The sequence below is a fragment of the Buteo buteo genome, chromosome 18 (assembly GCF_964188355.1).
Source record: "Buteo buteo chromosome 18, bButBut1.hap1.1, whole genome shotgun sequence".
Lineage (NCBI taxonomy): Eukaryota > Metazoa > Chordata > Aves > Accipitriformes > Accipitridae > Buteo > Buteo buteo.
This window is the reverse complement of record NC_134188.1, coordinates 12,972,589-13,116,767: the sequence shown is the minus strand read 5'-3', so window position 1 is coordinate 13,116,767 and position 144,179 is coordinate 12,972,589. Positions and strand designations below refer to the sequence as shown.

Sequence of the window (144,179 nt, the reverse complement as noted above, 5' to 3'; positions counted from 1 at the left end):
AATGGTCCAGAAAGTGTCCCATCAACATTGAGTCGTATCTGCCAGTCCCAAATGTATCTCAATCACCACAGAGAATCAGAAAGAGCACAGGATAGCTATATGTGGGCAAATTAATTGAGGGTGATCAAAGGAGTAATTCTGATCAACTAAAGACTCATGTCTTCTGCATAAACCTAGGCATTTGGGATCACTTGGGATGCCTTTTGAGTATCCCACCTGGCCTTTTACTACAAGTCCAGAAAAGCATGAGTCTCCTGTAGATCCTGGGTCAGATCTAAGAGCCCTGTGCAGATGTCTCAGATGGCCTAAGGCATCTCAAACAGTACCAGGTACCTCTGGGTGAGTAACTGAATTATGTCCTATAGTCTGTTCAGCGGAGTTGTTTTCAAGCCTCCATTGACTAGATCTCCATGGAGTATGAAAAGAACTTAGACACATAATTTTCTTATAGACATCTACATTTAGCTATCTGAATGATGAACTGAGTGATATATGTATTTATCTGCCACTAAAATAATTTCAGTTTTGATGTAATTAAGTGCAACTGTTAACATTAATACTTACAGTATTAGACTTGGCTGCAAAAATAAGTGTCCTCTGAGCTGGTGTGAATCATACTGTAGGACAAGCCTCCTTTGGCACTCACTGTTATATTAGCTGGTTTTTGTTCTACACATTCAACCCTCACACACTGGTGGTGTTTTCTGTTAAACAGCTATTAAATTCAAAATCAGTACAGACTTGCTGGGTTGTCTAAGGACCTCAAATGCAAAATTAATCTTACACAACCACTCATTATTGCTGAATTTCACCTAGAGACTATTCTGGGAGCTGAATGTACATGTTCTGAGTTGAATTTGCCTCTGTACAATTGAGAACAGAGCCTGGGGAAAGGAGTATAACTTCATACAAACGGTTGTAATCATTGTGTGTGGTGAAGAAGGAGAGCAATACCTGTTCTCTTCTGTTCCTTAGTAATTCTGTGCTGGCTTCTGACCTGATAGGATGTCAGAATGAAGAGCAAATATTCTTTAATTTGGTGTAGAAACTCCAGTGGTTTTCTGCCATCTCAAAGTGTAAGCAGGACTTCATCCATGACTAGACAATTACAGCAGAAGTGAGATCCTAAAGGTCTCAACTGGCAGAATGTACCTACTACACTAGCGCCAAAAGCAAGAAAAGAAGGGCAACCTGCAAGGAGCTGCAAAGATTTGTTGTAGACATGGACTAATTAACACTGTTAGAACAAAACATGTAATTGCCGTGCAACAACCAGTTAAACTTCAGCTGGAATGTCTAAGGGTGAGAAGTCATCAGTGGAATTACAAATAGAAATTTGGAGTCACTTCCTTTTCTAAATGAGAGGAATGTCACAGATTCCAAATAACTTCTTGATTTCATAACAACATTGATTTCATAATAACATTGAAACTAAGGTCAGGCAAGCTGAAACTAGTAAATAAGAATCATAGAATAATTTAGATTGGAAGGGACCTCTGGAGGTTATCTGCTTCAAACCTCCATTTAAAGCAGATTGAACTTTGAAATTAGAACCAACTGCAAAGTTTGAGAGGCTTCTCAGGGTTAGTCCTATCAAAATTTTAGTACCTCCAGTGTTGAGAATGCATAACCTCTCTGGGCAACGTCTTCCAAGTTCTGACCACCGTCAATATTTTTTCTCTGCATTGAAAGTGGATTCAAATGTAGCAACACATATTCCAAGCTGCTAACTTAAATGCAAATGTGTATTATTATTTGTGTAACTGGGCTCAGAATCTGGATAGATCTGTTAGCCGAGACTGAGGCACGCTGTTATCACACTTCAGAGGAGTGTGCACTGCTGTCAGCTTTTCCTCACGGCTAAAACAAGGGTTCATGCTCCTAGCTCACCAATCCATCATCTTCCATTAGCACCAAACATTAAAAGTCATAAAGGCCATACCCTGAATGTCTTTTTAAAGTGATATATCTTTAATAGGTCTAAAGACCTTCAACAAGGCTAAACTGTTGAAGTGGACTTTAAAGTGCTTTAAGATGAATTTTATATTTTCCTAAGGTTTTGAAAAAATTTATATGACTTTTCAAGTTATTGTATATTTTAGCTATTCCTATAAGGATTCCAGTACTAAGACCCTGATTCTACCCAGCCTTATGCCTGATACTAATTGTTTAAGTTGGCACAAAATTGATGTAAAAATGCAAGCACTAGTGTGGATGGGAAGATCTGATCTGGTGAGATTTTTAAACTTATTTTGGTCTAATTGTGTAGAAGTTTTGGAGAATTTGGAAGGCACAAGACTGTAGCTGTTTAAATCCAGGAAATCCATTAAAAGAGTCTTTTTACACATTACGGTAGTCATCAAGTCCATAACAATGTAACAGAGGTGGTGTCTTCCCTTCTTCCACCATGCCATGTGAAAGATTTCCCATGCTTTTGTGAGCAGACTGGAAATATTAATTCTTTGCCTGTATTGTAAAAGGGACACTTACATTCTGGTTATCTGCGATACTGTCAATTGCTAGAATTTCCCTAACACTTGATTCTAAAACAACTATAAGAAAAGAATTGTTTTTTTGGCTAAAGGACAGAATCAATATTCTTTAGAAAATTAATCTGTTAAAAGCTCCATCACAAAGATTATGAAATAACTGCTGGAAAGCCTATAGAAAATTCAATGGCATTCTGAGAACATCTGATGGTATCTGGGGCGACACTCACTGACTTTAAACATCTTGAACATAACTATCTAAGAAACTTGTAGGATGCAGTACATCGACTGATTTTTAGATGACTATTTGTGGGTGAGATAGTCATGCCCTACCAATCTTTTCTGAGTTTTGTTGGTGAAGACAACCAAGGGTGACTAATGCAAATGTTGACATTTACACTACAGATGCCTACACTTGGCCAGATGACTCCTACTCGTGGTGACCAAAGTCCAGCCACCACACTGCGAAATAGAGTGAGACTAGCTCTGATCACAACATCAGTGAGACAAGGACAGAGTTGCTACCAACACCTCCAAAATGTATGTCTATACCCTTCAGCTGCACAGTATCTGATGCCTGGAGGTCACTTATTTGCCACTCTATGTGTAAACGCACTACTTTTGTCTCCCTGCTATTCTCATAGTTGCTATTTAGATACCACCAGCCCTTAGAGATAACTGCTTTCCCTCAACTCCAAAAGGTTATGTGGGTTGGTACACACTTAATTAAAATTACCATTTAATTAATACAAGACACTGGTGACATGGTGGGAACCCTTGTTACAGCACCTGGATGCCCTGAAATCTGAATTCTCAAAGGAGAGGTGAGAGGAGGTGGGAACACATCTCCCTGTTGGGGCTTAATGATAAATGTATCTCCAGCACACTTCAGGCATGATGCTTTGGATCAGAAGGGTTGAAGGCAGGTCAGTATAGCCATCTTGAGGATGTCCAGAGGTACAAGGCAAATCTTTCTGTGCCTTTAACCTGGTACATTTTGTTTACAGCAAGAACTTGAACCTGTATCTCTTACAGCTCAAGTGAGTTAACTAACTATTGGCAATGCAGAAATTTCCAGGTTCACGTTGCTCTATTAATACTTAATTCTTCACATCAAGTGAAAAGTCTACAGAAGAAACCCCAGCCAGGGGCAAGCCAGTTTCGATCCTCATCACTGGAACTGTTCCATGTATCAGACCCAAGAGGGTAACAAATGAAATGAAAGTACATGAAAATTAGATCATTTATATGAAGACTAGGTATAAGAGTTCATTTCTTAATATAGGGAATATTTTAAAATAAGTCTAATACAAAGCAACAAAACAAAGTCAACTGTATGAAACACTGAATTGCATCATTCCCAAAGAAAATGTACAAAAAGCACTCTATTTTAAAACAAGCAATTATCACGCTGAATAAGAAGGAATGCCTGCTGTTTCTCCTGAGACATTTCTGAGTACAAGGGAGCTGTAGCAACCCTCAGGAAGGAGGCTGTCAGACAGGTTGAGTTACACTGATAACCGTGTCAGATTAAGTTAGGTTTGATATTTTCCAAGTGTGTGATCAGTTGCTGAAGGCTTTGAAGTGGCAAGCATGATGCAATTGAGTCTGAAATTCCTGCAAAGTTCCTGAACAGAAGGGGAGGTTTCTTTCTTAAACATGCAGGCACAACTTCTAGCCCGTCTCGCTCTTACTCCTAATCCAACAGAATCAGGCTCAGGAGAAAGCGTGCAGTTAAGGTCAGAGCTGAAAGGATTTGGTCCACCATGCTTATCTACTTTCCCATCCACCCAGACCTGACCACCTGATTATCACACTCCCTGTTAGCAACTGAAAACCAGGAGTCACTGTGACATTAAATTAACCTAGGAAAAAAAAAATTACAAGCATTAACCTTTTCCTTCTACTTTTGGCAAATGCTGTGGCATTTTTCTACAGATAAATCATAGGAGTCCTGGCCCAAAGAGGAAATGGGCTGACGCTTTCACTCAGCATTGATGTCACTGTGTCATTTTCTGAAGACCACTGAAGCTCTTTGGGACTGTGTGTGGTAGTACAGCATTAGCAATTTGTGGTCAACCTGAGAAAAGGTCTCTCCAGATTTAACATCGTCACAAGGCAAGAGAGGCTTTTGACTTTCCATCAGCTCAATGAAAGTGACATCCACCCAAACCAGAGTCATACTATCTCATCTTCTCACAAGTCTCAGTAATGGTCACAATCCACAAAGTCACTTTGTGTGGTGTTCACCTGGCCACTTGTGGATCAGCAAACCAGAGGAGCAGAAAGCCCTTTGCTCAGGTGCTTTGCTCCAGCTCCTGCCTCTGGCCCCATCCTTTCTCTGCCTCCCTCCCTGCTGGGCCACCTCGGCCCTTTTCCCTGTCTGTGAGATCTAGACTAGCGTCCTGCCCTGTCAGGCATCAGTGAGCTATAGCTAGTGAGGGGGAAAGGGACTGATAAAAATGGAAATTTGAACAGGCAAGTTGTGGACCTGCTCTACTGGTTGCTTTCTGGCTGCCTTTCCTCCTCGCAGCTCCCCTGCTGTCCCGCACACCCTCTTAGCTCTCTTTCCTTTTTTCAAGCCCCACAACAGCTCTGGTCTCTGGCATTTTCCTGCCAGAGCTCCCTCCAAGCCCAGCTCACCCCTTGGTCATGAATCTCCTTCTCTGCTGTGAGTTCCACCTTTGCTCACCTACACCAAACCCCACGGCTTTCTCCCACCCCCTGGGGTTTCTTTCTCTGTTGCAGCTCTTCTTTGTGCCAAGGTGTCTTGATTCATCCCTGACGAAGGTTGTGATCTTGTCACCACCCAGCCCACTCTTTCAAGGCAATATAGTATCGCCAGTTCTCCATGATAGCCAACCTCAGACTAACTTCTAAACCTCAGACTGATTACAGAGTTGTCCCCAGGATTCTTCCCAACTGAACCACATCCATCATGAAACCCCGTATCGAAAGCTGCCTCCAGCTCAGGCCTGATGAGTGGTCACAATTAAAGCACAAGGATTCCTTCATGTGCATTGCAGACAGTATTCCTAAATTTTATATTTATTTTATCTGCAGGAGTATGAGGATGTTGGTGCATTTTCTTCCTGATTTTTTTTAGTAAAGCTGCAGAGCCACTTATCCTTCATTCTGCATTTCTGTAGTAGATTAATCCTACTCAAGTATCCAGTTTTACATTTGTCCATCTTAAATTGCATTTGATTTTTTCTATACTATTTATGCAATTTGTTAGCTTCATATAAAACTTTTCAACAGTTCATACTATATAGAAAAGAATAAGAGAAAAAGGAAACAGCATGTTTTTCATAGTCAGAAATATTTTTCCTTATGATGAATTACAAGCTGCAGTGCAATTAATATTTCATTTTCAAGTTTTCTTGTTAAAATGGTGATTTCCTGCAAAACATATTGCAGAAAGGCTGCGTTTAAAGTCAGCACTTCAGAGTTATTTTCAAAGTGAAGGTAATGCAATGTTTTTGTGACATCAGCAACAGACAATGTTAGGCTGTTACAGCGACAGAAGTGATGTGATGACTTCATGGAAGTGAGTGACATTACAGTGACAATTTGGGAACAGTTGCTTCATTTATGAACTTGCCTCTGAAAAAAAAGACACATGAAGATTTGTAAATCTAAAGCTTCTCTGTGTATAAAATGTCAAATATCCTAACTTCCCTCTGACTAAATCTGCAGCTGAAAGAAGATAAATATTTCAATGATACTTCCTCAGGCCTGTTTACTTTAATATCCATCAGGAAAATAAGATTTATACCCTTACATTAAGTTTGTAATATTGGATAAACACCACAATTCAGTAAAGGTGATATATCTGAAGGGTTTCCCGGTAGGTGGAAAGCAGACAAAGTAATTTCTGGGCAGGAGAAAATGTTTTTCTTTTTTGGTTAAGTATGAAGTCATCAATAAGAAAACTTTCTCTTCTATTTTTGAATTAGCTCCCTTGGATAAATGCTAAAATTAACTTTAAAAAAAATGTATTCAGTAAAATGATGCTAAGACAAAAGATGTCCCTTTCTAGAACATCCTTTCTTATGTTCTTTGTCAGAAGAAAGAAGAGGAAAGAAAAAGATTTGTGTATCTTCCAACTGTGGTATTGAAAATTTATACAGGGCATCAGCACATGAATAAATGCTGCTGAGCAACATTTCAGTCATTGTGAAGACTGGTGTCAGGCCACAATAAAAATAATGAAAAAATGCCAAACTCCACAGTTCCAGCTACCATTAATGTCAAACAGAAAGATGCGCAAAGGAAACAGAAACAAAGAAAGAACTACAGCAGTATTCACAAAAGCAGACAGTACTTGGAGAAAGTCCTTGGAATGAGACATAGAAAAGCCAAATCTTTTGTACCAAGCTGTTACTAGTGGTCTAGTAAAGGTCCAAACATCTTGTTTGATGAATCCAATGGAAGACCAATCCAAGGAAATGGAGAGCATCTCCGGAAACACCAAGTCAAGAGTTGCGTACAAAGGCTTGAAGGGGATATACAGACAGCAAAAGGACAGAAGTTGCAAAAGCAGAAATTCAAGTTAGACATTTGTAAACAAAATTTTCACAGAGAAGTTCATCAAAAGTGAAGACGGGTATCTCAGTGGGGCTGTGGAGCCTCCATTCTCAAAGATACTTAAAAGTTGCTGGACACAGTCCTGAGCAACCTGATCTAACACTGAGGTGCTATGTCCCAGCTTGGAGTGGGGGTTGGTGCAAAAACTTGCAATGGCCTTGAGCTTCTTGCAAGTTAAATACCATTCTGAAAATGTTCTTTAGTGGAGGACTGTTTCCTTCCTGACACTGGCTCTACAACGTGAAACAATATTGTTCCTATTCTGGACACCTTAGAGAGAGAGAGAAACAGTTGTTTGATGGCCAAGCAGCTCCTACGTAGTGAATTAAAAAGAAAAGGGAAACATGACTGTCTGATATGAGGCTTTGGTGTCAGTCTAAATGTACGTTTGATGAGTGCAATTTTCTGAGTTTCAAACCCTTTGCAGCCAATGTGGCAGCGAGGAGTTAGAAAGATGAAGGAAGCAACAAGTTTCCTGGGACAGAAGGAACAGGTTGCTGAACAGGAGGTTCATACTAAGCATGTCATGCAGCAGTGTGTGCTGGGAGATGATGTTAAAGGGTGGGATTTAAGCTGCTGATCATGCACAAAATTTAACAGTCACCTGCACACCCACAGATCCTGACTCATCCATCCCAATGGGGAACTGGCATCCTCACCAAGGATTATTCATGTCTGGTAAATGAATAGTGTTAAAAAGATGAGACCATATATTAAACCCTTGTCCCCTATAATGCCCTGCTTCCCCATAGGCTCCTTGCTCCCTTCTGCTCTTTTCATGATAAGGTGCCACGTATTTTCCAAGTCCCCTTCTCTAGGAGACTCCCCATTTTGCAAGATCCACATGTAGTTGCCTGAACTTCTACTGTCTATAGGCACACAGTTCCCTATATACAGGAAAGAGGGATATTTACATCTCTAAAAAAGATTTTAGGAAAAACATAGAGACAAAAGAATGAGGAGAGCAGCTATAGCAAATTCTGACCAGAGAAAAGGTGATGTGGATAGAGGCAGTGCTGGAGTGGTTATCCTTGCTGGTGGGAGTGAACATTTGTAGCAGAATGAATGCAAACTGTTGCAAAAGAATCATAGAATCATTTAGGTTGGAAAAGACCTATAAGATCATTGAGTCAAACTATAAACCTAACACTGCCAAGTCCATCACTAAACCATGAAGCCCAAGGGGTTGCTGGTTTCTGGTGTTTATTTTGGAAAAAGACAAAAAAATGGCAGGATTACAAGGAGACAAGAAGCATCTATCAGCATATGATATAATTTATATCATATAAAGATGACAGAAAAAACACTGATGGTAATGGGTACACCCACACTGGGATGTGGGCTGGTCATTTGGTTTCACAAGCTAATCTTTGTGTGGTGCATGCTGATTCCCATCTCACAGTACCCACCTACCACCTGGAGTGTTTATCTTCCTGAGGAACTCAGACTGTGATCACCTATTAGCACAGGCAGTTTGGACAATCCCTTGCTCTTTTCAGAGACTCACAAGTCTACAGTCCAGAAGGAAAATTACAAGCATCTCATTGCAGGGCACACATGTCACGGCCCGCAGCACTTCCCATGCTGGTGCTGGGCTTTCAAATGCTATTCAGAACTGACTTAAAGACATTGAGTGAAAGAAAATCTAGATCCTTACCTATTTTGTTTCAAGCCCTCAGGGGTAAAAAGTGTCTTTTTTTGAAGTTAAGCGCAGCTATTTTCTGCATCCAGGAATTTGATTGTGCTGTTTTGCCTTTATCTGCTATAACACTCTACCCTTGGAATTCTCCCATGTAGATATTTCTAGACCTTAATCAAGTTTTGTCATTATGACCTGTTCTCTCAGATGAATTAAATTGATTTATTATTTAAATATCTCTTTGTCCAGCAGTTTTTTCCAACCTGGAGTCACTCTTGATACATGTATCCTTGGGCTGTGTTAGCACAATGCTTTTGTCAGTCATACTTCATACTCCCGAAAGCTTTGTCAAGCTACGACCACTTTGGCATGAAGGAGGGCAGTCTCACTGCAGCCCTCTGAGATCCATTCAGATGTGTGCAGGTGAAGACAGAAAACTCCCCTGCCTTGTCTTTATTCAGCTGTAGATCTGCCTCTTTCTCTCTCTGGGGACGTGCCAGGTTTGCTGTCCCAGCTGTAACCCAAGCGAAGGGATGCTCCCATCTGCTGCTACCTTTCCCTCAGTGAGCAGTCAGTGAGGGTACCTCCCAGGCCCTGCCACTGCCACCTGCCTTGGATGGACACTTGGAAGAGAAGGATGAAGCCAAGTTCCCACCCAGGACCTCTGGGACAGGTTTTTCTCCCCAGAGCTGATCCTGGAGCAACACGGCCGCCCAAATCCAGGGCAGCCACAGACTGTTGGAGGGAAGACAAGGTGGGATGAGAGCCCGACCACGCTCGGCAGTGAGTTATTATCACATGCTGCAGCAAACATGTGGTGGCTTTTTCCCTGCCTACTCCTTGCAGGCCTACCACCTTATTCTGTTAATTTCAGTGGGAAATGTGATGAGTAGGTGAATATGTCCTCTGACTTGGTATTTCAGGCAAAGATTAATTTATGTATATTTGATAATTGGCAATGCATTTCTTAATTTGATTTCTTTTGGATGATTTCCTATATACCCACACATACACACACAAAAAAAAAGGACAAAAAGTTTTTGGCTGTTGTACTTTGTATACGTCACTAGCATGGTGCAGAGGGGTTGGTGGGGTTTTTTTTGCAGAATACGTGAGAGCTGCTAAAACTTATCAGACAGACTCTCTTTGAAACTGAAATTTCTTGTGTAATCCTGGGAAAAGTATTGCACAGACAATAGCAGTGCTGGCTACCCCCAGATCACACCAGTAAGTCTTGACATCAGCCTTTATTTACAGAGAAAACCGTGTCTCAGTTACCATTCTCCTTCGGTCTTTGCATCCTCTGTTGTGCTTCCGGAGATGAACTGCCTGGTATTTTTGTGATGAGGCTTTCTGTCCATTTGTAACCCTGTTGACTCAGCTTGGCAATGCTGTCAAACTTGGGTGCAGATGTATAGGAAGCCACTGAAGGGGAGTGTGCTAAGAATTGATTTGAGCCATTCTTTCTGCTGCTGTCATAAATATGCTCAGCTCTTGCAAACCTGTTTGTCCTTCAAGATTCCCACCACATATGAAACAGTATCTCACAAGGTTGCAGAGGTTCACAGTAGTGCCATTGGAGATTTCAGATTTCAATAAATAACAAGCCCAAAATGCTAAATTTAAATATCCAGACTTTGGAGATGTTTGGTTTTAGTTCTCACAAATCCCTTGTTATTCTTTCCTTTAGTATTTGTTTAAAACAAGTCCCTACCATTTCTCCTCCTTTTGCTCAGTCCCTATTACTTCCCTTCTTTCTCCAGTATAAAAAAAATCTGTATATTGGGCAGAAATTATCCAGGCTTCCATTGTATCTGAGGTTTGGGAAATCTGAACAAGACACTTCAGTTTTACTCCCTGTCTCACTACAAAAAAGAATTTAGAACTTCAGTTTGAACTTCAGGTTGATTGAATTTTTTATAACAATGACAAAGGATCAGAGATAAGTCTAGGACAAATATTTTCAATGAAAATGCAGGATTAAAAAGATCAGCATGGAATTTACATTATGAGGAAACAAAGACACTGTCAGAAAACAAGCCTGATAGGAAAACATTGGTTCACCTGAAAATATAGTCTCAGAGCTCCCCATTTGTATCTGTTGTATGGAAATTTGCTTTTTGGTATCCATTTTAGCTATCAAATTAAAATTAACTCTAAACAATGGTGTTAGAAGTTGTGCCACATAAACTGTATCTGCTACAATTCTGGACCTGCTCACTTATCTCACACATTAATCCCAGGACAGTCCCATATCCCAGGCTTTTAACAAGAAATATTACAGCAGGGAGATGTGCTATGCAACCAACTTGAGCAGCTCCATCCCACCCTTCCAGTTGTATGATTTCCTTTTCCTTGAGTGCACCCCTAATTTTCTGAGAGTCTCACCATGAAAGTTCACCATTACTTTCAGAGAAATAATTTCAGCCTAAAATCTATTTAGTTCAGTCTCATCCAATCTGTTTGAATAACCATGAATGAATAATATGAACACTTCTTAGCAAAGGATATTGTTTCTTTCTTTCTTTTTTTCAGTCTCAAAGAGGTGTGCTTTTTTCCCTCTTTTTTTTTTTTTCCTCAGGAGACTTTGAATCAGTGGCCATGATGTCCTCTTGGTCACTAGATAGGGATACATGCTTCAAATTTCCTTAGGAGTTGCTAGCATTGTTAATTTGGGCTCTTCTCTGAATTTTCCAACTGTCTTTGCTCTCCACCCTTTTCTTCTTCTTTAGCTCCAGTTACAGAAGCACAGTGATGGTGGGGAGGCTGTGCAGCAGCTGGGAAACCCCCTGCAACAGGACCCAGATAACTTGTGCCACACTGGACAAGAATAATTAAGGAAAACAACAATGTCCTTCCCTCCCACTGATGAATATCACCCAACCAAAAACGTCATGTGTGTTAGACTTGTAGTATATGCCTGGATAAGAGCACGTCAGCACGCTGGAGAAGTGTTCATCTGCATCACCTGCGGGCTCAGGGGCAGCTCTTATCCTGGGGCCCATGGGGTCCATCTCCATCAGAACCTATATTTTCCTAAACCTTCTTTGGGTTATATGCACATGTGCACACACACACAGGCACACTTTCCTGTTCAGACCTTTATCAACTGAAGAACATTAGAGACACTGCTGAGTACTCTGAGCCTCCCTTGGTGCAGGCAATTCTGAGGACGTTAGCACAGTGCTGGTCAGGAGAAGGACCAGTGCCCCTGCCACTATGTGTGCCATGTAGAGGGTCCTGCTGACCCCAAGGGATGGTGGCAGATCAAGTCTGTCTGGAGTTTGCTCCCTTCACTTTGGCAGTGGCAGAGGGGGGTTGGGAGGAGGCTTTTCAAAGTCGGCTCCACTTGCACAGTTTTTGTGTTTACCCTAACCTCCTTCTGAACCCTTGGATGAAAAGCTGTGAACCGAAGCTCACAGAGTTCAATTTCTTTCCCACAAAGACTTCTGTTCTACAGGAAATAACTCTTTTCTACAAAAAGAATAAACAGATGAACTACTCAGACTTAAAAATGCTCATATACCAAAAGGGACAGTGTGAAGAGGGTGTGAGGGACTTATTTTCTGAATGGGTTTGCTCATCCTGAATAAAAGCTGGCATCTTCTAATGTACTGAATTTTCTTTTCTAGCAAACAGTCCAGCTAAACTGACAATCTTCTGAGTACAGCCTCCTAAATAAACAGCCTTGTCTCCTTCTTGCAGAAACATTGCAATTATTATAAATACTGCAGATAGGAAAACAATTTGAAGGAAGGGAAGCTGGTGGGCTCCAGGAAGGAGGAGGAGCCGGCATGTGCACTTTGATTCACACGAAGGGTCCTTTTGCGATAAAAATGAAGTAGGGCAAGTATTTGTGTTCATTTCTGCCTCTGAAAGAACTGCTTCCAGAAAGTATTTTGTTATCAAGATGTTCTATGGCTAAAAATTTAGATTAATTAGATCTTATATATAAGGTCAAATACAAATCAATTCTTAGAAAGGTATGTGACAATGCATATTTGTCTGGACAGAAATGCTGTTATTTTCAGTCTGAGACAGCTCAGAAGTTGGTGATAAACCTTAGATTGTCCATTAAGAGTAAGAGCTTTCCCGGATACCATTCTGGATTAGCCCACAATCTCTCTGCTCTATATCTGAGCCAAAAGATCTCTCCAGACCCCACTTGTAAAAGAAACAGTGCTAGTTCTTTTAGCTATAGTCTGCTCTGAATGATTTAGAGAGCCATCGGCCCACCAGCCACCAGCCCTAGAGTGGATGGTGTGCCAGTGCTCTGAGAGATATCTGCAGGGACATCTGCACACGTCTAAAAGCAGGTGTACTCCTGCCCACTCCCTGTGCAGGTCTTGAAAAGCAGTAAAAACACCCATAAAATCAAACAACAAAACATAGATTTTTTTTTTTTAATGTTCTCATTAGATTAATCCATTTTTGTCTCCTGTCCTTAGCTATGAGATTTTTTTCTCTGCTAAAGCCAGTATGAAAGAATAATACCTCTTATCTCTGGTTTTTTTTTCCCCCCTTCTGTCTGTTGTGCATTTCTTTAAAGATTTGGGCAGTTGGAAGTGGATGGTCACAGCTTAGGGGGAGGCTGATCCTCTCTCCTCCTCCCCCAGCTGCTCAGACTCAGACACAGACTGGCCCCTGGGATCCCAGGGTTAAGGACCCTCATCCTCCCCAGGTCTCTCTGCTGCCACCAGCCACCATCCTGCCTTCACCTCCTGGGCTCTCAGGTCCTCTCCAGAAATCCTGCAGCATATTCCCCAGGGAGGGATCACCAAATGGCCCTCAGCTCTGCAAGTGCTCAAGGTGCCAGTGGGCTAAAATATTGTTCTCATTCAGCATATCTGAACCCAGGCCTGGAAAAATAACAAAAGCTCTTCATCTTTGTATATTCAATTTCCCCACTTTTTCTGCTGTGTTTTTACTTTCTTAATTGCTATTTTGCTGCAACAGTTCAAAAAAGATACATACCAGAAATGAAGTGACTGATCAATTGATCTGTCTTCAAAGCATTTCTCCTGATCCTCTTGGATGGAGCAGTTTGCTGTGCCTGTAAACAGCCTGGAGTCTTTCAACTAAAAGACCTCTGTGTTAATAATGTGTATAAAATAGTACCGATGTGTCCATTTAAAAGTCAATTGAATACCTGAATTATAGAAAAGCATTTTGATCCTGGAAAGCCAAGAAGAGAGGTAAGATGCTATAAATGATGCTGTAGCTGCTGTCATTCTCACCCTTCACCTGTGTCCCTGGTATTCACTTACTGACTTCACCTCTGTTCTCCAGTTCCTGATCTGTTGCTGTTGTTCTTCAATTGTTACAGCTGGCCTTGCATGTTGGTTTTGCTCATCCATCATTTAGGGGATGCTGGGACGAGCTGCTTTAGTGGAAAGTCCAAAGCGATGCTGTATTGTTTCTTCCTAATGAAGAGAAAGAGGCGGTGGGGCCGGGCAGCCAGCCTCTGTCCACCCAGGATGCTCTCATCTGCTGCCCAGTTTTCCCATTTCCATCTCTCTCTACTGTTTAATTATCATAGTTAACTACTTTCAGCTCTTTTATATCCATTGTCACAGCAGAGTGCGTACTACCTGCCTTACTAGTCCAGTCCTGTTGCCCTCTCTCCCTTGAACTTCTACCCAGCTCTATGACTGAACGCTGAACCTCAGACACTTTCCAGTGTTTTGGATACAAAATGACCTTGACACGTTTTGCAGACACAGCCGCCTCACCTTGCTTTGGTGGGATGACCAAACCCCCTTCAGGGTACCTGAGATCAGGATTTCTGAAGCATTTAACCCTGTTATTTCTGACTGGTGGAATCTCACTGCTAGTCCTTGGGGGAAGGATTATATACTAAAACGATGGCAGATAGGAAGTAAGATGGAAAAGTCGGAGCTGTAGCCCTGTGCAAAAGTCAAAGAGCAATGAAGACAAGAGAATTTTGTTACAGAAATAGGAATATTTCACCTATAGGTTTTGCCCTCATATCATGCAATTATATAAAGATAAGCAAGAATATAAACATTGCTTTATTGAACCAAAGCAATAGTCCGTCTGGCCAGAAATTCTGTCCCTGAAATTGGCTCCCAGTAGGTGCTTCTCAGAAAAGCATAAACATGACCCACCAGGATCAAACTTTCCCCTGCTGTAACCTCGGGGTACTAGGATGTCATTTGTCTGTAAAGGTTGTAGCCCTCTCCAGTCTTACTCGCTTGGCATGGCTATTCTGGCTGACCTTGCAACCCATGTTGCACTCTTGGCACCCGTATTTCCCCTGTTAGGAAAAGGCACTTCCTATATCCTACGACTGTTTGAAAGTTGGTTGCCACTTCAGAAAATTGTTTGACTCACGAACACTGCTATGACTGAGCAGAAAACCTTTGGAAATAATTTTTTTCACAGGCCTAGTACTGAGCAGTAGTAGTAAGTAAGATCATCAGCTCATTTCACGTAATCCTTGGAATAGTTACAAGAAGCAGGTAATGGTTTTCTCCAGTACATTAAACAGGTGACTAAAAGATTTGCACTCCATTAACAGAGTAATATACTGTAGCTTTCCGTGGAAGAATGTCTAATTTATATTTTTCCTGTTTTTGCAAACCAAAACTTTAGAAAATTCTTTTCAAACTTCAGTTCTCTCTTTTAAGCTCTCATTTCTGTAATCTCTTCTTATCTCAGTGAGATAAATACTGGTCTGAAAAGCAGTGTTCAAGTAGCTAAATTGAGAGAGGAGTAAAATTAAAAATTTGCTTCTTCCTTTAACTCTTATACACTCTGTGATGGGGCTATCCATCAAGAGTGAGCTATCTCAGGATTGATCACAAGTCTGGCACAATGTAATTACTGAACCAGAAGCATTGTATTATACAGCATGAAATGAAATAGCAACTTTGCTTTCCACATTATGAACCAGTTGACTAATGATGGAGTGTTGCAATTAGAAAATATGGAAGTAACAAGGCAAGGTATTCCATGGTCTGCTAATGTGTAGAATAAAACTACTGATAGTGTGAAGTAGCAAATTAAAAACAGTAAAACTGTAACAGAAAATAATAATGGTATTCTTAATAAACTGTAAAAAGAGAGGATGGAAGTGTCCTCTAAAGTAGGTCAAGTTTAAAAGGATTATGTGCAGTGCATGAAAAGGGCTGCTTCTGGTCTCAGGTCAGTGGACCTATTTTTTTTCTAATATATTTTCTGATGGCTGAGAACTGTTGCATTCATTACCATAGTAACTGTGACCTAGCATTGGGAGATTTTCCTTAAGAGACCAGGAAGGAAAAATGATGAGTCGGGGGTGAGAGCTGCCGCAGTCACGTTGTCCAGTGCTCCCTCTGCGACTCCCATTTCAAGCTGCGTGAGTGACAAATGGCTAGATCACAGCATTGCTGTGAGATTGCCCGGTGACACTGGTGACACCAGGGAAACCAAAGCACTGGTGGCATAACTAGTGGTTTGAAAAAGTCATTGTTTTGGTATAAATTAGCCAAAAAAAAGAATGAGAGGAAATTATAAAGTACTATGAATTGCCCCAAGTCAGTACTGAAGGCGTTCTTCCCTGCCCTCCTCCTCTTATTTACCTGGAGCACGCATCTTCAAATAAGGTGATTATCTGGAAACAAGAAAAGTTCGGCATTTATTTTAAAATTCAGTCTTTTCTCTTTTTTTTTTTTTTTTTTAGCCTGGATTAAAATCTTTCTGTAGTCCTAATACCAGCTACAAACATTCTAAGTCACTGATGCAAAACAAACCTGCTAACATATGGAGGAATCTGGCTCACTTATATTTTATCTTAATTGTAGCTGCAAGCTTCAATAGTGCCTGAGTGATGCAGGGATTTAGACTTCCAGTGAAACCCAGGTTTGTCAGATGCCATAGCTGCTGCTGCTTTCACTCTGCTAGCTTTTAAATCAGGTTTATTTGCCTTATACATAGCTACTTGTCTCCTTAGCACTTCGGACTCCTCAAAGGCCACTGTTTCTTGCTCTGGTTTCTGGATAATGTGGTTACTGGTGTATTGGTTTTATGTGGCAAGGTTTTGGTAGCGGGGGGGGTTACAGGGGTGGCTTCTGTAAGAAGCTGCTGGAAGCTTCCCCTGTGTTCGAGAGAGAGCGAGCCCATACTAGCCGGCTCTAAGACGAACCCGCCGCCGGCCAAGGCCGAGCCAATCAGTGATAGTGGTAACGCCTCTGTGATAACATTTTTAAGAAGGAAAAAAAGTTGGGAGAGTGAGAAACAGCCGCCGGAGAGAGGAGTGAGAACATGTAAGAGAAACAAGCCTGCGGACACCAAGGTCAGTGAAGAAGGAGGGGAGGAGATGCTCCAGGCGCCGGAGCGAAGATTCCCCTGCAGCCCGTGGTGAAGACCCTGGTGAGGCAGGCTGTCCCCCTGCAGTCCAGGGAGGTCCACGGTGGAGCAGATCTCCACCTGCAGCCCGTGGAGGACCCCACGCCGGAGCAGGTGGGTTCCCGAAGGAGGCTGTGACCCCGTGGGAACCCCGGGCTGGAGCAGGTTCCTGGCAGGACCTGCGGATCTGCGGAGAGAGGAGCCCGTGGAGCAGGTTTTCTGGCAGGACTTGTGACCCCGTGGGTGACCCGCGCTGGAGCAGTGTGCTCCTGAAGGACTGCACACCGTGGAAAGGACCCACGCTGGAGCAGTTCGTGAAGAACTGCAGCCCGTGGGAATGGCCCACGTTGGAGAAGTTCGTGGAGGACTGACCCCGTGGGTGGGACCCCACGCTGGAGCGGGGGAAGAGTGTGATCAGCCCTCGCCCTGAGGAGGTGAAGCGGCAGAAAATAACGTGTGATGACCGTAAACCCCATCCCTGTCCCCCTTGTGCCGCTGGGGGGGCTTGGTGGAGAAATCCGGGAGTGAAGTTGTGCCCGGGAAGAAGGGAGGGGTGGTGGGAAGGTGTTCTGAGATTTTGTTTTATTTCTCATTACCTTACTCTGGCTGACTTGTAATAAATTGAGCTAATTTTCCCTAAGCTGAGTCTGTTTTGCCCGTGACGGTAATTAGTGAATGATCTCTCCTGTCTTTATCTCGACCCGCAAGTTTTTGTTATATTTTTCTCTCCCCTGTCCAGCTGAGGATGGGGGAGTGATAGAACGGCTTTGGTGGGCACCTGGCGTTCAGCCAGGGTCAACCCATCACAACTGGATAACGTAGCTCTTCACAAACCAACAGCCTAATGCCAAATAACAGATTCACGAAGACAAATACACACCTAAAGTAAGCAGCTCCAGCCTTTGCCGTGTCAGAGCATGGTGCCCACCAAGACCCTTCTGCCAACTGCTGCCAGCAAGAGCTCTGCAGGGGAGTGGTCACAGCTAGGGCAGAAGCTTGTGCAGCTCCCCGTTCGACAGATGAGAGCGCCATGGCAGTAGCACACACTGGACCCCCCCCCTTGGTACAGTCATGCAGCTGGAGGGTCTGCTTGCCTCTGGGAAGGAATATTGTCAAAAAAAGCCCAACATTTAGACCGTGCACTAACACAAGTGATGGAAAAGATGAGTGAAAAGTAGAGTGCCAGACCACAGCTTGTAGCATGAGATGCTATTTGAACACCATAGGCAAAAAATTTACAGCACGCTGTGTTAATGACAACTGATTCCGGGCCTGATCATCTTTTTGCCTGTTCTGGGCTGTGTGACTGCTTGTGACCATGGAGATGCAGGTTTTCTAGTCTGGAAGTTCATGGGCTGTACAAACACAGGAGATGGTACAAATCTGGTAGAGAAACACTGAACTGTGAAAGAGCTACTGCAAGTTTTCAGAGGCGAGAAGCTGCCTGGGACGCAGCCAAACTGCCATCCTGGCAGGACTCCATGTGCCACAGACGTGATGCTGAGCAGGAGCAGGGCTCCTGGTGCAAACTGCCTGAGCCCTGAGCCGAACGGCCATGCCACCTCCTCCACGGCCTCCTGGGAACAGCCCTCCCCATCTACAGGGATGCGCTCCACTAATGTGCTGGAGATGGCTGAGCCTAGGAAATAAATGTGGGTCAGAAAAGCAAAGGTAGCATCTCATGTCCACACTGCACAGCTACTGTCTTTTCAGAAGAAGAAACTTCAAGGGAAGACAGCCTGCAACCTGATGGCATGGAGAAATAGGAAAGATAAGCAGGAAAAGAAGCGAATACTCTTGTTGCTCCTATTCATGGCATGGTGGAAAATATCGGTGGAGGACAGTATCTGTATCACACTTCATGTTTGCCAAACATATTTTTAAATTTGGTGAATGATGGAGACCATACAGCTTCCCCAGGCATCTAGACCAGTCCTTCATGTTGACTAGTCTTCTTTCTCATGGCTAGTCCAGGCAGTCACAGCTGCAATTTAGGCTTATTCTTCCATGTCTCATTGGCAGCAGGCACAAAGAGCAGATTATTTCCTGCAGGTTTTCATGTATTTGAAGGCTGTTATGTCTCCCCTCAGTCCTTCTTTTCTTGACTAGGTAACCCCAGTTCTTTCACCCATTGCTTTTTGCTGATGCTTTAATACCTGTCATTCTTGCTCAAATTGGGTGGGAAAAGAGAGCGACTTTTCTTTACTTCTCCACAGAAGGTAGAAAGGGAGAATATATCACTACCAGGTCTCTCTGGAAAGTCAGTGGGGTCAGGCAGTGACCAGGGACTGTTGCCTTCTCATGCTCCATTTTAATAGAGAGCCAAGACAGTGTCATGTGAATGGATAGATATCAAAATTGAACAGAGAGCAAATCAGCACCATGTGGATGTATGGACATCAAAATGACAAGCACCTCAGAAACTTCTGAGCTAGATGAAGGCAGAGCAGTGCAAGACACAAGGTGAAGCAGAGATTGGGAACATGCAAGGAGGCAGCGTGACAGCCTGGAGGAGAGTGGAACAGGGAAAAACAGACTTTCCCTGACCTCTGAGCAATGAGGTAAGGGGCCAAATCGCCTGGCCCAGCACTTCTACTCCTGAATGGGATGCTGGGAACTTGAGCTGAGCTGGGTCATGTTTCAAAGCACTTTGAGTATGAGAGGAACAGAGTGCATGCTTGGGGTTACTAATTCTTGTAAGAAGACAGGGCAGCAGTGTCCTAACTCAACAAGGGAGAAATGACAGCCTGTGAGATGGGAACCTGCACTGGGCCTTAAGCAATCTTCTGTATTAAGTCTAGCTTTTGCCATTCATCAGATTGCAAAGTTATTACATTCAGCTCTAAAAAAAAAGAAAAAAGAAGAAAAAGGGAAAAGAAAAAAGAAGGAAAAGGGAAAAGAAAAAGGAAAAAAAGAAAAAAGAAAAAAGAAAAAAGAAAGAAAAAAAAGAAAAAGAAAAAAGAGAACACCATTTCATTTGGTGGCATTTTCTGACACCCTCTGGCTTAAATTCACTAACTGATTTCAGCAACAATAGAGAAAAATCAGTCTTTCCTCCTCCCTCTTCTCCCACTTGTCACTTCTGTCAAGGGTCCTGATTGACATGGAGTAGGATTTTTGAGGGTATTTTTGTGTTTCTAAAATATCAACCCTGGATCTGACTCCATCTCCTTGGAGCACTCTGTGCCTTTCTGAGGGGAGCTTCTGGGGGTGGCTGAGCCAGAGAGGTGATGTACTGATGCTCTTTTGTGGCAACTGCATCAGAAGTTCTATGAAAAGATGAAGAAATATGAGTTATCAGTTTCTGTTCCCACTGGCAAGAGGGATTTTAGAAACTTGTTTTGGGGAGGGGAAACAAAATACGAACATAGTTCAGCTACATTTTGAAAAGGCACCTAACAGATTATTGCCCATTTCAAGCTTATACACACACACAACAACCAGGACTGGATTATCCAAACACCTGGCATAGCAGCAGTGTTTTGGGCACCTTTTACCACCAGGCAACTGGTGAATTGCCTGATGTAACTGAGCCCCATGCTCTACTTTGGAAAGTTCTCAGGAACCCAAGACTTACTTTTCTCCCCCTCTTGGCCCCTTCATGCTATTTCACAGAGCTGCCAGTGACTGAGAAGCTTTTTCCAACACCTGAAACAGCTCGAGGATATTGATACTGGCTTTGCCTCTTTTTGCCCAGTCTTGCTGTTATCCTGGAGACAGAAACAGGAGCAATATCCAGGACACCATCACCCAGTCACACAGCTCCCGACTCCACAGGTGGGTGCTGGAGAACTGCTTCACTCATTGCAGGTTGGTCTGAGTAGCACCACTGCTATTTAAGACCTCCTGGACAGTTATCAGGGAGATTGGGTGGGTCCAATTAACTCTGCAGGTAAACATGTAGCCTCCCCACCACTTCTCTAATCCAGGGCCCAGCACAGCCCAGCTGCCTGACCTTGGCTCACGCTAAGGGGAAAACGATACAGTTGTGAGAAAAAGCTCAGAAGATTTGTAGAGGAGAGTCAAGCAAGATAAGGTAAAACTACAGATGGAGGTGGGATTGTTGAGATAGGTGTCAGTAGCACTTCAAGGATTTAAGGGGAAAATATTGTACTAACATGGAAAGAGTAAGGAATACCAAAGCAAAAAAAAAAACAACTCTCAGAAGATGGCAACTCAGCACCACCTGCACAGCTATGCCAGGGTGCCCTGGAGGATGATAAACCCTTCCTCTCCTGGCTGATTCCTGTCTGGCTAGTAAAGACACCTCGAGGTTGTCACGACCCAGACTGGACAGACCAGGGAGTTGTGTTTAATTCGAAATTCCCTCGGGCTAAATTAAGGTGAAATGACACCAAACGATCAGTGAAAGATTTTATTCATGACTGAAGCAAACTGAACTGGGGAGGCGTGGTAGTAGGTGGCAGGGTTTCTCACAACAGGAATTGGCATAAGACTACTTCTGTAAACCGTGTAACCCAGGGTAACCATATACATCAATTCAGGGAATAAGGAGATCCCTCCCATTGAGTCATGAGGTTCAGAGCAGACCCCCTTGCTTTCCAGACTCCTCCTCAGAGAAGGGTCTAGGGGCGGCTGGATCTACTCTTAGTCTCAGACTTGGTCAACGGTTTATATCTTGAAACAGATGAGGTGTAGGGATTGTGGAAAAGGAAAAGGAAAGAGAGAAGAAGACAGAGAGAGAAAAAGGAAGAGAGAAAGATTTCACAGGTCCTGGGTCTAGCATTGGTTCAGTCAGCGAGGGGTCCAGTCAGCCAAGGGGTCCAGTCCCAGTGGGCTTGCGCACCCAGGGCTTCAGTTTGTGTCCTTTTATCATCCTTGCCCCTCCTTCGGGCAGGTACCCAAACTCGTCAGGTTAATGAGCAGTTTGTGAGCCTTTGGGCTTGAGGGTCCTTTGGGGAGTAACTTCTCCTTCCCTGCAGACATGGCCATTGTTTGATCTTTGTATCAGAACAGCTTATCAGAACAGGGAGCTTCACACCCTCCAGCACGCCCTCCCCCTCCTGTTGCTGATATCTGAGCTGATGGGCTTTTCACCTGGGTTCCTTGCTGTGCAGGGTTTGTCTTTAAGCAGAACTTGCCCCACCACAATGTTTGAGACATTAACTCTTTCAGTCTCTCACAGAGGTGTTGAGCATACTAATGCTTAGTCTGAGAGCTTATTAAATCCTAACCATCTCTTATTTGTCTTAATAAATAAATATTTTATACCTTGTGTATACATTGCTTGCAGCATCTCTTTATGCACAGTGGAAGTTGCTCAAAATGGCCCAGAAATAACACATCAAGGAAATGATCAGCCAGTCTGTCTCCAAACACATCAGCCAGTCTGTCTCCAAACTGCATTGTGAAAACAGCTGGATGCAGTCTCCTCCTCTTCATTAATGTCTTAGCCAGGGACCCATCACTACAGACAGCAAGAAACTCTCTGAAGTAGCCTTCATTTTACTGTTATTTGGCCTTCTGGCCCTAAAATTACTGGCTAGAAACCCCTCCATGGAGTAGTGGACATAATGGCATTTATGAAGGTCCCAGTGCGTGTTCCTGTTGCAGCACAGGAACCCACATAGCATGCACGGAGTGTGTGACCCTGCTGCCTTTTGCAGTGGCTGTGATGTTGCCTCCTGCACCTTAGGCTGCGCTTTGCCCCTTCCCTTTCCCATTCATACATTCCCATGGGGGTCCACAGAGCCATGAGATCTGACATCAGTGCATCAGACATAACCATGGCAAAGCAGTTTGCAATGACCACTGGGGATATTTCCAGTACTCTGTTTTATCTATTACCAGCTCCACCCACCTTCCCTCTTACTAAAGGTTTGATCTTCACCCCTCTCCTTTTTTTCCTCCAAATACTTGCCTCTTCCTCCCTATGTGTGTGGTTTCCCCCTTGTCTTAAAACTCTTCCTAGCCTGGAAATGTTGCTCGTTACTTAAAATCACAGGCCCTTCTTTTAAGCAGGAGTCCAAAAATCTCTGCCTCTCCAACAGAGGAACTGAGTTCATGCATATGTCCTAACTGGTGACATTTACATGGTCGAAATCTTGCCCCTAGGCTTTGCTGTCAGGATCCCAGGTTGGTAAATCAAGCAATTAAAAGTTTAAGAGATTGCAGATTAGTATTTAAAGATATGACATTTATATTCAAATTAACACAAAATGACTGCAATTTTGGTATGAAAAAGCAAGCTATAAAATTGATGTATTAAACTCAGTAATTTTTTCTAAATTTTATGTTGAAACTGTATTTTCAGTGATTTATGATAATATTTAATTTCATCATTCATTATTTTCCAAAAGGTTTTGTATAACTGAAGGACGCATCATTTGCCTGGAAGGCTGAATAGTTGTTAGAAGAAATAATTGCTTACATACTGCTCTATTCACATTTGGAGAAGTGTTCAAATTTCTGAAACAATTCAGAATGCAGAAATGGTTCAGATTGATTTATTTATTTTTCCCCAAAACCTTTAATGCTCTTGGGGCATAATTCCCAAGATGTCCAATGTAAAATACAAACCATTATCCTAATGGTCAAGTCATTCAACTGAAGTAAAATATTAAGACAGATGTGCTGGTTTTGAGCAGCAGCATAACTACCTGTTGAAATAGGAGCCAGACTCCACACCTGCTCCTTCCTGGCCAAGCACTTCTTACAGACCAGACCCCAGGAAGGTTCTCTGTCCTGGCTTGGTCCTTCTGGTCACTACCTCTTGCACAGCAGGCTATGTTGCCCCTTGCTCCTACTCACCTCGTTTGGCAGTCAGAATAGTTATCTAGAAAGTTGCTCACCTCAGGATACAGTGATCATGAAATTGAAGTCATCCTACTATCTGGGTAAATGCTCTATACACTAGGCAATCCTGACAAACTTCCCAAATTCTGCCTTTTTCCTGTTTTAAAAGGGAAAGATAAGGACTTTCTCCAAATCACAGAGAGCTGAAAATTTGTCACTTTTTATTTCAGTGTATTGGGTTTGCATGGCAAGGTTTGGGTAGCCAGGGGGGCTACAGAGGGGGCTTCTGTGAGAAGCTGCCAGAAGCTTCCCCCATGTCCAATAAAGCCAATGCCAGCCGGCTGCAAGATGGACTCGCCGCTGCCCAAGGCTGAGCCCATCAGTGGTGGTGGTAGTGCCTCTAGGGTAACAGATTTAAGAAGGGGGGGGGGGGAGCAGAACAGTGCAACTGCAGCTGGAGAGAGTAGTGAGAATATGTGAGAGCCACAACCCTGCAGACCCCCAGGTCAGTGCAGAAGGAGGGGGAGGAGATGCTCCAGGCGCCAGAGCAGAGATTCCCCTGCAGCCTGTGGGGAAGACCACGGTGAGGAAGGCTGTCCCTCTGCAGCCCATGGAGAAGCCCATGCCGGAGCAGGTGGATGCCCTAAGGAGGCTGTGACCTGTGGCCCTGTGGAGAGAGGAGCCCACGCTCGAGCAGGTTTTCTGGCAGGACTTGTGACCCTGCGGGGTACCCACACTGGAGCAGTCTGTGCCTGAAGGACTGCAGCCCGTGGAAGGGAACCACGCTGGAGCAGTTCGTGAAGAACTGTAGCCCATGGGAAAGACTCACATTGGAGAAGTACATGGAGGACTGTCTCCCATGGGAGGGACCCCATGCTGGAGCAGGGGAAGAGTAAGAAGTCCTCCCTCTGAAGAGGAAGGAGCAGCAGAGACGTGTGATGAACTGACCCCAACCCCCATTCCTCGTCCCCCTGCGCTGCTGGGGGGAGGAGGTAGAGAAAATCAGGAGTAAAGTAAAGCCCAAGCAGAAGGGAGGGGTGTGGGGAAGGTGTTTTAAGATTTGGTTTTATTTCTCATTACCCTACTCTGATTTGACTGGTAATAAATTAAGCCAATTTCCCCAAGTGGAGTCTGTTTTGCCCATGACACTAATTGGTGAGTGATCTCTCCCTGCCCTTATCTCAACCCACAAGCCTTTTGTTCTATTTTCTCCCCACTGTCGAGCTGAGGAGGGGAGCAATAGAGCAGCTTTGGTGAGCACCTGGCATCTGACCAAGGTCAACCTACCACATTCAGGAAGAATCTCAGATGCACTTCCCCCTGGGGCATTTCTATCCAGCTGGTTTGTGTCTCCTTCCTTTTTCCTTTCTCAAGTAAGTGATGGTTGGTTGAAGTCCTACTCTGAGGTGCTTCCTCTCTCTGATTTACTACACAGGGAACACATGCAGCAGCAACTTTGGGGTGTGCCAGTTTTGAGTACCCAGGTTTCTCTTCATAGGTAGCCCTGTTTCTCTGTGAAGAAACACAGTCTCAAGAGCAATTTTGGATTGTAGTAGTCAAATTTATTTCCACTGTAGAAGCACACTTGTTTCAGTAATAAAAAAATAACATTTTCTTTGCAGAATAAAAGTAATCCTGTAGTGGTATAAATATATCTACTTGCACAAGAATCCATGTAAGTCACTCAACATGTATTCAGATTTAGTATTCTCATAGTCTTAAGTTTCAAACAGAGTCAGGAAAAGATAGTTACTTGCAGAAAGATGAGAAATATTAAGTCTGGCTCAGTTGGGATTTAAAAATACATGAAATAACAGAAAGCTTGGGGGTTTTATTATTTTAAATGAATACATTGCTTATGAAAAATACTGACAGCCTTCAGGAGTGACCATTTCTGTTTGTCTAATTAAAACATACTATATGGTGTCAGCTATACAAGTCTCTTCTGGCTGCCTCACGGACATGACCTCAGTGCTGGCCAGACAGAACTAACATCAAGAGTGTTAGTGTTCAAGCTCAGTGCTCCTTAGTCTCTGCTCAGCCTCTGTGTCTCCACTCCTGAGACTCCCATCACCAGCTACTCTCTTTCAAGGAACATATCAGGTCTAGCAATTTACTTCAGGGGGTGTTCACAGACTCATCAGACAACATGCCTGATCAATCAGTAAGTCCCTGTGCTATACTAAGACAGGTCCTATATTCCATACAGTATTATTAATGACCTGGTGCAACCAACAGTCCAGCTTATAGTAGGTATGGTTGACGTGTAGCTTTATCTATCTAGTATAAATACTTCATGCAAAAGGAGAATACTGTTTTCTGCACTCCCATTCAGTTCAAGCCATAGAACAATAGTAAACACAACTGCAGTGAATTTAACTTGTACTTTAACTTTTAGATGATTCTTTAACTCTTTTTCCAATTGTGGGGTTGGAAAAAACAAAAAAGGGGAAATTAAATTTAATGAATTAATCACATCATGACTCTGTGTTACTGTCTTCTGTCTAACTTATACTTATTTACTGCGTGGGCTATCATCAGCGCCATGCCCTCACAACATATGTTGCTTTATTCTGATCATTCCTTACTGTTCGTACAGTGAAAAATGTACAAGGTTCAGCCTTGATTCTTCTTAATGTGTCTATGAGAGGAGGACACCGAACTAATACAACACAATACTGAAGACAAGGGAACATAACACTTAGTTCTGATACACTGAAAAGCAATTTCACACATAAGCTCATTTATGTAGGCACACTGACATATTGAGGATTTTTTTTTTTTTCTTTTTCAGTTTAACATCAACATTCAACTCTGAACAGAATAATGTTAAGCCTCTAGGACAGTTTCAGTATTAAGAAAAGAACTACTTCTATTTTACAAACATCAAAACACTAACGTTGACACTTCAGTCAAGAAGTTCACTGCAAGTGACCCTCTCTCTGAATTCGAAGGCGCTCCTTCTCCACTTGCAAGCGTTCCTTCTCAATCTGCAGCTTCTCTGACTCAAACTTTAGGAACTGCAGCCTCTCTTTCTCTAACTGCAAACGTTCTTTTTCAAGTTTTAACTTTTCAGTTTCCAGATCTAGAGGCTGCATGATGGGTTTTTCTGTTTGAGTGAGGTCATTTTCCAGGGCAGGTTTTTCAGCATGCAGAGTCTCTAGCCTGAGTTTCTCCCATTCAATCTGAAGTCGCTCCTTCTCAATCTGAAGTCTCTCACGCTCCAAGTCAACATGCCGCAACCGTTCTTTTTCAATCTGCAGGCGCTCCTTCTCCACTTGCAACCTTTCAGCTTCAATGTCTAGTCGCTGCTTCTCCAGCTCCACCTTCTGCTTCTCCAGATTTATAAGCAAGTGAGAATCTTCATAGGCTAGCCTAGCTTGAGCAGAGGTTAGATTTCCAAACTCTTCAATGTGGGGGAAGTCTGGTAGGTCATTTTCTTTTTTCGAATCTGGCAAAACTGATGACAAAATTTCTTCTTCTTCCTCAATAGGAAACTGCAGAGAGGAATGCAACAGACAAGAATTACATACCAGCCTATGCCAGAACAAATTTGTTACACACAACTTGACTGAAAAGAACATACTGGGTTTTTTTCATCTTAAAAGCTACTCAGAACTGTTTAACTCACATGCTCTGAAATACCCATATTAGATCAAAAGACTGTTTTCTACCATTACACAGGTAGAGAAACACGCTTTATCTGCAAGTTAATACCTGGGAATGAAAAATGCAAAATCAGCTTGTCAGTGGACATGGAAGAACATATAGAAAATACTGCACGATAGGTATTATAGAGCATTCAGAACCACTGATAGAAAACTGGATCTAAAAAAGCATGTATCGTTCTTACTTTTCATATAGCTGAGTGACATTTATGTAAGCTACTAGGAATTTGTTGTGACTAATTATTTATCAGAGCACCTGGATCCATAGGCTATGTGGTATGTAAGCTAACCTAACCTTCACTAACTTGAGGATTCCATTTCTAAAAAACATTTAACACTGACATGCTTCTAACCCTTCAAACTGTATTAAGTGGGTCAATAAAGAGGACTTGTTTAACCATTTTGTATTACGACATTTGCTGTAAAGCTATTTACGACACAGATGACTAGGTGGTTAGGACCATTGCTCTTGGTGGACTGTCACAACTTGTGCAGAATTATAGCCCTTATGTGCTACCAATTCATAGTACACGGTATAGTACATAGTACATAGTACAAGGTATAATTGTCTCCCACAAAGTATGCTACAAAAGAAAGGCAAACTGAGGAAGATACCGGTTCTGAAAATCTTAAGACAATGAGAGCCACTGACGGTCCTCTAGCATTGGAGCAGACACTGTTCTTCGGCAGTTGTCAGACAGTAGTCTCGCTACCATTTAACAGCTTATGCTGATTTTTTGCCAGCACACATCTCAACTGAGCTAAGACAGGAGTTACTTCATCCCCCTTCCCCCCCAAAAAAAACCCAAACCAAACCTGTTTTAAGTACCCCTTTTTTTAAATGAGAACTATATATTTGTACATGCACAACAAAACTATCCAAACATTCGACTTCACTCCAGCTGGCTGCCTACCCCAGGACGGTCACGGTACTACTAGGAGTAACAACCCATCTACAGGATCCACAGTTGCTTGTCAATTCACACTAAGATTCTGACAGAGAGGAATGGATGACTGACTTACTCAAGTAACATGTTCACCTCCTGTGGGTTCATTTTAAGAAATGCAAACAGTATTCTATTTCTTTCTGTATTCTATTTCTTTCTGTACCTGTAGGCAACATATACTTTCATTTGTTAAAGAGGTGCATGTCTCTTCTCCATTCATCCATCCAGACAGCCTAAGTATTAAAATAATCAGTTTCCTTTAACAGTGTATTTTCATTCTACTGACTGAACTAATTCTTATCTATGGCACATGCAAGTGGAAAATATATGTGCAAATACATATTCAAAGTTAAGGGATATCACTTTAATAATCAACATCTAAGACCTTCCACATAATTGCAAATTGCTAGATTTGAATACCATCTCTCTGAAACATACTTGTTTCTACAGTTTCTTTAATACACACATGCAGAAAAAACAGAAACAGATGCTATGAAGAAACACAGCAAAAAGCCTTATGCTGAAATGAAATGAAGGCCATATTGCATATAACTAATGTATGTCAGTCACTCACTTCAAAATTCTGCGGATCCTCCTCTTCCTCTTCTACTTTGATTTCTGTTAAAGATCCACCGGCTTCTCTGAAGTCAGTGATATTTTGCCATTCAAAACTAGATTCAATTGCAAATCCCATTTTCTCATCCATGTCTTCATTGAGAGAGTCATCTAAATTGGATGAAGGAAGGTGAAACCCCGCACCTACTACTTTGATGTTTGCATTCAGACGTTTTCTCTTCATGAGTGCTCTCCAGTCAAGGTATCGCCTTTTCACTTCTGTCCCTGTTCTTTGCTCTCCTTCACCTACAGCATTTACACACTCTGCTATTTCCTCCCAAGCTTTCCGTTTCATCTCATTAATTGTTGTATTAAGTTGCTTTGAAAAGAGTACTTCTCTCCTTTTTCTGATTTCTTTAAGGAGAGTTTGAGTTTCCTGAACACTAAAATTGCTTTTTCTTTTTCTTTTTAATTGTTTCATTTTTTCCAGCTTTAACCTAATAATTTTACCGCAGTAGACTACAGAGATGATCTGACACTAATCAGTTATTAATACAAATAAAATTTAAAAGCCAATGAAAGCAGAGCTCTGTTCTCATGAAGTGAATTTTCTCTTCACTTTGTAGTATTTTCCTATTTGTCAGGCTTCCTAAGAGAAAAAGAGCAAACAACATAAATCTCCAAGGTATACAGTGTATATTCTCATTTAACGAACTTGACTCCTAAGTCATCATTTAAGGAATGCATATTTTGAACTGATTGTTCATTCAATAGAAGAAAACCATTTTGTTAAACTCTGACTATGAAGTACCTAGCTATAGATACCTTCTCTAATCTCATATGAATTATAAATCCATTAATATATCCATGTCATGAACTGTTAAGGTTGAGTTGATATTTCCATTACTAAAATACAGCTATTTTCCTTCAACTCTTAGAGTTTTGCCAGCGGGGTTTTACTTAAGGCTGAAATTTGACATACACATTTCAGTTTGAATGCTAAATTATTTCCAAAAGCAGCTAAAATTGTTATATCATTACTTCAAAAACATGAAATGTTTAGGTGACTGAAATTTCTGAGACACATTTTAAATGAGACACCATTTCCATAAAAAAAAAAAAAGCAGATTAATATGAAAAGTTGAAGTTTAGAGGCTATTCTGACTTATCTTAAACACAAAAAATGAACCAGAGCAATTCTGCTGAGTGTCAGAAAACAACTACTAGTTCACCCACATGTCATGCATTAGAGATGTTTTAATGGGAAACAGATTTAGGAATAATAAGTCACTACATGCCCACAGTAGCGCCTCCTCTATCCTTCTCACACTGCAAAACACCTCATGTCAGATGTGATGGCAGGTTGAAAGTTGAATCCAGTCCTCTACCCTCAGCAATTGCTGGTCCTGTGCCTGATGCTGAAGAGAAAGCTAAACCCCATAATACACCTGACAGATTGTGCACAACTCTCTACAGAAAGTGGAGAGTTTGAGTGGGAAAACCAGGAAACTATTAATGCAGTGATGAATATATTATAGACCATATTACAAAAACCCCAAAACAACCTGAAAGCAGAGACTGAGAACAAAAAATGGTTCTTGGTCACAGACTGCTTGGTAATGGTCCAACTTTGGATTTATTTTGAGCTTTCTTTTGTACCATGTTACCTACCACTTTAGATAGGTTTAAAAAGCTTTAACCAAGTAGGCCAACAATTCACCATACAGTACTTACAGCTTCAAGCTGTTAGGTTTGTTCACTATTAATCTACTTTAGACTTTTTGTCCACCTGAAGCAAACGGCTTGCAGATTATAATCCGACTGCTACTCACTAATGGACTTAATCCTTAAATAACTCCCCTCAGCTATACAAGATTCTTAAATTACTAAGTATTTTTTTTCTCCTGTTATTCTCCTGAACTTGGTTAAAACATACACATCAGCACATTACACAAAACCCCTCCATTTGGGGGATAATGCACACGATAGTCTCAACATCATTCTTCATCTCCTATGTGCTACTGACTGTAGATAAGTGGTTCACCTGCAAGTCTTCTGTATCAAGCAATTCTTTCATACCCAACATGTAAGCATGCTGGCATCTAATATTTTTTAAAATGCTGCATTTAGGAAACTGTTTTACTACTTTTCCTCGTTAAAGTAATTCTCCTCACTGTGAATCCATTTACTTCTGATGGTTACTAGCTAGCAACTATGCAAAACCGAGTCCCAAGAAGAAATCAACTGCATAAAGCATGAGTGTGTTATCAGCATGGACTACTCTACAGTGCTCCCATGCAGTTACCCAGCGCTTTTGACACCTCAGACTGAAGTTGGAAGCTGCATGTTGCTGTTTAAGATGTGTGAAACTTCCTGCACTTCTGAGAATAAAATACAAATTGGTTTTGAGAAAAGGGAATTATTTAAAAAAAAACCCAACAACCCCTACTGTTTTAATGTAGACCCTCGACATCACCAGTACTAAAAAAAATAAATATGTTGCAGTTTAAAAAAATCAGATTTATACCATAAACCAGCACTGTATCTGCTAGATTTACATAAAATTTTTCTGAGACCTTTTATCTGACCTTTACTATTGAGTACTATTGAGTACTATTGAGTACTATTGAGTACTATTGAGTACTATTGAGTACTATTGAGTACTATTGAGTACTATTGAGTGTCTAACCTTTACTATTACAAGTTTACCACAAAAAGATAGTTGGGCTTTCAAGGTAGCAGCATCCTATTTACTTGTCTGGCAGTAAATCAATTTATTTGGTACTTGCTGTGCTTTTCAAATGCAAATTAGAGTACTAGTACTTTTCTATTATTATGGCAACTGAATTTCTTGACCTATGTATCAAATTCTAAGTTTATTTGTGTAAGATTTTTTTTTAAAACTTTTAAAAAGTTACTGAGTAGGTAAATTCTTCAGAAAAGTTACCTGCACACGGAACGAATTAAGAGCACTTTTAGAAGCTTCACTGTTAGTAAGGCAATTATTCTGGATTGATAAATATATAGATTAAGCTGTGATTCCTGGTTACTGGGGAATGACCAAGTGCTCATATCTTCACGCTGGCTTTAGAAACACACACATTTGCACTTACCTGTTTTCAGGGTGGGGAGTGTGTGTGAAAGATTCAGATGTATCCACTTTGAGTTGGTTTTCCAGGTAAAAAGAACTACATAGAGTTCTTACATACAAGTTCCACAAGAATTATAGTATTTCTGACTTGCCACTTCCAAGACACTGAACCTCTGTTTATAAGGTCACATGTATTTTTATTGAAAATGGTCGAATTTCACATTTGATTTTAAGCATGTACTTAAGTGAACATTCAAGTAGTTTGCTAACTATGGAAAAATGGGTCAGACTTTCCAAAGTACTTGCCAGTCAGATATGTCAAACTCTTGAAAGTACTAGCAGATACTTAATTGTCTCTTAAGGTACTTAAATATCAGACTTTTGCTGAATCACAGATGTTTTAACTGCAAGATATACACTGGCTAAGTCCTTTACTTAGCCCCAGCTGGGATGAACAAGGTTCTGGTCACTCCCCAATAACAGGGAACCATAGGATTTTAGAGACTCATATGGTATCTATATTTACTCTGGCTCCCCCTAAATTTCTCAGTGCTAGCACAATAGGATAAAGTGGGCACAATCACAGGAAAACAAAAAAAAAAAAAAAGGGTTTTCAAATAAAATTTTCATTAACAGTAGTTTCTAAATATAATTCTACATGAATGTGGAAGACACAGCCAGCCAAGCTTTGACCTTAGCTCCAGACAAGGTTGAGAGTTAAAACACAGAAATGTCAGGTTACCCTGTGGGTCAGTCTCACTGCTCCTTGTGCAGGCGTTGTGCATCACCTGTCTGATCTCCCCAGCCACAATTTGTGAGGTGCCTAATCTTGGTTTTGGATTTTACGCCATAAGCCAAGCACATAACCTTTAAGAATTATACTAACTTGGAAACTACTGGCATCCAATTCCTTTATTATGCAAAGTTTTCTTTTAGACTTCCACCCCCCCCCCCCCCCGAACATGTCTGATACAAGCCCCTGAATTTTCCAGTAAAACAGCAGCAAAGCTATCTATTTTAAAACTCATGGCTACTAACTTCCAAATGGTAAGGACATCTTATCTTTTCTAACTCTTTCCTTTTTGAAAGAACTGGCTCATTAAAGACAATTCCTTTCTTATTGATATAAATGAATGTTAATGAATTGTCTTAATGTTATGTTGATTTCCAGTGTTAGATCAACTCCACTGTGGGACCGTTTACCCTTCTGATACATTAACTGAAAAGCATTATTTTCTAACTAGAGCTGAGGTTTGAGATATTCTGTTTTCTGACATTGCTAGATGGTCTCCAGGATATTACTCTTTAATGCAGAAAAATGAACTGGTACATGCTCAAAGTATGTAAAGGACAGAAATGGTAACAAGCTAGGATTTGTATGCATTCTAGATAGGGTTTTTTTTTCTGTAACTATCACCATTTTGAAAAGCATGATCTACAAAAACATGACAGAGCACGTTTAAGTTTTGTTTTGATATGAAGTCTAAAACATGAAATGCGTACATTTTGGAAAAAAACCCAGCAGACAGTCATTACAGTTTTTCCAAAATTGGAACTGTAACTGCCCTACATTTTACTGTCTTTGGCAGAGGATTCCACAGCAAATAACATCCACTGAGTGTACCAGCTGGGAAGATGGGCAGTTCACTCAGAATATGTGGAAATAAGAGCAGAGGTGAAAAAAAATCTTTTGGTCAGAGCAAGCCACTTACACCACCATAAAGGTAAGAGAAGACATCTGCAAGAAGAAAATTCTATACGACCAAAAGTACTTCTAGTACATGACCAAAGACATCAGATTCCTGACAAAGAATAGCTACAGTCTGGTCAAGTGACAGAGAAATCCCTGGGAAGTAACAGCATGCAAACAGCCCATTACGTGACCAGCCATGCACCCATCGTATGGCATGGTGCTAGCTGCAAATGCAAAATGCATATTTGTACAGTTTGGGTAGAAACGCAAAGTGCTGGCTAGGAAAAAAGAAACAGTTCTGCTCATATGATAACAGAAAGATTTCAAGGGTCTTCCAGGAAAGATGGCAACATGGAGCTATGAATTTGATGCAGCCCTGTCAGGCCAGAAGCAACCTACGGTCAAGAAGTTCCTAATCACTGGACTGAAGAAACACAAACTATTTGTCAGGGTTGAAACAAAACAAGTAGTGCAAACCAAAACTGAACACTTCATGCACACACAACATACACATGCACTGATTAACTTTGATGTACTTAATGACAAGGGGCATCCACATTCTGCCTCTATGTCTTTGTATCTCCCTTGCTCACCTTATAGCATAACCACATGCTGGACCAACAAAAACCCAATCAACCAACCAAAAAAAAAACCCCACAAAAAAAAGCAAGCAAACAAACAAACAAAAAAGCCATGCATTCACCAGGATTGAAGGATTGTTGCTAGCAAACTTGAATTATTCTCTAGAAAAATAATCACGAAGAAAAAAACACTTTAAATCAGGAGGACCTGCTACCTATATTTTGTTTTTTAAACAAAACATGGAAGTCTGAGTATCTTTGCATGACAGTAAAGCCTAGGGCCTTCTGGAAAACTTTGTACGCGATTCATAACGGATGGTTACCTTGGCTTGGAACAACTTATGCTTTTGTACTAAGGGAGGCCTTAGTACAGGAGGATCTGGGTGCTGGTGAACACGTCACCGAACGGGACAGTCCTCCCGGCAAGGAGCTTGCGGTCTGAGCACACGAGAAGGCAAGCGCTAAAGGGAACCAACACCACCTCAAAGGATGATTTAACGAAGCAGCGAGGAGGCACCGAGGATGGAAAGCAGCTGCGCGTTCAGGCAGCTGAATCCCCAAACTCATCAGTCGGAAGTTCCCCGTCCCCTGAAACAGCAACGGGAGAAAACCTCCCCTCCGCACAGGGCGCGCGTCTTGGAGGGATGAAGGCAGGCGCGGCCCCCAGCTCCGAGGCGGCCCAGCGCACCAGCGACCTCGCCGCCGGCCAGCGGGGCCGGCCCGGTCCCGCCAGGAGGCGCGCGAAGCCCCTGCCGGGGCCGCCAAGGCAGGCAACAAAGGCCGGCGAGGCCACGGCCCCGAGCCACGGCGGGCCCGCTGCGCGGGGGGGTGGGGGATAGCGGCCCCCGCCGCGCTGAGCCCCGGTGAGCAGGTGGGCCCGCGGCCCCCAGCCGCGCCGCAGGCCAGGGCCGCCCCCGGCAAGTGACCGGCGGGGCCCTGCGCCTCTCCCGGGAGGCGGAGAACGAGGAGGGGGGCCTCCCCGCGGGGCCGCCGAGGAGGACGGCAGGCAACCGCCTCACCGCCCTCAGGGGCCGAGGGGCAGCGAAGGCCCGCCGCTCTGCCCCCCACAAAGGGGCCGGGGACCGCCTGCACGCCGCTCCGACGGCGGCCCCGCTGCGTGCCGGCCCCGCTCGGGTCCCCGGGGAGCCGCGCGAACTACTCACCTGCGCCCAACTCTCCCCTCCGGGTCGCCGGCCCTTTAACAGCCACCGCTCTCCCATTGGCCGAGCTGCGTGCCTGTCAGTCCCTCCGGCACGCCTATTGGCGGTCCACGCCCGCCACTTCTCCGCCGCCCCGCCCCCTCGCCGCCCTGACGCGCCAGGCGGGCCGGAATCCCCCACGCACGGTTGGAGCGCGGCAGCCCCCCTCCCAGCGGGGCGGCCGCCGCCCTGCGCAGCCCCCAGACAGCATTGGCTAAAGCCACTGCTTGTCTTCCCGATGCCTGCCGGTGATTGGCTGCCAAGGCCCGCCTCTCCCCTCCGTACGCTTCCGGCGACGGGGATGTCACCGTGTCACAGAGGAGGTAGCCAGGGTGGTCTTGGAGCCGCCGTCCCGCCTGCTCTGTGCGTGGTGTCTCTCCTCTCTGCGGCGGTCTGTCAGGGATGGGGGAAGCGCGGCCTGCCGGCGCTCCTGCTCCCGGGGCGCTGTGTTCCACTGGCTGTGTAGGAGCAACTAGACAACAGTAGCGGGAGCCAGTGTGGCCTGTAGGCTTATGATGGCAGAGCTAACGTGTAGTAATTTGCGTTTCTTCCTAAGATGTGTGGTTTGAGTGTGTTGTGGGGTTTGTGTTTAAAATAATGAAATAAACATTTGTGGAGGTACTGTTGTAAGTATCTTTTGGAAGGTGCTGCTCATGTAAGCCACTGTGTCATTAATTAAGTGAATATACGTGGAAAACATTTTTGTGGAGCTTTGTTTTTGGGCTCTTCCTTTTTGTCTCCTCGGCCACATGTGAAGTGTGGCACTTCCTCTTTGTATTGCACCATGTTGCCTTGGTAGTGTAACTTTTGTGCAGGCCGAAGGCACTACTTGCAGGTGGATGAAGTTTGCTACCTCTTTTCTGCCTAACCTGATGCGTGCATGTATTACTCTGCATGTTTATTAACAGTTACTTGCTCAATCCTTTCAAATCCAAGTTCAGGGCTGTATTCAGTATTTGGACTTAAGCATTTTCACTGGATAAATAGCTTATTTGACTAATAGAGCTTCTAGCAATCACAATTGTGATGGTGAAACTAGAAATCTATTTTTAAATGGTATTTTTGAGTTTCAGTCAACAATTCTGGCAGTGAACTTCCTGAAAATATGTATAAACTAAATGTGGAAAGGCTATGAATTCCTCGACTTCATACAAGTAGCAGTAGTTTTCCTGCCATGCTTGCCCATTGTGTACTGAACTTGAAGATAGTAAGGAGTAGGGTAGCAAGACTATCTCTGCATGCCTGCAAAAATAATTAGTGCTAATTATACCTCATTGAGTATCCTTCTCGTATTGTGAAGCACAAAGCCACTAAATATGATTAGTGTCCATTAGAATAATTTGAATTGGGAAGCATATGATTTCCTAGGGTGGCTGTGCACATGATTCTAAGTAGCTCTACTTTCTCCCTCTGTTGTTACTCCACTATTACAGAGACTATTGATCACAGGTGAAAAATCTTGCTATATACTAGCCTCCTCCAACAAAAATCCTTGGACCTCCTTCGTTCATGTGAACTGTCTTCAATGTATGGATAATTTATGTGTATTTTATTCACTAAATCCAGACTCTGCTTCCTTGCTTTTGATGACAATGAGAAAAACCCCACCACATGGTCTACTTCAGATACAAACTGTGCAAGTCCATGGTGAATTCTCTGGATCTGTGGAACATACATATGCAATTTCCTTCTGACTGTGCACAGGGTTACATAACTACAGCTCTGAAATTTGGTCTGTGAATCTCTTCATTGTTCAAGATAAGCTTTTAACATTCTGAACACTGTTGGAATGCTTTGTACATGTCTCTAAATGGCTTTTGCTAGCTGTGGGCGAAGGCCTTGGGGTGTCGGAAGGTTAATTTTTATTGCTGTAACTATTTTTTATATATATACACAGAGGTTTGAAGGTCACAGAATTTTAAGTTCTGGAAGAATGCAAGACAACATAGGGCTTCCTCACTTTGTATTAATGCCATTTCTGCACCCTTTGCACACAAATTTTAGACTAAGTAGCTTGTATCTCCTTTTATTTAAAGCCACTTCTAAGTAATATGGAAGCTCATTTCAGTCAAAAAAAAACAAACCAGAAAACCCACCCTGATCATTTGCATTACTTAAATTGTTAAAAATTACCCTATATATCAATCTGAGCTAGGTGGATCCAATAAAAAAGATACCAATTTAAATAAGTACTTTACAATGGCAAACTTATAACTTTTCAGCAGACTAAATCAAATTTAGCATGGGAGCAGCAAACTGATATACAAAGGATATACAAATACAAGGTCCAAGGATAATTAAAGAACCCCTCTTACTGCAGTTTTCATACATGCTAAGTGCATTCTTGGTTATAATCTAACATTCAGATGTTCTCCAGCTGAAAAAAGAAAGAAAGAACAAAAAGTAAGATTCTCTGTATTTTGAAAGTCACTGAAAAAAACAGACCTGAGAAGGATTCAGTTGCTTGGTGCTTTTATTTCACAAAAGAAAGAACATCTCAGCAAATGTGTAGTATCATACTTTCCACATATCAGCAGAGCCCAGGCAGCAGCAAAATGTTACTGATCTCTATGCTTTATTGGATGTTAGAAGGGAAAAATAGTAAATTGAGTATAATGTTCAGTTATAAATATTGTCAAATATATCCCTGGTTTCAGTCTGGTTTAATTAAAATAGATCTCATGCTGCCTCCTGTTGGTCACCTACAAACAGAAACACCTAAAATTAGACTCCACATTACGAACTGCAGACAGCACAATTCTATAGCCTATACCTTACCTACTACTAATCAGAGGAGGTATACAGCTTTCTTCATGGAGTAATACTAGAAATAAATCTGACCCAGTAAATCTACTCCATTTTGTGAATATAATGAATTTTTAACAGCAGTAAACTGACTTACTACAAATGTATTTAGAATATAGAAAATAAATTCATTAGTACATAAATAATAATCATCAGGTCTGTGCAAACATGATCAATATAAACACCTGAATAATTGATATTATAACAACTAAAACCAGTATGATAACATTACCAAAGTGCCATAATGTTTTGATAACATTCTTTAAAAATTAAGATTATCCAATATAGTCATTACTGGATATTACAATCCCACATACAATATATATTATCTTTATGTATATTATACTGGTCATGCTTATAATGTGTTCTGTGACATAGAATACTATTAGAAATGTTTTGGTTACATAATTTAAGTGCAAGTAGTAGATTATAACTTCACATGCAAGCTGTATGTTTTAAACATCTTACTATATTTCAGTGAGAACATAGGTAATCATTAATCTAGTCATTGACTACTTTTAGAGAAAGGTACTTTTTCATAAAGTACTGTGAGCTTTGAAAAGTCAGAAAAAATATAGAAAAACTCGCTTTGCACTAATTTTGTGAGTTTTTAAAAATTGCATAACAGCTGTGTAAACTAGACTGAAAAATCTATTTGATCCAGACCTACAGCAGTTATTCATGCAAGTAATCTATATTCTTCGGAGTAGTGTAGTTGACTTCGCTGAGATTTCTTATATCATTAGTAATTAATCACAGGATTTGGCGCATAGGCCCTCAATTCTATCGTAAAGCCTTGTTTTTAACCATGACTTTCTAACACAGCTTCTTCTGCACTCAATTCTGCTATCGGATTTAACTCTCTGTATGTGGAATTGTGGCAAATGACCTTTTTTTCCTCTGTGAGAGTTGTAATACAGGCTTACCTACATAACTGAAGAAAATTAGTACTATTTCACAGTAACTTCTCTCTAAGCAATGGTATAAAGTAACTGACACTACTACATTATTTCCTGATCACTGAGCAAGAGAGCTCAACCCTGCTTGAAATCCATGAATGGTTTGTCAAACTGGGAACTGACATTAGTTCCTGTGCAAATGTAGCATAGAATATTAAAGAAGAATGTCTATTTTCCAAATTAAGCTTCATTCAGTTTCCACCATATATACTAATAAGTAACTTACCACACTATGTCATTGCTCTGTCTGTTGTTATGTGCCAGAGGCTTATACGTACAGCAAGTAGCTGGATGGAAGACTGCCAAAAAAAAATTTGCCGTAAGGAAAAACTTAGAGGAAAGAGCATCACCTGAATTACTGACTCACTTGCTGTTTATATGACCCAGCAATTTGGTCATGACAGTGGCAATTAAAAAAACTTTGCAATTCTCTAGTCTCTTCCAATTTGCATAGCTATTTATACCCATGTACTATGGGCATAATATGTTACTTTTCTCATTGCATAAATTGCATACTCCTATTACTCAGGTATAGAAACAACACAAAAACACAAGCAAAGGAGAATTGGGCCTCCTAGTCTGATGAAGTGACAAGTTGCAATAGCTAATGGTTAATGAAGTCTCTATGCTACCTTGAGTAGTAGCTGTATTAATGCTAAAACTACTGTTCTCCTATATGTCTGTTTTTCTCCTACTGTTTCAGTAAGCAGGAATAGTATATCTCTCCTAAACTATTCAATACATTTGCTTTGCAGTAACAAAAAGTAGTTGTGTTCCAATAGAAAAATGCTTGGATTTTAGTGTGGTGATTGTAAGGTTACCTAGCTAAGTGTAGTTATAATATGATTTGGAGACTCACTATGAAAAGAGCAAAATAAATGTAGAAGTTTCCTGAAATACTGTAATAACAAGCTATTTACTTCTACAGAACTGACACGCATCTTAATACAAATAAATTATTGAGTGGGAGGGTTCCACTCTATTAATATGTTCTCCAAATGTGCGTAATTTTCATTTACCTCCTTATGAAAATATTTATGATGAATGTTATCTAAACTTATAAAGGTATCTGATAACAAATTAGAGAGTCAATCACAGAATTGGAACTTTCCATTGTTTACTGTTTAAAACAGAAGTGTGTTGCTAGGCGATATTAAGCTTTAAGCATTAATATTGAGCTTGAGTTTTGCAAAAAGTACATGCAGTAGTGATGTGATAATGAACTTACCACGGTCATCTCAAGCCATATGAAAGATGTTTTAGACGCCTCACTAAATTTTGTTCATTTTAAACTGCTTGGAAAAGATGTGCTTAGGTGTTTAGAACCATTCTGTCTGGCAGAAGACAAGCTTACTGCTTAAACAATAATTATATGGAACACAAGGGCTCCCAATGTCTTATTCAAATAGCTGGTAGGAAAGAAAATTCTCAGGCTGTGGAAGACTACAAATGAATTTATGAAACCTAGCTAATTTCAGTGTCGTCCCGTCAGACACAGGTCCCGCTTTGTATGCATGAGATCAAATTTACTTCACAGTATATGCCTAGACTAATATTAATACTAGAACTCCATTACAGTTTTAACATTATAATAGATGACTACTGAAAGTTTATCAAGCAATATATTGTGTAGTGTTTACCATGTAAGATTTTAACACTTAAAATTACAATGAAGTACAAGATAAAGTGTTTTAACTCATTTAAACCACTATAGAAGTTAAAAAAAGTATTTCTTTTACCTCAGAAATACTCTTTACTTTGACTTTACATATGGGGATTTATTTTTGTAACTTTGTATTTGATGTATGACAAGATACGAACTTTTCCCGTAGTTAACCAAAGTAACAACTAAAATTTATTTTACAGCTTGCAGCTGTAAGCAGCCTAGTGGCCGCTTAGTAGGTAGCACTGGAGACTTCAGAGATGGAAGACTTCTGTTAGAAAACATCCTAAAGTGTTTTTTCTTTAGTTAACAGCATGACTGAAGCAAAGATAACCACATGAATCATCCATCCTGTAGAAATCTTGCCCACCCTGCAATGTTAGCAAAGTTTATCATGCCACAGTTAATGGGATGAAAACAGAAAGTACAGCTACTACTAAGGCACGAGGATGGAGAAAAACTGGTAAAACTGAAGAGCTGAAGTAAGATGACAGGAATTATCAGTCTCTTCAAGTTAGATACCTGGTTTTAATGCTGTGAAGGTCACTTTGGCTCTTGCCCTTGCTAAGGTCATTCTAATAAGACAAAGCTGACAATTAATTCCTCTTACAGGTTTATGAATATAAAAAACCTAAATAAAACAACACTAATGTAAACTTCTTTTAAACTTCAGTTACATAGGGAAAACAGTATCACAGTCAGTTTTCTCACTCAGCAATTTGTCTACTGGGACAACTGTGAATATTACAGAAATAATGGCACATATTACACAATGAATTCCTCATGACTATGCTTTTTTGAAAAGTAATATTTTGAAAATTATTCAGATAATTACAGAGAACACTTGCATATAAAATGAAGTAATACTTTCTAGATAATGAGTAGCATGAATGAGAATTTAATGGAGTCTTCCAAAAGCAATTCTACAGCATACAATTTAAACTGAAGATTTAAACAAAACAGTACATATTTTTCCATCTGTAAATTAATACCTAAAAATCTGTTCTAAAACTTGTGCATTTAAATAGATTCTTTTGACTTGCGAGTTTCAAAATTCTCCAGAGCAAATTGTCAGTACAGATGACCAGGGGTCCCTATATTTATTAAACTGAATGACCTGACAGTAAAACTCAGTTAAGGCTCTTGGCATTGGTGAAACTTCTTCCCACTCAGACCTACTGCTATGGTAGACTTGAACCTCGTCTGTGATTTCTTCTGGAGCATAATCACCACCTAATATATAAATTTTGTCTTCTGTCCCAACTGCCCCTGCATTAAAGCCAGCACATTCAAAAGATCCTTCCCCTTTCCAAACACAGGTTTCTGGGCAAAAACTGTAGACCTTGTAGGTGGAGAGATCACATATGTACAATGTACAGTTCACTGGAACGGCTTTGATGAGAGTTGCATGGAAAAACTGCCCAAATTCTGCTACAAGCTCAGACCACTGATCAGTCATAGCATTATACTTAAAGAAACAGTCAAGAGATGGATTAAAGGCATCAGTAATCTCAACTTCTGAGCCAAGGACGTAAATTATATTCTGACATGCACTTGCTTCTGGATAGTAGATACCTCTTGGTAATTGGCTTACAGATTTCCAATCTTTGGAAAGAGGATTATAGGATTCTACATCCAAAAGACTTCGGGTCTCTTGAGCTCCTCTGGTCTTTCCACCTATTACAAACAGCTGATTTAAGGTTACAACAGATGTGTGCATTGTCCTTGGTTTTTTCATAGCTGACACTATGGAGAATTCATTGCTGACTGGACAGTAGCACCAGGTTTGGTCAGTGGCATCATGGAATGGTTCAGCAATGTGAAGCCTGACAGTCCTATAACAATTCCCTTTGCATCCTCCAGTTATAAATATTTTTTCTCCATAGCTAGATAAACTTGACCCTGGAAGATCAATCATGTGCGTATGTGGTAGTTCTTTCCATTTATCTGTTTTGATGTTGTAGCAGAATGTATGTCTGTTTTCTCCATCTTCATCAGTTTTATGAACAAATATATATTTTTCTGTTGTTGAAGGACGTGCATCTGGAAACAGTCCACTAAAGTTTTGCACACTTTTAACTGCATCATTGATTATTATTGAGCAATTAGCACTCTTAAGTAAGTGTTCTTCAGAATGTAGAAAGTCCTGCAACGTCTTTTCAGGTAACTGGTGTAGTCTCACTTTTCTAATCAAATTAGGCAGGTATTTCTGTCGTGTTTCTAAGTTGTGTTTGGTCCACTGAAGGACAGCTTTCAACACTGATTCTTCCTCAGGGACATCTAGTTCGTCAGCCTCAAGACATTTTTGTAGTATCTCAAAATTCATCTCCAGAAAATCACTTGATCTGAGCAGCAAGGAAAAGTGGTGCTGTACAAAATCGAGTGCATGATCAAATAAGCGGACAGAACCATAACTTTCTGATAGAGAAAGCAACTGTAAGCAATTCACAAGATCAATACTTTTTATTAAAAAGTCACTGCAAGCTTTGGAAAGGAGTGAAACTTGAAGAAATGACGACAGTTGGAAGAGCATTTCCACATTATCATTTGTTATCTCTGTTTTTCCTGTGTAAGCATAATCAAGAAAAGCTTTCACTGCCTTGGGTGATAGATTACTAATAGTAACATTGCCATCATCTCGTTCTTTCATATTAACTTCAAACATGGCTCTGTGAATAAAATATAGAAGATAAACACACAGATTAAAGATCTAGCAAACAGCAGAAGACACTGATGTGAGAGGAAGGAGACAATCGGGCATATAAGGTGGGCAGGCTGTAGAGGTCTAAAATGTGGAGGTTCTCATAAGTAATAATGCATTTGCTTGATATGGTTGAGGAAAAAAGGAGTGGTGATAAGAACATATTCACAGTGATGGCTGATAAAAATGATAGCAGCACCTGTGTTCTTTATGGATTTTCACAGAGAGCGATGAATTCTGCAGCCATCAATGTGAGAGAAAATGTGAAATTGTTCGGGGCAGCAACAGTTTCAACAGTTTGAGAAAGAAAGGCAGATTTAAAAAATATACAGTAAAAAAGCCCCATGATTTAGGTCATGCAGTGTGGATGAATATAGAAAGTTAAGCAAAAAAAGGCCTTCCAAATTGCAGGCTGAGCAAATAGCAGGATGGATGATGGGTGCATTCCTCAGTAATAAAAGTAGGTGAGGGGTGAAAGGAAAAAAAAATGAGGAAACTTAGTTTTTCCTTTAGAGGTGACAAATAGATGTATAGGTACAGGCAGATGTCAGGAAAAATGAGGTTTTGACATATGATTGCATGACAATGAAACTTGTGCAGAAAGTAGATTGTGACTGAATACAAAGACGATGGTTGAAGTCATGGAACAAACTTGATGAGTAGATTTGTGTAAATTTTATTACAACTTGGACAACTTTATTACTAAATATGTAATAACATTTAACTATTTCATACAATCTAACATGGCAAGATAAAATAATTGAAGTTTTTCAAGTGGATAAGTGCTGGCAACAGAATAGTGCTGCAACATCACTTGTCCTACCCTCCCAGAGCCTAAGCATCAGCAACATTGTGATAGCAATGGCTTCTGAATTTGACAAAAGATAATGGTGGAGAAAGATTTAGATAAATCATCAAATACTAAATATATAATCTAGATTATTAATATATCATAGATAGTTCCTATTAAAAAAGAGTATTATATCATAGTTCAGCTATACAATTAGTATCTGTATAGTATCTGATTTTTAAAATCCCGTATTTTATGAAGCCAAAGAGAAAAAAAAAAAATCACTGTGTATAGCATACATTTGGGGAAGTTAACATCAGGTAAAGCAGGAACTTGTCTGACCTCCTCAACAAGAACATAAAATTACAATAAGACACTTAAGTCCCAAAGACCTTTTTGCATACTAAATGACAATCCTTAGAAGCCTTTCCTCATTAACCCAACAGCTATGATACAAATCTCGAAATTACAGAGTAAAATAGGAACTGAACAATAGTAGTAGAAGGAGAGCAATCTAGGCAAAGGCTTTGATTATGAAAGCTAACAAGTAGGGAGCAAAATGTTGCTGAATCTTGGGTTTGCACAATGAAACCAAAACCAAGAGAAGTCCAAAGGCCAAGGAAGACAAAAGGTGTTTCATTTTAAAATTTATCTAGTGGACCTAGGTACTTTTTATTCCCTGAAGGCAATAAATGGGCCTTGCATTCCAGGAGAACTTATGAATTTGATGGCTGCTCTTATCAACTATTACACGCAGGGAGAGGTCTCTCCTGGCAGATTTTAACCTGAAGAGCCTGTAAGTAGTGAAAAGGACAGATACGTTACCACGTGCTTAGCTTCCAGTGGCAATTTTTAGAATTAGTTTTTTCATCTTAATATTCCTTTCTACCAAAGCATCTCTGTGCTGTCAAGCAGTAAACACTTGAAATGCAAGTAGTTCTGTGTGTCAGAGAAAAAACAAATCTGCTGCTACACTGGAGAAATAGCTTATTTCATCTGTATTTCTTCCTTTTACAGTAGTCCTAAGAACATGTCTAGCCTCTATCCTCTGTGATATATGGCAGACTCCCACAGACCATCGGATGCTCCAGGCCATGTGAAAGTAACACTTGTCACCTATGCATGGGCAACTGAATCAAGGTCATTAACTCATTTCCAGGAGCTCATTTTTTCATTGTTAGAGCATCTTAGCTCTCTGTTTTAGTAAAAAGTGTATTTTGAAACAGACTTTCAGTGTGGAATTGCGAGTTTGGATCTTACTAATAAAAAGGTTAGCAAGGTTCTTCATAAATTAATATCCTGTATGTGAATGATCTGTCTGCCCCTTAAGAATGCATAGCTTTAAGCACCAGAAGGAAGACCACAGATCCATTTCATGCTGAAAGGCTGAAATCTGTAGTTTGTAAAAAAATAAAAGTTAATATCAATACCTCTGAAGACACTCTACTAACCACTCATCTTAGACAAAATCCAGTCCTGTTCCAAAACCATGTACAATTTATCCACAGTTGCTTAATGCAAGATGTATTTGTAATCAACCTGTTATGTTTCACAATACAAATGTGTCAAAGTACATAGACTGTTGCATACAAAGTCAAACAATACCCTTGCAGACCTTCAAGTACAGATACAGGCAACAGGCAGTCTTAAGGACACACAACTTGTGTCATTTCTACCTAACAGCAGAACCATGCACTTATGGTTTGACATTTGTATTTCAGAGTATAGAACGCTGTCTGAAACTCAAATTTATAGAGTCCTCATGTCACTTTGGAAATACAAACAGATGTATTTGGAGTATGGTTAGGCACCTAACACTGTAGTTTTGTTTTGGTTCTTTTTTTTGCTATCCTTAGTAAGACGTTTGAATGCTTTGCTCAAAACTCTGCAGACATATGTAAGTTGTGACAATTTATTTTTTAATTTTTGTAATTATATTCCTTCCCTCCCTCCCACAGAACTTACAGTCCATTTCCTGCAAACTCATGCCAAAATTAGGTTTACCTGAAAAAATCACTGCATGCTGCCAGTACACAACGATGACAAGGAATTATTTCATCTTTCACAAGAATTTTAAAGTCAAAAAATATATTTTGTTCTCTGAACTTTTGTAGTACTTTTAGAATTTGTTGTCCATGACCTTCAGCCACTAAGGAATTGATTTTATTTTCAGGAACAGAAATTCCATTGCAAATAGGTCTGCTAATGTAATCCCGTTGATTGGCCATGGTTTCTTCAATCTATTCCTGAAACTGAAATGGAAAAATAAGTAATTGATTCTACAGTCTTATTATTAAAAATAAATAAATAAAATCAATATACCATAAAACAAACAAAAAAATCCCCAGTATTGAATTTGGTTTGTAATTTTGTTTGATAATACTACTTCTACTTTGCAAAATATATACATATAGCATACTTTGAAAAGTAAAATATCTGAAATATATCAAAGAACAACTCTACAAATAGTACCCACCTGTATGAGTTTTTTCAGTAAAGTCCACAGGAAGCACACCAAGGAGTGTGTTAAAATTTTTAATGGTCATTCAAGAGAAAAGACTAGTCCTAGGCTTACCCTAAAAAAAACCCCCAAACTCTTACAATTTTATGTAAAATGAAGATGGAAAAGGAAAACTTTGTTACATATTTTTAGATTCCAAAAGGCTCACCTGTATACTACAAACCCGCAAACTCAAAGCAGACCAGTGGTCTTTCTACAGCTTACAGTGGAAGGGAGATACAGGCTCCTAGACTACTTTCTAAGTGGATTCCCATTAGGCATTCTGGAGTAAAATAACAGAATACAAACAAACACCGACAGCCTGGCCTAATCACAGGATTGCTAGGGCTTACCAAATAGGGTCATTTAGAGACGGTTTGGTGACAGTGCAATTTTGAGTGTTTAGTCGATACTGATTTTATCTTGTACCTCTAGTCTTGCTTAGGAAGCTGTATGTTTGCTTACAGCATAGGCTGCACACTGTGAGCTTCATTTACAGTGGCGTAAATTAACTGGCTTCAGAACTGATATAAATTGAAGACAATGCAATCTCCCTTTCAGCAGCCAAGTTTTTCTGGTGAAAATCCCTATACTGAAGTGCATTGTTTGTATGGTATGTTGGTCTTCACTATTTTTTACAATATTTTACTCCACTTTGCCAACATAAAGAAACTTTAAACTTGAACATATTTTATTTACACCTATTTAAAGAGCTATTTATACTGCTACACATGCATAAAGTGCCCTTACTGCAAATTTGAGTCAAGCTTGCCTATTTTAAAGCTTAAGGAAACATTCCAGTGTTTCGCTATTGCAGGATTTTGCTTCCACAATTCCAATTAAAATTAGCAGCAGATAATGGCCCACCTGAATTGACAAAGAAGGGGATAAAAATTCCAAGCCAAACCTGGAAACCAGAAAAATATTGGTTTTGGTTTTTAATTTCATAAAAAGGCTTATCTGACAACGTGATACATTCAGAGAAACTAAGCCATCAGGCAGTCTTCTTCATAGAAGGTACTTTCATAGCAGACTGATCTATACTTTATCTAGTCAGGTAGCTCCAACCACAAATAGACCTCCATGTCTCCTGGAATAGAAGAGATCCATTGATCTTGCTGCCAGCACTGGCACCCTTGGAGCAGGCATCTTCTCATTCCCATGGCCAGACAATCTCACGTATTCACTCTTTCCATTCTAAGCCTGAGGAACTAGGAAGATACAGAAGAACAAGACCACCATTTATTCTGATAATGTATGGCCTCATAAACTTCCATAAATCATAAAGTTTTTTTATATGTCAGAATTCTCTAGCGTACCCTTTTCTTATGAATTTAAAAGCCTGTTCCTCAAAAGACTGAATCTTCAAAAGCAGAGTTGTGTCACTAAAATTAGTTTCCTACATTTGAATGAAACTTTAAAAAAAAAGTAAGTGAATTCCAAGCATGGAATCTTTACATGGCATCATGTAAAGTAACACTTCTTCTAAAGGGATTGTAAACCTTTTCACAAAATTCTGGAATTCATAATAGATAGTAGACGTCTTTCTCCTTTTACATGTAATTTCTACAGTGAGCTCCAATGTACATCTTGCTTTCTGTAGGTAAAGTTACCAATTTTGGTACTAGTCATCTTTGTATAATGAACACAGAAACATCTAATGTCATCAAGTCCATCTCTGCTATTTTAGGCAAAGACATCATGTAATCACTTTCATAAAAGCAATTTATGTTTCAGAAAGTTTTCTTTTACCGCCACTATTTCCACACAAAGACTATCCCAGTACATTGGCGCCAAGACTGCAAACCTTCTTTTAATTACACAATCAATTTATTAATGCTTATATATATATTTGTTCTTCTGTCAAAATTGTCATTTGACTTAATTTTCCTTTGTATATTTATTCACTCTTATAATTATCAAGACTGTTGACATCCTCTCTCAATTTTTATTAGAATGAACAATTGTCAAACTTTCCAAGGTCCATTTATAAGACTTAATTTTTGTTATCCTTATTATTTCTTGCAGTTTCTCCCACTCCAGTTTGATCTCGTATTTCTTTCACTGATATCAGATTTGTTGTACAGCATTATGGTTAAGATCTCATCTGTGTCTCACTATTCCAATTTGTAGGTCATCCAGTGCATCCTAATCCTAATCTGTAATAGCAGTGTCTCCTGATTTTTTTATTAAAAGCAAATTTCAGCAGTGTACCTCTAACGTTTTTGTGTATCATTAATGAAGATACTAATGAATACTGTGCTATGGCTTAGCCTAATTCATCCTCCCCTCCACTCCATTAAAAAAAAAATTAAAAAATTCAACTCTCATCTCCCTTGTAGCCAATTCTTGCTTTATTTGATAATTTTGGTACTAATCTACCAGTTTACTGGATCTGTTGACGAGTCTGTTAGAGCCCTCCAAAATATATTAACAATTCAGCTAAAACTTGGTATGTTAAACAAAGCCAACTAGCATTTATAATTATTTCATGCATTCTTCTACAAAGCCATATGAATTAATTGATAGTTATATTTATAAATATTTGATCAAGTTACTGACAAAAGGGTAGAAAACATAGTGGGTGCAGACATATGTTGCATAGGTCTGGAGTTCAGGAAAGCTGGGCAATGACCCTCCTTATATTTGCTCCATTTACTCCCACAGGATTCCAATTACAAAGTCTGTCTTTATGTGGATTACCAAGAACCGAATTCCAGTAGATGGTTCATTAGATTCAGGATCTCCTACTTTTGTTTCTTAACATGTGGCTGTGTGTGACACAGCTTCTTATCATGGCACGCAAAGGCTATATACTCAAGCCCTCTTCCATCATCTGACCCACCAAGTACTTGTCACACAACCAGCCTTCCAGCATCTCCTGTAACATGATGCATCAGACCCTGAGTACTGGCGTATGTGACTGGGTATTGCCTGCAGTGAGATCAAATGTGTTCTCTAATGTGACCAAATTCAAGCTACCCTACCATGGACTGTCGTGGTTTAACCCCAGCCAGCAACGAAGCACCATGCAGCCGCTCACTCACTCCCCCCCCACCCAGTGGGATGGGGGACAAAATCGGGAAAAGAAGTAAAACTCGTGGGTTGAGATAAGAACGGTTTCATAGAACAGAAAAGAAGAAACTAATAATGATAATGATAACACTAATAAAATGGCAACAGCAATAATGAAAGGACTGGAATGTACAAATGATGCGCAGGGCAATTGCTCACCACCCGCCGACCGACACCCCACCAGTCCCTGAGCGGCGATTCCCCGCCCCCACTTCCCAGTTCCTAAACTAGATGGGACGTCCCATGGTATGGAATACCCCGTTGGCCAGTTTGGGTCAGGTGCCCTGGCTGGGCATGAGAAGCTGAAAAATCCTTGACTATAGTCTAAACACTGCTGAGCAACAACTGAAAACATCAGTGTTATCAACATTCTTCTCATACTGAACTCAAAACATAGCACTGTACCAGCTACTAGGAAGACAGTTAACTCTATCCCAGCTGAAACCAGGACACACTTGATGAAACTTCTCTGCTCACATACTGAATGTTTACACATCTTACACTGACAAATGCCTGGTTAGCTATTAGCCTGGTTTTCTAAAAAAAACCCCTCCAAAACCAAATCCCCTTAAAGTGGGTTTTTACTAATCATATGACATAATACATACATTGTAGTTCTTTGGTGTGGTGTGCTAGCTTTGTGGAATTATCACCTAGCACCCATCTTTGCACAAACATGAAATAAATAGCTCTTGTGTGTAAGATTGGCTTATTGCACGCTGGGTATTGAACCCCAGTTGTGGGACAACAGTTTCTGGTGACCCAGACAGGATGGCCATTTTAAGCCTTGCCCAGATTGTTCTGCTGCTCCGGACAGGAGATGGGACCGGGAGGGACTCTAGCATGCACCGACATTTTGATTGGGGAATCCACCAGTTCCTCTCTACAGAGAGATGACAGGCACCTCAATGGTGCAATGCCAATACAAGATATTTAAAGGGAGGCAAGGGACAATGGCTTTCAAAAACACTCTGAATTGCTCTGTGTAAGATGCGCCAAGAAGGGCCCGCAGCAGGAGCTTAAAAGGCTTCTTACTCTGACAGGGGGATTGGAAAAAGGTATATGTAGCTGTGGGTTAAGAAATTTCTCCCAGGAAATAATAATAAGTGTAATATGGGTGTGGCTGCCTCTACCAAAGTATCCCTGTGTACTCCCTTAGGATGAATCCTGAAAAATTGGAGAAAGTTCAGAGGAGATCCCCTGAAGAAAGATAAATTAAAACCTTATTGTGCCCAAAGGTGGCTTATGTATGAACTGGAGGATGGAGAAAAACAGCCAGAGAATGGATCATTGAATTATAATACTACTTTACAATTAATGTTGTTTTGTAGAAGGATGGATAAATGGGATGAAGTTGTGTATGTTGATTTGGTTTTCGTTTTAAGACGTAATCATGAAACCCATAAAAATGTACAATGTTGATAGATGATGCTGATGGAATGTATGTATTAGCAGAAAGTGTTAATGGAAAGGGAAAGAAAAAGAATTGTAAAAATTGTGAAATTGAAAAAGAATCTAAAGGGAAGTGTGCTAAGGATGCTGGGGAGGCTGAAGGTGTGAAGATGTTGGTCCCAAAGGGGAATCCAGTAAATGTAGAGTGAAGGGATGAGAAAAGGAAATCATGGGATAGTAGCAACAGTGAAAATGAAGACCAGCCCACATCCGGCTCAAGTGCACAGAGTAAGAAATTTAGCCCAATCTCAGGGAGAACGAGGGAACAGCGTCCCATTATACAAGCTCCCTTGAGACAGGCAATAGGGGTGGAGGGATAGCCAGTATTTGTACATGGCCCGTTCGCTACCTCAGATCTATTGAATTGGAAGCAATCAGTGGGGTCCTATCGAGAAAATGTGGAAGGAATGCCCACAGAAAGAAAAATTATTTGCTGAATCCTCAGGAAAAAGGGGGAACAGAGTCAGGTGTTGATCAGATTATGTTAGAGATACCTGATACCAAATGAAGGGGACTGGAGGAGAATACTGAGATTTCCCCAGCCAATCCCCTGGTTCCCATAAAGTTGGGGAATGAAGTTATAGAGTTCCTGGTAGACAGCGGGGCAACCCATTAGGTAGTAACTAGTTGTAAGGGGCCTTTAAATAAAATGTATATGCCAATTGTTGGAGTCACAGGAAAGTGAGCTCTTAAGCCGTTTTTAAAACCTATGGAATGTACAATCAGAAATACTACATTGACTCATGAATTTCTGTATATGCCAGAATGCACCCTCCCATTGCTGGGACATGACCTATTGTGTAAATTGAAAGTGCAACTGACATTTTCTGATAAGTCTATTCAGCTACACGTGCTTGAAGAGACAGCATGGAGGGCTCAATTGTGTCTACTGACCGAAAAGAAACAGGAGGAGACTAGAATCTCAGAGGAAATTTTGGATGCTGTAATACCCCTGGTATGGGCTTCCAAGAAACCTGGATGAGCCAAAAACGCTACTCCAGTAAAAGTTGAATTAAAATCGGGAGCTCAACTGGTAAGCAAAACCCAATATCCTATGAAATTAGAGACCAGAGTGGGCTTAGAACCATTGATTAATACTTTTGTGCAGTATGGATTGTTGCGGAAATGTCAGTCAGAGTACAACACTCCCATCTTGCCAGTTAAGAAACCTCAAACTCAAGGGTATCAGTTGGTACAAGACATGAAAGAAATTAATAAAAGCACAGTTCATGTACATCCAGTTGTCCCAAATCCTTATACCTTGTCAACAATTCCAGAAGATAGTGTGTATTTTACAATGTTAGATCTAAAAAATGCCTTCTTTAGCATCCCCTTGGAAGAAGAAAGCCAGAAAATATTCACCTTTGAGTGGGAGAGTCCTACCACAGTGAGGAAAATACAACTCTGCTGGACCATGCTGCCACAAGGATTCAAAAATCACCCAACACTGTTTGGTAATGTACTGTATTGGTTTTATGTGGCAAGGTTTTGGTAGCGGGGGGGGTTACAGGGGTGGCTTCTGTAAGAAGCTGCTGGAAGCTTCCCCTGTGTTCGAGAGAGAGCGAGCCCATACCAGTCGGCTCTGAGACGGACCCGCCGCCGGCCAAGGCCGAGCCAATCAGTGATAGTGGTAACGCCTCTGTGATAACATTTTTAAGAAGGAAAAAAAAGTTGGGAGAGTGAGAAACAGCCGCTGGAGAGAGGAGTGAGAACATGTAAGAGAAACAAGCCTGCGGACACCAAGGTCAGTGAAGAAGGAGGGGAGGAGATGCTCCAGGCGCCGGAGCGAAGATTCCCCTGCAGCCCGTGGTGAAGACCCTGGTGAGGCAGGCTGTCCCCCTGCAGTCCAGGGAGGTCCACGGTGGAGCAGATCTCCACCTGCAGCCCGTGGAGGACCCCACGCCGGAGCAGGTGGGTTCCCGAAGGAGGCTGTGACCCCGTGGGAACCCCGCGCTGGAGCAGGTTCCTGGCAGGACCTGCGGATCTGCGGAGAGAGGAGCCCGTGGAGCAGGTTTTCTGGCAGGACTTGTGACCCCGTGGGTGACCCGCGCTGGAGCAGTGTGCTCCTGAAGGACTGCACACCGTGGAAAGGACCCACGCTGGAGCAGTTCGTGAAGAACTGCAGCCCGTGGGAATGGCCCACGTTGGAGAAGTTCGTGGAGGACTGACCCCGTGGGTGGGACCCCACGCTGGAGCGGGGGAAGAGTGTGATCAGCCCTCGCCCTGAGGAGGTGAAGCGGCAGAAAATAACGTGTGATGACCGTAAACCCCATCCCTGTCCCCCTTGTGCCGCTGGGGGGGCTTGGTGGAGAAATCCGGGAGTGAAGTTGTGCCCGGGAAGAAGGGAGGGGTGGTGGGAAGGTGTTCTGAGATTTTGTTTTATTTCTCATTACCTTACTCTGGCTGACTTGTAATAAATTGAGCTAATTTTCCCTAAGCTGAGTCTGTTTTGCCCGTGACGGTAATTAGTGAATGATCTCTCCTGTCCTTATCTCGACCCGCAAGTTTTTGTTATATTTTTCTCTCCCCTGTCCAGCTGAGGTTGGGGGAGTGATAGAATGGCTTTGGTGGGCACCTGGCATTCAGCCAGAGTCAACCCATGACATGTACTTACCAAGGAATTGGAAAATTGGCAAGGTAAGAATCCTTCCATTGCTTTGCTGCAGTACATAGATGATATCCTACTTGGGGCAAAGACTGAACAACAATGTAAAACTGCAACTATGGATTTGCTGAATTTCTTGGGACTGGCTGGATATCGATTATCTCAGAAAAAGCCTCAAATAATACAGGCCACTGTACCTTACTTGGGATTAGAGATATCTCAGGGAAAGAGGAAAATAGGAGCAGAAAGAAGTGAAGCTATGTGTTGAATAGCTCCCCCTGCCTCTATCTAAGAGAGAACTATGAGGGTTCTTGGGAATGGCTGGATGGTGTAGACTCTGGATACCAAATTTCAGCATGATTGCCAAACCATTACATGCAGCTATGAAGGGGCCTGGGGAAACTTTGGAATGGACACAAGAGTGCTGGAAAGGATTTGATTCCATTAAAATTGAACTAATGAGAGCCCCTGCTCTGCGTCTGCCAGACTTAAGCAAACTCTTTACATTATATGTGCATGAGAGGCAACATGTAGCATTGGGAGTCCTGACACAGACTCTGGGAGACTGGAAAAGACCAGTAGCTTCCTCCTCCAAGCAGTTAGACAAAGTAAGCAAAGGATGGCCTGCATGTTTGAGAGCTGTGGCTGCAGTGGTGGTGTTAGTTAAAGAAGCCCGGAAATTAACCTTGGGGCAGCCTGTCACAGTTTTTGTACCACATGCAGTGATAGCTGTACTTGAACAAAAGGGTCACCATTGGATCTCTCCTCGCAGGTTAGCCCAGTATCAGGTGGTGATCAAACCGGATGACATCACTTTAAAAATGTGTTCAGCCTTAAATCCTGCCACTTTAATGCTGGTAGACAAGAAGGGGGAACTGGAACACAACTGCCTGCAAGTTATGGAACAGGTATACTCTAGCCAACCTGATTTGAAAGATTTACCTTAATCAATCCAGAAACTGAACTTTTTACAGATGGAAGTAGCTTTATAATGAATGGAGAACGGAAAGCTGGGTATGCCATGGTAACCCTACAAGAGGAGGCTGAAGTGTGAGCATTACCACCCAATACCTCCATCAGAAAGCAGAAATCATAGCTCTAACTTCAGCTTTAAAGCTGTCCAAAGATAAAAAGGTAAACATATATGGACTCCAAATATGTGTTTGGAGTGGTCCACGCACATGGAGCCATTTGGAATGAGTGTGGATTGTTATCCTCTCAAGGAATCCCTATCAAATACGGGCCAGAGATTTTAAAACTGCTGAAAACTGTTTTAGGGCCAAAAGAAATTGTGATTGTACATTGCAAAGCTTACCAGAAAGGACAAACCAAGACAATTAAAGGAAATCAAAAGGCAGATGAAACGGCTAAAAGAGTTGCAGAAAGAGGATCATTGACTGGGGCATTGATCCCACCAAGAGAAGTTCAATGGGAACCTCCGGAATATTCTGAAGACGATCAACTTGCTAAATATTTAGGAATGTACCAAGACAGAGGAAGGAAGGTTAGTGGCTAACTAAACATGGACAGGTATTGACCACCACCCCAATGGTAAGAAAAATATTAAAGAAAACCCATGATGAATCCCATATGGGAGCAGATGCTTTGGTTGCGAGCATTAAAAGATATGCTGCAGGACCAAAAATGCAAGAATTAGCCTATGTAATTGCATGACACTGTCAGCAGTGTTGCAAGAATAATCCAAAAATTCAAAGAAAGGGTCCTTCCAAAGAAGTGGGACAAGGCTGAACCCCAGGGGAATACTGGCAAATGGATTTTTCTGAACTACCAAAATGTAACCAGTTTAAGTACCTTTTGGTGTTGGTAGCTACTTTTTCTGGGTGGCCTGAAGCCTTCCCATGCCATACCAACAAATCTAGAGAAGTAGTTAGAATCCTGCTCAGAGCAGTAATTCCAAGATTCGGCATGCCAGAAGGGATGTCATCAGACAACAGGCCTCACTTTATAGCTGAAGTAGTTCAGGGGGTCGCCAAGTTTCTACAAATACAGTGGGATCTACATATACCTTGGAGACCCCAATCAAGTGGGAAGGTAGAAAGGATGAACCAAACCCTAAAGAGCCAGATCTCAAAGCTGTGTCAGGAAACGCAAATGAAGTGGGCAGAAGTTCTACTTACAGCATTAATGAGAATTTGGGTCACTCCTAGAGTAACAGAAAAAGTGAGTCCTTTTGAAATACTGTATGGAAAACTGTATCCTGCAAACTCAATGCTGGGAAAAGGAGACCAAATGCACATAAAAGGAGAAGAAATGTTGGGTAATTATTTATTATCCCTGTCGCAGACTTTGTCTTCCTTACATAGGTACCTTAACCAGTGAGCTCCTTTACCTTTAGACTCACTGGTGCATGAATTCCAACCCAGAGATGAAGTTTTCATCTGTACTTGGAAAGATGAGCCTTTGAAAGAAAAGTGGAAAGGACCTTACCTGGTGCTACTTATCACTTATACTGCTGTATAGAAGTGAAAGGTATAGATTCGTGGATACACTATACCCACATGAAGAAAGCTCCGCAGAAGGGATGGATCTCTGAAGAAACAGGATCACTGAAGCTGAAGCTCTCTCAATCCCAGTAAACTGTGGTTGGGACTTTAAAAGGGTCAGGTATTGAGTTAGACTGTATACAAGGCCTAGTATCTTTGTATTGCATTTGGATAACTATTTTCATACTTTTTCAGATATACAGATTTATTTGAGAAAAGAAAGGAAGGAGCTAAGGAGGGTGATATGCCTCTGTTGCCAATGGATAAAGTTAAAAGATGCCAGAGCGCTCTGTGGGGAACCAGGAAATCCATGGAAGCAGACCTGGCATTTTACTTTGATGCAAGAAACAGTACAAATGGCAAAAAAAGTCTAATTGTTGGATCCGTACTCATTTCCCTAAGCATTCTAACAAAGGTATTCCTTTAATAGGAATACCCCTCAATTTCTCTTTCCCAGAATTTGTAAAGCATGTGCAGAATAACAGTGACCAGACATCACACAATGACAAAATAGGACAAGAATGGAAAGTTCACAATTTACCAGGAAATTATTATCAATGTCTAGAGAGATGCAATCATAACACAGACCGGCTGCTACCTTCGAAGAAGTAAAAGAACTTCTAATCCAGAGACCCACAGGATTTCACACCTTTGTGAGGTGGTTTATTCCCTGGTTAGGAGTTACTGAATTAGAAAAAGCTATACTAAACATTTCAGCTACAATTGAGAAAATTGGAAACGAGACTTATGATGCTATTAAAGCTTTACAGGAAGAAGTATCAGAATTAGCCAAAATCACTTTGTAAGACAGGATGGCTCTCAACATGATGTTAACCTCTCAGGGAGGGGTATGCACAGTTCTAAATACTAGTTGCTGTGTATATGTGGATCAGAGTGGTAAAATTTCTACAGACCTAGAATAAATCTGGAGACAGACTAAAATGCTCCATGAGATACAAAAGGATGACACATCTTACGGATTTGAAGAAACATTTAAATGGTTGACTTCCTGGTTCCCCGATTTAAGCTTATGGGTAAAAAGCTTTTTGAGCTATATAATAGTTGCTTTAATAGCTTTTGCATGTATTTACGCACTAATATCTTGTGTTGTTAAATGTTGTTCTACTAATGGATTTAAGGTTTATGAGAAAATAATTTAAGGTGAGACTGATATAAGAGAAACCACACTGAGGTTCCTCTTTTACAGTCTCAAAGAGGGGAAACATAGGCATATGTTTGAGTTCATACCTAGACTGTGGCAATACTGCTTAATTTAGTGTTAAACATGATGCACTGTCCTTTAAGGAGGACCATTACTCAATAATTTCACTATGCAGGCCTGATTACTTTTTATCATACCTTACTAACAACTATGCCCTTGAAGAACTAAAAGACTGATAAAAAGGGAACATCCTGCCCCAGAAGGCACTGAAGGCTGAATGATTGACAAAGAAACATTAAGTCAGAAAAACTGCGGTAACTAGGGGAAAGGTAAAGGCTGCAGGGGGAGATCATGACCACCAACTCAATTCAAGACTGGAAAGACTTGCCCCCCCTTGCAAGAAGCATGCTTGGTAATTTACATAGCAAGTGAGCCTAATATAACTAACCAATAGTAGATGAGATGGTGACTGCTAACCAATGAACGTAAACTTAGGCAGGTTTTTACTAATCATGTAACAGGATAAATATGTTGTAGTTCTTTGGTGTGGTGTTCTAGCTTTGTGGAATTATCACCTAGCACCCATCTTTACGCAAACATGAAATAAATAAATATCTTGGTTCTGTGTGTAAGATTGGCTTACTGCACACCGGGTATTGAACGCTGCTTGTGGGAAAACATTAATATATTTGCCCTGTTTTTCTGCTTGAAAGTCACATCAGACAAGTGGCCTGTTGGCCATTACAGTGAAATTTGATACAGACTGCAATGTTATTAAGGTTAACCCCACATAATACATGCTTGGGGAGATATATGTACCTCTCAAAGCTATCTGTACAGATCTCCAGTTGAGGGGCAAGGCATTCTGCACACCTGTTAGTTAAGTGGCAAGAAATGGCCAGCCTATGTATAGCCACAAAGCAGCTAGCAGTTGAACAGCAGGAGGATAGAGATAGTAAGCTGATTTTAGTCATTACACTCGATGAACTAAGGGACCACCTGGGAGCACTGGAGGGTAAGAGCATTCTTATAGTTTGTCACAAAGTCCACTAATAAGGACCTAGACCTCATTAGTTCTGCTGTTCACAAGACCCCTCTGTTTTAACACTGTCCTTTTCCCAAGACAATAAGGGATGGAGCAGCCTAAAACATAATGAGCTCGTTGACCCAGATGCCAGGTAAACACACTGACAAGTCTGATAAGCCCATAGTCAAAATATGAGATATACACCCATTCCTATTATTAGTATCTATCTATTGGTTAAAAGCTACAATAAAATGTTTAATTGACCTTAATACTTGTACACCAAGCAAACAGCTGCCAAAAACACTCACTGAATTTCTAGAGGAATTCTTTTACTTCACCAATGCTAATGTTCCCTTTCCAAAGATAGTTATAAGACATAACGTATTTATATTTTCTTTTAGTTGGCACCATCAACAATCCTTCTTAGATGTACTTACAATTCTATATGTGGAAAAAGTTGAAATGTGTAATTTATTTGTTTATACTTACGCTTCAGAAAGTCCAGCTGCCCTTTTGAGTATCAGTTTTATAACCTGGATATTTGTTGAAGCCTAGATATTACACTAAGAATCTGTAAACACAGCATACTGTTAAACTTAGATAGGAGTCCAAAAACATCCAGGACAGCCATTTGCAGAATATCTCAACAGACATACACTAAAATCACAACCACTGCAATATGCCTCCTAGAAACGGTGTTCACATCCATTCCACCAGACTTGAAACACCAAAGCAAACAGAACTGCAGAGTGAACTTTGAGCAGAGATGAACTTCTGTTTGTGCAGGGTCTACTGTAGTATTCTCATGAGACCACCGATCAGAACATACTTATATAAAGTACATATATTCATAAACACTTTTGATGAAAAGATTTCGCTAATCCAACAGTCAAATTAGCCTTAGGGGCTGTGACTGACAGATAAGATGGTTACAAAAGTTTGAATGTGCTAATGAAGTTGAGAATAGTATAAGATGTGCAATTAATTCTAAGTGAATAACAGAGGAATATTTATTGAACAAGGAAGGGCAAAGGCCTGTGTAATAAGAATGGAGCACAAACACCCAGATGAGAACACAGGGTACAGAATGACACTGGAAAAGACTTACACCAAACTGTTTTGATCACTATAATATTAAGATAAAAATATACATACAGATATGTTTTTTTGTATATATTTGTATATATTCCCCTAGGGGAGCCTAGTGGATGTTGTTTTGTGAAAGTATTGAGCATACATAAGTATCATGTATATGTAAGTTAGCACTTTGTCAGAAAAAGCGTGTTAGGGCCATGCCTGCCTGACAATAAACATGACCGAACCTTTGTAACAGGACTGAAGCCTGAGACTGTTCCCAGCATAACAGACACCAACCTAGCATGAGGCATGTACACATTCAGACAGTACAAATAACATTCTGTGTGTAGAAGTTCTCTCTTCTACCAACACAGCTGGCAAAAAGACTCTAAACTCAACCTTTATTTGGTACTTTACTATTTACAATTGTAAAACAATCTATCTGCTTTATCTCAAAGCACAATATAGCTGTGCTACAGCAGTCTCTCACCAATTATAAAAAAGAATATTCATTCTTAATACTTCTTAGCAGATATCTTATGAGAAATAAATTGTTCTTCAGGAGAACATTTCCTTTGTCCATTAGCCTTCTCCCAACTTGGATAGTATGTCTTACTAGATAGCAGGATTTTAAAAAGGAGAAATCATAAATGCTGATATTTTACAGCATACTTTACGTACCTAGGAAGAAAGAATTAAGACCAACAAAGATAAAAAAATTGTATACATTTCTCTAGAGAAGTTTTAGCTCTTTTTTTCATACAAAATTTAACTGTACAGTTAATGTAAGTTTTGAAAAAGTCAAGGTCAGCATTTTAAAATCTAATATTAAAAAATAAGTATTATATTATTAAGTCTATGATATACCCATCCAGATGATTTGCTATTTTCACTCCTTATCTATTCAAAAAGGGGAGAAATTAATAACTTGTTAACAATTTTTAAAGACATCACTCCCCACTACACATCTAATTTAAGAGCATCTAATTTAATATTCAGCAAGATGAATATGAGTGGAACAGGTATCTAAAGGATTTGGTGACACTTCTAATTGCTGACTTAAAAGATAGGAGTGGATTGAAATGTAATTAAATTATAAATACTAAGTACAAAGTTCTGTACTTTTACATTGTATTATTGTTTTGATTGACGCTGACTGTCTAAGATTGAAAACAGACAGCAACAGAATTCCAGGTTCCTCTTTGGAAATATCAATGCAGCTGAGTCTCACAGCTTCTTCATAAATAACTGAGCTTCAAAGAAAATTAATATTCAGTCAATAATTTTTAGAAAATAAAAAAAGATGCATGTGACCTTCTGAGACATTTAATCCACAAAAGTGGCATTTATCAATAATACATGTTGAGACAGTATTCTAAGAAGGAAAGGTGACACAGAGACTTTAAAGCTTTGGGTTCTTTAGAAGTGATTGAAAAAAAAAACAGCTTGGAAAGAAACCCCAGCATAGTACCTATAGGAAGCAGTGAAATTGCACTGATTCCTGGAGGCTTTCCAAAAGTGGAAGATTCCCCCTCTGCAAGCAGTGATCTTTAATTACATACCCTCTCACAAACAGATGAATCCATTAAGATAGAGAAAATAATCACTTAGAAGAACTTAAACTGACCAGATTCTACCATAAAGCTAAATTTCTCGAATTCATGAAGTTCCTTTAGAAATTATTTTCTTAGGTAAAAAAGTTCAAGAACTCTAATTTTCATTTTCAGAAAAAAAAAATCGGAATTAAAATGCCATGCTGTACTTCTAATTCTGGCAAAAATAATAACTGCAAATTCTGGAAGAAGAAATAACTGCTTTTACTGGGTTCTGTAGTCCTTCATTTCTCTATGTGATTAAAATATGTGTTTGTTTCAAAACACACATGCAATTTTAAGCGTATTTATAGAATAATTTAGCATAGCTTATTATCATAGCATGTTTTACTTATAATAAAAATGTGGGTTTATATTGAACATATTCATATTACATATTATACAGTGCATCTTGAATCTCAGTTTGCACTTACACATGATACTTATTTTTTTTTTAAAATCAATAAATCCGCTAGTGAAAAAAAATGCTGTATGTTTACATCTCTCTAAGTAGAATGCATTGACAAGTCAAACCTATTAATCAAACCTGAGGGGTTTTTTGGAACTAGGTAAGATCCATATTCCGTTAGAATTATCACATATCAGGAACTAAATATAGATATGGCCACAATTTCCTCTTTAAAGTGTGCAGAATACAATGCCTGAAACGTAAGCCTCAGCTACAATTTGATTTTGGTGAATAGCATTTTCCTGGTTTTTTTTCTTACTGTGCTAAATCGTCCTCTGCTGTCAGTTAACTTTGTCTCTGTCTTTGGATAATACGTAAGGGAGTATTTGTGACATCCTTCCTTGACTAAATAATGAAAAAAAATGGAAACCATATTTAAAAATAAGTGAATTACACTACTGATTCCTTGCTGAAACATTTTTTCCCCAAAATGTCACTTCTGTGTTTAAAATATTTTGCAAAGACCAACCTATACTGAGTTTTAACCAAGACTTCTTTAGGCAGAAAGACAGCAGTTCTTCTGGCCTGTGTAGAAACAGCACTTTTTCACATTAACAAGGAGCTGGGAATGCTAAACAACAACAAAAAAAAGAAAGATTCTAAGAAATACCTGAAATAATATAATTTTCTGTATTTTTGCATGATTTGTACATGGTCAATATAGAATGGTTAAAGCGTAAATACTTCTAAAGGCAAGCAACAGAAAGGAGGGTCGTATATTTTCAAACAGACCCTAAGTTTTTTAGCCATGCCTCAACTTCAAAACCAAATTCAAACAAAATTACTACCTTTTGATGATTTACAGATGGCCTATAACTGAGGGCACAGGGAATCCAGTTCAGACAACTATACAAAGAGCACTTAAGTCTTTTGTTTGGACATATTCTTTAGAAGCCAGAATCAAGCTAGGGCGATACAGTGCTTTGCATCTGATGTGTGAACAATCGTCTCCTCTTTTCCAGTCAATACAAAGCAGCGAGTCCAGGGAAGGCACGCAGGCCGCCCCCGCTGCTGCAGCTCCCGGCATGTGTCAGCTCTACAGGGGCCGGGACGCTCCTTCAGGAGCACGGACGTACAAACGGCAACGATGGGGAGAATCACCTGCCGTAAAGCGATAACGGTGCCACGAAGAACCCCCAGCGGACACTTTCCCCAACGGGATAAACGCGGCCCGGTCTCCCACAAAGCCGGCGACAGCCAGAAGTTACAGGGAAATTACATTCTTTTTGCCAAGGCCGCGGTTATCGGCCACCCCCAACCACATCAGCGCGGTGCCGGCGCCGGCCCTGCAGCCCGTCAGCGCCAGCCTCAGAGACCACAGCAGCCCCCATCACCCCCGCCCTTCGCCCCACCCGCCGGCGGGAGGGGAGCTGTGTCAGCGCCCCTACTGAGCATGCCCGCGCCGCTACTGAGCATGCCCGCGCCGCCCGCGCATGCGCCCTGCGGCGCCGCCGTTCATTCTAAGGGGGGACTAATTCTGGCCGGATGGTGCAAAAGGCTTCCCCTCCTCTCGCAGCGCGACCGCGGGGCCCGGCCACGGGATGTGGCGGTCTCCAGCGCTGTCACCTCTCCGCAACCGGCGAAATGCTAGTCCCCCCCATAGCGCTCCCTCCGAACAGCGCGCACCCACCTGCAGCCAACACCAGCAGCTCACCGACCAGTCTGGCCCACCCTCCGCAGGAGCAGCGCCAGCAGATTGGCTCCTTCCGGTGTCATTCTTCCGCTTCTTCTACTTGGAATGGTTCCCGCGGCCGTCAATCCAGATGAAAGCCCACCCATCCTCCCGAGCGGCTTCCTCTCTGTGCTCGCTGACGACAGCATGGGTGCAGTTCAGCCGCAGGCACCGCCTTTCCCCTGATAAGTCGATACCTGGCGCATTCCCCTGTCACTCACAGGGCACTTTGATGTCTGATTGGCTGCCGTTCCTCGACGGCGGGTCCCTCCCGCCCAAGGACAGGCGCATGCGCACGTTGTGCCGCACGGTAGCGGAGGCGCGCGGGTCCCGCTGCCGTTGGGCGGCGCGGGGGGCTATGGGCAGCGTGCGCTGGGCCTTCCCTTGCGCCGCCTGGCGTCCCTGCCGCCAGGAGTGGCTGCTGGCGGCGCGGCTGGTGCAGCCCGAGGAGAAGGACCGCGTCGGCCAGTTTGTCTTTGCCCGTGATGCCAAAGCCGCCTTGGTACATGCTGGTGGGGGGGCGGGAGGCACGGCGGCGGGCGGCCGTAGTCTGCGGGCGGGACTCACTGGATCGCCTTGCCCGGAGCCCTCCGTCTCGTTGCTCTCTCTCCCGCTGCTGCGGGCGTCGCCGGCGGGGCCCTGCCCCTCGACGGGGCCGTGGCGGAGGCTGCTGAGGGCCCCTCGGGGCGCGGGCGGAGGCTGCTGCGCTGGGCACCTCCCCCCCCGGCACCACTCGCGGTCCCGGGACCGGCGCTTTCCCCTGGGGACCAGATTGTCTCTCTGCCGACTCAGTATTGCCCAATTTTCTGACTTTTCGTAGGAAAATACGCCCTGCGAGGGCATGACAGGGAAGTAAATGCATTACAAAGCGTTAATTGCCAGCTCTGCTTACATCTTCACTTCGGAGGAAAAAGGGATGTTTGCAGTCTGCTCTTAGTAGTTACTCCGAAAGACTTCACAAGTTTTACGTCATGATGTTAAGAGAAAATCAACGTACTCTAGGAGACTATACGTGAAGACAGTAGTGTAACGTGTAAGGAAATAAAACTGGTTACATAATTCAGGTTTTAAATCTTATGTAACAATGTGGTAGTAATACAGACTTTTGCTAACTAGCCTATAAGTAGTCACTCATAAGTTTTAGCTGTGTGGTATTTAGCACCTGAGTCACTGAATTAATGTACTGAAAGGAAGGCTGCTGAGACACTTTGAATGTTCAGTGTGGGATAAAAAGTATTGATCTATGCAATAAAGTATCCTAAGTAAATAAGGTAGAGAAGGAACTATTTTATGTGGTTCTTCTAGGCTGGGACTGCTTTTTATTGGGTCTTGTGTTGTCTCTCCACTAATAGCGATAACAAATGCATTCTGTATTTGGGTCTGGTAAACTATTTTGGTTAAATTTACTTGACACAGGCTTTTATAAAAGGCAGAAATCTAAATGATTTGGCTAAAATATACTCTTAACTTTGTATCGGCAATAATAAAGCCACATTTTTTTAGGTAGGTGGTTTTCTAGCAACCACAGATATTTTGCACATAGCATAATAGTTCTGTATTAATCACTTCCATTTTATTTCACAGGCTGGACGCCTGCTGATGCGGAAATTAATTGCAGAAAAGTTGTGCATACCTTGGAATGAAATAAACTTGCAAAGGACATCAAAAGGAAAACCTTTCCTGGCAAATAACGTATTCAGTATCTATTCGAATTACAACTTCAACGTCTCTCATCAAGGAGATTATGCAGTTCTTGCAGCTGAGCCTGAGCTTCAAGTTGGCATTGATATTATGAAGACTAATTTACCAGGTAATGCATTATGGTGACCAAAGCAGATTCTGTCGTGTTTAAGTGCTGAACATTTTAATGTTTCCCAAAGAACCAATCTGTGTCCTAGAAATTCAGTGTAATCAGAAGAGAGTATATGAATGTATTGTGTATTTGTTTTTTTTATTGTTAAATGCACTCCTCATTGTTTATTTTGGGTTTTCTGTTATGCCAGGTATGAATATATTTCCAGTTTAGAAAAGCAGAACCCTGGAAAAATAAGGTCATGAATCCTGCTATGACATTGGCAGGACCAGCATCTGCAGATATTTTAGTTACAGGTTTGCTGTCTGTCAGCTAGAAGCAGGGACAACTTTCCAGCTAGGGACAGTGGGATCCATCCCCATGAGAACTTTATAGACCATGAGTATTACTTTCTTGTCCCACAAACGTGGACATTATATGTGTCAGCACCAGGCCCAGTATTGTAGCAAATGGGCATCAGAGATTCACTGTGAGTGTGCAGTAATCTTCAGTGAGAGGGGATCATGAGGAGGGAGCATTTGAGGTGCCCCTGTTAAAAGACTAAACTTCACAAAGATTAGTTGTTGGCCTATTTATTTGTATGAAATGTTGCTCTAACCTGACTATATTAGTGAACTTCAGGATCCAAATTTTAAATTAGAATTGTAGCAAAGTGTATTTCTTAAATACGGTTTTATTGAGATCATTTAGTTCACAAATGTTTGTCAATGCATGACTGGGTTAAAGGAGAAACATACTGGGGTTTACGATTTACTGGAATTTTAGTTTTTGAGAATCTTCCTCAAATGTTTAACCAGATATGATAGTAATAGCTGTGTTCTTAGAAGATCTCTCTTCACAATCTCCGATATGCCCAGCATGTTATGCTGTGAAATAATTTGTGTAGTAAGGTAAAGATTCAAATAAATCCTGACTGGATAACTCTCTCTGATAGCTTTACACCTTTTTAATGATTACTACAAGTGTACGTTTTTGGATTGGTATGTTTAGCTAAGATGCGCAGAAGCTTTACTGCAATCCAAAGTAGAGTTCTCCTCTGTGACTCACTTTTGTCTATTGTAGACCCTTACTCTAAAGATGGTGGTCAGCATGAGGTCACACTGTAGCCCGTGGGGGACCCCACACCAGAGCAGTTGTATATTTCGTGATAGGAACTGTGGCCAGCAGGTAAAGCTGCACTGGAATAGGTGTGCCCCGGAAGGGACTGTAGTAATGCAGGGCCCAAATACCAGATTAAGCTCAAGGCTGGTGCTTTTGTCATAGCTCTCCCAGGCAAAACAAAGTGATGTCCCAGCTGTGTCTCCTCCAAATGTCTTGCACACCGTCATTCTATTTGCTGCAGGGGCAGAGTGACAGAGAAGGCCTTGACGCTGTGCAAACACTGCTGATACTAGTGTGTTATCAACACTGTTTTAGGCATGGATCTAAAACACAGTGCCATACAGGCTGCTATGAAAAAATTAACACCCAGACCCAGTACCCTTGGAAACACTTTGGCTGGACTTGCCACAAGCCTTACTGCAAGACTCCAAAGTTAGTCATTTTAAAAAGCTTTCCTGTTTCAGCAGCTAGCTAGTGAAAACCTAAATGTTCAGATGTTTGTGTTTTAAGCTTTTCTTGGGAGATGAAAAATTGAAAGTTGTTTATACATGCTATATATGAAGGTAGGCATATCTTGCATCCTCTGCTGGCATTTTATGCAACTGGAATTGCAGCTGGCATTTTAAAGGCACATTGCCGATGTCCAGCTGACAAGTCTTATGAAATGTGTTAAACTCTCCTTCTGAATGTAGGAAACAATTGTTAAGAGTAGAGGTTTAATTTTACATTTAGGTTTAGAAACCTGTGTGTTACTTCTTCATTTTGGAATACAATATGTTCAGCTTTGTAAGGGAATATATTCTTAGTTCTTTTCTGTTTAAAAGAAAAAAAAATCTTTTAAGTTCAATATTAGCTGGCTTTATTAAAAAAAAAAATCTCATCTCTACTGCTTCCTTTCTCTTGCATTTTTTACTTATTTATTCACTATTTTTTTCTCATTTCCCTCATGTTAAATCGCTGAAATAGTGGATAACCCAATGTCCATTGATCTGTTGCTCGTTCTGCAGGCAGCACCAGAACAAATCAAGGTTCTTTTACCTTGTGTCTGAGTGTATTCTTAATTCAGTGTCCCATGTCACTGTTGTCATAAGAGGTGTAGAATCAAAGTTAGGCTGTCAGTGTATATTGTCACTTACTCTTAGTTATGTCAACTTTAGCAGGCTAAATTTAGGAAAAAATTATCTTGAGTTCATCCCATTGATGATGTTTTGGTTGCTGTTCTGCTTCTGTCATGTAGCTTTTTGATTGTCTGTCCTAGGGTTTCTAAATAACAACAGGAAGCTGAAGTTCAAAGTAGGATTTGGTGTCAGGTTTAATCTCAGCGGAAAAGTAGGAAAAGCGGTGAAACCAAACTCAATTTTTAGTTAACTAAAAAGAGGGTTTAGATACAGCATTCAGTTCTTGACGTCTTCAGTAGCAAGAGAGGCTCCTGCCAACATGTCCTAGAATCGTTGATGGCAGCAGTCATGACCTCTTACCATAAAGCAAATGTTGCCACATCCCCTTGGGCAGCTGCGTTCAGCAGCTGTGTGGATTTAATTTGTGAGTATGAGCTGGTGAGATTAAGTAACACTTTGAGATCCGACACAAACAGGCTTCAGTTTTTTTACCCATAGAGAGAAAAATGATGGTTATTCTGGAGATGCTCGTGATTCCAAAGACTAAATGATGGAATTAAATCGATGCTTTTGTAATAAAGTGATAATGAAAAGCTATATATCCAGATGACCAATCTGAAACAAGCTGGTGACAGATGCAGCCTGCTAGGATTCCCGAACATGGGTCCTTTTTCCACCTTTATCCATGGCTACTTGATCCACCTCTCCCTCTTTCATCAGAGATCTAGGTATATACGAACAGAAGAGGGGGCTATTAGGGCAAGTCACTGTATCCACAATCTGAATTCATGGTGGCCAGCTTCACAGTGTATACAGAGGAGTACAAAATGCATCATTACAAAATTTCCAGCTTTCCTTTCCAATATCTGAAGTTCCACAGCTAGCATAGTCTGTCCTGAAGTAATTTAGCTGTCAACAGCTTGTATGCATCTTTTCTATCTTTCGATAAGGAGAGAAAGGAACTTCAATTCTTGTCATGATGCATAAGAAATAACTGTCGTGTTAGCACCTGCTTGTGCAATTGTTTTCCACATTATGTAACTTTACATAAATATTTGTGAATTAAATAAAAAAATACCACATTCCAAAATTTAACGAGGTTTTATTTATGGCCATATGTCTTCCTTTTTGGAATTATAATTTGTATTTTTGGAAAAGAAATATGGTATTAACAAAGACTTAGTGATTGTATGTGGGAAAGTGAGCTAGCAAATAAGCAATATTAAGGATAGAATTTTAAATTATAGTCTCTGCAATATGAACTAAAGCTAGCAGTCTTTTCACCTAAAATTTTTCTGAGAAATATTTTTGTCTTAGCAGAATTGCCTAGAACTCTTTTTACTGCTGTGCTATGAATATATAACTTTGGCTTTATCAGTATTGTTTTATCTGATAGTTCCACTGAGTGGTGCTCTTGCTCTGTGGTTGCTAAGTACATTATATTTCTGTGAGTGAATCCACTATAAATCTTTCTCTGGAATAGCTACAAGGACAAAGAGTTCCCTATGTACAAAGTACATTACAGTAGGTTGGTTGGTTTGGGTTTTTTCCCAAATGCTTGTTTAAATATGAAGTACTTCATCTTGTGATGTTACCCAACAGAATCTTGATTGAGGTCTCCAATATTCTAGTTTTTATATTCCTTTATTGTTCAACCAGTGAACAAAATATGCAGAGCAAATATACAAGAGAATATCATGCAGCTGAAAGTTGTGAGAAATGTGCTATTAAATTGTGTGCTAGCATGTAACAAGGAGACGTGATGCACATGAACATTTTATGTCACTTGTTAATCTGTGCTATCTATTTTTGTTTTACTTATGAGCAATAAGAACCTGCCTCTTTCCATATTACTTTTGCTGCATTATTAAAGTCTGAAAAATGAAACTACTTCAAGACATAGCCTTCTTTGAATGTGAAGGCAGGCCATACAAGAAGCTATTCTTAGCAGTGCAAATAGAGACAGCTCTACAGAAGTTCCACAGGTATGCAATGGTTTATCACCTTTTTTCCTCTATTCAGATGTTGAACTAAATAATGTAGTGATGGCAGAAAAGGAAGATGTCCTCTTTAGGTATGGTGTGTTGTTGCCTTTTAGTTACCCGGCAGGTTATTGTTGTAGATTTAAATCAGGCTTTCAATTTACTTGGTTTTGAAGAATCACTGAGATCGATGATTTTCTTCTTCTCTTTAGATCAGTTTAAGATGAACTCAAGTCATTTGGGAAAATGCCCTCTGTACTGTAAATTTGTTACTGGATGTAATTGTGGACATTATTTGGCAAGAGACATAATGCATATGAAATTATTTTAACCCTTTCACAAAAGAAGTGAGAAGGATTCTCACAGTACTATTAACTCCTCTGGAAAAACTCAGCTTGTGATAATGTATTTGATTTTTAACTTCTGGACAAGAAATTTTGCAACAAGTGTCAACTTGGTTTAAGTGGTGTGTGGGATGTTGATTTACCAGTCACTTAAACTCTGTAAAGTAGAACATTTTCAGAGACTTAGGAAATAATTACAGCTTAATAAAGATTGCTTTGAGCATTTGAAAAAAGTTTAAATCTTAGGTTCAAGAGCTTTCCTGCTTTGCAAGTGATTTTTCTTTTCAGTAATGCAATTTTTTAGCTTAGATGGAATTACAAAGGTAAATAAATTAACAGTTCATTCCTGATCTTTCATAATCAGCCTGCAATCTTTCTTACCTATTGCATTATAGTTACTTTGATCTGGGCTTCTGCAATCTCAATGTAATTCCAGAATTAAATATTTGACATGCAGTAAAATTAGCTTTTCTCATTAATCTTCTGGGTTTATGCTAGGTTTGCTTATTAAAACACACAACAGGGTAAATTTTTCTGCATGTGAATTTTACAGAAAATTAATTTGATCTAAAAATACTTCCTGAAATGCTTTTTAAAGAAAGTAGGCTATTATGTGCAAGCACCAGATTGTTTGAAACTGTTTTTCTCTCAGGCAAAAAAATACAAACATAACTTATTTTTCTCTTTCTATTCTCATTATTTGATCATGGAGGTGAGATAATACAAGAAATGATAGAGATCTTCAAATCGGAGATATGTCACACGTGAATCAAAGTATCAAAGTCCCACACAAAGAAGCTAAATATCATACTTCAGTCTAGCTAGTGGAGGAAAGTGCTCTCTCGCCAGCCATTTATAAGCTTTGTGCCATTTCTTTTGGTAGTCATAAACTAAATTGAGAGTTAGGCACACCTACATCATAGTTAAGATATTTGGCATGTCTTTTATCTAGCAGCAATGTTCAAGTTTTTGAACTTGTAATGCGTTTTTTAATTGCTGTTTTTCACCTTTTGCAATGAGAAATTCTTGACCTAGAAAGAAATGCCAGAACAGGTTGTTCTTTGGAGTGCCTTTGTCCTTATGGTGCCTTAACTTTACCTTAAGCAAAGTTTTAATTGTTTTTTGGTTTTATTGTTGTATTTCAGTAAATCTCATAGCAGCAATCAGTATCTAATCTTTTACTACAAGAGATAAGTGCCAAATTATTAGCTAAAGGTACAGCTATGGATATGTAGATGCGCTGTTTGGGATGAAGAAATTAACAAAAGATTTAGGTTAAACGTTACTTCTAATGATTAAGGAAGTCAGAATTTATAAATACGAAAACACATCATTTTTAGATGCAAAATAGTGCTAAAACAGCTAAATAATGTCATTGTTGAACTAATGAATCATAATGGTCATATGCCCTTGCACTGAGTAAACGGGGAATAATTTCTTTGTTCCTGTTCTAGTTGAAAATGGAAAGAAACAGCCATCTTAAGCATACTGTTAAAGAATACATATTATATAGCAGTTTCATTATTGTGCTTTATTTAGTCACATTTCTAATACTGTTTTAACCTGGAATTACATCATGTTTGTAAAAACACTTGCACATTCTAGTAGTTGATTAAGCACCAATGCTTGATAAACTGTGAAAGGAAAATCTGATATTGTGATTGGATTTCCTCTTTGAAAGGAAATATACTTTTTAGAAAGAAACATTCTTAATCCTTTATGAATGTTTTTTAATAGGAAAACATAATCACATTTGGATTAAAATAGAAACTGACAGCAAAATGTAGAACAGTAAAAATGAACTTGTAGAGAATAGATATGTTTAAAATGAGGGATAAATTAACAATTATGAAAGCAAAAAACTTAAACCAGGAGCTTTTAGTAAAAATAAGAGGTGGAACAAAGAGGAACTATAAGAATGCTTGTCTGGTTTGGTTTGGGTTTTTTTTCTGAAATATCCTTCTGCACACAATTTAAAAAAAACACAGTTTATTCCTTAATTGGTCTTTTGGGAAGTCAAGTTATATATTCAAAATGAGGTGCTAAAGAGAACTGTGTTGGTTTTTTTTTTTAACAGAACTAAAAATACTTCTCAGCCTGTGCTAATGACAGTTAGCTTTGGCTTTCCACGTTAAGGAAGTCTAGAAGAAAGGTGTGATGGGGGGGCCAAGGTTAAGTAATTATTATGTAAGTATTAGGATTCGCTTTTTGAGGAGTTTCTTGCTAACGCTGACCATTTCCTATAGCTTCAGCTCTACAGATATTTGTTGCAAGGGTTGGAAAATAGAAGCTGTCTGTATTCTGTGTTGTCAGAAGCTTATTTGGATGTTGTCTGTGCAAGGATTATGCTTTGGAGATCTTATTAGTTTCAAGGTTGGGATACAATGTTTTAGAGACAGATTTGCAGATTTTTAGACTGACTTACGAAATGATAGAAACGTATCTTAAATATTTAATGTCTCCCCTCAGTAACTAAAAAAAAAATAGACTCAGCTGGATTTCCCTGATGTAGTTCCTTTCTAAAAGAAATCCTGATTTTTAACAAGGCAAATATTTTTATATTTTCTCACTGAAGGTGACAGGTTGCTGTTGTCATGTCAGGTTTTCAGGAAGGTTTAGGACCAGGAAACTTCTGCTACTTCTATAAGTAGCTGTTTTCTTGCCTTATATTGGGTGGAGCTGTAACTTCTAGGCATTCATGCCTGTGTTACGTGCTGTGTTGCATTTTGATGGAAAATCCAATCTTGTAGTGCATTAAAAAATAGTTACTTGCCTTGTACAGTTTTTCTGTCTGTTCATCAGAATTGTTGGGCTTTTGGTTTAAATATGTAGATCTTTTTCCTAGCAAAAAACCCCAATTTGATAAAAACATAGCAAACACTTGGAGATAGTATCTGCAAGAGTAGATATGGTAGTAGATCGCCATAGCAAGATGGGTGATGAGTGGAATGAGAACAGCCCTGTGGAGAAGGGCTTGGGGTTATTAGTGGATGAAAAACTGGATATAAGCCAGCAATGTGCACTTGCAGCCCAGAAAGCCAACTGTATCCTGGGCTGCATCAAAAGAAGTGTGACCAGCAGGTCGAGGGAGGTGATTCTCGCCCTCTACTCCGCTCTTGGGAGACCCCACCTGCAGTACTGCGTTCAGCTCTGGGGGCCCCAACATAAGCAAGACAGGTACCTGCTCGAGCAGGTCCAGAGGAGGGCCACAAAGATGGTCAGAGGGCTGGAGCACCTCCCCTGTGAGGACAGGCTGAGAGAGTTGAGGTTGTTCATCCTGGAGAAGAGATGCCTCTGGGAAGACCTTATAGCAGCCTTCCAGTACTTAAAGGGGGCCTACAGGAAAGGTGGAGAGGGAATCTTTATCAGGGAGTGTAGTGATAGGACAAGGGGTAACAGTTTTAAACTGAAAGAGGGTGGATTTAGATTAGATATTAAGAGAAAATTCTTTGCTGTGAGGGTGGTGAGACACTGGAAGAGGTTGCCCAGAGAAGTTGTGGATTCTCCATCCCAGGAAGTGTTAGATGGAGCTTTGAGCAACCTGGTCTAGTGGAAGGTGTCCCTGCCCATGGCAGGGGGGTTGGAACTAGATGATCATTAAGGTCCCTTCCAACCCAAACCATTCTGTGATTCTATGAAAGATATAACTGATACAGGTGAATGAACCATTGAAGTTTTTATCAGTTTTTCAGTTGTGGGCCATGTGCTGCTTTTGCCATGTTGCAATACAATTATCTTCCTCTTTCATCTTTTCTTGTATAGCCTGTTGGCTGGATAAAAGACAGCTCCTGCAGTAGCCGGTCTGGAGCTATGCAGAAGTTGATTTGTGTTGATAGCAGGGAAGGATATGTGGGGACAATATGCTGAATGACTAGCTGACTGCTATCTCTTCTCTATGGGAAGACCAAACAAAACATGCTGTGTTTCAGTTGTCAGGTGGGCCAAACGGTCTTTCAGCTGCTGGCAAGCCAAACAAATGGCTTTACAAGGGGCTTTTTTAAAGCATGTTCTTACATGGTTACTTTCACTGTTACGTAGGAGAGATCAATTCCCAAATTTAAAACACTAATACTTTTTCTGTCATTTAGTGGTTTTTTGGACTTCATTTTGAAGGGGGGAAAAGAGGGAAGGACTGTGTATACACAGAAATGGGGATGGTTTAAGCATGAAAAAGATAAGGGACTGTTGTGGTTTAACCCCAGCCAGCAACTAAGCACCACACAGCCACTCACACTTCCTCCCCCCACCTAGTGGGATGGGGGAGAAGATCAGGAGAAAGAAATAAAACTTGTGGGTTGAGATAAGAAGGGTTTAATAGAACAGAAAAGAAGAAACTAATAATGATAACACTAATAAAATAACAGTAGTAATAATAAAAGGATTGTAATATACAAATGATGCACAGTGCAATTGCTCACCACCTGCCAATCAACACTGAGTTAGTCCCTGAGTGGTGATCCCCCCACTCCCCCCAGTTCCTATACTAGTTGGGATGTCACATGGTATGGAATACCCCGTTGGCCACTTTGGGTCAGGTGCCCTGGCTGTGTCCTGTGCCAACTTCTTCTACCCCTCCAACCCTCTTGCTGGCTGGGCATCAGAAGCTGAAAAATCCTTGACTTTAGTCTAAACATTACTTAGCAACAACTGAAAACATCAGTGTTATCAATGTTCTTCTTATACCTAGCTCAAAAACGTAGCACTGTACCAGCTACTAGGAAGACAATTAACTCTATCCCAGTTGAAACCAGGACAGGGACATTTTTACTGCATCTGGCTGTGAGATTCATGTTCTGGGACAGGCATCTGTGCAGTGTCCTGACTTCTGACGTCGCAGGGAACTCTGTTGTTCAGTGGCTTCGTTACTGGAGTAGGATATTATGATGTGGAAGGATATAGTCCCAGAGTGTGTATGTCTCAATATTGAGGACCAGCTCCACACCAAATGCAGGATTTAGAAGAGAGATCTCTCATCGTACTCTTTGAGAGAAACCAGCTCAGTCTGAATTAGCTTGTACTTTCTAAGGTTGCAGAGCTTTCGGCAGGGGGAAGGGAAATGGCATTAGTCAAATCAAGGTGCTAGGAAGCGTGAATCATGTAGTCAAATTCATGTGGAAGATGATGATGACTTAGGTACTGATAATTGGCTTTTTTTCCCCCCTCTTTTGTCCAATGTGATATTTATGTACCAAGTACCAAGCAGATCCCAATGCACCTTCAGGTTCTACAGTAGTACTAGTTCCTTAGAGATGGGAATACTCTCCCTGTAATCACATTTTCACTAAAGTATCTACCCTTTCCTGCTACTATTATCTTAATGCTTTTATGGTTCAGTAGCAACCATTAGCAATACCATGTGGATAATGTTGTTTTGCAGTATATCTGATTGAATGCAAAGATAGAACTGGGTGTCATCCCCTTTGTGCTGGAATTTCTGTCTATGCATCTCACCAGCACCATATATGCATGCATATATATATACACACATGCATACCAGCATATATGTGTGTATATGTATGTATATATGTACATATATGCTTTTTATATACATCTATATGAGTGTGTGTGTAGATATATATGTGCACACACATGTACAGTGTGAGAGTTAATCTGATTTCACTGGAGGCAGAAAGTGATCTAGTATTGACACTGGGTGGTCATTCTCATAGCAGTGGGTTTTTGCTTGTCTGTTTTCTGGTAATAGTAGATGGTATTAAGTGGTATATTTTCCTTTTTTTAAGCAAAGGATTAATTGTCAAAGATTTCAGTCAATATGATCTTTCTGTATGTGTAGAAAGGCCGTCTAGTACATTATTTCATAAAATGTAATAAAATGTTTGAGAGATCTGGTGGCTTGTTAGTACTACTGTAGCGTAAGGCTATAGATGGTCAGGCACATATATGTGGGTACTGTTGCACTAGCAACACCTTGAGGATTTTGTTGTCTGTAATTTAAAGAGTAAAAAGATCTAGCTCCATTAGAACATGTTCTATGTTCCTAAATGTCTGTTACCTTTAGAGAGATCTGAGCATGTTTGACTTTTTTGACTTATTTTACATCAGTATTTGTTCCTCACAACCCACAGGCACAATGGCTTTATACAAGAAAGTCTATTTTTATGTTTATTTAGTTTTTGTGCTTTTGTGTTTATTTTCAGTGTGGATGCATCATAACTTCATGAGTGTTGAAAGGAAGTAGAGTTCCTGCTGCTCTGACAAAATGGAATGGTTGCTTTAACTGATATATTTTATAATGGAAAACTGATTAAAATGCCATTTTTATGGGGTAATTTACCTTTTTGAGGAAATACTGTGGCTACCTAGAGCTTTGCTAGCTGTGGTCTATGTCAATGGTTGTAACTTTTACTTGCTTAAGCCCTTTCCAAGAGGTTGTATAACAAGTTACGAAAGGTTTTCTTATTTTATTACTGCTCATTATCTTTTTTGCTATTACTGTTTAGTTATACATTTCATTAAAAGAATTTGGGTTTCCTGAATCATCTTAGTGATTTAGACCTCCTATATTTTAAATACTTTTTTTTTCTCTACTCAGAAGCAAGCTAAAACCATGCGCTTGTACCCAGGTGTGATTATGTCAGTAAGGTCTTCAATGCAAGTCTGTACTGCAGTTGAATATTTGGCATAGAAAGAACATGTGAAAGTATGCTGGAGTCTGAACAAAATTTGAGAGGATGTGTCATTTGACATTTGTTCTGAAAATAGAAAAAAAAAAAGCATGTATCTGTTGCAGACCATAGACCACTTGTCTGTAAATTGATCAGATGTGAGGTATCCACTTAATAGTGTGTGACTTCTCTTCAGGTTTTTTTATCCAAGCCACACCTGTGTCAAAATTGCTGTTTTTCCAGTGCAGTTTTGGAGGTAGAGCTATCTAATTCATTATGATTCTTTACTTTCTTTTGTTTAACATTGACTATCAGGGCAGCTTGCTTAAATATTCATTACTGCTGTTAGACCCAATCCCAGTAATGTGATTGAAACCTTAGCAGTTTCTCTAATATTGCAAAGACTTAACGATCCTAACTGCAGAGAAAATATCAAACATTATCAAATTATGTCAGTCTCTTTATGACTTTTCCATGTTGTACAATCTGGGAAACGTTGAGTAATTCGGAGGAGGCAACCTCAAATTTTCTGACATTTTAAAGTTAATGCTGCTTCTTGGAGGCACGCCAAGATGAAACATATCATCAGTAGTTACACGAGAATGGATGTTTAACATATATCACTGGGAGAATTGTGGGATACTGGCAGAAAGTGGAGAGGTCACAGAATCCAAATCCAATTTCCAACTCACACTAAAGCTGTGTGAAGTAATAGATTTTAAAAACATGCTTTGTTAATTTTCTGTCTAGTTCTTCCAAGTTAGTAATTTATCTAGCTAGTTATTTGTCTTGTGTTGTCAGTTTCTAAACATCTGTACAAGGGTTAGTTGGTATTAATGAACAATTAGCATTTGCTCATTGGTTGCATAAGAAATGTTTTGTCTGTATCAGTTTACTTTGGTTTCCTTTAGAGATAGTAAAACATGGTCAAACATGTCTTGGGTCCTACATCAAAGGATTGTCAGCCCAAGAGTCCAGGACTCAAAACGTATTCATTGTATACAGTTTGTTAGTTTGCAGGATTTATAGCTAGGCTGTGTTTTGCTTTATTAAGTAGATTGATCTGTTCATACTTCAGTCGCTCATTTTGCTAGCCAGTACGTTTCGCATTGTCACTTTGCCCGTTTGCCATCTGAAAGTAATTGATATGTATTGATTAGATATTAGTTCTTGATCACTGACCTGTTTCTTTCATGAAGTTCCAGGCAGTCAGGAATCTGTTAGCATTCTGGGGGTTGGTGGTTTTTTGGTTGTTTGTTTTGTGGGTTTTTTTCAGCGGATTAGTTGATCAGTAATCTGGCAGTAGTAGCTTTTAGCTTTCAATTTCCATATTTTTGGATATAGACCACAGTATAAGCTAGTTAGTTTGTATCTGACCAAAACAATTTGAAGACTGTAAAACTGGTAAAAACTGAAGTGAGGAAGGTCAGTCATCTGTTCTTCTCACTGTTTTTGAAAAGGCATGTCATAGTTTTAATAACTTCAGGTACAACAGGACAGTTACTACCTTTAAGTGTACATTGTATTACCAAAGCTGACTTACAATTGACCTGATGTTTTAACAGTGTAAACAAAACACCAGTATGAAGATTTCTGTATTAGCCCTATGGATAGTAGTCTTCACTATTATTAGCATCATAATTTACGTGGATCTGCCTACAAATGCAAGTTGTTTGGCTTTTTTTATCAGGTAGGAAAATGGGGGAAAATTACCCTGCATTTATCTACTATTTCTAAAGCATTTTCTCAAATAGGACCAGGGAATATAGCATGTTTTCTTGTTCTTCACTCCTACATCTTTTTAAAATCAATCTTTTTGTATCTGGTCTGAGGTTTTGCTGTTTTACAGGGAAAATGCAAAGCAGATTTTTGGCCTAGTCTTTACAAAAAAAAAATTAATAAAATACCCAGTTGTCATTGCAGTGGAAAAGATGGCATTGTATATTTCAGTGTAAATAGTTTGTGCAAAAAATCCAAAATGCACACGTGTATGCACATACATGATTGTGCATACTTATCTGTATATAGCATGTTTACTTTCCAGGTTTAATATTGGACTCTTTTCCAGTATCACTCACTATTTCTTCTCCTCAGTCTTCCTGAAATTTACTGGATATTGTGTATTTTTAATTTAATGAAGAAACCTAACTTTTGGTTTAGAATTTTTTTTTTTAAATGCGTAGAAGACAATTTTTGAAAGATTACTCAGATTATATTTTTAAGGATCTAATGTGCTTGAAAGTTTATTAGCAGGGAATAATAGCTGTATATAGGAAAGAAATTGATTGCCTTCACAACTGTGTTAATTTTACTTTTTTTTTTTTTTCTGTGAACTACTCTGGTTTCAGATCTTCATTATGGTGTGACAGAGGTGTGAGGCTTAAGTGTCTGTAGATTAAAGAAAAACCAATGAGAATATGCCTTGGTCTCAAGGATAAAACCTCTAGCTTCTCTTGTGAATATCAAACTAATTTAGACACCAACTGGAGGAACTAGTGAGAGATTTGGTGGATGCCTTTCCTCTGTTGGCTACTGTTCCCTAATAAGCAAGTTGAAGAGTGTTATGGAAAGGAGGCAGAGCTCTACACATCCTAGGGAAAAAGGACTTTTAAAGTTAGGCCATTGAATAGCTAAAACATCCAGTCAATTTTGTTCCAATGCAAATGAACAGACAGGTTTGTATTTGTCAGGCAGTCACATACTGGGACAAATTGTTGTCAGTTAATTGGATATTATGAAAAGAAGCTGTAGTATGTTTTGGTTAAATTTAGTGGAGTTTTCTAGTTTACTTTCTTGCTTTTCAGCAAGGTGATCCAATGTAAAAACAAAAACTGCTTCCAATATTTAGAGGGCATCATGCTCTGTAACAAAAATTCTTCAAAAGTGGAGTTTACAGTAGACTAGAGAAATGCTTTCAGAATATTAGCTATTATGAACAAAAGCAAAAAGAAAGAATGCACAACAGTTTGTGTAACGATGAGAAAAAGAGTGAGCAATAAAAACATATACAAATGAAAATGTATTTTCAAATGAGGGCAATATAATTCTGCTCAATATTAAAAAGAATTAAAGTTTGTTTCCAAGTTTCTCTTGAAAAGAAATTTTGAACAGTATATTAACTGTAAGTTAGGAAATTAAGTGGCATAGGCAAGTAAGAAGTATATATACAAAGCATTGGAAATAGTTTTAAAGTTTACATTGCCAGGCATTGCCACATTCAAAATTTCTAGCTGTTAACTGAGATTTTCATAAGGTTAATAGTGAAGTTATTTGGTTGATAACTGAAAAGATATATGTATTTCTGAAAAGAAAAAGCATCTTTCTTAATAACATCTTTATGATTAGGCTTCTATACTAAATAAACTTATTTTTTAAGGTATTAATAGAGGGTAATTGTGAAAAGAGATATTGTTAGATTTTTGACAGAATACTTACAGTAGTCAATACAACAAATTTCAAAGCAAGAAAACTCTGTCACAGCGGAGCTTATTTTCATCAATCCACTTGACTCAGGCAAGTTTGGTTTAATTAAATAATCTTATCCCTACCCTTCCACCCCCTTGTCATGTTAATAACTTTCGTGCCATGGGCTCAGTTTTTCTGTCTCCTGAAATACACACTCTCAATTCCCTATAGAATCTAAATCAGCATTTTTCTCATTTCTTTTTCTTTTTGAAACCTTTTATCCAGTATTTTCATAGATCTGCTCCCATCACAATTTTTCTTCTCTTAAAGAAAACCAGCAAAAGGTGAGTGATTGTTGTTTCAAAGAATTTTAATAGTTGATGGGCATATGTATCTTCCCATTAATCATAAGCCACCTGTGGAGCAAGCTTCATGGTTTTCTCTGCTTCCAACTCCACTTATTTTTGAAATCTCATATGAAAACATGTCATATCTCGCTGAGGTATTCTTAAACCCACAAAATTTAATTTATTCCATTTCAGTGATGAACCCCCACCGAGTCAGGTGCTTGACCAATCAGATAAATATTGTGCAATTTCCTGATGCTCACCAATTTAAATAAGTAATTTACATACATAAATATTTTTTCTGAAGTGCATACATTGTGTGTTACAGGAATCTCACTTTGCCACTGAGGTGGACAAGATTACTGTAAGTATATTGGATTTATTGGAATCAGAATCTAAATTCTGATTCTTCAGAAGCTGTAAATATGACTTACAAGAAGGGATACTTGAGATGCAGTTTCGTGTGTTTCAAATAAATTTTTCCACATAGTAGTATCCCCAGCTAATTTTTTGGCTCAATGTTTAAGTGGTGTTTTGAATAACCCTGAACACTGGGAAAGGAGTGCTGGATTATATGAGCAAAGGCTCAGTACTGTTTGAACCCAGCTGTGCAGCATCTGCTCTTGAGCTTGTTAGCATATGGATGTTTAGAAGCACAGACAGGTCAGATGGGCAGTTATCTACAACCTGTATAGGCATATCTTAAAGGAATCTTTTTTTCTTTACTGCTGTGAGTTAAATAAGAAACAGTACTACAATTATAAGTTTCAATGAGTGTCTGGCATTATCATTGATCATTGAAAATGTAAAGACAGAACGTGTTTCTGGAAGTATTTGTAATATATGTGTGCACTACAATAAAAGCATTCGTTCCTTCAGAGAAGCAGTTTTTCAAGTTTTTATTGTCGGTTCATTTTTATCATGCTTCTCCAGTTCATAGATCTTTTTTAGAGGATTTAGTACTTCACCTAAACTTCTCTGAGAGAAAAATACAGGCCATAAACACAGGAGGAAAAATACTTCGAAAGGTCTTAGAAAGTTCTCATCAATATAGGAAGCTCAGATGTTCAGTGAAGGGCCCTGGTACCCTATCTTGCCCTGTATCTCGTATTATCATCTGTAGACTATGCCATGTGTAATCTAAAATTGTATCCAAAATAGCTGTTAGCTCTAAAGTATGCATAATAGAATAATTTGGCATGAAGCTCTTTGGTATATTTTTAATGAAATTTAATTATCTTGTAAACTAGAACTTGGATTATTAGTGAATTGTAATGGTCACAGAAATAAGTCCAAGTGTTTGTGTAATTGTTGATAGGTGAGTTTATTTCTGAAACAAGTTGGCAAATGGGAGGTAATTTAGAAATGAAAATTTAAAAGCAACTGAATAATTGCTATATGGGACTTGTTCCCATTCTTTCAAAGGAAGTTTTTGTAAATTGTGACAAGTATGTTTGAAGCTTCCTGCCCCTCCCACACCACCCCCCCAAAATAAAAGCAAAAAAGGTAGCATCTAAAAGAAAACTTTCTGCTGCTTCTAGTTTTGTCCCCTTCTCATCCCCCAGGTCATGAGAAACATGCAAACACTGAAGAGGGTTTAGTGAAGGGCCACCAAGGTGATTAGAGTCTTGGGGAACGTGACCTGTGTAGAAATATTGAAGGAGCTGGGTTTGTTAAACCTGAGGAGGGGAATCCAATCACAGTCTGCCTGAAAGGTAGCGGTAGAGAAGATGTAGGTAGCTGTTTTCACGAGGGTACACAGGAACAGGGCAAAGGGCAACAGACTTGGGTTACTTCAGGGGGAATTCTGTCTCAATAGAACAATTCTTCACCATGAAAACAGTAAAACACTGGAATAAGTTGCCCAGAGGAGGGGAAATGGACTAGGCAGCTTGTGGTACTGCTAGTGGTTCGTGGAGAATAATAGTCTTAGCTCCTCTAATCTGATCCATTCCTTGGAGAGAAGCAATGGTACTGTATTAATGGCCTCAAGTTGAGGCAAGGGAGATTTAGGTTAGATATTAGGTAAAATTTTTTTACTGAGAGGGTTGTCAAACATTGGAATGGGCTGCCCAGGGAAGTGGTTGAGTCACCATCCCTGGAGATATTAAAAAAGCGAGTGGACGGGGTACGTCAGAACATGGTTTAGTGGGCATGGTTGATGGTTGGACTCGATGATCTTGAAGGTCTTTTCCAACCTAAATGATTTTATGATTCTATTAAGAAGGAAATGGGAAGGGAGGGCAATTCAGGAGAAAGTGGTGCCTGAGCTTTTTCAGAGGAGGGACGTTGACAGATGGTTGGAGTGGAGGGGGAAGTACTGTGTAAATTTGAACATAAGTATTGAGAAAGTTAGCTGAAAAGCTGAAGAAACCTGGGACAAAAAAGGGGTAAGTAAGGAGTGAAAAGGCAGTAGTATATGGGTTTGACATACACTTGGTATACTAAACAGTTTAAGTATCAAGTGTATTCATCATGCTTGTTAAGGTTTGGATGGTGGGAGGACTGACAATGCAGGAGGTATTATACACCTCTAGGTCCTGAAGATAGTGTAGTGTGGATAGTCTTGGATAATCTTGTCTGGTAGTGTGAATAGCCCTGGGTTACTGAAGCAAGAGAACTCTGAAAGCAATGGAGGAAGAAGGGTACACCAGGACGTTCTTGAATGTTTTGTAGTTTAAATCACCTGAAGAGGCTGGTGCCTCAAGACTGTTGTCTTAAATACTTGAGAGAAGAAGAGAAAGAAAAAAAAAGTGAATTGTTAGGAGCATGTGTTACCACAGTTACTTGGTCATAAAATGGGCCATATAAACTCAGAGAGATAAAAGTCAATAACCTTTCTCCAAGTTGACCAAATTTTTTTGTTATTTTTCATTCTTTCAGGGAATTGGGTTGTCTAAGTAGATGGATATTTCATTTGCCTTGGTAATCCATCAAAACAACATTGTGGTTGCTTTTCTTTTTCAGTATCATCATTTCCTCCAGAGAGGAAAGGTAGTTCTGTCCTTAGATTGTTCTGGATCACTCCATTAGCTGACTACTGCAATTGCCAACAAAATTTCTGTCTTAAGATGTTTTATTCACTTTAGTCTATAAATAAAATTGAGGGCATCTCTGAAATGTCACTGTCTTGTTTGATGTCTCTGTCAGATTACACTTTGCAGTATGATCTGGAAATTGTCAGAAAACCTGAATGTGTGCTTTAGTATGATATTAGTTTGTTTAGACCAATTATTACTGCTGCCAATACCTGTTTTTATATAGTGCTTAGATATCTGTAGAAGACAACCACTTTATAGAGAAGGGTTAATACCCTTATCCCTGGTTTAAGATGGGGAGCTCCATTGAAGAAAAGGAAAGTTCCTTGCCCATAGTCACTCACAGAATCAGTGGCAGAGCTAGGCTTAGAATCTGCATCTTCTTTAAGCAATTATTTAGTGACGGGTTCTTAAAAGTAGTGTGGTATTAGGAGGGGAGACTATGTTTTGAATTAAATAAGACTAGTATTTTCTTTCTCATAAGAACATTGCATAACATATGAAAAATTTTGTCCTGATATGTGGAATTGTCTCTATCCAGATTTTTGTTATCCCTACTAAAGAAAATAGATTGCTTTCTGCCATTGTCTGTTTAGCCAGCTGTAAGCCCTACTGGACAGATTGCATGGTATGCTGATTAATGATATAGGCTGTGGGTGATTAGCCAACTGTGTAATGAGGTCCATAGCTTCCAGTGTATTACAGAAATGCCATTGATCAATATAACCACATAGTCTGTAGTATCTTCTGCAAAGTGAATTTAGACTAGTGGGGAAAAGTGATATAGCCCCTGAATAGTTGCTGCAGAGCTACACAGCTGTGCTTGTTTTTAGAGGAGGATTAAATTTAATCTAAGGATTTGAAGGTTTGGTGGTTTGGGGTTTTTTTACCTTTGTATATTTCTTACTGTGATTATGGGCATCTCCCTACCCCCATTTTTCTTGCAGAATAAATCCAAAAGACTTAATATGCATGTGATAAATTTGGGAGATTGTATTTCCACATGTGCTTAAAAAAGTGTTTCTTTTATATCCCACCATCCAAGGGCAGGAGGCAGAATAGCTTGATGAATTCTGACAAACAGCATGCTGTTTTATAAAATGTTACTAGATCAAGCTGTCAGATATCAGAGACTGTATATGCTACTTTTGTAGCTGAATATACATTTTATTTATATAGAATCAGCACTGGTTAAATAATTTCTTTTTTTAGAGAATGCTGAAAATACATAATATGTTTATGACTTTCATTTCACATTTTTAATGCAGTAATTCTGCTATAGGAATGGGTTTTTTTCATACTGTGTCCTGAACAATCACCAGCATTGCTGCTTTGAGGCTATATAAATTCAGATTGTAGAGCAGAGTTGGTTCCTAATTTTTTTTTCTTATGAGGTTTTTCTACAGCAATGACATGAGGTAATTAATTTACTTATTATTACTATTCTGTTAAAATTTCTGTAAATATCTCTCTCTAATTTATAGGTAGTAGCTCAGTTCCAAATTTCTTTCACATCATGAAGCGGCAGTTTACTGAAACAGAGTGGGATGTAATCAAGTCTATGAGTAATGAATGGATGCAGCTGGATATGTTTCATCGGCACTGGGTAGTACTTTTTTTCCTATTTAAAGACTGCAACGCTATAAACTGCACGTTCTCGTTTGATATATTTTGTTATTATTTTCATTATGGTAAAACTGTATACTTTTTATAGTTACATGTTCATGTGGAGATAATATTTTAATTGGGTTTGTATTTTAGTGATTTTTTTTTAACATCAGAATAATTTTGAGAACCATAGTACAGCTCACATTTCTAGAAGGATTTATGACTAGTTTTAAACACATAACCCAAACAAGGTGCCACTTGGTAATTCCAGTTGCATGTTCATTATAATGCAGCAAGTTAGGCTAGGTATTTAACAATGCTGATAACTTTTTATCTTGATAATTGCATCAGTCTACCCTCACATTTACAATAGTATAAGTCTTAAATTTATTTGGTCTACAGTGTCTGCTTAGAAGTAATGTTTATAGAACAGTTTGAAAACAGCCAGTATTAATAAAATGCATTTATTCTGTGTTTCAGGCCTTAAAGGAAAGCTTCTTAAAGGCTATTGGAGTCGGAATTGGCTTTAACTTGCAAAGAATTGAATTTAATGTGTCCCCATTGCAACTGGAAATAGGGAAGGTGTATAAGGAGACAAAAATGCTTCTGGATGGAGATAAAGAAGAAGAGTGGACGTTTGAGGTAAGAACTATTCAAATTCATTTTTTCAATAATAGTATATGGGTATACTGTGGGATAAACAGTCTCAACACTATGGTTGCATTGCACATTTGATTTTTTTAATTGCAGCTTCACACCTTTATTCTGTATAACCTCATTGAACATACATCAGTCAAAACTTAGGATATAAATCCACGGCATTTTAAAGTACTTTTGATGATTGCAAAAACACCCCATAGATTTATTCATTATAATGTTTTTTAATTTTTTCTGTTCCTAGGGTATATTTCTTGCACTCTATGAAATTCATCCTAGGGTGTGCAGGAAGTTCACTTGAAGCATATTCAGACCTGACTTCTGAACAGTGTCTAAGATTTTAAAGTTCTTCATCAGTTGGTCTAGAATGGGACTAGCAATTAACTAACCCCATTAGTTAGTGTTTATGTTAAATATTTGAAATGGAGGAGGTGTCTTCAGCTCCTTTGGGTTTCTTACTTCTTGTCCATAAAAGCTGGTAGAAACGTGCTTTTGTGGGTTTGAAGTTACAGTGTGCTAATTGGCTGCTGTCTGTGGGAATGGAGAGATGCAAAAAACTTGCCTTTGCTTGACTGGAACATTAGTTTGGGCTTAATCTTCTGGGTGTTGGGTGTGAGGGTTTTGTTTGGCTTTCCTTCTTGAAAGTTACTGAGACTTATCACTAACATATCTATCTTGTTAGATTTGGTAGGAAATGATCAAAAGCATCTAATGGAGTTTGAAGGGTGTATAGAGAAAGAACTGATGAGGACATGGTTTAGTGGTGGACTTGGTAGTGTTAGGTTAATGATTGGACTTCATGATCTGAAGACTCTTTTCCAACCTAAATGATTCTATGATTCTATGCAATGATCTCAAATTATTTAATTACCCAAAGAAACCAAGCTTTTAAAAAAAAATAAAAAATCACAATACTATTTCTCTACACCCCAGAGGCATTTTCATTCAACCACTTAAAACAAAGGAGAAATGCAAAGACATTGACTTTAAAATTGTCTGTAAAGGACACCTTGTTCCAGTCTGCCGCAAATTTGTGCAGCTGGTGTATAGCTGACTAGCAATTCAAAGAATACATACTTTGCAATTTCACAAAACAGTCAACTGCACTTTTCAGTAAGAGTATTCAGTTTCCAATATGCATTTACATTTTGAAAATATGTACATTGCTGGAGACAACTGTTCCAGTAGATCTTCTCTAAATGACAAATTTCTGCTGTATGCTCATTTTGTGTAGTGTACAAACTACATGTATGGTACACACGTAGTAAAAAAGAATTAATGGACTAGTAAGATTTAACTTGTAGCATAAGTTGACCTCTTTACAGTTTATTCCTATCAGCATTTCTAGCCACATTTGGTTTTAGTGTTATTTTAAAAGTCTACCCATACTAAATCAGCCCTCTTACTGATATTGCCATACTCTCTAGGGATTGAGTATGTAATGAAATTCACTAGCTGGAGTTATAGACTGGCAAAAGAAAGTCTTGGGAAAGACTGTGATGCATCTGGTAATAGAATGCTTTCTGTATTAATGCTAACAGTGTACCACTGTCAAGGGAGCATCTACCTCTTCTGATTGACTTCTGGAACTCCTATTTTTGGTATTTGATATGCCTGTGGTTGGTTGAATAAAACAGCCTGAAGGAGATGATGTAGACAGCTCCCTGTATTACTTAAATGCTTTATAATTATTTGATTTTTTTCCTTATTACTTAGTAATTACTGCTAGAAGTTCAATTTAATTTTTGTCTGAGGAACGTCTCCCCTTCCATGCTTGCCCTCCTGCTTCCCAAGAGCACAGCCTTATAACAATGCAGACTGTAGTACTTTAAAGAAAGGATTTATTATCAAGTTTCATTTAAATACAAGCTCAATTGGGATATAATTTCATTTAAATATCAACATTTATCAAAATGAAATTGGAAAAAACCCCTAGTTTTTCATTTACCAATCCCCAGTGTAAAATTAAACATCTCTTTCCTTTTTTGTCTTCTCCCAAGTTTCTTTTAATTTTGTGCCCATTTTCATACTTACAAAAGTCTTTTTTCCTTTCCTTATTTGCCCTTGAGCCAAACTCTTGAAACAACCTGTTAACTGAAAACACTAATTTTGAGAAATCTGGAAGAGTCACCCCAGAGAGGTCATTAAGAATCACCTGTAAGACTGCATATTACTGGTATAGTATTTTCCTAGTGTTTCCTGTTGTGCTGAGTTTGCTTGAGTGAACATTTTCTATCAAATAAACAAAAATACAATAACCTCACTTCTATTTTTCAGATCTGCCTATATCTTTGTGATAGGAGATGATCAAAGAGAGCAAGGCTGTTTAAAACCCAATTATCACATATTTTGGATTGTCTTGTTTTAAAGAGAATCTAACTTACCAAAAACAGAAAAGAGAAATAAAGGGCATTTTACCCATTTAAAATATTCTGAAATGTCCTTCAGAAAGTATCATGTAATGTGAAAAAAAGCAACTTAAAAGCATAAAGACTAGAAAAAGATCTACCATCTTATTACACTTGTCGTGACAAAAAGGTCAAGTGAAGTACTAGTGAATCAGAGCAACTCAAAACTGACACTGTTCAGATACCCTGTAACTGTTCACAAGAGCAAAGTCCATTCATATTGGAGATAGTATTTTCTGTGAACATTAAAAAAAAAAAATTCTGTTATTTTGTTGTAAATACCATATGAACTACCTTGTTTAGTTGACTGTTTGCTGTCCCTTTACCAAGGGTTTAGTTGGGGTGGGTTTTTTGGCTTTTTTTTTTTTTTCCTCAAAGTGTCTTTCCCCTCCTCTGCTCCTCAGACATTTTTGAGGTTAGACAGAAGGCAGTAGCTCAGAAACAGCCTGTTTGATTTTGTTGGAACGGTTTAGCTTTAGGCACTTGTTTTCATACAGTACTCTAGAGGTTGCTGCTCAGATTCCCTCCAGCTATTTTGGAAGGAGTAGGAGAAAAAATACAGTAAAACTTCATTTAAAACCATAATTTTAATTTTAAGGTATGTCTGCTATGTGTGTTAAGTATGCTTTATTCACATAGGCAGTGCATACTTCACTCATTTTAAAAAGGTAAATTTGTGTAGTAATAATTAAAAGTTTACTAGCCCAGTGAAAAGTGATACAGTATTTGTGTCAGGGTGTTAATTTAGGATGGAGTCATTATTCTGATGATTATTATGAGTAATTCTATATGCTCCATTTACTTCCTTTGAAGAAAATAAACTTACAGAATGAAGTACTAATTAATTTTAATAAAAGTGAAAGAAGTTGATTGATAACAATTATGGCAAGTTTTATAATTTAAAGAGGTAAGAATAAGTTTATAATATATATATATAATCTCTGTAGCAGATCTGATATGTGGAAAAAAAATCCTAATTACTGATTTGCAAAATGGGAAGCATATTCGTGATTCTTTCCTTATTGGGCCCAGTTTTGTACAATTAATCAGGAAGAATGACTAGATAGCACTTATTGGCATCTATATTGAAGAAAAATCTTACATGAGATATAAGACACTTCTGTTTTGGTCCCTACCTCAATTTTGGATACAACCAGTTTATAAAGGAAGCACCCAATTTATCCTAAACCTTATTCAGCGATTAAGAATCGTCTGGCATCACTGCTGCTACACAAATAATTGTTTGCCTTTTTTCGTGACAAATATTTGCTTGTTTTCTCTATAAGCAAGCACATTACTTCCAGAATATGAATTTCAAACTGAGATTACCTGAGTCAATTTGAAATACATTTAGTAATTGGTGTTGATGTGCAACTGTAATGGAGTCTTTCATCCTCAGTAAAAGAAGTTAATCCTTTTGTATTGTCAGGAATAAATAGGAATGAAAACTTCTAAGACTAGCTAATCCAACTGGATTCACACAGGAATCAGTTCTGCTGGCTGGGAAGGTACAGTTTCCTCATAACCTGTCTGTTGTTGAGGGAATCCAGAATGATTTGAATCCCAAACACATCATTTTGCTGAGACTTTAAAATGAGTTCATTGTAAGTTTCAGTGTGCCTGTAGCTTGAACAGCCCTAGTAACACTTTTTTCTCTGCGCAGAACCAATTTTGATCCATTATATGTTTTCTGGTTTATAGAGAAGAATCTTAACAAAACAAAGGCAAAGGAATTCCTCCTTTACCTCAGAGGAAATCCTGTACAGTTGTCTTCTTTCTCTTTTTGTTTAATCATCTATTTAAAAAGTTGGATTTATTTAATAAGCCGGTATAGCAGTATCTCCAGATGAATAGGGGAGCAAGCTGATTTGCTGTTTTTTATGGTTTCTGTATGTTTCATTAACTCCATACCTTAAAGTTCTTGCTGGCCACTAGTAGGATCTCCTTCCCTTCTGCATTTGTTTTGGATTTACGTTTCTCTGAAGCAGCAAAGATAAGATGAAGGGCATAGTTTGTTATGTTTTATTGTAAGATGCTGAAACCTCTTTTGTGATCACAGAGGATATGTGAAGTAAACGAGTTGGAACCTTATGAATTCGTTATCCATTGGGCAGGGTCTCTGGAGGGGAATGGTCCCTGTTATCTAAAGAGTCACTATTATCTAAAGAGTAAATGCAGCTTTGAGCTGACAAAAAATTATTTAACAATATGTAAAAGATTTTATCTATAATCTGTTTATGGTTGCACAAACAAGAAGTAATGCATAAATTCACTTCACAAAAAGAAATTTCTGTGCATTTAGCTTAAAGCTGTAACACGGTTGTTGGCAGACTTCTGACTACAGATATAGGCCACTGCTGAATGGCCTGTGCTGTGTCCCCTGTTCTCATCAGTCTTTAACCTCTTGAATGTGCAAAGAATGAAGAAGGGGGAAATGAAGTGATGAAAAACTGGATGTAGTCATTTTTCCCTCTAGACAAACACAAAACACTGCCACCCTAGAACTATATAAGTTGTTTAGCAAGACTTGATCAAACATCTAATTTTCATAGTCTTTATTTTTGAGGAAGTTATAGAAATGTGTGTCATGTTTACAAATGGTTAGATTCCATCAAACTTGAGGTAGCATTCTTTATGCTTGACTTATTTTCAATCTTGTACACTAGTAATGGAATGGAAAACCTAGTAAAATACTTTGTAGTACTTATACCTATAGCTCTTGCAGTCGTGGGAAATATGCCTTACACTGCAGATCTGTTAGTGCTTCTCAAGTGCATGAAATATTTCTCCTAATCTAGACAGAATTTAAATAGTCGTTTTCTTACTGGTGCTTTGCAGAAAGGTAAAACAACAAGAGCTTGATGTTTTGTTTTTAAGTAGGTGAGAGTGACGAACTTCACTGCTGAATCTGCCAAATAGGGACAGTTTTGGTGGCTGAAGAGATCAAAGTAAAAACAGTTCTACTCCCAGACCAGCACCTATCTGCCAAAACACCCACATCTTTGCCAGTAGAGTCCCCCAGTCTTATAGTTGTACTGCTGCTACACATGGCTAGAGCAGCTGCTGTCTTGGCTGAGCTGGATTGAGTAGATCTGAGCTGAGCATCTTGGACCTTTTTTTTAATATACAAGGCTGTTTGGGAATCACAAAAATGGTATCCTTGCAACCGAAATCTTTGAAAATCCTATCTAGTAGATGAACTGTAGAGAAGCCTAATGCAGACTGACAGCATTGTTTTAAAAGACATTTTGCTTAGATTAAAAGGAAAAAAAAGAAGCAACCAACAACCTGTCGGAGGAAATAGGACATCATGATGCTTTCTTTATACTATAATATAGTGCAGTTAGAGTATTTCCCAAGGAAGTGGAAATTGGAGGTTCAATCATACCTCCCAGGAGAATATCCAGACTACTAGGTGATTTTCAGATTAATGGTGATACGTAAATTGTTCATTTTTCTAGGTAAAATTCTTGTTATTCTTGATTTCCATTTCAGAAAGTTTGGGAAATAATGTGAAAATTTGGGGGTAAAGAAACAAGGAAAACATTATTTCTCCCCCCCAACAGGATTACGATTTGACTACCAAATAAACATTTTTCAGAAACCGTATATAAGGTGGTTTTTTCCGAAATGAATTGTTTAGGATGAATTCTTAGTCTTTCTAGGGGAAAACAGTTTTAAACAAAACTATTAAGTAGATAAACAATATTACTAAATATATATTTATATATCTAAAAATGTTTTTTGAGGAAGATTGGTTCATATTTACACAGAGCAATGCTCAGACTGCTATGTCAGAAATTTGAAGTTGTGATCTTACATGCTGTCTGAAGCCAAGAGTGAGAGAATCACTGGTTTAAGTTTACACTTATATCATTGTTTTTCAGAATACCTCCCAGAAGTTCACAGTTGATCTCATTGGAAAACAGATAGCTAAGATTGGTTACATGGCCCTGCTAACTTTTTTAATGTATCTGCATCCTTGAGCTCTCTGCTAAAAAGGACTGTTGCTTTTTGAATGTCATTGTTTTAAAGTATTTTAAATGATGTTCTGCTATTGTTCTGAACCATGTTCTAAGCATTTATATAGTCTTTGTTGGAAACAGTAAAGAAAATGCATTTACATTGCCATTTTTCATCTTTACTAGGAAACTCGGTTAGATGACCATCATCATGTTGCAGTGGCTCTCGGCAAACAGGAGGGATTTGGACAGAAGCATTCTGATGTAAGAAATTATGAAATGTTTTCAGGTCTTGGTAACTAATCACTTGAACATAAACTTAGTCTGATGCTGTAGCTAAAAGTGTGTTATCTCAGATGTAGGGCCAAGAAGAAAGGTTATCTTAACCACAGTATTAACCAGATTGTTACTGAACTGTTACCTCTAGTTCTGTTGTGACTATTTCAGGAAAGGTCTGGGAAGGAAAAATGGTTTCAGAGGACAGCAACAGATAATGTCAAATTTGGAATGTATGTGTTACAGTGTTCAGTGTGTTCATTCAAGAGAAGATTAAGTGATTTTTGTCACAGCCTGCTAATACTCGTGGGAAAGATGGTTTTCACAGAGGGAAATGGAGACAGTTGAACCAATCTGGACTGTTAAACTAGTATGGCATCTCACCAAGTTGATTTTAATCAGGGACTGTCAGTGCATGTATCCCAGAGCAGATCCATCTCTCAAACACCATTATGACAAGATAACCCTTGAGACACAAGCAACAACAACCAACAGATGGGAAGAACAGCAGTGTTAGTCTTCATTCCATGTGGTCTCTGTATTGAGAGAAGCAACAAAGCTACTTAAAAGCTTTTCAGGTTTTTCTGTGTAATTTAACAAAGACTTGGGTCATGCAAATAGCAATAAAAGTCAAATTTGAGGCAGACTGGCAAGTTGTAGCTGAAATAGCCAGACAGTCAGCAAAGGAAAGTATGACAAATTGCCAGGTTTGTCTGTGGTGGTGTAGTTGCTCACAAGAAAATGGGTTAGTTGTTTTCTGTTATTTAGATATAAAGATTCTGCCAGGAACTGGAAAAAAAAATAATTAGTACATGAATGGATAAAAGGATGAAAGTGGTCATGCACACATCTATCATGGTCATAAAGTCTGAGTCTGTGTTCATGGATAATGCAGAGAGGCAGACCTTTTGACTAGTATTGGTTAAATTAAAAAAAGAGGTTTAAACCACCTTTGAGGATTTACTGTGTTAAATCAGTGCTCAAATACTCTTTAAGAAAATATGTGCATTCTGTTTGATAGGATGTACTTAAGTTCCCAGTGGGGCTGCATATCATCCTTCCTACAGGAGTACTGATAAATGTCAGTCTGAAGTGAAAAGAAGGTTGCTATTATTTTTAAAGACAATTACCTAAGTATTCTACAAAAGTCCAGGATTTTTAAGTATTGACCTTCACCATCACTGTCACACACCTTAAAATTATCATAGAAAGAATAGGCATGGTATCAAGAGTTACAATGAAAAGTCTTTGAATCAAGAGAAGTCTCAAAGGCATACTTGTCCACTGATTAAATTTGTGATGACCTAAATTTCATTAGCTCAATTCACTGAAAAAAGGTCATTTTAAATAGGACAAGTGAGCATTCTGTGACTCCCTGTCCTGGTTTCAGCTGGGATAGAGTTAATTGTCTTCCTAGTAGCTGGTACTGTGCTATGTTTTGAGTTAGGTATGAGAAGAATGTTGATAACACTGATGTTTTCAGTTGTTGCTAAGTAGTGTTCAGTCTAAAGTCAAGGATTTTTCAGCTTCTTATGCCCAGCCAGCAAGCAAGCTGGAGGGGTACAAGAAGTTGGCACAGGACACAGCCAGGGCACCTGACCCAAACTGGCCAATGGGGTATTCCGTACCATGTGACGTCCCATCTAGTATAGAAACTGGGGGGACTGGGGGTGGAGGTATCACCGCTCGGGGACTAGCTGGGTGTCGGTCGGCGGGTGGTGAGCAATTGCACTGCACATCATTTGTACATTCCAGTCCTTTTATTATTGCTGTTGTCATTTTATCAGTGTTATCATTATCTTTATTAGTTTCTTCTTTTCTGTTCTGTTAAACCGTTCGTATCTCAACCCATGAGTTTTACTTCTTTTCCCGATTTTTCTCCCCCATTCCACTGGGTGGAGGGGGCAGTGAGTGAGCACCTCCTTGGTGCTTAGTTGCTGGCTGGGGTTAAACCACGACACTCCCCAATATGGAAATGAAGTGAAAATTTCTGTACTATTGCATTGTGCCTTTTCAGGACTCCTTCTAACAGGAATGTGGAGGAAATGAAAGTGGCCTTCTCTCTAACAGAACTGTAAAAAAGGATTCTATGTATTGCTAGATGCGTTGAGAGGAAAAGGTGTTCTTCATCTTAATTTAAGAAAATTAAGTGTGTAGACATTTATGCAATTGCTTCAGGATGTCAGTGCTTGTTTCTGTTCCCTCTCTGCTATCACAGGAGTAATTCATTATGTCCTGTTTGCAGAACGTGTACTTTCAGTGAGCTTTCTTCCCAACCTGATAGCAAGTACCTACAAGTCACAGGAAAGACCAATTGTTACTTTGAAGTACTGTAATTTAAATTCTCTAGTGTCAAGACTCTTAACAAAATGTCTGCTAGTGATTGCTATATGCTTGAAGAGACAGAACATTTATCTGCACCGTTACCTAGATCTAGACAGTTATCTGAGGCAGATTTCAATGAAAGGTGGCTGAGTTTATAATTCTTTATAATTCCTATGTGGGCTATAAAATATCTTTTCATCTATCACTTGCTAAATTTCACAGGACTTGTGATGAATTCAGTCAGAGCACACCTGTCTTCAGACAAGCATGTGCTGAAGTTCAAATGACATCTGTTAACAGTCTTCTTAGCTCTGAGGCTTAGTTCATATTTGGTATGCATCTGTGATGTCACTCGCATGGCTCTAGGCACAGTTTCTGCAGCTTTACCTCATCTCCAAAATGCCAGATGAACAGGAATGTCTCAATACCATGTCCCTTGTGCAAGGATATAAAGTGACAGGCAGCTTAATTAACTTTTGCTTTCAGTCTGCATTGGGCAACTTTGAGTTTTGCTGTGCTGTTACAACAAACACGAACCATTTTGTTGTCTCTCCATTTATTCCTAACAGTAGCTTACTGCTCAAATGCTGAAGCAGAGAATAGATATTTTTTCTCTTTTACCTATTTACTAACCTACCTTCATTGATGTGACAGGAAAGGATAACAGAATCTACAAAAAGGGCCTCAGATGGGGCCACCTCCAGCGCTTGCATGTAAGCAAGCAAGTACCTACAAGGCACCATTACGGACAAATACCCCAAACCCTCTCCAGGAACTCAGCATGCTGGGGTGTCTCTCTAAAGTGCCTATACACTGGTGCACACAGTATGGGGAATAAACATGATGAGTTAAGAGATCTGTGTGCAGTTGCAGGGCTACAGTCTTGTTGGCATCATGGAGATGTGTTGGGATGGCTCCCATGGCTGGAGTGTTGCAATTAAGGGGTACAGGCTCTTCAGAAAAGATAGGCAGGGAAGATGCAGAGGGTGAGTTGCCGCTTATGTGAGAAAGCAGCTGGAGTGCATGGAGCTCTTCCTGGGGATGGATGAGGAGCCAGCTAAGAGTTTATGGGTTAGGTTTAAAGAGAGGACAGGTCAAGGTGACTTTATAGTGAGTGTCTGCTATATGCCACCTGACCAGAAAGAACAAGTGGATGAGGTCCTCTACAGACAGATAGGAGCAGCCTCATGTTCACAGGCCCTGGTCATCATGGGGTGTTGAGGATTTCTTGGCTGAGCGAGGACATGTGAGCAATCCAGCCTTTAGCTGGAATGAAGCATAAGCATACAAAGTGCTGAAGCGGACAAGGACACTGTGTCCTTGTACGCTGGGAAAAGGAGGATAAGAAGAGCCTGACAAACAACTCCTGGATGCCGAAGTACGAGATAAGCAACCACAAGACGCCTCGTGAAGAAGCTTGAGCAGCCAATGAAAGGATAAGATAGCACCGCATGAAACGAGATATTGTACCAATCAGAGCATTGTATAAGGCACGTGCATAAGCACATAGGGTATATAACTGTGCTGAAAGTTGTAGTAAATGGACTTCACTTGATCACATTGGTCTGTGTGTGATGTCCCCTGTGGATCCTCTGCCGCAATGGGGGACTTCAAGCACCCCAGTATCTGCTGATGCGACAACACAGCAGGACATAAGCAATCCAGGAAGTTCCTGGAGTCCATTGATGACAACTTCCTTCTCCAGATGATAGAGGAGCCAATGAGGAAAGGCATTGTGCTGGACCTCCTACTCACCAACAAGGAGGGGCTTGCTGGGGATGTGAAGGTCAAAGGCAGCCTTGGCTGCAGTGAGCATGAGATTGTGGAGTTCAGGATCCTTGGGGCAGGGAGGAGACCTCACAGCCCTGGACTTGAGGAGACCAGACTTTGGCCTCCTGAAATATTTTCTTGGAAGAGTCCTGTGGGATAAGGTGCTGGAGCATGAAGGTAAGCAAGAAAGCTACAGCACAAGTCTTAGGAGGAGTGGCTGAAGGAACTGGGGTTGTTTACTCTGGAGAAGAGGAGGCTGAGAGGAGACCTTATTGCTCTCTACAACTGCCTGAAAGGAGGTTGTAGCAAGGTGGGGGTCAGTCTCTTCTCCCAAGTAACAAGTGGTAAGATGAGAGGAAATGGCCTCAAGTTGTGCCAGGGAAGGTTTAGATTGGATATTAGGAAAAATTTCTTCACTGAAAGGGCTATCAAGCATTGGAACAGGCTGCCTAGAGAACTGGTGGAGTCACCATCCCTGGAGGTATTGAAAAGACGTGTAGATGTGGCACTTAGGGACATGGTTTGGTGGTGTACTTGGCAGTGTTAGGTTAATGATTGGACTCGATCTTAAAGGTCCTTTCCAACCTAAATGATTCTATGGTAAAGCCTCGGAGGGAAGCAGGGCCCAAGAAAGCTGCTTAATATTCAAGGATCACCTCCTCCAAGCTCAAAAGAGTTCCATCCCAATGAATATGAAGTCGGGAAAAAATGCCAGGAGGCCTGTGTGGATAGACAAAGAGCTTCTAGCCAAAGTCAAACACAAAAAGGCAGCATACAGAGGATGGGTAACCTGTGTGGAATACAGAAACATTGTCTGAGCATCCAGGGACAAAGTTAGGAAAGCTAAAGCCCAGATGGAATTGAATCTGACCAGGGATGTCCAAGGCAACAAGAACAGCATCTATAAGTGCATAGGAGACAAAGGGAAAATGTGAGCCCTTTGCTCGATGAGACAGAGGCCCTGAGTACGAGGACATGGAAAAGACTGAGGTACTGAGTGCTACCTTTGCTTCAATCTTTATTAGCAGGACTGGCCTTCAGGAATCCCAGGTCCCAGAGACCAGAGGGGAAGGAGCAAGGAAGTTGTATGTACCCCTGTTGAAAGAGGAACAGGTCAGGGAATACTTAAGTAAACTGGACGTACCTAAGTCCTTGAGCCCTTATGGGATGCAGCCACAGTGCTGAGGGAGCTGGCAGATGCTATTGTGAGGCCACTCTCAATAATCTTTGGTTGATCATGGTGACTGGGAGAAGTGCCTGGAGACTGGAGGAAAGCAAATGTCACTATCTTCAAGGAGGACCCAAGGAATTACAGGCCTGCCATCTTGATTTCTGGAAAGGTGGCAGAGCAGCTAATTCTGGAAACCATTTCCAGGCACATCAAGGACAAAGGAAATCATCAGGACTAGTTAGCGTAGCTTCACCAAGAGCAAGTCATGCTTGACCAGCTTGGTAAACTTCTAGAATGAAATGACTGGCCTGCTAGAGGAGGGGAGAGCAGTGGATATTGTCTACCTGGACTTCAGTACCTTCTACCTCTGACACTGTCTCTCATAAGATCCTCCTAGAGAAACTGTTGATGCATGTACTGGATAAGCAGGCAGTGAGGTGCACTGAAAACTGGCTGAGTGGTTGGGCCCAGAGTGTGGTGATCAGTGTCACGAAGTCTGGTTGGAGGCCAGTAACTAGCGCTGTTCCGCAGGGGTCAAAACTAGGTCCAGTCCCATTTAACGTCTTCATTAATGATCTGTATGATGGGGCAGTGTACCCTCAGTAAGTTTGCTGGTGATGCAAACCTGGGAGGAGTGGCTGATATGCCAGGGGGTCACGCTGCCATCCAGAGAGACCTTGACAGGCTGGAGAAGTGGGCCAACAGGAACCTCATGAAGTTTAACAAAGAGAAGCGCGAAGTCCTGAACCTGCTGAGAAACAACCCCAGGCACCAGTATATGCAGATGGCCAGCCAGCTGGAAAGCAGCTTTGCAGAAAAGGCACAGGGGGTCCTAGTGGACACCAGGTTGAACATGAACCAGCAATGACCCTTTGCAGCAAAGAAGGCTAATGGTATCCTGGGCTGCATTAAAGTATTAGCAGCAGGTCAAGAAAGGTGATCCTTCCCCTTTACTCAGTACTGGTGAGGCCGCATCTGGAGAACCGTGTCCAGTTCTGGGCTCCTCAGTATGAGAGACATGGACATACTGGAGAGAGTCTAGCGAAGGGCCACAAATATGATGAAGGGACTGGAACATCTCTCCTGTGAGGAAGGGTTGAGAGAGCTAGGACTGTTCAGCCTGGAGAAGAGAAAGCTCAGTGGGATCTTAGTAATGTATCTAAATACCTGAAGGGAGGGTGCAAATTGGACAGCCAGGCTCTTTTCATTGGTGCCTGGTTACAGGACCAGAGGCAGCGAACACAAGCTGAAACACAGGAGGGTCCCTCTGGACACTAGGAAACACTTTTTTTTCTACTGTGAGGATGACCAAGATTGCCCAGGGAGGTTGTAGAGTCTCTGTCCTTGGTGATACTCGAAAGGTATTTGGATGTGGTCCTGGGCAACTGGCTCTAGGAGGCTGTGCTTGAGCAGGGGGTTTGGGCAAGAGGACCTCCAGAGGTCACTTCCAGTCTCAGCCTTTCTGTGATTACCAGACATCAGTATTCACTCCCCAAGCAGTTAACAGTACCTTAGCCAGCATCAAAAACGTGTCAATTTGTGTGATGTATGGAATAACCCCACTGCAGAGTAGGCCTGCTGAATTCTGTCAAATATTAAATATTAAGAATATGTTGCTTGAGCAAATGCTGAACTTAGATCAGCTATATTCATGTTCAATTCATACAGCTGTACTATTTGTCCTGCTGTTTGGAAAGAGTTATACTTACAGATAGCATACAGCAGGCTGCACAGTAACATGTGCTCAAAAAACCAAACCTTTTTTTAATTTGAAATGTGATTTTTTTCTTGAAGTGATGGAACTAATGCAGAGACCATGACATGCTCACCTCCAGTATCTCAGTCTGCACTTAATCTGGATTTAACACTGGGAATAGTGGGTTGATTGTGACCACTTTTGCCCTTAAATAGCGTGAGTTTCAGAGAAGTAAACACAACTCCAGTGATTGCTGGTATTGAAAAGAGTATGAATAGGCACACCTCTAGTGGAATAAATCCTCATGCTACCATCTCAAATAATCTTGTCTGCTGGAGAATGAAGTACAGTTTGTTTGTTGGTGGTTTTTTTTTCTTCCTTCTTTTCTGGACTTAAACACTCATTATGTGGTATTTGCAGCATTCTCTATCCCTCATTCTTTCCCTTTTCTGGACTGAGTTTCAAAGAAAAAATTGCTTTTTCTGTGTGGTCTGTTACATGTTTCTGTTAGTTACTGTATAGCCTAAATTAGGGGTAGTGACATTTGTCTCAACTGGAATATTTTCTTTCTGCTTCAGTGGGCAATGTGTAGTTTAAACTGGACAGGGAATACTGCAGGAAGAAAATGGAGATTTATTGATTCATGTAATACTAATACGTATTTTTCCTTAGGTATGTTCCATGGAGCCTAACCAACCACAGTTTATAGTATTGACTTTTGAAGATTTAGTTGCATCTGGTATTCCAGTCACACCTGAGGATTCTGCATATTGGGATAATTTTTGTTCTAAGCAGGAGAGTCCAGTGAAACAGAATTCACGTTCAAGATCAGAATGCTTATAAGAAAAAGAAAATTGTCAAAGTTTTTATGCTCGTACTCTACATAATGCAGCATGTGGGAATAAGTGCACATGTGTAAATAAAACATGCCTTTCCTTATTTAAACTAACAGTATGATTTTCACCTTTTTAAAATTGACATTCTTTATCAATATCTTAAGGAAAATGCGTGTTTCCTCACTGAAGGAATTCTGAGTGAAAAGTCTAAGCTGGCCACATGCTTTTTTGCTTTTCCATGCCTGTGGTTCTTACACTTCAGTAATGACCCATGCTAGGAACAGGGAGCAGAGCTACAATAATGTTGTCGATTAGTCAACAAGTGTTTAATATATAAAAATGTGTTTCAATACTTCATTTATGCTGAAGCTTAAATTATGATGCTGCCTTTTCTCTTACTAAAATAATAGGTTTACTCTCAGGTGGCTGAATAAAGCCAGAAGAATTGGTACAAATCTTTTTGCTGTTGCTGTATGGTGCAAGTGTTTGTACAACACTTTGTGTAATAGCAGAACGAAGAAGTCTGAATCTTAGTATCCTGGAACTACATCTGTGCAAAACTAGTTAGAGGCAGGGAATTATAAGTATTTCATATCCTTTTCACTTACAATCTTTGTTAATTAAAGCTTCCTGTATGTAACTTAGGAATTATTTTTTAACAGTTCTTTTTGTATTTTTTCCCTCAGCAACAGATATGAGCCAAACAGCAGTTCAGTTTTCCTAGACTTACATTTACATCTGTACTGTCCTAGACATTAAGTCATGGGGGGGGCAGGGGCGACAAACAAAAAAGCCCTATTTACATTTTTCCAAATAGGCTTGTAACATCTGAAGACAGAATATTTTATTGTCTTACAGTGAATTAAAATTTCTGGAGATCTGTAGATCTTGAGTGCACCTTTAGAGTATTTGTATTCTTTTTCAAAACAAATCCTATTTTGTGCCATTACCTCTCACTTTTTCTAGAAGTCATAGATCTGTCATGGTCCATCTAAATGTAAGGACATGTACTGAACAGAATGAGTCATACTGAATGGAATGATTTTCACAACTGAAAAGAGTTCATTTCTGTCCTACAGTTAAACATAGATCTTCAGTGACTTCAGGTTTGCGTACAACTTGGCTGCACCCTGTATTCTGACTAAAGGAGAATCTACATGTAGTGTAACCATTGAAACCATGCCTTATTACAAAGATGAAGAAAAGGTTCAGAGAGAGAAGGGTATGAGTTCCACAATATCATACAAGCTTTTGGAATTTTGTTGCAGATAATTCTGAATTCAAATATGCTGTTAAACTTTCCTATTTCTACCAGTTCTGATTAATATTTTCATTTCCATTTCAATGACTCTCTCATCTTGCATGCTAATCATAGTTTTTGGTGTTTTGCTTTTTTCCTCCAAAACTGCAAATCGGTGAAGCAGCAGCTCTTCTCTCCAGACTCCACAGGGGTTAAATTAGGTGTTCAGTAACTTCAAAGCTGAAGTTAACAGATATATGGAGTAATTTATATACAAATTGTAAGTCAAGTATTCCAGACTGTTTTTTTTAAATGAAATGCAACTTGAGAGAAATAGTTGGCACGCCATCGAGGCCAGAAAAGGCTATTCAGTGGGTATGTAATGGTAACACTTACTGGTGTAGGATATTTTTAACTGATTCAGTTGACTCTTCTTATTCTGTTCTACCTGAAGTGTACTGTAATCCCAGATGGGCAAGCACATGAAGGTGCTTAAGAGCTGAGATAACTAGAAGCATTGCCAAGCTGAAAGAAAGGACTTGTTCTGCCACAGTTTTAGGAAGTCTGCTGAATAAGGAGGCCTGTTCAGAGTATGAGAGGCTGGAGAGTACTGAGCTCCATGGCTGGCTGGCTGTTAACTGGGACAGTACATACCAATCCTCACCAGTCACTGAGGACCCCATCAATTGCAGCTGTACCAGCCAGTTAAAATTGCCAACTTTTTTGCTGGGACAGTGAAATGAACTGCAAATATGGGGTGAGATGAATAGAATATTTACAGATCTGGCGATATTTCTGGGGATAAAGGAATTCATTTTGTATTAGAGATTAGTTATTTTTGCCTAGTGACAGTGTCTCAAAACCGAATTTTTCTCTCATTGGAAAGAGTTTAAAAAGTTCTACTGAAATTATTTATAATATTGTTCTTGCATATATGTAGAGGACAAACCAATTCTGTTAAATTAGAAAATTACACTTGGTTTGCTTGCCAGGAATATGATAATTTTCAGGTCTATATCTAATTAGAAAGGTTAGAAAAACAAAGGAGTTTGTTTTGGTTAGCCTTCCATGAAACAAAAGCATAGTTTCTAACAGTCCAGACAGAATCATCTAGAAGATTGCAGTTCCTCATGTTATGATTTTTTTCCATGTCTTTGATTTACACTGAGCTATTTGAAAAAAAAAGGTTAATTTATTTTTTTTTTTTAACCTTAGGTAGCAGTAAGGTTAGGTGATGGTAGTGCCTTGTGAAGAGCTGCTTGAGTCAGGTGATTTAGTGTCAGTGCAAATGGACAGAATTTTTACACTTGGTTTTACCACTGTGGAAAAGAGCAGCTGCATAGTTATAGCATTATCAGCTAAAAGCATGCTGCTAAAAGGCCAGCAAGACACTATGACTCTTTATGAATGTGAATGATCCTTCTTAAAGTCATCAGATTTTTTTTCTGGGCATCAGTGTACTGCAGAGGCATGTATTGAAATAAGTGTTGCCAGTGTGTACAGATGAGTTATGTAATCTCACAGCTCTAAGTTTTTTTTATTATTTCACACACTTTTTAATTTATTATAATTTCCCTTATATGAAAAACTGAGCCCTGTATCCATATATGGCCATAACACTGGCTTCCTTGCATTTCCTTAGAATACAGTCTTAATGTCCATAGTGTTGCTGCTGTTTTTAGAAATACTGGTCCAGCACAGCTCCAGCTTCCCTCACTAATTGATGTTGTTGGCCCAGTCCAGTGCAGATGAGCTGATCTTTGCTGGTCTCCCATCACTCTTCTATCTGCAACAAATTTCCCAGTTATGTCTAGAAGCCCTCTGCCCTTCAGGTTTCTTCTCTAGAGCTCCATTCCTTTATCCGTTTTGTTTTCTATATACTGCCCTAGACATGACCATACCACATGCCTGGATTCTAAAGAGTAAGAAGCTGCAGAAACACAAGCTCTGCTCCACGTGAGCCTTTCCCAGCAGGGACTGTGACTAGGTAGTCTTTTTCCCTATGGAACAGGATTCACCAGCCTCCCTGTTACTCAAGTACAGATTCAGGTCCTAGATCAGATCTGCTGCCCTAGACTGCAGATCAACGCAGTGTTTCTGAGGAGTAGCTATTCATAGTCTGACCTAAAAAATTTTTAAAAAGTTTTAAAAAGTTCCGGTCTTAAGTGAACAGATTGTCAAAAGTGAATAAATGTGTCTTAGTTTGGATATATTGTCATGTTTAAACCTTTGTTTATCCTGCATAAAAATTCTTAGAGTGGTTAGGAATTTCAGAGGATAAAACTGTTCAAGACAATTTGCAGCTGTGTGACAAGAGACCGGTGCCATTTGATGTGAAAATCTGTAACTTTGATAAGTGGATCATAGGAATTCACTCTTAGCCTTTCACAAAGTCTGTACACCTATGCAAGATATATATTGTAACTATATTATGGGATCAAATGCACTGATGTTAATCAAATGTACTTATCTTAGACAAGAAATCATAGATGTAGCAGCAAAAGTAATGTAAATATGGTTGTAATCTATATGTCCTTGTAAACATTCAGGCAGCAGCTGACTGCAATAAAACCATGATCTACAAAGAAAATCCAGATAGGAAGTAAAAGATAGCTATTCAAGTGAGCATAGACTGTCTCTTTGTTGAAGCTTTACAAGATTATAGTGCTACACTCTACAAAGATGGTAAATGGTGCTTGGGCACAATTGATACAACCAAGTCTAAAACAGTGATTTAGATTTTCCTCCTGAACTGCTGCCTAATTCTGCAGGTGGCTGGACATGCTAATTTGCGCTTCATGTTCCTCCAGAATATGGATATTTTGGATTGCTCTACATTATGTAGAAAATGTAAGCATGAAAGTAAATTCTGACTTCTCAAAAGAGCCAACATTTTAAAAGGGTTTTTTTTTTTTTTTTCAAAAAGTCACTTTTTGTAAAATGTTACTTTCTTGTGCTGTGTGTAGTTTTTTGTGGCCAGATACTATGTATGACTTCTATTTCTGATAAGATTGAGTTTAATTTCTTTCTTGAAATAAAAAGCGGGTTATTTTATGTTTTTGCTCTGATTTTGTGTTGTCTATTTATGGTTCTACCTTTCTCAGTTATTTTTTTATCTCACTATTATTTAGATCCAGACATAGGTGGGATTACTGAAACAGTTGCCTAACACTCCTTTGTTATTTTTGAAACAATTTATGGGAACTCAGAGCTGTATACTCTTAGTGACATCCTTTAGATGAATCGTGAAACAAAGGTCTGGACCAGCTGTCCACTCTCTGGGATTTTTATAAGACTAGGTGTGTTCAGGTCTGTCTTCCGTGACAAAGACACTCCCTGGTTTCTTCCTGCAATTTTAATTTAACAATGTGCAACCTAGTTTCTTGACATAACTATGACATAATGTTTGTGTATTCTATGTTAGAGTGAGTGTCTCCTCATTTGGTCTAAATTGCAATAGGGTGAGGTTTAATGCTTGTAGGAAGATATGTATTTTCAAATGCAAGGCTACACTGTTGCATAGTGTTACTTACATAAGGAAATTTCTGAAGAATTTTTTTTGGAACTATGTTGTAGAACACAAAGGTTCTTTATTTTGTAGTAGGAGCTTATTTACACAGAAAAAGCACTTTTGCTTGCACAAGGGTTTTCTTTAAAACCCTTGAAAAATTGTTTTGGATTTATAAGGGATGTAAACAGTAAGAAAATGGGGTTTTGAGTTGAAATGCATCTTTGATCCTCCAACATCTAGAGGTACCTAGACACCTTTATTTCTACTTTACAAAGCAGTGAAAAAGCACTCTCATACTTCAAAGTGTTAGAGAAGCTGCCCAGCATCCTGCCATATAAAGATGTATTATTCATAGCGCAAATAGAAAAGTATCTGCAATAAATGTGTATAATCCGTTAGGAAATAGTTTGCATCACTACTAACAACTGAATAGTTGAATTTGAATACATTTTAAAGCTGCCTTTTTATGTTTTCAGTGGCTATCAGCCCAACAAGAGAAGGAATGGCTTGGGTTGGGGCATGGTGTCTAGATGTTGTCACATCCAACTTGCTCTGTGTATAACTAACAAAGTCTAATTCTTCAAACTGAACTAGGTGGGAGCTTCTGATGATTAAAGGTTTTATCCAGTGGCTATTACAAAACATGTGAGCAGCTGTGGTAACAGGATACAAAACCCCAAACTTTTTATTCTCCTGCCAAAATCTTATTCAAGTGCTAATTTCAAACTTTCATTTCTTGTTTCTTGGTTGCTAGGAATTTTACTGAGTAGTAAACCTGCCTATATAAGCCTATAACCTGCTGATCAAATTTGTTTCTGAAAAGGGGATACATTTTTCTTATGCTGAGGAGGATTCTGAAGGAGTTTCTACCCTTTAATCAAAGTTTTAATCCTCTGAATAAAGAATTTTAAGTCATTGCTTTGCAGATGTGTTCAAGGCAAGTGCACTACCTACCAATCTGCCACAAAAAAAAAGGTATAGGTCCTACTGAAGGCAAGCATTTTTTTTGAAGTTCCAAGCTTAGAAATGCTGTGTGTTAAATGTACTTAAAAGGTTTGCCAGACTGCTTGTCAGATATGTACTAGGGATTTAGGGGTGCCTGTTGAACATCTTGAGCAGGCTTAGGGCAGGAAGCGAACACCGAGGTTCCCAGCATAAGCAAGGTGCAATGGCAGACCTGTATGCGATACCAGAGCTTGGAAGGACTGATGGAGCTTTAGGAAATGGTAACGTTCTCATGAATGGCAAAGCTCTAAAGGACTTGGATGTGGTTTTCTTCAGGTTCGTGTTTTTAGGTTTTGATAGCTGTGTTGTAGATGTATAAATGTCTCACTTTGGATTTGATTATTACCCTGTTAAGTTACTCAGGCATTTAAGTCTAGTCAGATAGTCCACAAGGGCACTGAGATTTTGATTGTGTCAGGATTTGAGGACTTAGCTGAGTGTGAAGCACCTGAATAAGCAGGGGCATCAATTCCATCCTGTTTCTGCGTGTGTTGATATGCCTTGTGCTGTGCCCTTGGTACCACAGGACCTCTAATGCATCTGCCTGAGGTACTCTTTGCTGCAACAACTTTTAATGGGCTAGTCCCAGCATGCTGAAAATTCCTGCTGGCAGGTTGTTGTCACTGAGCTGACAAGAAAATGTTTTGGTATCATCACCAAAAAGTGGTGCAATGTTTCCCTAGTAAATTAATGGAAAAGATGAGTCAGGGAATTATATGTGAAGATCTTAATGTTGTACTGCAAGTAATAAGGGGAAATAAATGTAAAAGATAAGTTGAAAGTGTATTAATGCTAGCTTTTAAGTCACAAAGAGAAGTTCTTAGTTCTGCTTTGCTCTAAGGTCTCTAAGCAGCTGAAATTATTTCAATCCTTTTATTTGGGTTTCTTTTTTTTCCCCTTAAGGTTAAATAGTAGTATCCACGTTACACACTTCCAAAATTCCTGTTAAGGTTTTCCAACTATCTAGTGAATTTCTTGTCATAGTATTTTAATGTTTCCAGCCTTGGTTCGGTGTTCTAAAAAGTTGCTTTCCTTTAATCTTGAAATAGGCTGAAGTTCACTCAGTTAGCCAGTCGCATCCATTTTATCCATGGGAATCTCTGACCGGAGGCAGAAAGCAGGAGCTTGGACTGCCCCTAAATTCACATACAGGTTAGCCACTCACCCATTTTCCTACTCAACCATGCCCTGTGCATCCAGGATCCTCTATGCCTGTGGAAACTGTTAGCTGCCCAGGCAGGGTGTGTTTGTAGTACTTTCCATTGATACAGCATTGCTAAGGGGTGGCAAAGGCTGGAGTCAGATGGTGCGTCTCAGATATTTTCACAAAAATACTTCAGTGTTGTAGTTTAAGCCCAGCCAGCAACTAAGCACCATGCAGCCGCTCACTCACTCCCTTCCACCCAGTGGGATGGGGGAGAGAATCAGAAGGAAAAAGGTAAAACTCATGGGTTGAGATAAGAACAGTTTAATAGAACAGAAAGGAAGAAACTAATAACGATAATAATGACAACACTAATAAAGGAATTGGAATATACAAAACAAGTGATGCACAATGCAATTGCTCACCACTAGCCAAGCGATGCCCACTTAGTTCCAGAGCAGTGATCCCTCCCAGCCCCACTCTCCCCAGTTTATATACTGACATCACATGGTATGGAATACCCCGTTGGCCAGTTTGGGTCAGCTGTCCTGGCTGTGTCCCCTCCCAACTTCTTGTGCCCCTCCAGCCTTCTTGCTGCCTGGGCATGAGAAGCTGAAAAATCCTTGAATGAGTATAAACACCACTTAGCAACAACTGAAAACATCAGTGTGTTATCAACATTCTTCTCATACCAAATCCAAGGCATAACACTATACCAGCTACTAGAAAGAAAATTAACTCTATCCCAGCCAAAACCAGGACAATCAGCAGAAGCGAGAGCTTGACAGAGTGCAGCGCTTCATCCAACCTGCTGCTGCTTAAACAGCCAGTGGTTATTTGGTTGTTCAATGTGACTCTGTTTTAGTCAGAGGAGAGTACATGGTCCTGTTGTAAGGGCTCTTAAGCTCATTATTTCTTGAATTAACTCACTCAGTCAAGTAACGTCAGTACTTGACGTCACTGAATATTAAACTCTCAATTGCATGACTGATAATAAGTTTTGTTTTTATTTCTAGTGTTGAAGCTAATGCTTCTGCCCCATGAATTTACTAATGGCTGTTCTCGCCAATGTTTGCAGTTTTTGCCATAATATCGATGTAGTGCTGGTTTCGACTTTAAGGCATCGTAGATGGCAATCCTGACAATCAGTGCAGAAGGGAAGTGCAAAAAGGCTAACAAAAATATGAATGATCTTTATAAATATGATTACAGATTTTATATATCATGCATGATACGTATTGTATTCTGTATATGTAACGTATTAACAATGTAATAATTTTATAAATGTATTATATATTTATACATGTAGACTTACATATATATGCACACACTGTATTACAGTATCATATCTTTCACTTAAGGATAGGCCTGTATTTCCTCTGCAGTTTGTATAGGCGTAAGTACCCATATGTAGTTAAAAAATGCATATTTTTCATTGTAGAGTGTTGTTTGATATATTTAAATGGCTGCCTATTAAAATTACTTTGAGATTGCATTTGAAAAAGCATACAGGCAAAAATCTGAAAATACTACCTTGAAAATATTTTCCCTTTAAGGTGAATATCCTGTATTTTCTCAGCTTCAGCAGCGTAGTTTTCTGTAATTTAGCACTGCTGCCGTCAGGTGAGTGGATTCTCGGCCCATCTTTCAGCTGATTGTACAATGTGCTCCTCATCCTCATTGAGAGCTTTTGTGAAAGGTACAGTGAACTGCTTATTCAATGAAGTCACTGGTCTCTTTGTAAGAGAAATGGAATTTTTCTTCATGTACTAAGTTCAAACACTGTCTACTGAATAGAGTAATATTCTCAGTAAGCAGTGTTTACTAGCTACGTAAAAGCATTTTGTTAATCTTATGACAGTTACGTGACCTACAATTACTTAGCTACCTATATAACATTAGGAAAATGTATTGGATTAATGTTGTACAGTAAAACTGTGTGTGGGTAAAGGTGGTACTTCAGTTCTATACATGCTTATACCGTAATTAAAATTCTCATGTGAGTGAAAACAGTGTATTACAAAGAGACTGATCTTTCTGATATCATTGTTTCTGCCTAATTGCTTTTTAGGATCTTTAGATGATTGGCCTTGTTAATTTAGAATGTTTTCCCTAAAGTGCAGTAGGATATTTATTTGCATTTAAACTGGGGCAGGCAGGCAGCTCCTACTTGCAGAAATCATTGTTATCTTTCCATTACCTTTTGGGACAAAAAGAACAGCAAACTGCTTATGGCAGTGGAGCACATTGGTTTCAGTTGGCTTGAGTAACGTCAGATAAGCTGGCCGTAGAGCTATGTAACATTGGTCGTGTAAATGCCTTTAAGTAATCAGAAAATAAATTTATCTTCTGAGACGACTTAAAAGAGGGAAGAAAGTAATGTCAGCTGAAGGCAGTAATTTGTCCCAGAGTAAAGGGCTGCTGAAATAGTGAAGAAACCTTGTATGTGCCAGCAATTTTAAAATATATCTGATTAATTTATAAAAGTCAATTACGGGACTTCTGAAACAGTGTGATAGAATTATTATGGGGTTTGGTTTGGTTTTTTTGGCATGACAGTAGTTTGAGTGCAGCACTGATTGAGTTGTTGAGTTTGTATAAACAGGCTTTTAAAAGGGAAATAAAAATGCAGTTGCATTAAAATTTACATTTGTTAATACAAATATATCTGTTTCAGCCACACAATGTGTTTTAATTCATTTCTTGTCAGACTGCAGTCAGTTCATCACTGACAGAGGTATCAGAGAGTTGCTATGGATATGTAGCATACACACACACACATATATGTGTACGTATATATACATTATATATATAATGATATACACATAATGAGCTTTAAAAGAACTAGAAACTAACCCTATCTGTATTAAGGAAGTGTAAGAAAAGAGCTTCAAGAGCAAGTAATACAAATGGTACAAATACATTTGGCTGATGCAAGAGACAATTTAAGGCCCAACAGTAGGGAAGTTAAAAACAGTGCCTTGAACAAATAGGAGACGAAGCAGATTAAGACATAAATTTTTTTATCTGTTGGAAGCTTTTATTAAAAATACATGAATTAAAAAATGTGAAAAGGAGTGAATATAGTTAAATATCTATTTTTTTCTGTGTCATTTATTGATTGGTACTTTGTATGAGGGAAGTTAACAACAGAAACCCAAGAAACAAGACCGCATTGAATTTATTCTGCTTTAGCCTGTAGGTCTTAAGGGCTTTTCTAGTTCAACACCCAGTGTGACAGAGGAAAATCTGTGGTATCCTAATAGTACATGCTTGAAATATGTTTGAGTTTCTAACAGGTCTTCAAAAGAAGAGTCGAGATACAACTGTTTCAGAAAACAAATGCTTCTGAAAAAGATTCTTGACATTGTGGGTTGGCAGGTAGCAAAACACCTGTTAATTAGAAAAGCTGGTAGGTGTATCACAGCCAAATAACTACTGTGTCCCGCTTTGAAGAGGTGATTTCGTGGTCCTGGTGTAAGGCACAATTATCAGAAATGCTGCCTACATCTTCTCCACCACTTAGCAGTATAAGTCCTGTAGGACTTACAGACACCAAGAGTGAGTTTGTGTAAAAGAACATTATTGGTAAAAGAATGATCAAGAGCATAAGTTTTAGCAAAAATCTGAATGTAAACTCCTGTGAACTCTTCCATCCTGAGGTGCTGAGGATGGACAGCTGTTAGCTTCTATACGCCTGCTTGAGATGATTCCCCAGCTCTAAGGAATCTGATTTCAACTGTAGGACACTGAGTCAGGTGTTGGTCCATTACAGTACACAGGGCTTCCCTCCTGGGCTTCAGAGGGTCTCTGAGAGCTCTCATTAGCCAGAGAAAATTGGTCAGAGAAGTGAGGCAGGCCAAAGACTGCAAACCAGTCTAGCACCTGAGCTGGCATCAAAAGAGACTTTGAAAGGGGAAGCTTTACTTTTTAAGGGAAGTACAAGGGCAGCTAAAACCTAATTCTGTGTAGAGCAGTTTATAGTGTGATTTTTGTGCAAAAACCATTGTTCTAGGGTTTATAGATTCTAAAATAAGATTCCAGTCCATCTTTTTTTCCTTAATGGCTATTAAAACATGCACTTTCAATTAGAAACAGTACAGGACAACAGCACAGCTAGCAGATAAGAATTAAGGACTTTTCCAATCCTGGTGGTAAAATATTTTTCTCCATTCCTCCAGCTTCCAAAGTGTAACATTTCTGTATCTCTAACATACATTTTCTTCTAATTTTATATATGACTTCTTGTTAATGTTGTAGGTCTAAAATGGCCTTGCTTCTATTTTAGTCAAGAAAGGGCATGTAGTTATGTTTTAACTCAATACCCCCTAATATAAAAGTGTCATTTAGAATTAGTCTCTGCCTGTTGGCTGTATTTCTGTGGAACCCTAATAAAATCATTTCCTGATGCCTCTGTTTCTCCTCTGTCTGCATATCGTCAGCTGAAACTGCAAGCTCCTTTTGAGAAAGAAACTGTCTTCCAGTACTTCATAAAATGGAGGCCTGGTCTCAGCTGGAGCCTCTTTGCATTACTCTTGCACAAGTAATACAGGAATAATTGAATCCCACCAATGACAAACCTAATAATCCAACAGCAGCTCCTTCGAACTCAGATGATACTGTTCTTGTATGTGGCGCATGATCACGAGTCATCGTGCTGATACAAGACAGACTTGGCTGTTTGACTGCTAATACACTAACAAGATAGGTATAGACCTTGGGTGGCTCCTGTGAGTGGAGGCGTCACTGTTAGACTCTTCCACCTTGGCATGCTGCATTTCTCTGTCTAACCTATAGGTGGTTTTCGGTTGAAATTTCTAGCAGGTTTCATGCCTGCCTGCTCTTCCATTTGAGTTAATAAGTCTGTAATAGAATTACAGAATATCTATGCCAGTAGTGTTTACACAGCAGGCAGTATGCCAAAGGCTTGACAATGTCATAACTTAATTAAATGTGAGTGTATGTATGAACTAAAAGATAATTCAGTTGTGCTTAGGGTATATGGCCTCTGCTTACCATGCTTTCCTGCTTAACCTACAGTTTCTTGGCCAGAATATTTTTATTTTCTGCTGGCCAAGGTCTCTTTTGTGATGCTGATTACATCCCAAGCCAGTTCACAAATACTGTATAATAACAGCACACTCTTCCAGCATTCTCCTCCTCCTGTTCATGTTCTTTTACCCCTTCCAGTTTAATTTCCCTGTATAGGGGACTGAGTCTGAGTCCCTCTTGCAGTGGAGATTGTCCTTCCCTTGTCTGCAAAGCTACTCAGTGCAATGGACTCCCATTTCATGCAAGTGTAATTGAATACCTGCAATGTGAGTCTCTGCGTATTTTTTTTCAACTTTTATCATTTCCCCTTTCTCCTTCTCAGTTCCTTTTTTGTCCTGATACACTTTCCTCTTTTCCAATCTAAAGCTCCTTTTCTTTTTCCTGAAACAATAAATCTACATTTTACTTCCCAGGTTGCTTCCTCCTCCTCTTCTTTTCTGCTACGTTCCCGTTAGATCTCTGTGTCGGTGTGCTCCCCCTGCCCCATAAACTGACCTGTATTTCCCGTAATCCTGCTGAAGTGATAACCACCAGCGGTAGTTGTAATCAATGCGTCTGGTCATGATGGCTGCATCCAGCTCAAAGTGGATTCAGGGGAGACAGATGACAACACAATAGCCAAGGGCTAATTTAAGCAATGCACCCACCTAACCACAGTGCTGGTCAATGTCTGACTCAAGCCAAATTTGGAAGAAGCTAACATCTGTTGTCAGTATGCAAATATGACTATGAGTTAATTATCTTACTCAATAAATAGTGGACAGCCCAGGGCCCACTGAGCTCCCCTGCACGGCAGAGGGCTGCGCACCAGGATCTCCCCTTAAGTAGGGATGCCTCTCAAAGTTACTCCTCGAGGTTGAGAGATTCCTTGCTGCAACAGATTCTTGGTAAGTGATTAATAGCATGCTAAACTTTGAAATCTTAGCTAAGTGATATAAAGGATTGATTTTGCATGTACAATCCTTTAGACATAAACTGTTGACCAAGTCTGGGACTAGGATTGGATCCAGCTGCACCTAGACTCCTCTCTGAGAAAGAGTTTAGAAAGCAAGGGGGTCCTTTCTGAACCTCATGACTCTACGTGAGGGTGTCCCTGACGGTTTTGTCTGACCCTGTCCTCTATGCAGTAAATATCAAGTGAACCTTATCATCGAATCTTGTTAAACCACAGTCACATTTACTATCAAACTTTGTTAAATGGCTGTTTTATATCAGTAAACATATTGCTACTTCTGTCTTACAAGTGAAGTGCGTCACTTCATCTGTGACTGCCGTGTGCTAGCTACAGAGGTGGGGAAGGTGCATCCAGTTAGACTGGCTCAAGCTACCCTGTGACACTGTTTTCAGGCAGGAGTACACACATTCAGGTCCTTGCAAAGATGATGCCTGCTCTTTTTGAAAAGCAGAGTCACAGTAGGGTTATATTGCTACTTTGGTTCTTTAAAGAGCTTCACTGTATCCTTGTGGGGCAGGACCTGACATTATAATGAGACAAGAAAAGTGTCTGGTTTTGTGCCACATGGGTCTCACTGGCATTGTTTTCCCCTTTACATGGGACCTTCAGCAAGTCATCAATGCATTTGCTTTCTCACTTGTAAAAGGGGTGATACATTTCTATCATCCAGTGGCTTGCCTTGTTTAGTGCCTCAAAGCCCTTGGATTCAAGCTTTTGCAGAAATGAAAAATACTTAAAAATCATTACTCCAGTTGGGGCTATGGGTTTTGGAAAGACATCAATGGATTTTGGAGGCTTTAGTAGCTTAATGTTCAAGCAGAAATCAGCATAATCCACTGTGAAGGTTCCTGAGTGCATCCACACATACTTACTGCCAGCGGAATAGCTTTTAGCTATAGACTATGCCTGGATGCGTGTAGGTGCCAGCCTACCACTTTCTTTACCTCTAGCAGCCCAAGTAGGACCAAGGAGTCGACTACACAGCCACTGCGAGCCCTCTCTGGAGCATTACTGCTCTGCCTCTTCTTCACACCTTCCAGGCAGGTCTCCCTGTGTCCAGCTCTTACAATTAGCTGTGAGCAAATATGGCACTTCCTGGGTCTGATAAACTTTTATAACTAACGTCAGTCACTAGGCAACATTGAAGCTGGTCTTGCCTTGAATCAATTAAAACAAAAATATTCAAATTATTAGTTTGATGGAAATGGTGAAATCACACAAAAAACAGTTATGCCTTCTCATTGAGGTGGTTGATACTAGTCAAAAGACTGCAAAAACCAGGTACCCCACCAAAAGATTTCAAAAAATATGTTCCCCAACAGTGTGGTAAGTCAAAAAAGAGAGCTGTTTCCCAAGGTACGTATGAACTGTCTGATTGTTTGACTAGGAAAGGAAAATGTAATAAGCTCTGCCTTTACTGAGCTCTGGTAAAAGCTGGCCAGTGTGTTATGCAGAGACCATGTTATGCAGAGGCAACTAGTGAGAAACAGACCTTGGACTCCTTGCAATGGCTGAAGGCCTCTTCAGTGATGGAGGCAAAATTGAATTTTGCCACAAAGAAGATGAAAACAAAGTAATTGGAAGGCACTGGCTCTGCTGGAAAATACATCATTGCCATCTGGGAAGGTGAGATCAAGGGAATATGGTTACCTTCAGCTTCCCTCACTTTATTCTGCTATATGTCTAATACAAAGACACTTCTTTACCTTCAGACTTTCTCCCTCTGTTTCAGGGCTGGGACATGGGCAGTGACTGGGCGAGGGCTGAGCTGGATATGCAGCAGCATGGCTCCTGCTGGGACTGGGGAGGTCGTTCAGACAGAGTCACACAAAAGCAGTGTCTACCCCTGCTTGTCTGTTAGCAATGATAGCTGGCTCACCTACCTGTGCCTAAAGGGAGCTGAGTTTTGGGCGATCACTAAGCAGTTCTACAGCTGAGCAGGCAGGAGCATCTGGAAAACTTGATATACACATGGGATGAAAAGCTCGTGTTGGCAATTGATGCTGGACCATTTCTGCAAATGCCTTAGCATCCTACATATAAAGGATTAGCATCCAGGTTAGCCTGTGGTTAGTTTCTTACTCCTACCTGAATGCAGGAAAGCAGAGAATTAGACAGAGATGGCAGAGCAAAGTGGAATAAGCAGGAGAGTCTTTGTAATTGGTGCCTAAAGGTGTCCCGTAGTCTTTTGCACAACAGCGTCTGATTGACAGATGGGCCGGGAAAGAGTCAGACCCAAGTGTGTGAGATGCAGTGTTATATGGGAGCAAATGAGGCTTTCTCCTGTTTGATTCCAGGCACAGGAAAGCTCCAGCAAAGAATCAGAAACCAGAGTTCACTCATAAGCTGCTTCTTTCACCCTCTCTATGACTTGTCTCAGCTGCAAAAAGGAGAAAGAATTTTAAAACAGAACCTAGGCTTCTGCTCTAATTTTTGTTTTGGACTCGCATAGGCTTATCCTTTCCCTCATGTCAGATATAATCATAACAATGTTAGAGAAGTTCAAATAGCGTTTGCGAATGCTTTCTGGAGAAAAACCTTTCCCAATTTCTTTTCTTTATTCCATATACTAAGCTTCTGATTACTTTTTAATTTATTTTTTATCCATGATTTTTCTGTTATAAAAATTGTGTCCTTTAAGTTTGAACAGACAAATTATCTTCTCTAACTCAGATATCACATATTTTACTCTTGAATTTGAAACAACGTATATGATATGACAGAGGAGTAAGTAGAACTGTTCATATAGCTCAGCTTGGGCTGGACAGCCTTTAAGATGATCCTAAATGCCGATACAAATTTACCCTTAAATTATTTCTATAATGTAGTTATTATTTAAATTCTTGCAGGAGAACACATTTGTGGTTCTATTGCCAGACAGCTTGCAAATTTTGATGGATATAAATGAGGACTGATTTACCCCAGATCAGCAAAGACAGCTGTAATCGCAGACCTCTCTCTGCCACTAAGGTCTGTCAGACTCAGAGGCTGCCAGTAGAAGTATTGGGATCTGCCCTGGATTCTGGTTTCCAAAGGATCTGGAGCTAAGCCTAGGAAGAGTAGGGGCCATATCCACTCACTGTTGGGAACTCTGATAGGTCTGTTGTATGCTGTATTTAACTCCGTGATTTGAATTTACATTCAAGTCAGATCTTTTGTACAAGCGTAATTGTGTCAAAATCTTCTAGCCTATTTCCATCAGCCCAGAGAGGAATACTCACAAGCTGAGCTATTACCTTGAGCTTGCTAAACCATTGAGTTGGTGGTTGTAGATTTCTGTGCTGCGGCTATAAACTGACTAATTTCTGATGCTACTCATTTCACTTCTTAAAAAAAATCTTGGTATTTTTAGTTAAGTAATAACAGGTAAAAAACATCAAAGCATCAGTTTAAATGCTTTATATTTTCATTGTCTCCTTGCCATCAGGTACCATTTAATATTCACATTTTTGTGGTGAGTCGCATTCTGCTTTGTGCTTTAGGGCTGTTCCCATGATCTGGGGGCTTGTTGTAAACCTGAGTGGTTTTATTTTTCTTTTCTAAATAAATAAATTCTATGGGCCAGACCATTAGCACACCCTAATTGGTTTAGTTCTACTAAAGTGAAAAGAACTTTGCAGACTAAAACCAGCTTATAGTTTGGCCCAATATTCTTGAAATAATGATCCCATTCAAAATCCACATCCTGCCTGACATTTTCAAGGCTGGCCTTGATTTGAGTGTAGAAGTACAAGATGTCTACTGCAAATCTAATGATGCATAGAAAATAACTATTTAAGCTAAATGGAGCATTGCTTTTACTACCAGAAGCCATTTAAGAATTCTGAGAACCGCTACTACTTAAGCTGTGTTTATAATGTTTATCTAAATGCAAATGAGAACATTGCTGTTTATATATATGCTTGTCATTTTGTTTCACATAGTTGGTCAGGGAAAAAGCTTTGACAAACTTTCTGATAAAATACTTACAATTTTCTAAAATAAAACTTTGATCAGTGCAAGAAACAGGTTTTTTTTAAATGAAAAATGTTTGTTTAAAAAAACCTGCTGAATTTTTCAGTCAATGTTGTCTGTATTAGGTGTTTAGAACAGGCCCGGTACTTTGATATATTGTGAAATAATAAATGAAGCTGAATCAATACATGTTCATCCAGTTTGCTTTCTTTGCTTTTAAAGAAAGGCCATGTTCAGCATATTCATGATTCATACGCTTACACTACTGTCCTCTTCTCAGTAATGCAGTTCAGCAAGAAAAAGGTTATATTTGTAATAATTCAAAAGAAGTACAATGAGATGCTACCCATAAAAGATACTGCTTGACAACACGAGACGAAGTTAAACAGAAAGCATGTGTTGAGCAGGTGTCCTCTGGAAAAGTTGTCTGTGGACTTTTGAGGACCCAGTTTTCCTTTAGCTCAATTCCCTGGACTGGCTTACCCATCATGGCTCCAGTGCCAGTGCTGGTACAGAGGAGGGGGGAGATTGTGTGGCAGATGATGGGGCATGTGGGGTAAGGGCAGGCTGAGATGATCTCACTCCACAGAGGAACCAGACCTCAGAGGTGGCTCCCACTTCTCTACAGCATGGCAGTGTCTTCCCCAGCTCCCTGGGACCATTCATGTCTTCAGCTGATGATCTTCCTCCTGTGGAAGTTCAGCTCCTCTGTAGGGAACAGTCTCAATCACAGCCCCTAACTGCTTCTTCATTTCTCTTGTGCAGGCTCCCGTATGGCAAAAAGGCCTATTTTTGAAGCCCAGCATTTATTTCAACACAAAGCAACGGTACCTCTTACCATGTCACTCACATCTTTGCATGTTACAAAAGAAACACCCGTGGGGACCAGGGTTTGTGGTGAAGCTCTGGTTTGCACCGCAGCTTGTGGGAAACGGCCAGCTATGACAAAAGCTGAGAGATCAAGCCCATGCTCTCACTGTTCTTAGTTGTACACCAGAACTACAGGGTACTTTTCTGACAGTGGATTTGGCTTTTCTTGGCCCTGGGGTACAACCATAGGGAGGAGGAAGGTTTTAACCACATTTTTATAATGTAGGTGACATGCCCTTATGTTCAGTGGCGCTGAATACATGGGAGTCTTTAGGGAAGGATACATATCATTAAATGGAGTCTATTGGAACTCAGCACTGGGGGCCTAAGTGCTGGGTTGGGCTTTAAATGCTATAATCTTTGGTGTCCAGCATGATAACAATGGCTGTAACTTGCTGTCTGCTTTCCCCACGAATACAGTGGAAGAAGGTTATTTATTTGGCCCGAGTTATTAGTATTTGGGGCTGAATGAGTACACAAAGTTTTCTTTCATACAACTCCATTAGTTTTCCAAAGAGATGCACCAAGTCCTGTTTCCACAGGGGTCAAGCAATATCTGGGAGTTTTCTCTGAGTATTTCCCATTCCTCAACCCCCATGCTCCTCCCCAAATCACACACTCCCCCTTTGCTCTCAGCTGTTAATCAGCCTCAGGGTAACACCACCTCCCAGGTTACCTTGCCATTTTCATACAGCTCAGTTTCTAACCACATTAGCATGTGTTTTGGGCAAGGGCTACTCTCATTTCTTGGAGACACTTAGCAGCTTTTTGTTTTTACTCTGAATAAAAGGTGAACACTAATTTTTTGGCTTCAGCAGACTTCATCCAGCCTCCTAGGTAAAAAAATGTAATAGTGACTTACCTAAACAGGGTAGTGTCTTCTTTTCTGAGCAATTAATGAATAAGAGCTTGCACATAATTTTGAACATGTAAAAGCCTTAACATCAGGAACAAGTTGGGAAAACAGTTAGTTCCAAATTAATTTTAACTGAAAGTGTTTAAGTAAGTGGCTTACAGCACATTAAAATCTATCAAGTCATATTATACATTATCAAAAAAACCTCAGAAACAGTTTGAGCCATGCATGGAAAGTTACTATATTGTCATTGGTATTTATGAGGTGATATATTGCACAATGCTGCATTGGTGACAGCTCAGAGAACTACTTAAAGAATGTAATTCCATCGATGTCAGTGACAATTGCTTTGGAAAGAGTGCACTGACTTCAGTGAGAATGCCAACTGACATCCAGCTAAACATGGATGCAGCACTGGTGCTGGTATAGGGAGCAGTTTTTTAGTTTGCAGTCTATCCCCAGAGCAGACACCATGCAGGAAGCAGGATTACCTCCTACACTGCTGTTTTGAGGTGTCTGCAACTGAGGTGTCTTCCACATTCTGCAGTGAAATTATAGCAATTTTCCTCTTTATTTCTGTAACCTAAGAGTATTTCAGAAGTCTATCTAAAAATGGGAGGAAAGCAGAATAGTAACTTGATTTGTCTTATACGAGTACTTGCCAAGAGAAGGGGAATAGGAAGACTAATAATTACTAACATTGCCTGGAAAACTGCTTGTCTAAATAGCTAAGTGTTGTAAGTCACTATTAAACCCAATGACCAAGTGTTGCTATGGAGATACTGTTTCATAAAAATCTTACTTATCTGCTTTCCATTCACTTTTAAGCCATCATACGTAATTACTTCAATTTCCCAGGCTCAAGCTACAGAGAAAGCTCAGAAGCTCATTGCTTTTCACCATTCAATCCTTATAGAGCTAAACCTATTGGAATAAAAAACACTATGAATGTACAAAGTAGATAAAGGGTGATTATTTCTTTCTGATAAAACTGGAGGAATTTTTTAGTAAACCACTCCAATTCAGCATTTTTAGGTGAAATTGCAGAGGTTAATAGGGGTTGTTAAGATAGACCTTGTGAAACAATTGTTTCTCGATCATTATTTGGAAGTTGTTAGCTACAACCTGCACCATCAAAGATGTAATAGTTACTGTATGCAGCCTGAATTTTCCATTTCTTGAACATTATTGATAACTTCTAACAAGCACTAAAAAAATAAACGTTTGAAAGTGCCAGCAATAGAAGCCAAAAAGAAGGATCAAGACAGTCCAGAGTTTTACATGTTGCTCAGAAATAATTGCTCTCCCTCTACTGAGCAAGCAAGGGTTGCTTCAAAAAGTATGAGATATTACAATAAGGGAAATAAAAAAAAATTAAAATCAGATGTGAAATCTTATGGAAAATAGTATCTAAGATGGAAATCAACTGAATTTGCTGAGTTATAAACAACTTCTCCAACTTACAGTGTGACAAATGAATGGCTGTGCCACTTGAATCAGCATGGAAATTCTGCAACGCTTTCTGCCATATCTGAAATTGGGCAGGCTGCTAGTTAGCTCTGTATACCACTTCAAAATTATAGAAAAGAAATGAAGTTACATATCCAAAATAAATCGCCAGTATGAAAAATCATGCACCTGGGTGTGAATTTTGCCATCTGGAGAACAGTTGTCATCAAGGAGACAGTGCCTAAAAAATGAGCCAGAGAATGCAGTCTTGCTGTTACTTGAGTTCAGTGACAATCTGAAAATGAACAAATGACCGAAGTGCAGCAGCCAGGTTACAAAGTTTTTGCAACTTTTCATGAAAAAGCTTCTTACACCAATTAATATCAAGTAATTAAATGCCATACACATACAGAAGAAAAAGATCACCTCTCTGGAGAAACACAATCCAAGCATCAAGCCAAAGACAGAAAGTGGAAAAGGGCAGAAGGATGGAAGTGATGTTTTTTTCTGATGCATTGCAGTGACTGATAGGAACACCAGCACAGCAAATGCATGGGCTCACTATGAAGTTTCCAACAGGAAAAATAAGGAAAGATGAACCCTTTGTGTGTTGGTAGCTCTATGTGCAGCACAAGTCCCCGGACTCCTGCTCTGCAGTACTGAGCAGCTCATCCCTTGGCTGCTGAGAGGAGCCCCAGACACTGCTTGAGAAAGGAGCTGCAGAATTAAAACAGTAAGTATAAGAAGTTGAATAAGCTGTGAATCATTGTGTGGGAAAGCAGGGACGAGAGATTGGCTTTTCCCTGTGGAGCTGCTTACTTAGGCAGGATAGACTTGCAGTCAAGCATCACTGACGTGCTTCTCTTTGTTGTTTAAACCAGCACCACAAGCAGATTATTTTGATGACAACATCATGCTCACAGTCCCAGACTATGATTTTTTTTTCACTTCATTAAGCTCCTTTTCACTTTCTTTGCCAATTAATCTGGAGACAAATCTCATTTCACCCCTTCCCCTCTCCAGAGTAACCCAGTGCAGTTACAGAGAAGTGAGAATGGGGAGAGGGTTCTTTCTAACATTCGCTGTCTTTAACAGTGACTTTTCCCTCCTTTTCATTTTTTGGCTGCCCCTTTGCTTGCTCTCTCAGGATGCTCACAGAGGAAAGACAACCAGGGAAAGAACAGTGTGGGCTGTGCCCTCTGCACAGGTGGGGTGTTGTGCTCCAGCATCCTCTGCGGTGCTGCTAATGCCACCGGCAGCCAAATTGCACAGCTTTGTTGCCCTTGGGCTTTGGCTACCCCAACCGCCTGTACTGTTAATGCAATGTGAATGCACACAAGCTTTTTCAGATCATGATAGGAAAATTCCCTTTTACTTTCACGGGAACCCGGATACCTGTGTTCCTTGGGGTGTCAAAGAGCTGCTCTTGCAGCAGTCCTGTGAATTCCTGCTTGACACTTGACAGCAAGTTGAACTTGATTGCATACTTTTCTTTTTGTGAAACATGAATGGATTTGTGAAAAATAGAAGAAAATGAACCTCAAAAGGACGCCAGAAGGACTCTGCTCTTAAGGTAAGTGAACACAACATCATTCTCTTAGTAGCATTTGCTGACTTTTAATATTATATATATTTATAATTTTTTTACAGGAATGCCAGAGATAATTTTTTCATGCAATGACTATATAGCATTCTATTTAGTAAGCCATTTACAATTTCCCGTAAAATCTGAGATAGTCTATTTAAAGATAAACATGAAACAGTTTCAGGATTATAGCCCTGAAAGAATGAAAACTGACATCTCAGTTTATTCCCATAGCAGCCGCCAAGGATCTGCTCACTTAAAGAGTATGCTGATGTGGTGTTCAACTCAGGAGGAGCTCACAGTGACTAATGGCACAGAATGACATTATCTTTGGTATTAAGGAGACAAAGTCTGTTTATTTGAGGGAAATCCACAAATATGGATGCATGAGGGCCTGCCAGAAGTGGAAACGTACAAAGCAATTTAAGTCAGATAACTCAGTTTTCTACTTGGCATTTCCATTCATTGAACTTCATGAGCTTCTTGGCCAATTTCTCCAGCCTGTCCAGGTCCCTCTGAATAGCAGCACATGCATCTGGTGTATCAGCCTCTCTTCCTGGTTTTGTATCATCTGTGAATTTGATAAGGGTACAGTGTCTAATCAACCAGGTCATTAATGAAGATGTTAAACAGTGTTTGCCCCAGTATCGACCCCTGTGGCACACCACAGGTGACTCCCTCCAGCTGGACTTTGTGCTGCTGACCACAAATCTGTCAGCCAGTTTTCACAATCCATTTCATGGTCCATTTATCAAGTACAACCTCATCTGTTTATCTATGAGGATGTTATGTGAGACAGTGTTGAAAGCCTTGCTGAAACTGAGATGAACAACGTCCACTGCTCTCCCCTCATCCACTGAGCCTGTCCTTTCATTGCAGAAGGCTATCAGGTTGGTCAGGCAGGATTTTCCCTTCTTAAATCCATGCTGACTACTCCCTATCACCATCTTGTCTTTCATGTGTCTGGAAGTGGCTTTCAGGAGGTTTTGCTCCCTCACCTTCCCAGAGATTAAGGTGAGGTTGACCAGTCTGTAGTTCCCCAAGTCCTCCTTCTCACCCTTCTTGAAGGTGAGTGACATTTGTTTTCCTCCAGTCCTCAGAATCCTCTCCTAATCACCAGAACCCCCCTGAGATAATCAAGAGTGGCCTTGAATGACATTGACCAGCTCTTTCAGCCCTTGCGGGTGCATCCCATCAGGTCCCCTGAACTTGTGTATGTCTAGTCTGTTTAAATGTTCCCTAAGTGGGTTCTGCTCTACTGAGGGTAAGTTGTACTTGCTCCAGACTTTCCCATGGCTCTCCAGGGTCTGGGATTCCTGATGGCATATTGTACCAGTAAAGACTGAGGTGAAGAAGTCATATGGAGGAACTTGGGCTCTTCTAGGGCACGATTCTTATCAGCTTAATAAAGGTGTTTAACTTACTGAGATTAATTGCTGGCTAGAAGTGCCCGGCTGTCTCCACTAACAGGGGGAGTCTAGGGGACAAGCTCCACCGTGGGCACATGAAACAAAGCTCAGCACTTCAGACAGGCTTTGCTTTCTCCCATTACACCTGACTGGCAGCACAGTGAGGCCGTTTGCTCCAAGTAAGTCTCGTTTCTCTCATCAGCTGTGAATGGACGATGACTGGGATATCAGGGTGGTGCTAATGCACAGGCAAGCATTATCATCGGAGGTGAGGTTTCTCAACTCTTTCTTTTCAGAGGTCTCTATCATTTCAGAGTATCCTTCTTGATATGCAGCAATGAGAAAAAGTAATTGATTGTTGAAAAATTAGAGAATAAAATTATCATTTACCCGGGAGGGTTTTGTCACAGAGGGAGCAAACTAAACCTTTGTATCCTTTTTATTTTGATTCTCCTTTTTAAATAACAGAATATGTAATTTCTAATTGGTAGCTTCTGCAGCAAATCCCAAAAACTTTAAAACTGGACCAAGGATTAGCATTTGTTGGTTTTTCCCATATGCTACTGGAAAATATGGCCCACTGTGGCTGAGACATTCAGCTAGAGGATCTTTTCTGGCACTGCCACCATTAGGAAATAATCTAAACCTTATTTTTCTCCTAAGGCACTGAGGAAATAATTTAATATCTTAGAACAACAGTAAATATCCAGAGATGATGTGGAGGTCACAGACCATAATCTGTGTGTGTTATTGTGGGTATTTTCTGAATTGCCTATAGTTCAGTTGTATATAAATCCCCTTATGGGTTCCTCTCACAACTAGTATTTTCAAGGAAATCCATATGGTTAAAGCAAGAATTAAGCCTTCCAGAAACTATATACAAATAAACAATTCCTTCTAGCAACACTTTGCAGATCAAAGTTTTAAAACCAGTTGCAGATGTGGGGACCGTGCATGGAGTGTCTCCTTTCTGGAATGTCTCTGGTTTGTACAGAGGTCACAGTGCTGGCAGTCACCCAGCTGCATGATCAACCCTAAATCCGTGTACCCTTTGTGAAAGACAGTATTTAATTGTCTGCTTGAGTCCTGAGGAGATCAGTATCCACAGTCCACTTTATTAGATAGCATGTTATGTGCTGTCCCATCACCTTACTCTTAATCACTATTTTTTGAAGATGAAGATCTGAGAAAGTAGTCACTTTATGTATTAAATGTTTTTAAATCTATTGTTTTATTATATCCTATTGTTTTATTGTTTCCTCCATTTACTCTTAAGGCTTCTGTGAGCATTAATTAAACAATATTTGAAGTGTCACTACAAAATGCAATTCTAGAAACAGCTGATTCTCATGTAAAATTAGCAGAAGGGATAAAACTCTGAATTCTAAGCAATCCGTTTTAGGAAATCTAATTTAAACATCTCAAAATTTGCTTTAGGAAATCATCATGAGCTATAGTTAATGTTCTGTGTATATCTTAAGATTTTCCTTAAATCTTCCACAATGTTTAGTTTTCAGTTTTCAGAACAGAAGAACTTGGGTAGATTTTGCTGTGGATTTTCAAGACAGCCAGGAAATAGATCTTTCTGATCCTTGAAAGCAGTTGTCACTTCCCTGTCAGTGCAGGTTCTCTCCATGTACAGAATTGTAAACACCTCTGACACAAACACAGATATTTGCAGTACGCAACATTTGCTCAGAGAATTAGAGCAAAATCAGCTGTTCAAACTCTGGATCTGAAATTCTCGGAGTAAACTGGACACTGACTGAAAACCATGATTTGTAACATGATCTGATCCTGTGACTAGGTTATACAATGTTTGAATGGAGGGAGAATAAAAAAATATAATTGCAACTAAGTTGAAGTCTGCAGAATTGTGAATATTTATTCAAAGATGCTAGGCCAGTGAGGGATTTTCCAGCTTACAGTTCCATCTGTAGTATAGCATGCAAAGTGTTTATATCAGCCTCAGGAGTAAAACCTCTCAAATGGCTGGTACACATTTGATGGTGGTGTTTCAGTTCTATGGCATGATGCAAAGCATTTTGGTTTTCTCTCACAAAGGCAGGATGCTCATCCAGTCCCTTCTCCTACCAGCATTGTCTCTGAAAGTCAAATTTTTGTTTTGAACTGGGATGGAGGCCATTCTGGTCTGCAGTAGGGGAAAAAATATTCCCATGTTTGGTCTGAATTCTCACCTTCATTCTACCCTAGAAGAGGCGTTCACCCTCAGGTCCATCTCTAGTGGCACAGCCCCATAACGGAGCCCTATGGCAATATTGCAAAAATTCTGCACTTTCTTATTTCAATAACAGCAGAATTCTGGTGCCAATCTCGAGGTGCTTAGAGGATCCTCCTTCTGCTTCTCTTCCTTTCCCAGCTACCTCCCTTTTAGGGCCCAGCAGGCAGCCAGAGGATGCAGACACACCTCCCTCCTCTGCCCTTAGCAACTTGGTGCTGTTCTTACATGAAGTGAGGATGGAGGAGAAAGAAAATCCTATCCCCTCAGTCCCAAGTCTTCTCTCCCTTCCCATGAACAGAGATGACATTCAAACCTCTGAATATGCCTTTTCTAATGCAAATATATTCACAGGCTCTTTTGAGTGTAATAGTTTAAAAATTAAAAGTGAAGTTTGGAATGGAACTGCCAACCTGAATTTGCTTTTGTCAGAGTATTGCATAGCAGCCTGGATAACAGATTTCTTTCAAGACCATGTTTCAGCTGAATGTTTGTTTTTCAAATTCCTCACAAAAAGCATGCTGTTTTGATTTCTTAGTAACTTCTTTTCTTGCTTACCAGTTTCTGTAGCAGTGTATCATCACATGCTTTCTTGGTGAAGGAACAGTGCAGCATGGAGTATTTGTCTGCAGTAGGTTATCAGGAATGTGGCTCAGTCAGAGCTTAAAACAAGGAAAAGGAGAATAAACTACAAGCCTCATGAGATGCAATAGCTTTACTCACTTCTGCACTTCAGTTTTGTATAAGGATGGCAGGAAGATAAGTTAAAACTGCAGATAAGGTCCTGCTCTTCCTAACTCTTGAGTGCTCAACTCAAGTGCTTTAGCCTCCTGAGACAGTCCCTTCAACCCAGATTTTGCTGTGCATAGCATTTATAAGTATTTATATATAGCCTGCATCTTCACCTACAAACAGTAGCTACTATTTTGAAAATTTCATGTAATAGGAGGAGAGAAGATTTTTTAAAAGCGTGATATAAAAGTGATACAGTGCAGGAGAATGGTAAATAGAAAGGAAAAACAGCAATATAAGAATATTGACAGTCAAAGCCTGTAATGCATGACCTTTGGGCCAGCAGCTTGGCATGCACAGCCAGTCTGGCATTAGCATTGCCTCGAGGGAGGCCTTGCTTTGTTTGACCTTGAGATTCTCTCTCTTTGAATAAGCAGAAAATGGGATAATACTGAGGTAATACTTTCCCTCCTGAGGGAGGTGCCATTTATTAGCAGGTTTTACATGTTTTTATTTTGTTTAGCATGGAAAATAACCTCAGAAAGAGCTGGTTGCCTCAGTTCCTTGAACACAATTATACGTTAAGGGACTGTGGGAGCAGCAAGTTAGGAGAAGCAGACCACAAAAATAAGGGAGAGAGTGTTTCATTAAAGGCACAGCTGATACAAAGCTCAGCAGAGCCTCTGCAAACATGCCACAGCAAGGGGTGAAGGTAAATCACCTTGCTGGCATATCCCAGCTACGAGCATCCTGATGTCCTGCCCAGGCAGGGCCAGCATTGCTGGGCAGGTCACTCCAGCTCTGCCTCAAGGGCAGAGGCTGTCAAGGGTTTTCTGGTTAAACAGTTCTCTATTGGAAAGTGCCACTTCAGTGAGACTGAAACGTTTAGTCGATTTTGACACAATTCAGCTTTGAAACAAATTTTGGTTTTGCTTTGAAAAAACACTTTGTTTTGAAAGGTGCACATAAAACATTTCAACAATGACACTTTGTTTTACCATTTTTGAAAAGAATTTTATTTTTTTATAGTGCTTTCTGTCTTCCAACACAGAGACTGTCACCAGGTTCAACACTGCCTCAAATGGAAATCCTCCTGGCAGGGTGTTTTGTACCACTGTGAGTTTTACGCTATGGATCAGTATGGCAGAGATAAGCCAGGAAAAGTGATGTTTTAAAGTAAGCCTGAAATAAAACATAACAAACAGGAGCATAGGAAAATTCTTGTGCGATTCCAAACTGGAAAGCCACTGGTGAAAGAATTACTGAGCAGAAGTCATTGCCCTTGGGCAGAAGTATCTAGACTGAAGTGGCATAGCATGTACAAGTTTATATGACAATGTACACCATACGTCTTCCTAATACTCTTCTGATTATCAATATATGCAAATTATCAGGTTTTAAACTATAATTTGTTCATGGTTCAGTCAAATCAGAATTTGTGAATTGGAGAGTTCATCTGTCCAAGGGTCCAAACCATGCTAAATTATCTTCAGCTTTTCAATCATATGGAAAATACATTTCACGTATTTGAGAATTGCTCCATTCCTACTCCAGCCCTGCACTTTCCAATTCAAAAAGGCAGGAGAAAGAGTTCAAAAATGTATTTTTAAAAGGATAAATCATTTCTTCATTTAAATAGTATGTGCAGGGCAAAGATGAAGGCAATGTTGTTCCTTCATTCCAGGACTCATCTTTTGATCTCTACTACTGTGCAATTCAAATTGTGGTCTTGGAAGTTAATCAGTGAAAGTCCTTTGATGTAGCAAAGTGCAAGGCAACTTCCAACACAAACTTGAGGTGGATGAATTGTGTTCTCCAGACCTATGTTACAGTATAGAATAAAACAAAAATTCATGTTTTAAGATAAGATGAATTGTCAGAGAAAGTAGCAATGGAAGAGCTTGTTGTGTCATTATTTCTCAGTAAAAGAACAAGCATGAGACTCAGTTATGTACACAGTGAAGTAACTGAAGGTTGTAAGTACTTTGTCAATTGTAGTCACTCTTTAGATTTATGTACCAGTGAGGGTTGTGGTCCCCTGGTTGCCTAGACTGTGGACCTGTGAAGCATGCTGCCTTTCCCATTGCTCAGCACCCAAAGGTTTCTTTTCTGTGCAAACAAGGACTTGAGGGGGAAAAATAGCAGATTATGAATCAGAAATCGGGGTCACCCCCATGGTGGGTGGCACCCAGATTCAGGAACTCAGAAGACCATTTTCTCCCATCTGTCTAGATTTTGCTGTTAATGTATGAAGGACTGAAGTAGTCAAATGCCGCTTGAAAATCTGGGTGCCAGGCTTGATATTTTAAGCTACTTGTATCAGAAAAAAACTGGGAAAAAAATGGAAGTATCACTAGCACATAAATTCAGAGTTTTCAACTCATTCTCACAGTTTTCAATAAAGTTAAAGTGCAGAAGATGTTTAACCTCCTATAAATCTCAGCGTGTTTCCATTAATTTTATCCACTTACCTTCACCTTGACCAAGCTATTTGAGTAAAGCATGACTTGTTTGGCTATAGTATACTTTCCCAAAAGACGTCAAAGTCTTCATTTGAAGATAAATGAAATTTTCAGCTTGGGACATCAAATGATGGAAAACGCACCACCTTCCCAGGTGCTTTCTTAATCACCATTGTTGTTCATCCCTCATCTTTTCATTGGTCTGTATGATTTCATTGCCCACATCAAGCTTCACCATTCCTCACCTGCATGTTGTCTCTGGCTGATATTTGATACCTACTTCGAGATTATGGATTAAAAATATTCAGTAGTGTTGGGCTTTGTTGTGATCCCTGTGAGCCTCTAATATGCATGCTTATATGCTGCAAGCAGTTTAGGTGACCTTGTTGTTTATCTTATTGTGTTAAACATAATATTTTTTTTCTGCTTTCAAATTTCATTTTGCCGTTGATTTGGAAAAGCAATGTACATTCATTTTGGTCTAGCAGTTCAGTTTTATTTCAAACCTTTATATGAAGACATACATTATGTGCTTTGACATAGATGTTTATTATTCATTTTTACTCATTAAATATTTAAACTGTACATCTGAAATCACATTACTCAGAAATAATACATTTGGGGCAATAGCTATTTCCTATCTCTGATTCAGAAAAATTTGTAACTGATGTTTACATTAGTTACCCTCTTACTATGTGCATGTAAAACTAATAACAGAAAAAGATTGGGCTTGTTTATTATTTTTAAATCAAGAGGTCTATTAACCTGTTCTATCCAAGACTTCCCAAATATGGATTAAACACAAAGTGTCAGTAGACATTTACAACAGCTGCAATTCAGAAGAATACCACAAAAAAACTCTTGAAATGTCTAACACTGCAAACAGTAAGTTTTGAAAATGCTAAATAAGTACGACCTCCTGATGATGAATGGTGCTCTTCAACAGCTGGATCTCAATGGTTAGTTCCTGTTTGTCAAAATTGCTCAGAATTGCCATTCCTCTGAGGAACACACTCTCGCATACTAGCAGCCTTGGGTGTCATGATGTCATTTGGGTGCCAGGAAACCTTTGGACAGTATGATCTGGGTATGCCATAATCTGGCAGGTCCCAGAAATAACAAGCTGAAATTCCAACAGAGAGGTGTTAGCTTAAAAAGGACTTAAGGTGCAGCCAACAGGTAAAAAAGCTAGGAAACAAGCTACTAGCCATATTGTTACAACTGCACAATAATGCAATATTGATTTCACACTTAAGCAGTTTTGGTATATAGGACAGCCATGAGGAAAATGTGTGTCTGCCTATTAGACCCAATTCAGATAAAACTGGATTCAATGCAAATCTTCGCATCAAACTGATAAACAGTTTTGGAAGTCAAATATGCTACCTGCACCACATGCAGTAATGCTCATTTTTCAGCTGTGCCAGGCGAGGTTTAGACTGAACATTAAGAAGCATTTCTTTACCAAGAGGGTGGCCAAACCCTGGAACAGGCTTCCTAGAGAGGTGGTCAATGCCCCAAGCCTGTCAGTGTTTAAGAGGCATTTGGACAATGCCCTTAGTAACATGCTTTAACTTTTGGTCAGCCTTGAACTGGTCAGGCGATTGGACTAGATGATCGTTGCGGGTCCCTTCCTACTGAAATAGCCTATTCTATTCTATTCTTTTCTATTCGATTTGATTCGATTCGATTCGATTCACATTTGACTCTCTACAGTTGCCTACTGGTGTTTCCTGGTCTGCCTTGTGCCACTGCAGCTGTGGACCTAGATGGAGGGACCCCCGTCTCTGGTTCACCAAGGTGGGGACACGGCATGGACAAATTCTCTGACTCCGTATGTGTGGCTCCCTTTCTGCCTCCAAGGCACACTCAGGTAAGATGACAGAAAAGGGTAGATGTGGAGAACTCTTCTGGCAATGGAAGCTTCATTTTAGGGGCAACTCAATAGCAGGAACATGTCTCCACAGATGTGCTGAGTAGTGCATGAACAATAAGCTCATTGCCTCCTAGCAGTGACAGATCTACTGTTTTCTCATGTGACTACTGATTCAACACATTTTTCAGGAATGTGACCTATTCTGAACAGGAAAGGCTGGCAGAGAATTTACATGTTAAAAATTAAATTGGATCATTTTCTCTCTATAATTTAATAATTTTATATAGTTTATGAGTGCTAATCTGCTCAAAAGGTATGACATTCACTATTAAAAATGTTCACTGTATTCCAGTTTGAATTTTATGTACCTCAACTTCAAGCCATTTTACATTGTTATGCTTTTAACTGCCAGATTAAAGAGTCCACTAATGTATTTGTGTACTGTACTAGAAAAGCAGCAAGAGAACCAATCTGAAGGTAAAAGAGGATTAGATGTATAAAGCTGCTTAATTCGACCATTTGAGTTTATCATTAAAACATATATTGCTTTGGCCTAGACACGGCAGTTTTAAGTACTGTTGATTTTCAACTCTTAGAATTAAATTTGATCAGGCTTTTCTATGATAGGGAATAATTTCTTATATAGAATAAACTCAAGATAAGAAATGCTACAACTAAATTTTGCAGGAAGAAGCAGTATGCTTCCTTTTGGAGAACAAAACACTCTCTAGGCTGTAAAAATTTTTCTTACACAGAAACACAGAAAAGTTAGTTGCTTACAAATCATGCTTCAGGGAGAGCCTGTGAAGACTTGAAGCACCGAGAGGCAATCTTTATATTAAAAAATCACTTCTCACTCCTGCAGTAGCTTAATAGCAGCATGTCATGTAACATTGTCAGATCTCAGGACTAGGACTGTTAACTTTTGACTCCACTGAGCATGCCAAAAAGGTAATCCATGCTCACAAAAATCAAACAATGGGGAAAGAACCCAGCACTATCAAGTCAGTCTCTGGGCAGTTTCAGAAGTTCAATCAGGTAATTGAATGAATTATTATTTGTGCTTGATTCCTTCCTCCTGGGTGTGTTAAAGTGCACTGCCTTTTATTGCATGCGAATTAATACCTCCCTTGTTTCTGGTGACCCTAACAAGGATAGCTGACACAATCAGAGAAAACCTTAAAGGTGTCTGACTCGCTTTGCTCTGAGCCAGATGGTAAGAGGCTGAAGTACAAACACACACTGACAGGCAAAGGGAACTCCGTGGCACTTGTACCCACCTAAGAGTGGTCATGGATCAAGCCAGACAAAGGCACATGGGATAATTACGGTACCACATCCATGCAATCTTAAAAAAAAATATCAAACATTGCAAGATTAATATAGAAGAACATAAGGAACCACAGCCCTGAATTAATTTTTTGGCAGTCTGAATAATAAAACCACAGTTTTAACAAGCAGTTAAGTCCAAGCAGTCATCAAAGCCAGATTCCCCTTTAGCAAAGAGCTCAACACAGAGTGCTGAGTCGTAAACGTGGCTTCCTGATGTAAATTTGGATGATGTCTGCTCTAATCTGCTGGCACAGCTTCAGAGGCTGCTCTGACCTGCCATGGTCAGCTGCAATGCATACACTGGTACAACATGGCCATGGGGTGGTCACTTTGTCATACTTAAACAGTCCCCTTGTTTTCCCTTGGGACCTATGAGCACCTTGCAGGCCCCTGCAGGGCTCTGAAGGGCTGGCTTGAGAGGATCTGACTATACTGACCACAGTTGCTGCCATTTGGACTTCTAATTCAATGTTTGTCATTTTCCCAGGAGCATCCTCTCTGGGAGTCACATAGCAATAAGGTATTCTGCACTGTGGAGGCTGAGTATGATGAGGTTTAAGGGCATCTTCCCCAAACCAAAACACAAAGAAGTCTCCTTCCTCCATGTATTGAACCCTGTAAGCATTTTGGCAATGACTGAAGGAAAATTGAGAATAACTTCCTATAGATCTTAATTTCTAAAGCAAACATGGCACTATCTCCAGCTCTGCATTACATTCCTCTCTGCATCAGGCCATCCATGTGTGGCAGAAAATAAGACTGCTCTCTGCCATATCTTCTGGTAGCACCATGTGGCAGACCTCCAAGGACTTTTGCATGGCTCTGCTGACTTTGAGCCACCGAAGGATTTAACACCTTGGTCAAGGGAGGCCCTGGTGGGTCTCATAGGCTGTGTGGTTGCTGCAAGCTCCTTCCTGAATTAGCTGATTTACAGCCCAGCGTCCTGGCCTTCTTTGTACAGAGGAGCTTCCTCTTCTTCCTCCTCCATGTCTCTCTGGAACTGCCTGGAGTCCTTGTGCAAATGGGCGGGCAATGGTCCTTGCTTTGAGAAACATACAAAGGCTGTCACAGTGGCTTTCTTTGCAAAGGTTGTAAAAAAGGAAGAGGAATGATTGGGAAAGCTAAGGCACAGCTGGAGCTAAATTTGGCAACAGAAGTGAAGAATAATAAAGTCTTCTTCAGGTACATTAGTAGGAAAAGGAAGACAAAAATTGTAGTGCTCCTGATAAATAAGACAGGGGATCAGGTAACAACTGACATGGAGAAGGCTGAGGTTCTCAACAACTTTTTTGCATCAGTTTTCAATGGCAATTGCTCTTCCCACATCTCTTGAGTCCCTGAATCTCCAAAAAGAAAAAAATAGAGTGCATATTCAACTTAAATGTAGCCCAATCAATAGGCAAATCTTCTTGATCAGTATAATGCTCCAAGTGGATCAGAGATGATTAAAGTTGGAAAACAGAAGAACATAATGTTAAAATTATTTTAGTAGTAACTTCAGCTACTCCCTACAAAAGGTTTTTCCTTCAGGCATCTGAACAGCAACAGGCATTCCCAGAAGCATCTTGCATCTCAGCATGCATAAATCATCAAAACACACAATAAGAAGAAAAGAAAGGGAAATAAAAGAGAGGAGGGAGCAAGCAAGAAAAAGAAAAACCAAAACCAACTCCCCCTCCAACCCCCCAGCTCCAAAGAACAAAAAAAGACCTCAGGGCAAATGAAGCCCAAGTGAGTCCTAGGGAGTTGAAGGGCTGTATGAGAAACCTTCTAGCAAAAGCAGTTCTGCTGGTTTCAGGAGGAGGCAGTTCTTCCTTTAGAGCATCAAGAACAAAAGCAAAAGCTTTTTGGAAATGACAGTTCATCATCTTTCTCTTCAGTTTCCAGATGTGGAAGGAGTTGTCATTTTCATCTTCCCCATGAGCAATACTCAAAGCTACTAAGAGGAAGAGGAGAAGGAGGAAATTTAGCTAACACAAATAAAGGTTTTAAAACTTAAATCATCTTGATGTCCCTTTGTTCCTGAAAATTCAAAACAAAGGAAGCAAGAGAAGTCTTCTAGAAACATCCTCTGTAACTCCACAGATGCAAACATGCAACACAGCAGAATGGGCAAGGGAATAGTTCATCAGCAGAGTTTGAGTAGGGAGAGCCTCCCCTGTGGCCATGGTACTGGATCCCAGCTGCACCCCAAGTTTGGTGCTACCTGCAAACTTACTGAGGGGGCATTCTGTCTTCTGCTTTAGGTCATTGATAGAGATGTTAAACAGGGCAGTTACAAGGACAGATGTCTATGTTATTCCCCTTGTTCTTGGCCTCCAGATTGAGTACAACCCATTAACCACTGCTTTCCAACTATCAAAACAGGTTTTTACCCACCTGCTTGTCCACCCTTTCAGACCATAATGTCCTTACATGGATACAAGGATACTGTGGGAGTCACTGCTCTCCTTTCATTCAGAAACCAAGTCATTTTATTATAGAAGGCCATCAGGTCAGGTGGGTCCCATCTCTCCCAACCTATCCTATATCCTGAAAGAGGGTCCTATGGTTTTGAAAGCCTTGTCAACAAAACAATCCCTATCGACAATGCCAGCTGTGGAACTGGCTGTATACCTGCAGGACCTATCACCTCCCCAAGCCCTTCCCCCTCACTGGCCAGGCCAAGGAGAAAAACACCTGGGACCCCACCGTCTTGACCATCACCCCAAGAGCGGTGTAGTCACTCCAGACACACTCTAGCTCTTCCTGGCTATATCATTGGTGCCCATTTGGAGGAGCAGGGCGTTTATAGTCCAAGGGCTGGATGAACCTCAGCAGCCCTTCTCCTGGCCTGTACACCTCACCTAGACCCTTTTCCTCACCTCTGGCTAGCATAGTTGTGGTCCTTCCTCTTTCCCACAAGAAAAATTATTATAAAGAAGGTCATTTGTAGAATGAACCTTCTCCCCTAGGATTCACATCTAGTCTGCACAGTTTTTTGTATTGGCATTAGCTGGCACTTCTCCAAAGATACTAAAAATATAGGATTTTTTTTTCCTTTTTTTCTTTTTTTCTGTAACATGAGTTTTCATTGCCTGAATTACTGGGTTTTAGGGCAAAATAACAAGTCCATGTGATCTGGATGACTGATGACATGGCACATATTTCAAACTTGTAGCACTACTTCACAGCTCCCATGAACCCCGTACATTCATTGAATAAATAGAAATAAACCTGAAAAAAAGTTGAAGACACCATATGCTCAGAATCATTCAGCAAAGAGAAAAACCATCTAAATTCAACAAAAGGAATCACAACAAATTATTCATACAGCTCTGCAAGGGAGAGCACTGCATCATTTGCTCTGCTCTCAGATCTAACTCGTGTTGGTCTGTTGGTCTGTCTTGTAGAGTAAGATGTGCTGCCTTGACCCCATGTCTCCAGGAATTTGCCACATCAGAATTTCAATGAGATTATTAAGAGAAGATCCTTGTTTATTCCTAAGAAAATATCTTCCATCGTTCACCAGCTACAAAATTTTCCTCAGTAAGTTAGGTCAACAGCAGAAGGAGATTATTTCTTACCTATGTAAGAAATGCAGCCCTGTACCCTGGATATCCTTCTTAACTTGTGGCAGGGAAGGTAATTTTTTTCTCTTAAATTACCTTAATACTGAAGGATGCTTAGCTTCTCTTTTTGGGAAAGCAATGTAGCCATCCTTAAGGGATTGAGACCATGCACTAGCTGTTCATTTACTTCTCTTAAGTTGGTTGAAAAACACTCAGATCCTTCCACAGGGTGAACTTAGCTAAGGATCCAGTTTGTCCAGGTGATGTGACTAACACCAGGTGGTGTTAGTCAGGGCAAATGGGCTCTCCAACCTGTCTGTGGGACTGTGGGGGCAGTTTTGCTTCTGGAACAACTTGGGTCAATTGTAAGAGTTAACATCCCTCAGTTGTGCTCAGAGTCCTTCTGAGCCACTGCAGGAGCAGGGAAGAATAATCCTCAGCAATTGCTGTCCCTATTCCTCTTCTTCTCAACACTGAATAGCCCCCAAATCAGCAAGTCATTTCTGAAGACTATAAAAATATGCTTGAACCTGGAGCAGATGCCCCTATACTGAATGGAAAGGGTAAATTCTGTCCCCACATCTATTTGCAGAACTTAAAAGCTTCAACAGAGAACTGGCTTTTTGACCTTATCACCTGTTTCTGCCTTCATTAAAGCTAACGATCTCAAGGCAGCACAAGATCATTGGAAATTTAGTATGTAAGTTGTAAATATTGCAATGGTCATTAAGTATGCTGAACAAAAAGTGAATATTTAAATGGTAGCCTTTCAGGCAGGACTGAGCCCTGCAGAGAACTGCAAGCTCTTACGCAGCCAGCTGGCCATGCTTGCCAGGGAGGGAAGAAGATGGTATCTGGGAAGTATTCCTCTAGACAGGTCCTTGCTACAAAATTCTCTGTGAACAGCTGCAAACCTTGGTGATCTCAGCCAACCCCTTTTTTAAAGATTTCTTGTCTTTACTATGAAAGGTTTATGGCAAATAAAAATAGCAGCTCACCAATGTTAGTTGCTTTACACCAGTGCCAAGTGATTGGTTTCACAGTCTCATTCAGCTGAGAGTCCAATTAATTCTTGTCACAGGGGAAGGACTTTGCCTCAGGACACATACAATCCTGCAAAAGAAATTAGGTGCAGACACATAGTCTGCTAGGAAAGCACTGGGAAGATGTGGAGGGGAGACACAAGTACACATTGGGAGTTTTCAGGTGTTACGATCCTTCTTTGAAGGAGTGGGATCATTAGGGAGTGTTCAGTGCTCAGCTTCTGTTTCTGCAGATGTGCATGGCAGAGTTTTTTGGCTGGCTTTTACCTGAGTATGTTCAGTTTGCCTATCTAAGAAGGAAGGAAAGCTCAAGGATTAAGGAGTCAGCTTGGCACCCATTGTACAGAGACAAGAGCTGATTCAGGATCTCACTCTGGCTTTACATCATTTATAGTATCAGTCCATTTATAATTCAACTGGGAATATTACAGGATGAAATCAGGAGCTGAGTGGGATTACTCCTGATTTACACAAGAGGATGTCAGAGCAAGATGCTTACTGTAATGCTCTGCCTTTCTTTGTATTTTTTTTTACTACTTAATGCTCTGAAATCTTTGTTTGCAGGGACTGACACAGGCCCAAGGCATAGGGTGTTAAGTACCTTCCATAAACAATGTCCTTAATGAACTTCTGAAACCCCTCCTGGCTCCCCAGGGTGCTCAGCTTGTTTGGAGAAGAGTCGTTGTTCTACAGATACATTGATTTTATTTTTGGTTGGTTGCTTTGGTGGTTTCAAGTCTTCTGTTACAGCATTAATATTTTTTTTGGTCATCATGTCTGGGTTTTGTTCTGCCAAGAAGGTCTCTGTGGTACAGAGTGAGGTTCTGCCCAGGTGAAAAGAAAAGCTGGTGGCATTTGCTCATCACCACCTGCAATGACCTAAATTCCTTTCTGACCCTAAAACCCCAGCAACTGGCAAATGCCCATCGGTATTGTGCTCCTTCTGGAATCACTGACTGACCAGTTTTGTGAGACAAAAACAGTGTCCTGCTTAGTACCTGTACTGGCTTCAGCTGGGTGCTCAGTGCTCCTCCAGACAGTAGCCCCATTGAAGAATAAAGATTAAGACAACTTCTAGTAGTTCACTCTGAGCATATTAGCATTTTAATTACACTAAACTTGACCTGAAAATGAAGAAGTGATTATTTTGGTTTGGTTTATTTTTTTCTTGCTACAGAAGTATTTCACTAACACTGAGTCAATATAATGAACACTCACTTTTAGAGTTGAATGATATTCAACACAATGAGATAAAATGGAAGGGCTGGGTCACAGAAAGTCCTAAGAAGGGCTTGATAACAACACTTCAAAGGGGAAACACTTTTCTCCTCAGAAGGGGAAAGTTTTAAAATTTACGTCTGACCTTTAAGTATCTTTGAACAATATTATTATGCATAATCTTTCATTCTTTACCCTTTACGCTTCAGACAGAGCTTTTTTTGACAGAATACATCCCTTTTCCAGCACAGTCTCTACATTTTCAAAGTTCAGTGGCACATTAACATTTACAGAAAGTTTTTATCATTATTGTAGGAAAAGTTTGAATGCCAGAATCACTGGGGGATTAACTAATTAATATTTTGAAAGCACTTTGAAGAAGAAAAGTGCAAAAGGAAAATACACTTTTCTATTTCTGATGAAAATTAGAACTCCATTGTGCAGATTTTCAATTTAACTTAATGCCAAAAAGGTCCCAGTACAGGACTCAGCTTAGTCATGCTTTTGCATTCAAACCTGTTCAGTGGAGTGCTCAAACACAGCTGGATGCTGTTCTGAATTAGGACTATCCTAGACAAAGAGAACAGCATGCAGAAATTCTCCTCCTGGACCAGTAAAGCCAATGGCAAGAGAACAAGAAATATTGAACGTTCATAATGAAACTTTCATAAATGCATTTTCTTGTCCCTTAGTACTCTGCTCCTGATTGCAGAACGGAACTGAGTCATCTCTGAGGCTCTCTCCACACAGTCCTCCAGGATAGGACAGGACAACTAAGAAAACACAGGTTGAGTTTATCAGACAGAAGCATGATCTCACTGGTAGGACCCCACAATGGAGTGTGTCTCCAGAAGACATCAGACTGAGTGTAGCCCTGGTACTTAGATCAGTAAAGAAATACAACTTTTTTGGTTTAGTTTTGGGGTTTTTTTCCCAAGAAGATTCAGCCATTGGCTTCTGAATTGGCTTTGCATTTGATAATAAAAGTTTTTTCTGTTGCGTTGCAGAAAGAGTCAGATCCAGACTAAATCAGAAGCACAGAATTAAGAATTGCAATATCTAAATGTGAGAGTCTGGAGAAAGGCTGTGTCCCATATAACCGCTGCAGGCATCTCTGAAAGCCTTCAGAAGGCAATTTAGACCAGTTAACTAAACAGCTACCTGTCTCTGCTGACGGTGTGGGAAAGTCAGGCTTCTCACTGCTGCTACAGAGCCAAGGAAGCCCTCCAAAGCAAAATCAGCAACAAATGTCATCTTCAAATGAAGGTACTCACCCAAGATAAAGATGGTCCAAGACCTGAGATCTTGTTTTCTAGGAAATGTTTGTGCATTACTAGCAAAAAGAAAGTGACAGTCCTGGGAACAAAATCCTTCAGGTTTGCTCCTTCTTAGCTGGGTGAGCTTGCTAAGAGTGCAGCCTGCCTGCCTCCTGTGTCCTGTGCTGTCACCCTGCTGCAGTAGAAGAGGAATCGAGGGCACTAAGCATTAGGTTATTATGAAAAAGGGAGGTAGTATGACAATGTTTTGGGTTGAAATCAGTGCAGTGCTATGAAGTTAATGTGTCTAAATTCTCTGTTCCCTCTGGGGAGTCACATGGGATATATAAGGGGGGGATTTTGTCACCCTAGTTCTGGATGCTTTAAGCAAACATGTGCATTAACTTAATGGGTAACTCGGACATCAGGGGTAAATCAGTGAGTTCCTCATGTTCCTGGAGAGCTATAGAGCCAGATTGTCTCCAAGAGCTGGGTATGGTTTAATCACTTTACATGGCAATGCTTTTAGACTTTTCTAGAGAGGTACAAACTCACATTTTGAATCTGGTGTTTGCCCAGAGCATCCTGCTCAGTATGTCTGCATTACCATCCAGGCCAGTTATTGTTTCCTCCACCTCATCGCTACTATAAGTTTTGATTCATTCATGCCTTCCTTTTGGGACAATTCTTATTGTCCTGTTCAGCTGCATGAAATACTCTTCTCCAAGGTGGAGCACATCCTTTTCTGATTCATTTCATACTAATGTGAAGGAAACAAAGAGAATGGGAATGGAAACACATGGTTAAAAGGTTTGGTAATGGGCATGCCAAATGGTAGAAACCCAGGGAATAATCAGTTCCATAATATCAAGTAGATAAATATTAAATGTAACTCAGAAGCTGTTCTATAGGCCAAATAGGGGTTGCATGTGTCTCTGTGGACAGATTTGATCCCATCTCCATGGAGAAGTTAAAGAAGTTTTCTGCATGAAATAAACTAACTTGGAGGTAATGCAAAGAGCTAGTCAGAAAAAACACCCAGAACACTGCAGTCCTATGTTTGCCTTGGCTAGTTTGGATGGGCTGATGAAAATTTCCTGTCAAAGCCCTGATGATGGCAGTGAGGGACCACCCTGCATTAGAGGAGGGGAAGTAGCCCTGAAACTGAGGATTAACAGAACAGAAATGTATACTGTTTGTGTTCAAAGCTTTTGTCCTAAATAATAGTCCTTTGCCTTAGGTGTCTGCTTAGCTAGCTCTGTGAGAGCAGAGGACCAGCACCTACACCAGACCTACTGCTGGAACCACGGTAATGGACAGGAGGAACCATAAATGCCTGCGATGGGGAGGACAGCAGGATCCATCCATCCCAGAGGGGTCAGAGCCAGAGGAGCAGCACTTGTATTGAGTGGCTTCAGAAAGCTTTGGAAAGAGGAGGTCCTTGTTTCCATTTTACCTTAGCTTCTGACAAAAGCTCTTGAATCTAGTGCATGAAGCATGACAAGATCTGGTGACTGGAAGCTTAAATTAGATAAATCCAGGCTATAAATAAGGTGCTATTTTCCAGAGGGAGAGTAGCCATCCCCCAGGCAGCTCTCCGAGGCTCCCGATGCAGTCTCCACCACCGATGTGATGGTCTGTTGGGAAGCTGTGCTTCACCGTAGTGAATTCAGAGCAGGTCTCTCTTCTACAAGGTGTCACACTAAACAATCTGTCCTTTTAGTAGCTAGATCTTCAACTCTTGTTTTCCAGCATCTCCACAAGACATTATTAGTAGTGCCTTCCTCGGATGTTCTCTTTACAATTTCCTTCCGTTTCTGATCACAAACCATCTGAGGAGCCACCTGTGGCAGTACATTCCTCCCCCCATCCATCCAGCAGGAAACAAAACTTCTCCAGGAAGGGAGAAGGGGAAGGAAACCCTGGAGGCTGCAGGTTGAAATTTGAACTGGCCAGTTGAGATGCGCCAGGTACACCGAGGTAACCCTTCTGGCCAATAGAATTAAATGACCACAGGTAAGATTCGACAGGGGTATAAACGGCGTCCTGCGGGAGGACACGTGGGCAGTCCTCCTCGGAGCAGCAGGTCTGCAGTCGGGGACTCCCCCTCGGGTCGGGGCACCGCCCGAGGTAACTCCTCGAGGGAGAGAGCCCTCAGCTTTTACGTGAGTGATATGCGCATTTTGAGCCATCACTTTAAATTTTGGCGATTCTTAAGTCAGCCGTGTAGTATGAATTCTCTTTACATCATTGAGCCTGTGGTTTTATAAAATGCTACCGGACTTCTAACTAACTTTTGGTGAAGAATAAATCTGAGTTTTAACACCTACTGGATTTGGTTAATCATGCATCCATAACACCACCTGGATAATAAACACTGTGATGGAGGTTTCTGAATCTCCATATATAATTCCCAGTAATTTTTTAGAAAATTGACTGTCTAAAATCCTTAGTCACCTTTGAATTTCTCTGCATTTATTTTTAAGTGCAGTTCGTAAGTGTTTATTATTAGAAAGCGCTTCGTCTTCCAATACCAATATCTGTAACAAAACTGAATTACTAGAGAAACTTTCAGTTTACCTTTTGACTTTCCTTTCCTTCTCTTTAATAACCACCTTTAAAGAACTCTTTCAGAAAATGTGTTACTACAGTAGTCAGGGAAGTGAAACACTGCTGCAATTTAATAGTGACCTATAAGGAATGAGCCGTTTCAATGTATTGTTAATATACTAGTATTGTTCTTAACATTCAGAAAAATCTACTTACTTGTAATTATGCATAACAAATTACGTGAGCTTGCAGGACTAGACTAATTATTTACCTGCCAAGGATCCTCAAACAGATCTGTATTCTTGCTCTCAGTTTCTGTTGCAGTACATTAAAAACTGAGTTCCTTACACCTGTTTGCCCACCATTGGTTTTTCATTCATGTTGGTCATCTCCCTGCAATGGAAAAGGTGAAGATTAAAAAAAAAGCAAGAGAAACCAGTTTCTTACCAACACATAACTACTGGAGTTTTCATCAGTGCCTTATGCATTGCAATGCATTGAAATGACTACTAAAAACTAAGTTTGTTAGAAGTTACTACATAAAATTAATAAACAAGAAGAGACTCAACAGTTCAGGCAGATATTTTTTTAAGTAGATGTTTGGAGAACTGAGTTTGAGAGTTGCTGCTACATTTTGCTGGTATAAATATCTTGTCAAAGTCTGATACCTAGTGCTTCTGGGTTTTTGTCCATCAAAGCTATATTTAAGCATTAAATCTTTCATTCTGTTTGCTGGAACAACAGTTACAATCTTATACACAGTGCAAGATGCCATGACTGGAGCTTTTTCAGACTTCACATGCTGAGCCTCACCATGGCATGTTCACACCTTTGTGGTTCTGCGATGCAGAGGATGGCAGAATATAACCCAGAATAGACTTCCCTACAACCTAGCATGCCAGGGACTAAATTCCCTTGCAAAAGTAGTTATCTGTAGTTCTATAAAAAACGACTGTTCTAATAAAAACAAGAGTATGGCAAAGCTTCCCCTCTTTTAGGTCTCAATTTTTTTTGTATTTTTTTAATTTTGAATACAGAAGAATATAAGGGTAAGAATTCATTATAAATAATATTTGAGATTGTCAGACTAAAACCAAAAGCTATAATACAGGGTAAGTCTATATATTATTTGTCAGTTCTGTGATGACTCTCTGAGCTGCAGCTAAAATGGCTGGCTTGGAGGTTGTCTTGTGAATTTTGAAAGTCAAAGCATGAGCTCAACTCTGCAGAAAAATCTTTTGCATGGGAGGAAAAAACACTTTGTTGGGTTAGATCTAAGCACTGCAGCAACATCCATCTCACTTCTGAGAAAGCTTAGATTTTCTTGTGGAAGGTACATTGTGAGAAAAATAAGGACAAGCAGAATGCAAATAGACTAAATATTAAGGTACTTGATGGTCAAGGAGAAAAGCTTGGTGACCTACACCTTCATCTCAACTTTCTGACTTCTCTCATTGGATCAGACTGCAGTGGTCTTTTAGTGACATTTGCAAGTTACCAAGTGATGAACATTCCTCAAATTTTGATAAAATAAGGGAAGCTTGACACATAACAGGTATCACTACCCTTCTTCTGAGTCATGTTGGACACGTTTAGCTCTGTATAATGAGACTGTGCAAGAAGGATATGCACACCTAAAAGTACGAAACAATTATTTATTGGCTAACAAACACAAAAGGTAGCTGGGTTTTAAGGAGCCTGTTGATACTCACCACTCCACAAGGCACCCCGTAGCCTTTGCTGGTGGGGCAGGAAGGCAAGGGTTGGCCCCTGCAGCTCCGGGGCTTGGTCCTCAGTGGTGTTGCTTTGCCATGCCCTGTTGACCCAAGCCTTTATGACACTGGTGACCAGGTGGTTCAGCCTGGTGATCCAGCTGGTTGACTCCCTCGATGGAGGGAGGCTGCAGAGGGGCTTACAGAGGGAGAGGTTACCTATGGAGCAGCAGTGAGATGTCTACACACCTATCGTCCTCAGCCCCTTTCCCTGTCCTTTTCTCTAGGTAAGTCCACATGTAATATTCCTTGCAGAGGCAACACTGTGAACTTTACTATTAAAATTAATCTTTTCTGGTTATGGCATAGCTGCAGCAGTATTAAAATATTTATTTAAATGTAACAATCTTTGCATTATCTGGTTCTCCAAACTATGAGACCAGAGGCATACTGAACCTGGCAGAAAGAGCAGAAGAGGTGTTAGACTTATATTTAACCATAGTAGTTCTGATCACAGGAGGCAAACCTCCTTCTCCTCATGAGCAGAGTTGCACTTTCAATGTTCTTCAGACATTTTTATGAAGAGATGGAGCTCTTCGCTCACTGTCTCTCACTTGGGACCTGTATTGGCTTTGTGTGGCAAGGTTTTGGTAGCGGGGGGGGTTTTACAGGGGTGACTTCTGTAAGAAGCTGCTGGAAGCTTCCCCTGTGTTTGAGAGAGAGCCCATACCAGCCAGCTCTAAGACAGACCCGCTGCCAGCCAAGGCCGAGCCAATCAGTGGTAGTGGTGATGCCTCTGTGATAACATTTTTAAGAAGGAAAAAGTTGGGACAGACAGAAACAGCTGCCGGAGAGAGGAGTGAGAACATGTAAGAGAAACAAGCCTGCTGACACCAAGGTCAGTGAAGAAGGAGGGGGAGGAGATGTTCCAGGCACCGGAGCGGAGATTCCCCTGCAGCCTGTGGGGAAGACCACGGTGAGGCAGGCTGTCCCCCTGCAGCCCAGGGGGGTCCATGGGGGAGCAGATCTCCACCTGCAGCCCGGGGAGGACCCCACGCCGGAGCAGATGGGTTCCCAAAGGAGGC

The 144,179-nt window shown here is 40.1% G+C and overlaps 3 protein-coding genes across 11 annotated transcripts; 1 reads left to right on the top strand and 2 right to left on the bottom strand.

Annotated features, from left to right (window-relative positions):
• Positions 1-25,369: 25,369 nt before the first annotated feature.
• On the bottom strand, positions 25,370-35,629 carry MSANTD4 (Myb/SANT DNA binding domain containing 4 with coiled-coils). 2 transcript variants are annotated; one of them, XM_075050017.1, is made up of 3 exons: positions 35,522-35,629; positions 29,013-29,642; positions 25,370-27,320 (listed from the first exon to the last, which is right to left on the bottom strand). In XM_075050017.1, exons 2-3 carry the CDS (start codon positions 29,472-29,474, stop codon positions 26,745-26,747), a joined length of 1,038 nt encoding a protein of 345 aa, XP_074906118.1. In that variant the 5' UTR covers positions 29,475-29,642; positions 35,522-35,629; the 3' UTR covers positions 25,370-26,744. The 2 variants fall into 2 exon arrangements, with proteins under 2 accessions (XP_074906118.1, XP_074906119.1); XM_075050018.1 differs by lacking the exon at positions 35,522-35,629 and adding an exon at positions 34,682-35,462.
• Positions 35,630-38,024: 2,395 nt separating this feature from the next.
• Positions 38,025-63,745, bottom strand: KBTBD3 (kelch repeat and BTB domain containing 3). 5 transcript variants are annotated; one of them, XM_075050015.1, is made up of 5 exons: positions 63,569-63,745; positions 48,020-48,186; positions 47,843-47,882; positions 46,480-46,727; positions 38,025-43,653 (listed from the first exon to the last, which is right to left on the bottom strand). In XM_075050015.1, exons 4-5 carry the CDS (start codon positions 46,701-46,703, stop codon positions 42,033-42,035), a joined length of 1,845 nt encoding a protein of 614 aa, XP_074906116.1. In that variant the 5' UTR covers positions 46,704-46,727; positions 47,843-47,882; positions 48,020-48,186; positions 63,569-63,745; the 3' UTR covers positions 38,025-42,032. The 5 variants fall into 5 exon arrangements, 4 of the variants coding, with proteins under 4 accessions (XP_074906116.1, XP_074906115.1, XP_074906114.1 ...); XR_012653428.1 differs by lacking the exons at positions 47,843-47,882; positions 48,020-48,186 and having other exon boundaries at positions 38,025-38,259; positions 39,548-43,653; XM_075050014.1 differs by having other exon boundaries at positions 47,843-48,186.
• A 163-nt stretch (positions 63,746-63,908) lies between these two features.
• On the top strand, positions 63,909-109,678 carry AASDHPPT (aminoadipate-semialdehyde dehydrogenase-phosphopantetheinyl transferase). Of its 4 annotated transcripts, none has more exons than XM_075050008.1 (6): positions 63,909-64,112; positions 65,195-65,420; positions 84,869-84,990; positions 85,473-85,634; positions 92,206-92,283; positions 108,550-109,678. In XM_075050008.1, exons 1-6 carry the CDS (start codon positions 63,969-63,971, stop codon positions 108,646-108,648), a joined length of 831 nt encoding a protein of 276 aa, XP_074906109.1. In that variant the 5' UTR covers positions 63,909-63,968; the 3' UTR covers positions 108,649-109,678. The 4 variants fall into 4 exon arrangements, with proteins under 4 accessions (XP_074906109.1, XP_074906111.1, XP_074906108.1 ...); XM_075050010.1 differs by having other exon boundaries at positions 108,010-109,678; XM_075050007.1 differs by lacking the exon at positions 108,550-109,678 and adding an exon at positions 99,930-104,401.
• The last annotated feature ends 34,501 nt before the right edge of the window (positions 109,679-144,179 follow it).

Coding starts and splice junctions, on each gene's coding strand:
- MSANTD4 (XM_075050017.1), bottom strand. CDS start 29,474: ATGAAACAATTAAAAAGAAAAAGAAAAAGCAATTTTAGTGTTCAGGAA. Junction 27,321..29,012: donor AGGATCCGCAGAATTTTGAA/GTGAGTGACTGA, acceptor TCCTCTCTGCAG/TTTCCTATTGAGGAAGAAGA.
- KBTBD3 (XM_075050014.1), bottom strand. CDS start 46,703: ATGGCCAATCAACGGGATTACATTAGCAGACCTATTTGCAATGGAATT. Junction 43,654..46,479: donor GCATGCAGTGATTTTTTCAG/GTAAACCTAATT, acceptor TTTTATTCACAG/AGCCATGTTTGAAGTTAATA.
- AASDHPPT (XM_075050007.1), top strand. CDS start 63,969: ATGGGCAGCGTGCGCTGGGCCTTCCCTTGCGCCGCCTGGCGTCCCTGC. Junction 64,113..65,194: donor GTGATGCCAAAGCCGCCTTG/GTACATGCTGGT, acceptor TTTATTTCACAG/GCTGGACGCCTGCTGATGCG. Junction 85,635..92,205: donor AAGAAGAGTGGACGTTTGAG/GTAAGAACTATT, acceptor CATCTTTACTAG/GAAACTCGGTTAGATGACCA.